This window comes from Prunus mume, linkage group LG3 (assembly GCF_029339155.1).
Source record: "Prunus mume cultivar Tortuosa linkage group LG3, ASM2933915v1, whole genome shotgun sequence".
Taxonomy (NCBI): domain Eukaryota; kingdom Viridiplantae; phylum Streptophyta; class Magnoliopsida; order Rosales; family Rosaceae; genus Prunus; species Prunus mume.
The window spans coordinates 8,076,173-8,210,850 of record NC_142700.1 but is presented as its reverse complement, the minus strand read 5'-3'; the positions used below and the strand labels follow the sequence as shown (position 1 = coordinate 8,210,850).

The following is a 134,678-nucleotide window of genomic DNA, read 5'->3' as shown; positions in this document are numbered from 1 at the left end:
TTTCCATATTCATTTTCACTCATCTCTCTCTAAATTTTTCATTCTATTTCGCATATGTGGATTAGGCTTTGTTGGTCAAGATAGGGTGTATGTCCCTTTTACACTATATATCAATCCCCTTCACCCGTAAATTAGAAAATTTTAAAGTAATTTAAATTGTCGGTTATAGTAAAAAAATCATTTTATTCCTACCTCATTATGTTTACTAATATGTACTATTGAAGAAGAGAAAGAACTACTGAAAAATGTCTCTCATAGAAAATATAGCTTCATAAACTATTTTGCTCTTTATAATTTTAGTTGTTGGCATACCCTACTTTACTATTTTAGCTTCACAAACTCGATCTAACTCGATCGTAGTGGGTTTGGTTTGGTTGGGTTGGCTTAAAAATGACCAGGTCTTGTGTTCAAAGAATCATGAACCATTATGTACGAGTTGGGATACGGTTGGAACCAAAACTTAAAAGTATACTTAATTTTGAGTAAACGTGACCAAACCGTTCAACCCAGTCACAAAAGTTTGGATTGAGTTAGGTTGGGTTGGTCTAATAATAAGCAGGTCTTGAGTCCAAAGAACCATAAATCGGTATATATCTGGTTGGGACTAAAACCAACCCAACCCAACCCATGCCCACCCCTAGTTTTGAGTGGGAGATAGGTAGGGTTAATTTGCCCAAAAAATAGGTAGGGTTATTAGTTAGCTTTAGCATTAGTTAGATGTGAAGTTAGGTTAGTTGGATGTAAAATTGGGCTTAATGGATTTGAACATAATTGGGCTTAAAATATAACAAATAAATAAATTATTTATATCAATGAAAAGTGCATATATATATATATATATTTAGTAAGTAAAAATAAAATAAATAGTATATCAATTGGATCGGATCATTATTGAATTGGATTAGGTCAAATTCAGATTTGTCTTGTTAACTTAACAGGTTAACAGATTTGGAACATAATCGAATTATCGGATTATGCCACTAGATCAATTGGATTGGATTGGACTTTTTGAATTAAAATGGACATGGGTTCTTGTTCTAATTAATTAAAGCTTCAGATAATGAGGTATTATATTAATATGCTCAAAGTATTCATTGAAAGAAAGAGACTGATGAAGTTCATCATTATTAAGACTTGAATTAACAACAGATCCATGACCACCTCTAATATTTCAACATAGCTTGCAAGTCATCACATTGATATGTTTATAAATACAACCCATTGATCTTGTCACCAGTAATTTTCTAGCTATATGCTGAATTAATAGTGAGAAAGCTCGACAAAGCCAAAGAATTAATAGTGAATTTATAGTGAGGACCTAAAAAGAATATAGGATGTTACTATGAATTTTGTAAGTTTACGAATTTCTTTTCAATTTATCTTATCGCTTGACTTGTTAATGCTTGGTGTTTTTCCTTATATGGTAGGTTGATATCCCCCTAGACCCTTACTTGTTTGAGATTATCTCAAGTTCTGGAGTTTAAGTTTTAACTTATTCAAATACTTAGGGCTAGCCATCACAATGCCATTACCATCACTACATATATATTTGGTATTGGTACATACGCACATAAGAACTAAGGTAAATTGCGCTTTTCAACACGTAAACTTTTTTGGCCACAAACCCCCAAGGGGCTTCAAGATAGCCGCAAAATTTCTCGCAATTACTACAATTTAATTATTGTAAAAATTACAGGTAATAAAATTGGATCAACTCCAATCACAAAAAGCAAGATAAAATAAAAATACAAGAGAACAGAAATGCGGAATAAAAAAAAACAGTCATACTCAAAGAATGAACCTTTTTAACTCAAACCAAATTGAAACTAAACATAAAATCGGAAAAAATATTTCAACCGGTTTCTTATATGTTCATATTATTCCAAGTTCGATTCATCCTCCCTCAACAATAAGAAGAAAAAGACTATTCTTCTTTGAGGCTTGTTTGCAGTGTAGCATTGTCATCTTCCAGGGTTTGGATTCTATTTTGATCACGGCTCAAGCGCATATAAATTGCCTCCAACACAAAATAGAGAGCTAACTCAAGTCCTGCAAGTCGGCAACTTAGTGTAAAGATTGGGCAGGCATGGCTAATCAATAGAACCAAATACGGTAAATTGGGCATGCGTGTAAGCATATGATATAAATACTTGGAATTAACTTCAAAAAAAATGTAAGTAAATTTCAAAAATTTCAAAAAAAAAGGTACCTACGAAAAACAAGCTAATAGCATTATTGTCATAGGCCACCGAGTAAGATCCATGCTGAAGAGTCTTCAGAATCATGGAAACCAAGTGCCACAAGCCTTCGAGTGCCAAAAGGGTCTTCAACGCAATGGGATAATATTGTGAGCGAAAGAAGATATTCAGGCCCCTCATCAGCGGCTCAATCGAATGTAATGATGACTCAGCTTCAGCAAACTTGACTGCTAGTATGAGAATCATCTCAAACCATATCAAAAGACTGTACGACTGAGTATTGTACAACAGCATTATCATCGGCATTGTCAACGACGACGACATTATGTTTTTTGAAGTTGAAAAGAAGCTTGAAATGAAGGGAAAACGAGAGGATGAAGAAATCAATGTGTTTCAATTCTAGATATGTATGCACACGTATATATAATCAAGCAAGCGTGCATGGACTTTAATTAGACACACAACACTTTATGTGGCAGCGGATGTGGTCCATACCATATTAATTAATGAATACTACTATGTGGACTCAAATTATTCTTTATTTATTATTTCTCATATCAATAATCTGTAAAAATCGAAACAATAAAATTAAAATTAACCCTAGTGTATCCCGGGTCTGTATGTAGCTTCGATGGTTATAACCCTTCCTTCCATCATCAAATCTACTCATCGCTCTCCTCCTCCATTAAAGTGAAAAAATAAGAAATTAAATATTAAAAAAGGAACACATTTGATATAGGATGTATGCATACAATTAATTCAAGAGGTGACAGTACGGCGAGGAAGAAGAATCAAAGATGATATACGCTATTTGGAATTTTTGGTGAGTGAGACTTAAGGCAGGAGCATACATATACGAATAGAATGGGAGAATTATAGGATCGATCACACCCATATTTGGTTTTCTTTGGATGATAATCGCGGGTTTTCTCTCAATTTGGCCTGGAAAGTCATCATTGCTTTGATGATTATTATTGAAAATGATTCGGTAAGTTTTGTTTGAATGTGTTGTCCACATAACAGTGTGACAATGTAATATATCTAATCATTAACGACATATTGATAAAAAATGAGCTCGTGATATAAAGATAGATTTGGAGACCAAAGGTGCATTGCTATGTCATAAGATAATTACTCGAGGTGAGTATGGGTGAGTCTGACTCAGTAAATTCGGCGAGGTTCAGGTAGAGTTTTGGTGAGTCGGTGAAGAAGGAAACTGGGTTTGATTTGAAGGATGCTAATGTGAAGGTGGGTGAGTTGAGGACGGATGAAAGAAGGGCAGGATTGAGTTGGAACAGTTTAAGACTGAGTTGGTGCCGGAGTTCATCAGTTGGAATCAGCGGGAACGTTCTTGGAAGGTAAGTTCTATTTAATTTTAATTTCTGTTTGGTTACAAGGTTAAGTTATTTTGTTTTGATTAAGTTGTGGCGGGCATTGGGATTAGCTTAGTGGAAATGGTAACATTTTGTATTAATACTTGTAACTTTGTAAGCACATGAACAGTCAAATTCATGAGGAATGGAGGTCGGCCCTTTTGAAGTAGTTTTGTGCATGCAGTGCGACTTTTTACGACAGATATGCCATCTACACCCCCCTTTTTATCTTTTCACAATGGTCATTTTCATTTGTTATTCTCAGGATATATATCAAGACATGGGAATCTAAAAGATTGCGGCATTGATTTTATATATTTTTACTGCCGTTGTTTCTTGTCAAAGAATATATATAGCACTTCGAACTCCTCTCCAAGATCGTCAATGAAAAGAGTTGACGGAGGCTTACATGAGGCAGTGATTCCTGAGCCCATGCACTCTCTTGCCACCCATTTAAGAGAGTGTACATTTGAGAAATGTTGGGCTAGCTCACGTGTATAAGAATATATATTTGAGCACATGCACTCTCTTGCCACCCATGTAAGAAGTATTATTCACTCATTTGTTGCCTCTTGTGAAGTTGTTTCTTTTCTTATAGTTTTACTATTGTGTTGTCATTGGTATTGTTCGTTGCTTGGCGCATTATAACGAAAACGTATAAATTCGAAGTTTGAGCCAACAAAAAGAAGAAACAAAGACAAATTCAATTAATTCATATGATAATTGTTCTGAGTGCTTTGGTTGTCACTTAGTTTTCTTCTAAGTCTGCAGGGGTTTGGTAATTGTTTGTTGTATGTGTACGGTTTTTGAATTGTAATCTCAGGTTTGTGACTAGTTGATGACTAGACATACATTGTTCAGGAACACTGATTTCATTCTATCCTTTGACACTTTGGTTATAGTTTAAATTTACCGTTTTCTCCTAAGTATCAATTTCACAATTGATTCGTTCTTCAAAAAAAGTGGTAATGATACTTGAATTCCGGAAGAACCTACTAGGTCAACTCGTTTATTATTATTATTATTATTATGTAATGTAATATTTGTTTGATGTTTGACAATATGCGTTTACTTTGATGTTTATTTATATAGAAAAATAAGCTTATAATAAATATCTCATTATATAAAAAATATTAATCAACCTTTAAAAAAATTCATGGTTCCGTCCTTGACTGTAGAGGTGATGAAAGTTTATAGGTTGTTCGTTCTAGGTCTAGGTCTAGCTATAGATACTAATTTGGTATGTGGGTTCGTTCTGCTCATCTCATCACTACTCATCTCATGTTTATGTTTGTACCCATATGCATATATATATATATATATATATATATGTGGCATCTTGAAATTGGACTTAAATCAAGCACTTGAGAAATGTTCCGCTCACGTGTTAGATATTGCACATATAATTAATATCATGATTTTGGTCTGCAGTCTTTGGCTGGTCAAAAAATGAGGCAGTCATCTCTACTCTAATTCTCAATCAAATGTGATATTCATTTCGTTTCAATCAGTCAATTCCATTGATTGTGCAATTTGGGGGATTTAAGTGCCCTAAATTACGTCAGGACGATTTTGCAATGGAAAAGTCAACTTTATAAGTTGGACTTGAATAAAAAACCTAAACCACATAAATGATAAATCAGCCAACGGATTCTCAATCCCAATATCTGATTTAATTTTCTTTCATTGACCCCAAAAAGAAAAAGGGAGCATCTTTTTTCCCACCACCCTTCCCAATGCTTGATATATGTCCATAAACATAATTATAGATATTGTGGAATTTTAATGTCCATAAATTGTAGGATTTTAAGTACCACAAATTGCATCAAGAGCGCGATTTTGAAATGGAAAAGACAACTTATTGGCATGTGATTTAAAACATTGGACTTGAATCAAACACTTGAGCTAGCTCACTAGTCCGAGAAATGTTGGGCTAGCTCATTTGTATAAGAGTATATGTTTGAGCCCATGCACTCTCTTCTCTTGCCACCCATGTAAGAAGAAGTATTATTCACTCATTTGTTGCCTCTTGTGTTGCCTCGTGAGGTTGTTTCTTTTCTTATAGTTTTACTATCGTGTTGTCATTGGTATTGTTGGTTGCTTGGTGCTTTCATATAACGAAAACGTATAAATTCGAAGTTTGAACCAACAAAAAGAAGAAACAAAGACAAATTCAATTCATTCATATGAGTACAACACAAACTCGAAATTCAAGATGCCAATAATGGGAAGGTTATTAGCAATTTTTCAATTCTCTAAATCTCTGATAACAATGATTTCTGAGATAAAACATCTTGTTAAAATTGTAAGAACTTATAACTTTAGCGATAGAGCATTTTATCTCGTGCCAACCATATATACTCCGAGTTTAAATTACATTATTAACTTATTAAGCAGCTACTTAATTATGTAGAAGGTGGAGCAGAATAATTTTGACGAATATATACATACCGACTACCAAGTCAAAAAGCAAGGTGATAAGATACTCGGTCAGTGGTCAACCAAGTGAGAGTCGACTTAAAGATAAACCCAAAGAGGGATAACATTTCTGATGCAAATTAAATGGCCCCCTCACTCTCTACTCTCTCTAGACTGGTCAATAATACTCATGACTAGTACACTATTATTATGAAACTTCACCTGTGAAGCTTCAAAGGCTAGCTATCAAAACTCACCTTTTCTAATTATGTACTAATATTATGATCTCATGATTTCAGGACTAGTATTGATCATTTGATGGTAAATATTGAATGTAACATACCAAGAGAGGAAAAAAAAGCATATAAATACTTGTATACAAGATGATATATGAGATTCTTTTACCCAATAATAATTTACAGTGGAAAAGTTATCACACATGATTATCTTATTGTTCTAATATTACAGCATACGGGTTAATGAAACTACAATTAAAGAAAAATCTAGATACCTTTGTTTTTCTTCTTCTTTTTCCTAGTCAGTATGCAGTAACATGAGCATCATAATATTCCTAAACTTACTAGAGATCAATAGAAAAGTCATGCAAAGCTATGTCTTCTTGATCCATGGAAAATTCATCCAGAGTCTCCAGATTTGGTATAGGATTATAAACACCACCACCCAATGAATATTGAAACAATTCATGACTACCACTAATATTATTGTCAATCGGTTGCACTCGATGAACTTGTTGATTTTCTTGCAATTGCAGCAGCGGCTGTCGTCGTTGTTGGTGTTGTTGCACTTGCGGCGGCGGCTGCACCACCCTCTGCACTTGTTGTTGATATTGGTAGCTGTAGTTGTGATTGCCAAAAGGTGCCATAACAGAACTAGTCACGTTATTGTTGGGTCCAAAACTCAAGTTGATAGGACCCCTTTGGTTCCCAAAGGAAATGGGTGAGCTAGAAGTAGCACATCCTGTGAATTGTTGCACCAAAGCTCGAAAGTTGTTGGCGTTGGCATTGAGGAGAGTGATCGGTGTCTTCTTTGAAACTCTAGACCTCCTTCTGATTGGTTTGGATACACTTCTTGTTGGAGTTAGCTGACCTCCTCCTCCTGTATGTGCACTGCTGGGGCTGCCGTTGCTCTCTGTCACTAAAGTGGTACTTGTTGTGACAATAGTTGCATCTGAAAATCCTCCATTAGCGGGTGTTGCCTGCCCATTATCCATGAAGGCTTGTTGGTAGTATTGCCCCCACTCATTAGAACCAGGCATAGTTCTACTTGTTGATGCCTGAAATTGGATCGACAGTAGTCAAACGGCTCACAACTGGAATTGCGTAGATTTTTACTTACTTGGAGTGATTAGATGTCGCCAAAACCCAGCAAAACAATGAACAAGCTTCAAACTGGTACCGACTAAAAATCCTCCGATAATAAAGAAAGTAAATTTTTAGAGAAATAGTAACAGAGTTTCTAATATTGCTACTCACATGGCTTTTTTCTGGTGGGTGATATGTCACTCTTTTTGTGAGGGAAGTATAAGCAAGCTTGTATCTCTATTGTATTTATAGTAACTTTTGGTCAAAAATTAAGACAAGTCTTCTATTGACCTTTCGTTTGAGAGAGAGACAAAGAGAGAGAGAGAGAGAGAGAGGGGGGATGCTTTTGGCCAAAGCATGCAGCGGCTTCCCGGAAGTTACATCTGTTAGTATCAATGAGGTCACCAAATCCACATCACTTTGGGACTCCCATTAATTGGTTCTGTGGAGCCTTTTGAGATGGTCTATGCTTCCTTGGTCAGAAAATTGTTAAAAAGAAACCAACCCTGGTTAAAAAAGACTAATTTATTTAATTCAAGTATTTTCTTGCTTAGTTTGATATGCTAGCTGCTTCCCACACCACACAACAAATCCTTGTGTTAATTAATTAAAGCTTCAGATAAGGAGATCTTATATTAATATGCTCAAAGTATTCTGTGGGGGATTGCATCCTTGTGTTCATTGAAAGAAAGACACTCATGAAGTTCACCATTAAGACTTGAATTAACAACAGATCCATGACCACCTCTAATATTTCCACATAGCTTGCAAGTCATCATATTGATATGTTTGTAAATACAACCCATTGATCTTGTCACCAATAATTTTCTACCTATATATGTGCTGAATTAATTTCTTTGACCAGATTTTTCTCCTTTTGGGGGTTTTTAATGGCAAGGTTTTAACGAAATCACTTTTTATGCCCTCCTGTTACATGTAACGTTGTACTGGCTGTTTGTGCCTTTATTTTAAAGGTTAATGAAATTTTCTATTGATTAAAAAAAATAGTGAGATTATGCCCTTGCAATTAACTAATTAATTAATTAACTAATTAATTAATTAATTAACTAATTAATTAATTGAACATGGTAACATACAATCACTCTCAAAGTTGAGAAACAATGATCTACAAGCAAACGTCACCTATAAATTATACGAGGTTATTTGCTGCAACCTTTAAGAATATTTTACCAACAAAGTCCCTCTCATGAGCTCCCCCACATCGTTTCTTGTCTGAAACAGCTAGGAAGGTGATGCTCCCAAAAGGGTAAATCCAATGTGAACGCACTTTTGATTTTTCTTTCTTGCTGATGAAGCATTTGAAGTTTTCCTCCACAAAATAAATTTGCTTCTGGAATCCAATTAATATCGCTCAGATAGGGCATTACTTTTTCTTTTTCTTGGTAAGATAGAAAAATATTTATCCATAGATTAATATAAGGGAGATCCACTATAATACCCAATATAGGAGCCAAATTATTATTAAAAAAAAACCCTATATGAAATGGACTTTGGAAACACACCCAAAACTCATTTACATCATAACAAAAAGGCTTTAAACTCGTTTTAAATTACAAAACTGTCATTGATTTCTTAAAACAAACCCAACCCAAAACACTCAATGAGGCATCAAAGTAATTTAATAATTAAAATTAAATTCAATAGGGGCAGCTGTCATTTTTTGAGTTTTTTTGGGTATGTTTATAGAAATTAAATAGTATAGGATTTATTTATAGTTTTAGTGCTAAAAATGAGTATTTAACTAAATATTTCTTAATGTAATCAGTTACTTAGGGAAATTATACATTATCTAGAATGCCAAGTGGGCCCTTGTTCCACTAGGATTGGCTTGAAGAGCAAGGTTTTTCCTCCTTCTTTTTTGTGACATGTGGTGTTTGACCAACAAGGTTACACACCAGATCCTTTGAACATGTCTCATGTCTTTTCTTTTGTTGAAAACAAATACATCATTGTCACTTGTTCAGAAGACGTTAAAAGAGGCCACCATTTGTGTTTGCCCATAAGTTTTTTTCGCAATCTGCTATCCCTATGGCCATTCCTTCTGCTTTTTTCTTTTGGTTTTTTGTTGGGTGAAGAGGTAATTAATCCATTAAGCTAACTGTTACAGCTAGCTAGCAATTGCAGGTCTTGGCCTTGGCTTAGTGGTAGAAAACTCATGAAGCTATCTGTCTTTGAGGAACATAAATTAAAGCTAAGCAAGTGAATCAAAAACACTGTTCTGGTGTATATGCTGCAGTGATATGAGCCACTATATATAAAAAGGATGGGATAAGTTGAAGAAAAGGTTTTGTATGTATTTTGTAACATAAACTGGATAGAAACTTTACCAGTCTTTGTTTCATTTAAAATGTTTTTTTGTATGCTGTCTTTTTTCTGATGCTGCAAAACTGGATGTATGTGAAAGAAATACAAGTATGATCACCTGCTCGCTGAGATGTCCATGTGCAAGGGGGTGATAATGACAAGGTTGATTAAATTGGGTCAAAGTCTCAAAGATGGACAATTTGAATTCAAGCAATAATTAACCTAAAGAAAATAATTTTTCTTTCAAAGCCATATGCTGCTGATCAAGGATTTCTTTTGACCAGCCACATCTGTTTTTTTCTTGGTTTTGACCAGGTCTTTGCGTCACCACTGAGCTGGGAATTTTGTATAGGTTAACCAGCTAGAAGAAGCAGCTAAGACTGATTTGAATGTTTGCAAAAGCATTTCTGCTCTTTTTCTTGCCGACTACATAACCAACCCTTAAGGCCTTAAACCCCACACCAAAGTTTCAGTGTGTTGTGCAAAGTGTAAACCCTTAACCATCTTGGGGGTCAAAGTTCAAAAATTCCTGCCACTTTCCTTGGTGATCAATAGAAAAAGAAGGATATATAATTACCAACTGACATAAAGACGATAGAACTTTGGAAATTTGAGCTCCTGTATGCATAAAATAATTGAGCAAACATGTGCAATTTTTTCAGTGTTCTTCTGGCTTCCTTTTTCTCTTTCTCAGCTATATATCCGTTGCCAACAAGGTCATAGTGTAACCAATAATTTCTGGAGCCAGTTCTCCCTTGTGCATAATATGATCCTCAATCCCATTTAATCCTTTTTCGTTTAATATAAAAGTCAAAACAAAGAGAAACGAAAGAAAGGAAAGACGAGAAAATTTATTATACAAGTAACATTTACAAGGAATGAGGAGATAAATTTCACCTCATCAAAGACACAGAAAAAAGCAAAACAAGGAGAAAACAGAATTAACAAAATTGGGATAAGGTTCCATTCGAACTCTTATCCTACTTTAATTTCCTTCCTACACAGATGAAAACTAGAATTTTCCTTTTCTTTTTTCTCGTTCTATTCTACAACTATTTCCAGTATGGCCGTAAGTCTGGGCTTTCTGTATCTCCTAAGGAGCAAAGAAGAGCATACAACACTAACCGATGACATAGCCATGCATGCCCCAGCTGCCCATGGCGGCAACATGATCCCCAGTGATGGAAAGAAAACCCCTGCGGCAATAGGTATTGCAATCACATTGTACGCCATGGCAAACACATAATTCAATCGAATCCGAGAAAAGGTCTTTCTTGAAAGATCAATGGCTGTGATTACATCTTCCAGGTTATTTCTCATCAACACGTAGTCGGCTGCTTCAATTGCAATATCCGTCCCCGGCCCCGATTGCCATGCCAATATCAGCAGCAGCTAGAGCAGGAGAGTCATTGATTCCATCACCAACCATTGCAACTGTACTTCCATCCTTTTGGAATGATCGGATGACATCAGCTTTTCCAGCGGGCATTACCTCTGCCCTCACATCTTGAATGCCAACCTGCCCAGCAAAAATATTTTTCAAATGAATGTCAATTTTGTATGCAACTAAAACGTATTATACTATTATCATATGTGGATGAACCATAAGGTGCGACTAAAGGTAGCAGAAGAGACCAGAAACCATATATACGACTTGATGTTACCAAATCATTATTAAAACTTTTTTTAAAAGATATTCATACATGCTGTCAAAATGTATTCTCCAATTTTCAATGTATATGAAGACCCCTAATTTTATATAGGTCAAACGTTATTCAAGCCAAAACCAAATGAATAAAAAACTAACTCAAAATGAAAGTCAATGTTGCATGTCATTTCTCTGTCAAGATTACCAGCATTGAGGTTGACTAATTCATAAACAGAAATATACGAACCTCCTTAGCAACAGCCTGTGCTGTCCTCCAATTATCCCCGGTAACCATGACTGGTATGACACCCATCTTACGGAGTCCCTCTATTACTATGGCAGCTTCTCTTTTCAGTGGGTCCGCAACCCCCAACACACCAATTAAATTGCTTTCATATGCAACAAGTATGCCTGTTTTTGCACTTTCCTCCAGCTCTACTACAAAGTTCTCTACATGGGTAGGAATATCGATTCCACTTTCAGTCATCAACTTCCTATTGCCAACCTGTTGAGGATACAATACCTCCAATAAGCAAACTTAGACAAGTGAAGCATATCAGGATGGAAGCCATATGGAAATTTGGAACTCACCAGAGTAAGTTTTCCATCAATAAAGCACTGGATACCTCTTCCTGGCAAAGCAGAGAACTCTGAGACATCAAAAAGCCATCCAGAGATTGTAGTCTCTTTGTTATTGTTCGGTGCATCGTTAGTTACAGAGGGATCATCAAAGAAGTGAAAATGGCGTGCATATTGTACTATTGCTTTTGCCAGTGGGTGTTCACTGCTAGCCTGAGAAAATGCAAAGGGCAACGTGGAAATTTTAAAATTATGTAGCGGACATGCAAATGTTTCTGCAGCTTAATACTTAATCAAGCATAATAAAAAATTAATGGAATACAAAAACAGATGTCATTTTTTCGGCACCAAAGTTCAAATCCAAGGACAAGGCAACATAGAAACAAGACTAGAAGAAAAACGTGGAAGCCAGTCAGTAAGTAGAACTACCTCTGCAGAAGCTACCAATTTAAGAAACTCTCCACGATCCATTCCTGTGAAAACTTTTACAGTAGTAACTGTAGCTTTTCCTTGGGTTAGGGTACCCGTTTTGTCAAATATTACATACTTAACCTTCTGAGCTCTTTCCAAAGCATCTCCTCCTTTTATCAGCACACCATTATTAGCCCCAACCCCTGTCGCAACCATGACAGCTGTTGGTGTTGCCAAGCCCAGTGCACAAGGACATGCAATTACCACAACTGATATGGAAAACATAAGGGCAAAAACAAAGTGATTTCCATTTTCAGGGAGCCACTTTTCTGGGTAAGCTCCAAAGGCTCCAGCAATGTACCTACAACAAATCAATGAAAGATAACGCAATCAACAGCAGGCATAAGCATTCTAGAAACTTACAAATTCAATAATTATGAGAAAAAATGATAATAACTACTATGAACTTACCAACACAATAATGTCAACAATGCCATTGCAACTACAGTAGGGACAAAAATGCTAGCAACCTGCAGTCATGAAGAAATGTAAGATATTCGATGAACTTAATTTTAAATTTTACAGAAGTTAGCAGTTCATAAATTTAGGAACTGCTACTGAATTAGCCTGAGAGGAAATATGGAGGGGCTAAATATATAGGGGGACTTCGAAATTTTTCAACGTCACTGAAATTGCCTAGCTCTTCCTTCAGAATTTTTAACCTCAACAGCATGAAGCTGACCATATAAAACTTTTTTAAGTAGTTGAAGTTAAAATGTACTATTTGTCTTTTTATCTACCAATTTTAAGAGCATCTTTAAGCTAGAGTTGTTTGCCATAACATAAGCATAACCGAAGGGGCAAAGGATAACAAGAGAGCTTGACAATGTTCACTGAAACGCAGCTACTGACTTATTGATGATCAGTATTCCTTTCTTCTGAGTCAAGTTTGTTAACATGACAGCATGCACCAAACAACGTGTTATCCAGTTAAAATTATCTGCTTAAATACAGTCAAACAAAAACCCAGATATAAAATACCACTAAGTGCAACCAACAATTATAAACAAGCAAATATAGGCAGCCTAAACTAGATACAAAATCAAGTTTTTCTTATCCCATAATACTTCTAAAGGTTCTTGCAGAAAGAAAAAGTTTTAAATTGTGTATTCATTAGACCCACTAAAATATAACTTGAATTCTAGTATGCCACAACAAAAGCAATAAGTTAGGTAGACAATTACGAAATTTGAGGAACGAAAGCAGGGACAACATTTTCAGGTTTAGGGTTAAGATACTATAATACTGTCTGCTGAGTTGAATAATGCTCAGAACTCATGATATTCATATATAGCATAGAAACAGAACAGAGACAAACTTATTGAAAAACTACATTTCTGGCACTTACAAAATCGGCAAATTTCTGAATAGGAGCTTTGGACATCTGAGCAGTCTCGACCAAATTTATTATCTGATTTAAAACTGTATCAGATCCAACTTTTGTAACTTGTACGTTAAGGGCACCATGCAAATTTATCGTTCCTCCGATAACTAATGAATTGACTTCCTTTGAAACAGGTATAGCTTCACCAGTCACCATACTCTCATTGACATAACTTGAACCCCACAAAACCATACCATCAGCAGGAACTTTTGTACCAGGAAGAACTTTTAACACATCTCCAGGCTGAATTAGCAAGGCGTCAATTTCCCTTTCTTCAATACATCTCCCATCTAATAAAACAATATAACAAGATCAGCCAGTTAACTAGAAGTTTATATTTCAATTCCACCATCAACTTTAATTTTGGACAAAGAAAAAGATAACTATACTATATAAGATATTAAAATATGCAAAAAGGAAATCTTGATTCGTAAGGTTTAGAAAAACGAAAAAAATGAACAGAACGGAACAAAGTACCTTTATCTTTGACAAGCAACAGTGCCGTAGCTGGAGCAAGTTCTATCAACTTTTTTATGGCATCTGATGTTTTTCCCTTTGCAAGACACTCCAGATACTTACCCAACAGTACAAATGTTATTAGCATGGCACTTGTTTCAAAGTATGTTGGAGACCAGAACCCAGTAACTGCACCGTATAGAAGTGCACATACGGAATAGAAATAAGAGGCTGAAGTACCCAATGCAACCAAAACATCCATATTAGTCGAACCATTTCGTAGAGCTCTGGCAGCTGCAATGTAGAAGCGCTTCCCGACAACAAATTGAACAACACTCACCAATGCCCACTTCAACCAATCACCCATTTCAAAGGGCCCACATCTCCAGAGCAATAATGAATACAGAAGTGGAATGTGAGGACAAACAACTCGAATGAGAAAGACAGGAATCTGGAGACAATTCACTGATGTCAGTAATAAATTTCAAAAGTAACATATACAAACACAATCATGAGAAAAAAATATATATATATATATATATGAAAATATTACGACTCGGTGGTTAAAAAGCTCCAAATTATGGGTGTCTAGATGCATTCTGAACGAATTATAAAAGAAACAATATGTATTTTATTGAAAATTTGAACTTCATAATTAATATACTCATTATGGGCATTGCTGAATTGTCTCTTATGACAAGAATGGTCTATTCAATTATCATGTTTGTTCAATCTTGTACTGCTATCACGAAATATGAAATAAAGATAAGAAAGAAAAATGAAGGGAAGAAAAACAACAAGAACCAAGGTTAAGGATATGACATATAGCATATCTATGTGCTTTATTATTATTTTTTGTTTTTAATAGAAAAAAACCATGTGCATGCTGAGAAGAAAAAGTACTCACACTGAGAAACAGACTGGAAATGAAAAGCCGAAACATATTTGCGGCTTCTTCGACATCTTTAGAAGTCATTCTTGTATAAGGGTTGGCCACTTGTAGTTTAAATTTCTCATTGCTTGCCCCCTCAATTCCATCAACCACGGATCTAGAAGTGACAACTTCAGGATCAAATAGGATTTCGAGTTCTCTTGAAATCCTGTCGAAACGAAAATGTCTCACTCCTTTCAAGTTGCTAATTATGGCTTCTAAAGTCTGGGCATCTGTCTCACTGAATACACCAGCAACTCCCAGTATTATTTTATCCTGCTGACTACTCTGTACAAGTGATGCTTCAAAACCAGCATCTTCAATGGCAGTGACTATATCATCTTTGCTAATTACAGTAGGATCATATTCCACTTCCCCTAATGAAGTAGCCAAGGCTACTACGGCTCTTTTGACCCCAGGAAGCCCTTTCAGAATACCTTCCACAGAGTTCACACAGGCTGCACATGTCATACCACCTATTGAGAACTGACCCAACAGAGTTCCATGTTGCTTTATTCCATTTGTACTCTGCTCAGGTATAACCTCTGCCTCAAACCCAGCATCTTCAATTGCATTCTTGATGTCTTCATCCTGAATTAACAGAGCTAAAATTATCTCAGAAACTACAAAAGCACCTTCTCAATGTTACCAGTTTACATTCAAGGTTATCCCCTCAAGCAATCAATTGAAGAACACAGAAGGAAGATGAAGGATTAAGAAAGTTGAACATAACTTTACTCAAGAAATTTCCAGGCAAAACAACAGAAACCTTAGAACTATAGTTTGACCTTTTCTGTGTAGTTCATGGAAGAGAACATGGTCGAAAATAACCAATTCAAACAAAAAGTACAGATACCATGCAGGAAAATGTCAAGCAAAGGATAATTTCCAACTTCTTAGAGCAGAGAAGTGTTTTCATCAAATCAGAAAAGCCAAAAACTGTCCTTTGGTGCACCAGACACCCAATATTCATGCCAAAGCATGTATTAGTAGAAATATGAAAGGCACCTGAATTATTTAAGTAAAAGTTACATAAGATCAAGGAGATTTTCCAAGAGAAAGTTTGCACATTATACAGTACTGATGGCATGGTACAGCAGCTTCACTACTACTTCAATACTAGCTGTTTGAAATGCAGGTTTCTTACATTATCTGGATTAATAACACCCTTACATTATTCTTATTTTCTAAAACTATTACTACCCACACCTACTTCAAGCTATCTGATCCAGTTGTGTATGGCTGCTTCCCAAATTGGGAACATGTTAGATCCAAGTAGCCTAAGAGAAAAAAATAAATACCATCTAGATTATCTCAATTTATGGTCATAATGCACATGCTCAGATGTATTATTTTGAGTCGAACCAAAAGAAAATTAGAGAGAGAGAGAGAGATCGAGATCCAAATCAACTACCCCATCATTAAAGAGAGGGTGGGGAGGACTAATCTGTCACTTTAGCCTAATTCCTATCATGATTGCAGCTCTCCAAGTATATAAAGCAAAACTGTAATGCAGAATTTAGACATGATTACAAGCAACTGTCAAATTTATAAAACCACACAAAACCTGAATTACCAAATGATTAATCCTTATCATAATGCAGTCAATATACGGTATAAATTAAAAACAAACATGATCAACCAAAACACGATCCTAGGATTAAACGTATGCCATAGTAATACTTAGCAACTATTTGTAACTTGCAGTTTTAAAACACCAAAACTAATGAAAGCTCAAACACTGACCGATGATCCAATCAACCTTAAAATGAACACTCAAATACAACAGAAACCAAATTGCTTGCCATAATAATCCTAAGTTTGTTTGCCCAAAAAATAAAAGCAACTAAAAATAAAAGCAACTAGGACTAGACCATACTTCAAAACACCCGAAACAACTAACAAAGCTCAAAATTGTCAAAAACCAACACAACTTATTGTCCAATTCAGCGATAAACATCAAAAACCACAATCCCACCACATAAACAAACTCAACCAAAACCCCAAAAGCTAAAATTGACCAACCTTGACCAATCTCGGATCAAAAACAACATCGGCCCTGTTCTGAAGCAAGGCCACGGAGGCCGTGAGAACCCCATTGACGCTTTTGAGAGCACCTTCAACAGAATTGGAGCAAGCAGCACAGGTCATGCCAGAGACTCTGACTTGAACCCTCTGCATTCCCTGTTCAACTCCCTCTGAATTATCATAAGAATCCAAGAGCCTCACATCCTCCAAATCGCCGAAGTCGCCGCCGGCAACCATCTCCGGCAGCTTCCGTGCTCCGAGGGAGACTTGTGTCAGCTGGAGGTCCCTGGGACTCGGCGCCATTGGAAGGTACCGAGCCGATAAAAAAGCAGAGTAATTTATACAAAAATGGAGCGAATTGCTTTCCTTTCTAGAGAGAGAGAAAACGAGAGCTTTTGTAGATAGAGAAGGGAGGAGGAGACTTTTCCGAGGGAGATGGTGAGACAGCAATTTTTTAACTAAAGTTTTGGGAGCTGGTGGGAAAGAAGGGTGGCGTTTTTACAATTTTACCCACGGAGATTTTTGGTAATGACTAATGGGGCTAGGTACTCCCTACTGGAGTTGTACTTCTCCTTGGTGGTTTTGTACTGCACGAGCACGAAGAAGGTGGCTTGGGGCAATTTGGCGTGTGTAAATTGCAATGGTGGAGACCAATGAAACAGTCTAAAAACTACAAAACGTGTCGGAAGCCCATAGAAAAAGTTTTCCGTCTGGTTTTATGGAACCGTCTTGTCTATCTTTCTTTTCGCGTGACAATTTGTACGACCATTGCTACTAAATTCTCTCCTAAATTCGGTGCTAAATGTTGATTACGTGCATGTGTTGTGCATGTAACCTTGTGTTGTTGCTAGACCACTGTTATGTTACCAGATTATGAATTATTAATAGGGAGTTTCAATAAAACACCTAAAATGAGGGTTGAAATTATAAAAAAATTCAAGCACTATTTAAACATATAAACACACCCAAAACCCATCATTACACACACTCAAAATCCATTTATAAACACACTCAAAAAGTTGACTTTGGGGTGAATTTTGGGTGTGTTTCTATGTTTAAATAGTGCTTGAGTTTTTTATAAATACATGTCTATGATTGGGTTTATTTATAAATTTGTATTATTGTGATATAATAAGATAATATACTAAATGCAAATGATTTGTAAATTAAGTAATTAAGAATAATTATTCTTGCATCAGAGATCTTATGTTTAGATCCCCTTCTTTTAATATTACTTATATATATATATATATATATATATATCTTAAAGGTTGAAATTGATAGTCAAACATTATATAGTTGAAGGAATTTCATGATTGCATATCTTCTGGTTTTTTGCTTAAGCTAAGGATTATATATCTTTTGTTTGCTAATAATGAAATATCCTTTTTAGTGATAATGAATTATGCTTTCTCAACCCTTTTATTAGTAATTATTCAACCTTTGTCAGCCAAAAAGAACAGTAATGATTTAACTTATGGATAAAAATATTAAACTTCTCAAGGAAAAAAAAAAAGTTTACTTTCATTACTTTCACGACAATTTTATATTATTTTGCAATCCAATCTATCTTTCCCTTAATACTTGGATATATCATGTGCACGCTACGCCTAAACTATCAAACCCAAGGGCAAGAGCATAAGCATAAGCAGACGGGAAGTCATAATTCCAAATAAGCTACATTAGTAACAAAATTACCCTTCATATGAACACGGGTTATTAGGTAGTCTGACATAATTTTCTTTGAGACCTATTATTGGCACTTTACAAAAGTCATCGTGCACTCCTAAAAGTGTTACATAAATCTAATAAAACTATTATAAATTTGATTTGTTTCAATAAAACAATGCGTTTAAACTAATTTGCACGCATTATCGATTTGAAGGTAGATTAGATGTCTGAAATAGTTTTTGTCCTCTAAATTGTGCATATTTACATAAGATATTAAATTGAAAGCTCACATTGTCAAACTTTCTATTTCTAATTTGGTCATATATCCTCCTTTCAACATCAAAATGTAATGGGGGACCAAATAATTTTTTTGGGTAAGTTCGGCTTTGAATATCTTTCCACACGAGGCTAAATATAGGGATTGACAGATCTCTCAAGGTTTAAATAGAATCACTAATCCCAAATGATATAGTCCGATTTTTGTACTAGTTACTTATCCTATTTCAATAATATACTATCGCCATTCTTTCCTTAGAAAAAAAAAAAATCACCAAGAGAAGAAATTGTATAAAGAAAATCAAACTCATGTATTAAAATAGAATATCGGGTACCACAATATTAGTTTGGTCCCCTGGCCATGTGCCGTGTGCTTTTTTATCTCATTTTGTTTTCCTTATAAAGAGTCGTCAGAAACGTGCAATTTAATGCCCGGTTGGTCCCAATGTAAAGCTTGCCTGACCTGACCTCTGAGTTTCAAAAGGGAAAAGAAAAAGAAGTTTTGGACTTGTAAGAGGGTAGTTTTGGAACTACAATTCTACGACTGAATTTCTTGGGAGGCTGTGTTGGGTATAACGTAAGGGCGTGGCGTTTATTTTGCGTACCTTGCATCGGCCACGGCAGCCGTCGGATGCTTTGACCAGTCTTTATGTCCACGTTACGCTAGTGCTTACGCAGATGACTTTCTCATCGCACCTAATTGCTGATGTCAGACCCAAAAAAAAAAGCCATAATTGCCGGTGAGAGATTTTCTTTATATTGTTGTGAAAACCCCAACAACAACAGAAATCATAATTATCGCGACAAATGTAGGATAGGGTGTATATTATACCATGTCCTTATGTGAACTATTTATTTTTAGGTTTTTCGACAATCGGATATTTTGAACAACTAATTTACGAGGAGAAAGCTTTGAACTATAATAAAAAAGACCAGACATATTGATTTAGCCAATTGACTTAACTTACGTCTCGTATCAGGTCTAATGTAAGTGTTTTATTTTAGAAGGCATGCCATTCAAAGTCATTTTGTGAGGGATAAAGTGTTTGTTGGAAAGATGACATGCTTTCCACTTACCGGAAAGGAGAAACAAAAGTGTGAGCAATATTCCACTAAGGCACGAAATTAATTAACCAGTAGAATAAGACATGTCATGGCTAATGGCTCATGCAAATGCAAACAACAGTGGGTCTCCTCATCCTTCCACCAAAGCGCATATCCTAGTCGACCCACGTCAACAAATGGCAAATCTGGCTGAGGTGGCACCTCAATCTTCCATGCCCATCCAACGTGGCAAGTTTGGAATACCAACAAACACATGTACTCCATGGACAATGGTATTATAGTAATTTCAGCCAGTATAATTAGGTGATCTCCTACCTAGTCTTTATAAGCTACTAAATCCATCAAAATCCATCCACCCCAACCCAACCCAATTGCTTTAAGTCTATGCCATCTCCCTCCCTCCATGGGATGTCCTAATCAAAAGGGTTTTAATTTTAATTTAAAGTATGGTGTTCTTGGTGAATGACAGGTGATCTAGAGCAAGAAGTTGGTGCAACGTCTACAACCAAAATTAGTTATGAACTTGTGACTTGTGACTAGACTAATTGGTCCATTAACAAATCTAAGTTAGGGTTTGCCACAATTTTTAAAGAATTCTATAAGATACTATAACTATATATGTTTATATAATGCTTCTTGTGTTATGGATGGATTGATATTGACCCAACACTAACTCAAAATTCATTTATGATTTACTAAACATGGAAGAGAAATATTTTACATTTCATTTGGTCTTCTTATTTCTTAACTTCTTCACTAGGCATAAATCACATTGTGAATGCAAGTGTGGTTGCTGAATTTGGTTACAACAATTTTATTTTTTTCCAAAAAGAAAAAACTATTGCACTTACACAAAAAGTGTGAGAGTTTTAAAAGATGCAGTGTCGAGAAAATCTCTCTACATGATATCCGGTATTTCTTAAAAAATGGAAGTGTCGAGAAAATCTCACTTTTGCTCAATTTTTATTTAACTTTGTTCTCTTTTATTGACATGATTGATTATTTAGAATATAGAATTGTCCGAGCTCCGATTAGGTTTTAAGATTTAGATTTCGACTCAAAATATATCTGGACCATGGACCCAAAAGCAAGCCTGCCTGGGTCTGGAGATCCCAGCCCAATCGTCCGCAGAACAATAATCATTGTTAGCTGTGGGCCTCCAATTGTGATGGCTCATAGCCCATCTACCTCTTATTGATCTTTTGTGTTCTTTGAAGACCAGTTTTGATTCTGTGTCTTAAACCCCCACGCAAAGAAACGAAGCGAGACACAAAAATGGCGAGGAATTCTGGGGTTCTGGCGCGACAATTGCTTGGCAATCGCAACAATCTCTGCGCAGCTCTTCTCAATCATCATCACAAGCTTCCTTCTAATTCTTTCCAAACTCTAGCTTCAATCTCGACCACACCATCTTCATCACACACAACCCCTTCCAATTCCAAACCCGTCTCCAAGTCCGTTCATCACTTCTCGAACCCTCATTTTCTGCAACACCGACCCCTCTCCTCACCCTCAGGCACTCGTATTTCTGTTTATATTTTTTGTTTTTGGTGTTTCCATTGTTTTCTTTTCACAAAGTTTTCATTTTTTGGGTTTTGTAATATCTCAGTAACTTAGTTGATTATTGAATTTCAGGGCCCTCAAAAATTGTCCCCATTAGGTCAGAGAATGAATATTGTAGGGCAATTAACGTAGTTCAAGGTATATTTACTTGGGTTTTCTCTATAGTTGCTTAGTTTTAAGAAAACTCATCATTTTCATACAATTTTTACTTATTTATTGAATTTCAATGAGATAGATAAAGCTTTGCCAGCACTCTTCTACTTCACGGCAGTCTGGTGCGGGCCTTGTAAGTTTCTGAAGACTTTTGCTTTCATTAATGAAGTCATTTACAGCAAACAGTACCTTGTTAATGCATTTTTAACTTATGTTTGGTACTTTGGTATTGCTCTTCTTGTGCAGGCAGGTTCATATCTCCAGTCATTGGAGAGTTGAGTGAGCAATACCCACATGTGACAACATATAAGATTGACATTGACGAGGTTCGCATTAGAATTTAGTTTTCTGCAAACTGAGATAATTTTGCTGGGAACCAGTTTAGTTCTTTTGTAGCCTGTTTGAATCCCATCTTATGGTCAAAAGAACTCAATTGTTGTCAATTGAGCAAGATAATGAAACCTAGTATCTTGTCAATTGTTTTTATTGTTAAACCTGACATTGTTTATTCTAACTATAGGAAGGCCTTGCAAACACTCTGGGCAAGCTGAATATTTCCTCTGTGGTAAATGATTTGCTCCTTTTCTTTTGTTTGAATGTAATTGTCCCCTATTTAGCTTTACGGATCTAACTGCTCATGTGTATGACCTTTGGTTTTTAGAATGTTGGTCATCTATAGCTTCTTTTATTGGCAGCCGTGGGCTGTTTGTTTTAGCATGCCCTTTGAATGGGTTATAATAACTACTGTGGCTTCTTAGTGCATTCTTTATGTTTCTTCTTAGTGCATTCTTTAGATACTTTGCTCATGTGTGCATTTTGCTGCAGCCAACATTCCAATTCTTTCAAGATGGGAAGAAGGTAGCTGAAATTATTGGTGCTGATGTTGCACGCCTGAGGGACACTTTTGGAAAACTCTACAAGTAATTCTTTACTACGTTGCATTTCACCTGTGTGCTTCCTTGTATTTATGAATACGGTCATTATATTGATGCCTATTAATTTTTTATCGTTCAAGTTTTCGCCAACTATGATCAATTGTATAGCTCAGTTCTGTATGAAACCCCTATTGTAGGATTTTCATTTCATGGGGGTATGTATCTTAAACAATTGGTGTTCATGATGCTTAGAAGGTAGCCAATATAAAAAAGTCCCAGTTACATACCTTATAACTGCATAATTGATATGTGCTTTTGTCTTTAGATCTTATTAGTGGACCAGATAGTATATCAATTGAGAAGCAAGAAACCAAAAACTATGCGGGTTCTGAGGCTCATAGTTGAGAGATTGAGACTCGAGATCTTTGTAATTGTAGTTTATTGTCTACTTGAATGTGTATTAAGAAATATTTTTTAAAATAAAAAATAATAGAAAGGAAAACATTTTGATGGTGTTGCAATTGTTGGGATCAGTATGTTGAAATATTTGGATTACTCATGTTTTATCTGTTCAACTTGTTTAAGTAGTTTCCAAAGGGGTGCTTAAAATTCAGATTCTTGGGCATGTTTCTGAATCTGTAGTCCATATCCGCTTGAATTGCTCTAGCATGTTAATAGAAGACAAAGGCACATTTATGCATAGTTTGTAGTTTTCTGTTGTATGATTTGGAATTATGGCTGAGTAATTTGTTTGTGTTCCAGGCAGGAATGATTGAGGACGATTCAGCCGAGACCGGAATAAAAGAGGATGATTAATCCAGATACACTTGTATAAAGAGATTCTAAGATTCTATTTATGCGAGCAAGACGATTGTAAAACTTTCTTTTCTACTATTAACAGTTTAACTTCTTCGATAAGTTTGGTTTTTGAAGCTGTTATCAAATTTTTACTAGTTTTATGATAAATTAGTTAATAATATCTACAGCCTACAAGCACTCAAGTATTTCAAATTCAAATACGAACTAAACTTTCTAGAGTTGAAATCTCCTATCCAAATGGAGTCATAAATGAGTAAATTTTCCATCCCCAAAGCTATGGTTTGCACAAAACTATGATTTAGGAAACTAATATTATTTTTATTTTTAAATTAAATCGAGATGAATTTGGGTAGGTGAGTTGTATTTTATATTTCAATTGTATGTAGCTAAGTTAAATGATAGTTTAAACTGAATTTTAAGTGTTTGAATGTGATATCCGTTTACAAATTTATTTAAGAAGTATAGCCGCTCGGCTATACATTTACAAATTTATTTAAAAGAGTGTAATCATATAGCCGAGCGGCTATACATTATTAAAATTTTGAAACGTATAGCCGAACGGATATACTGTAGTTTTCCAAAAACAAAAACAAAAAAATTAGTACGACCGTTCGGCTGTACGTTTAAAATATTATTTAAAGCGACTTATTCAGGTCAGTGACTTACTGTTGTCTTTGATATCTCTCTCTTGTTGTTGGTCATGGACTCAAATCTGTTACCCTCTTTAAAACATTGGATGAGAGATGTTCTAGCTTAGTTAAAACATTGGATTCAGCATAGCAAGAATGATTTTAGAGAAAAGAAAAATACGAACAGGTCATATCAAAGCACAAGGCTGATGAAGATCAAGCTAGTTCTGTTGAAGCAAGCTCAGTCTGCTCAAGAGGAGGCTCAGGACTGGAAACAAAAGCTGCTCTAGAGAAAGCTGCAGTTGTCCAAGAACGTTCGAATACAGAAACAAAAAAGAGAGAAGATGCTTTGAGGGAAGAATTTGCTACTAGTTTGGCTGAGAATGTGATCCTCTCTCTCTCTCTCTCTCTCTCTCTCTCTCTGTGTGGACAGTGGATGCTAGTTGACTTGTTGAGAGTGATCTAATTGTATTGTTCTGATTTACTCTTGCAATTGTTAGTTGTTGTGAGTTGGCTTTATGTTAAAAATATGCAGAAAACTCAACACCCACCAGCTTAGTTCTGCCTTGGCTTTATGTCTCCTCCATATTAAGAACAGAAACAATTCCTTTCTACTCTTATTATCACAGGTGCTTTCATGCATTAGGCCAATGCCAGTAAAAAATCCGATGATTCATATGACATTTAAGGGCTGGTAAGGACAAATTAATATCAAATGATTGTTGAGTAAAATTAAAAATATTTTTTGTATTAATTTTTCTTCATCTTTCATGCCCTTTTTACATGTTTTCTTATCTCTTCACCCCCCACCAAAGAAGAAGAAGAAGAAGAAACTCTGAAAATCGACCTAGGCGGCCGCCTAGGAGGCTCCTAGGCGCTAGGCGGCTGCTGCTGGGCTCACCTTATTTCAAGGGCGCGCAAGAGGAGATTATGGAGGCAGAGAAAGATGAGAGACGATGGAGGTAGAGAGATAGGGGAGGAATAAGAAGAAGAAGAAACTCTGAAAATGGACCTAGGCGGCCGCCTAGGCTGCTCCTAGGCGCTAGGCGGCTGCTGCTGGGCTCACCTTATTTCAAGGGCGCGCAAGAGGAGATTATGGAGGCAGAGAAATGAGAGACGACGGAGGTAGAGAGATATGGGAGGTGATGGACGTTCAATCCCTTGTTGCCCCACAAAGAAAGAGGTACATAATTGCAGTGGAATTAGAGATACAAAAATTTGGTAGTTCAGTGTTAGACTTGGGTTCTGATTGTTTGAATTGAAGGCTGTGTTAAGTTTGATGATACTTATGCTTATGGATACAAGCAAAGGTTTTTTGGAAGAAGCTGCGCTGCTGCGCGAGGAGGAAGAAGAGAGCGAACGCATGTTTAGAGGAATAAACCTTTTTCTTTTTCCTTTTTTGCGAGAGAGCAAACCCATTTTTTAAGGAGCGAACTGTGCTGCACGTTTTTAATTGTTATCAAAATGCATTTAATTTGGTTAATACAGGTATTAATTGGTTTTTAGTTTTATGTTTTGAACTTAGTGCTCGTTTGGTACACAATATTAGACTCTTGATAGGAGTAAATAGTCAATGTCAAGTGTTTGATGTCAACTTGTATTATTTAATTACCTGACTAACTAATACAACCCACACACTCCGGTTTAGATAATATACGCTTAATTATACAGCTAGGGAAAAAGAACACACATGTTCACATGAAAAATCCGATGATGCTATTTTCATCTTGTTCTCCCTAGGGTTCTTCTCCGCTATCTTCTCCAAGGTTATTCTCTTCATTCTTCCCCAAGTATCCATCTCTCTCTCTCTCTCTCTCTCTCTCTCTCTAATATCCTTCTTCTCTCTCCTTCTGTCTTCATCTTCTCTTTCTTTATATATTTCCTTTTTATTAAATTTTTGTGGAACTTAAATTATGAGTTTTTCCTTTTTGATGTTTTTTTTCTTGTTGTATTGGAAAAATACATGCGGCTCTGTATCTTACTCAACAATCAAATACTCAAATTATCATCATGTGGCTGTGTATCCAACTCAATACATGCTGCTGAGTTTTTCTTGTGTTTTTGTCTTTATATATGAGATACTACAATTATGATAATGGATTATATGAAAAATAAAAATAAAAATAAAAATTTCTTGGCAAAAATAATTGAAAAACAAATCTTGTTACATGAATCTTATAAAAAAATTCGTGTCATTTGAATTGTCAATTTCCACTTATTATCAAAGAATTTTTTGCAAAAAATAATCTAATGATGATGTTAACCAGAACATCACCAAATACAATATAACTTAGTCAGATGGCTATTTACTAACAACACCAGATGCCTTATAATATTATGGATAAACAGTCAATACTCTTTAGAACAATTAATACTATCTGATATAAATCAGTCCGATACAATCCGACGTATCAAACGAAACTATCAAATTGCATCCTTAATGTTTTTTGTGTCATTTGTGGTCATCAAGGTTATTATGTGTGATCACAAATGATCCTTGCCGTTAAGTTCTATTAAAAACTCCATTAGTTTGCTGACGTGGCATATATATCACAAAATATTCCTGAGATTTACACACCTATCACAATTGGTCCCAGTGAAAATTTTTAATTTAAAATTCATAAATTTTTTGTTTTCTTTCTAAATTTTAAAAAAAAATTATATATTGTATTTTAAATACATGCGACACTATATTTTTGAAGATGTGGGCTCCACATATATGCCACATCAACAAATTAATGAAGTTTTTTTTAAAAATAATTTGAAATTCATAAACCATTTATAGAAGATTTTAACCTTGAGGACCATTTTTATGAGGACCTTTCCTATTGAGATGGACGATAGCATACTAAACTCACACACTACACAAATGTAGGACTCGAACCCAGGACTTTGCCTGAGGGAGTAAATACTTCAACCCACTACACTAACCCTTGGTTTTTTCATTTTTAAGTTTTATGAATTTTAAATTATTTTTAAAAAATTCCATTAGTTTGTTGATGTGGCATATATGTGGAGCTCACATCTCCAATAATATAGTGTCACGTGTATTTAAAATACAATATATAATTTTTTTTAAATTTAGAAAGAAAACAAAAATTTTATGAATTTTAAATTAAAAATTTTCACTGGTTCCTTGGTTTCCTATATAAGATTTCTTCAACATGCTAATCTATTGCACATTTTGAATTCCTACAAGAATATCTCTCTTCTAGTTATTTTGAATTTATAATTTAAGATGCTATGACTTCTTTACTATGTGGAAAAGTATGTTTTTTGTTCAGCATCAATAATACAGTGGAATTGAAACTAAAATACCATTGAAATATAAAATACAACTCATCATTGTTTTGTTTTTGGTGTTTCCATTGTTTTCTTTTCACAAAGTTTTCATTTTTTTGGTTTTGTAATAGCTCATTAACTTGAGTTGATTATTGAATTTCAGGGCCCTCAAAAATTGTCCCCATTAGGTCAGAGAATGAAAATTAGTTCAAGGGTATATTTACTTGGGTTTTCTCTGTAGTTGCTTAGTTTTAAGAAAACTCATCATTTTCATAAATTTTTACTTATTTATTGAATTTCAATGAGATAGATAAAGCTTTGCCAGCACTCTTCTACTTCACTGCAGTCTGGTAAGTTTCTGAAGACTTTTGCTTTCATTAATGAAGTCATTTACAGCAAACAGTACCTTGTTAATGCATTTTTAACTTATGTTTTGTACTTTGGTATTGCTCTTCTTGTGCAGGTAGGTTCATATCTCCAGTCATTGGAGAGTTGAGTGAGCAATACCCACATGTGACAACATATAAGATTGACATTGACGAGGTTCGCATTAGAATTTAGTTTTCTGCAAACTGAGATAATTTTGCTGGGAACCAGTTTAGTTCTTTTATAGCCTGTTTGAATCCCATCTTAAAGTCAAAAGAACTCAATTGTTGTCAATTGTGCAAGATAATGAAACCTAGTATCTTGTCAATTGTTTTTATTGTTAAACCTAGTATCTTGTCAATTGTTTATTCTAACTATAGAAAGGCCTTGCATACACTTTGGGCAAGCGGAATATTTCCTCTGCGGTAAACGATTTGCTCCCTTTTCTTTTGTTTGAATGTAATTGTCCCCTATTTAGCTTTACGGTTCTAATTGCTCATGTATATGACCTTTGGTTTTCAGAATGTTGGTCATCTATAGCTTCTTTTATTATGGCTTGGCACCCGTGGGCTGTTCGTTTTAGCATGCCCTTTGAATGGGTTATAATTACCACTGTGGCTTCTCAGTGCATTCTCTATGTTTCATCTTGGATAGTGTTAAAACAAGTTCCATTTGGTTCGTGGTCTGAAGCTTTTAAAAATTAGATACTTTGCCATGTGCGCATTTTGCTGCAGCCAACATTCCATTTCTTTCAAGATGGGAAGAAGGTAGCTGAAATTATTGGTGCTGATGTACGGAGCCATGCATCAAGCACAAAGGGAATTGGTGCTGATGTACGGAGCCATGCATCGAGCACAAAGCGAATTGGTGCTGATGTTGCACGCCTGAGGAAAACTTTTGAAAAACTCTGCAAGTAACTCTTTACTATGTTGCATTTCACCTGTGCGCTTACTTGTATTTATGAATATGGTCATTATATTGATGCCTATTAATTTTTTATCGTTCAAGTTTTCGCCAACTGCGATAAATTGTATAGCTCAATTCTGTATTAAACCCTTATCGTAGGATTTTCTTTTCATTGGGGTATGTATCTTAAACAATTGGTGTTGATGATGCTTAGAAGGTAGCCAACATAAAAAAAAAGTCCCAATTACATACCTTACAGCTGCATAATTGATATGTGCTTTTGTCTATCTTATTAGTGGACCAAACAGTATACCAATTGGGAAGCAAAAAACCAAAAACTAGGCTGGTTCTGAGGCTCATAGTTGAGAGGTTGAGACTCGAGATCTTCGCAATTGTAGTTTACTGCCTACTTGAATGTGTATTTAGAAATATTTTCAAAAATAAAAAATAATAGAAAGGAAAACATTTTGATGGTGTAGCGATTGTTGGGATCAGTATGTTGAAATATTTGGTCACTCATGTTTTATCTGTTCAACTTGTTTAAGTAGTTTCCAAAAGGGATGCTTAAAATTCAGATTCTTGGACATGTTTGTGAATCTATAGTCCATATCCGCTTGAATTGCTCTAGCATGTTAATAGAAGACAAAGGCACATTTGTGCATAGTTTGTAGTTTTCTGTTGTATGATTTGGAATTATGGCTGAGTAATTTGTTTGTGTTCCAGGCAGGAATGATTGAGGGCGATTCATCTGAGACCAGAATGGAAGAGGATGATTAATCTAGAAACACTTGTGGATAAAGAGAATCTAAGATTCTATTTATGTGAGGAAGATGATTGTAAAACTTTCATTTCTACTATTAACAGTTTAAACTTCTTCGATAAGTTTGGTTTTTGAAGCTCTTATCAAATTTTTACTAGTTTTATGATAATTAGTTAATAATATCTATACAAGCGCTCAAGTATTTTAATTTCAAATACGAACTAAACTTTCTAGAGTTGAAATCTCCTATCCAAATGGAGTTGTAAATGAGTAAATTTTCCATCCCCAAAGCTATGGTTTGCACAAAGCTACGAGTTAGGAAATTAAGCATACATGGTTTTAGCTAAGTCGGTTAGAGTGGATGTGTTCATTATTACTCTGCATCTGAATTCGAATTCCCTCTCCATAGTTTAATTTTTGTTTTTTTTTAAAGTACAAGCGATAGTCTGCAGGAGATGAATATTTCTCACACACATACAACTATGATGCCATAGAGGTTCGAACTTGAGACCTCTAATCTGCAAGGTAAGATCCCTTTTTCTGGGCTAGACCACATTGGCCTCCATAATTTAGGTTAGATTAGATTAGAAAAGAATATCATTTTGTATTAAAAAAAAATAAAATAAAAAAAAAAAAAGGAAATTAAGCATAATAGAATTTCGACCAAAACAAAAAGAACAAAATTGTATCGTCGGGCTCGACTCGATGCTTGGGCTGCTAAAACAAGTCCATATGGCAGAGTGGTATAAATTTTGCGACAAAAGAGTTTAGCTTTTGGTGTGGATAATATGATTTTTATTTTTATTTTAAAATTAAATCGAGATTAATTTGTGTAGTTGAGTTGTATTTTATATTTCAATTGGGTATAGTCCTCGAATTATTGTTTATTGATATAAGTCTCTTAACTAGTTTGCCACATATATTACATTTCATCTTTGATATGTTGATTCAAACTTTTGTATCACATTGTTAAAAATTTTAAAGTGTATAGCCGGTCGGCTATACTTTAGTTTTTTTATTATTTATTTTTAAAATAGTACGTTACGTTTTAATTTGAAAATACTTAAAATTCATAAAATTTAAAAAAGAAAACCAAAATTTTATGAATTTTAAATTAAAAAAATTTCGCAGAGACCATTGTGATAGGTGTGTGAACCTCAACGATGTTTTGTGATATATATATATATATATGTGTCACGTTAGCAAACTAACAGAGTTTTTGACTGAACCTAACGGCAAGGACCATCTGTGATCACACATACTAACTTTGAGTACCACGAATGACACAACAAAAATATTAATGATGCAATTTGATAGTTTCGTAAACCTTAGCGATGTTTTGTGATATTAAGCCTTTATATTATTTTAAGGGATAGTTACATCAATTAAAATTATATTAACATTTTTTTTTTATAAATGATTTATTGACACTTTTTAATTGACATGGTTGTCCAATTCATCTGTCACATAAGATGGTTTAAGAATGTGATAAGAGTAGCATTACTCCTAACTTAATAATTTAATGAGGGTTCTTAGATTTAGATCTAGAACGATTAGCTGTCCATTGGGTTTAGTCCAAGCGTTTTTTGTTTTAGATGTTGGTCCTTTGACTTTTATTACTCTTTTTATTATGTCGATTTTACCCTTTGAGGTACATAAGGAAACCATTGAAAATCTAAATTTAATGAATTATTTACTTGTAATTAAATTTCAAATTTAAATTTGGAATTCTTTCATTGATAATATTTACCTAATATATGGGTAAAATACAAATTAATCAATTGAAGTAAAGGCCCACATATTATACTAATCAATTAGGCATGCACCCACATGAAATTATGTACCTAACATACAGGTAAATAGTGTTCTTATTAGCAACGAAAAAAACTTAGTGATAAATCGTGTTACCTATAAGTCATGAGCATAAATTAGAATACTACCTATAAGTTATGAACATAAATTAAAAGACTACCTATAAGTCAGATACAATGTAAATAAGGAAGTACCCCTCATTTGGATTCAAATAAAAATACTAGAAAATCAAATTCCCACCAAATCAAAATATGAGAAATTCGGTTTTAGTGCAAAATACGATTTAGACTAAAAATGATGGTTCATTAAGTCAATATATACTTCATACTAAAATCTCATAAAATTAAGTTTTCTTATTTGATGTGTAAGGAATAAAAGCCGCCAAAAATTATCTTGAGAAAATGATTATTCCGAAAAACCATTTATCATACTTAGTCAATATTGCACCTCCGCTAAAAAATTTATGGGTCCGCTAGTGCCTAGGCAATAGGCAATATGACAATATACCTACACCATAGGATAATTTATCTACAAGAGTATATACTATACCTCTACCATAGGGTGAACAAAAATAAAAATAATGGCATATAAATTCTCATCTTACTCTCATTTTAGACAATAGGGATATAATAGGAACAAAAAAATTTAAATACAAATAAGTTGAAATACAAAAGTTTGAATCAACATATCAAAGATGAAATGTAATATATGTGGCAAACTAGTTAAGGGACTTATATTAATAAACAATAATTCGAGGACTAGACCCAATTATTGGTTGGATTTTAAGACCTCTATCAACTTTTCTAAATTAATAATTAAAACTCATCGGAAAATTCCTAGTTCTTTAGTTAATTACTTGTCTCTTCATTGACCCTTGGTAAAACTGTATAATGGGCGGTGAGATGTGAGATAATTGCTTGAGAATAGTCTGCAGGGGTTGGTTCAACTAATGCATTGAACATGTTGTTCAAGCTTTCACTTTGAATAATTTGATGAACTTTGAGGCACTAAAGATATGATCTTGACAAGGCTCGAAGGAATCGGGTTATGCTTGTTGGCTAGATGAAGGATGGGAAGAGATTTTTTTAATTAATAGATTGCAGTTGTTGATTGCTGTTGGCATTCTTGATTGATGTAGTCAATGGTGGCCATGGAGGAAGAGGGATAGAAGTAGAGCCAACGGTGGGCACGGAGAAGAGATGTAGAGAGAGAATCATGGGAACTGTGCAATATTAATTCATAATAAGTCTACTAGAATAATAGTAATTTTAGGCAAAAAGTATTATTAAAAAGATAGTAATAAATAGTAGTGAGATTTAATCTCAGCCATTTATAATGTGTTAATCTAATGGTAAAAAACTTGTGTCAAAATCATGTGTCAAAAATATAGTGCCACGGATCCACCCACACACACACAAGTAGTAGTATTTGTCTCTTTAGTACCCTCTTATTGCCATAGGCTCACAGCTACTTATCTAGAACAAATATGTTATTGGAAAGCTTATTGACCATTGATTCAATGTGTAAACTGTTGCTACTAGTGTGTGGATGAGGGTGACGGTAAGGGTGAGCTAGCCATTTAGAAGGGAACATGCATGGTTCGGTTCCCCAAGTCTTCTCAGTAAGTTAGACAACGCCAAACTCAAACTGCATATATATGGTTTGGGTTGGGACCGCCAAGTAAACATAAATAATTACTTGAGCCTTTAAATAGCTTTCAAAGCAAATAGAAGTCTTTACCACAGTCCACAGTATCACATAGAGATTTAAAATAGTCTTTAAAGTCGAAATAGCCATCACGAACTACACATAATAAATATCACACAATGGTCAAAAATGACAAAAAACACATGCTCTCTAAAGAATCTAAAAATTCTAGACTGGTTTTCCCTATAACTAACTGGCTAAGTGCATATGATTAAAGTGACTGTAATTGCATACCTTATAACACGTGCACATTGCAGTGGCATTTTAGGAGATCCTTCCTCACGCAATTTGGAACTTTATGAATCTTTGCCCCAAATTTGAAGCACTTTCGTTCATTTGTTGAAAATACTTTAAAAGAATGATCGACTTCGAGTTCATTGAGATCCCTTTTGTAATGGCATGCTCGGCCTATCTCCCGGGGTACGCTGCACACATAAAAGACTTACATGCATGAAATAATCTGACAACTTCATATGGATCACCTGAGTCCCCTATTGATGTATCAAGCACTTCAATGAACCAGCCTTCTGTGTATAGCATCCATGCCTAAAAGAATTTATCAAAAGTTCAAAATCATTGTGCTTAGTTAAAAGAAGAAACAAAAAAATAAAATAATAATAAAGAAAAAAAAAACAATGAGTAAATCCCATGTTTCTCTTTCCACTCACTATCTCTAGCATCAACCCACCAAAACTATAGACATCGGATTTTAGAGAGTAGAACCCATCAATTTCGTATTCTGAGGACATGTAATCCACTACAAACCAGTCAATCAAGAACTAAGTTCATAAGCAAATCAAGTATACTATATGTATGTATTGGTTCTTTTGTAATGTATACTTACTATGTTGGAACCACTTTCTTGGTTTTTAAGAGCACAAAATAATTCATAAAAATTAATTACTATTTGATAAGTAATTTATGAAGGGAGCTGATTTCCCCACTTCCTTTTTCTCCACTTACACTCCCTTTTGCTTTTTAATACTTTTTAATCAATTTTGTTCATTCTCTTTCCTATTCTACCCTTACTCTATATTAATTTCTTTTTCACTTCACTTTTATATTATTTCTTTTTCTTTATACTTAATTTTCTAACTTACTCCATTTTCAGTATTAAAGGAAAAAAAAAACAACTTAACTTCTTACTCAATTAAAGGAAAAAAAATATTGAAAATGGAGTGCAAGTTTGAAAATTAAGTATAAAGAAAAAGAACTAATATAAAAGTGAAATAAAAAGAAATTAATTGAGGGTAAGGGTAGAATAGGAAAGAGAATGAACAAAATTAATTAAAAAGTATAAAAATGCAAAAGGGAGTGTAAGTGGAGAAAAGTGCAGTGGGTAAATCATATCCAAATAATAACTAAAAGCTAATTAGTAATTATATTAATTAAATAAGACTAAGATATTATTCAATTAAAAATATAAATTAATTAGCTATTCCAAAATAAAAAATAAATTATCCCTATGAAAATTAAAGTCCGCAAAATATTACAACGTAATAATTAATATTTATTAAGTAATATAATTTATGAATTTAATTAACATATTTAATACTAATTGTTCACTAGAGAAAATAATAATTAAAACATAATTACTAAAAAAAGATATTGGCCTAGAAACCACACAGTTAGGCGGGCGCCTAGAGCCTAGGTTTAGCCCCAAAAATTTCATTGTGATTCTTTGTGTTATCGGCTTGATCTTTCCTCTTCTGTTGCCTGCGTCAGTTCTGGTCAAGCATGCAATTGAAAATTATCGTTGATGTTGTCTGCTAAAAAACAAATAGCATGCGAAGGTCACCTGTTAGACCCTTTTGTTGAGAATTTCGTACTCGAAATCAAAGTCCACTTCGAGTAAGTCCTCAAAATCCTCAAAATAATATTGTTCTGGTCTATTTCTTTGTTGTTTTGACAAGGAAAACTATATCTTATTCAAAATAGAGAAAGAAAACCTACAAGAAAGATGGGCTAGAAAGAAAACAGAGAAAGGAAAACTATTTCTTTGTGCTTTTCGTCTTCAAAGATATCTTGTAGAAAACCATCAAAATCAGACCAATAATCATGACATGACATATGAAATCAGATTACATTCAGCCCAAAACTCTGTCCAATCAACATGAGTTACACTAAAGTAGTCTTTGAAATGCTTTAGCCCCAAGAGAAGCTATTATAATATTTCTTTAGTTTGATACGTTAATATAATAATACTATCATATTGTGTTGTAACTCGCAAGTTTGTGGGAGTGTGTGTGTGTGTGTGTGTGTGTGTGTGTGTGTGTGTGCAGGGGCGGGGGAGGTGGAGGGGAATGAAATGGAAGAAGGCCAATGCATTATGCATCCAAGGGAGAATTATGCCCCAATATCCTGAAAATGGATTTCTCCAACCCTTAAATTGGATCTACAAACGAATTTTTGTCATTTTGGGATTTGACATGCTTTTCTTCACATGTTGATGGTTTCGCATTTCTCTGTTCTATTTTATTATATGGTAGGATGCAGGATATTGAACTTATGCACATGTGGTATGCTCTAGATTTAGCTGTTCTTGCTGTTGGAGTGATGGAAAGGACTATGACTGGTGAAAGAAAAAGTTTTCATCAAGTTGCATTTGACCATTTGAAAGATCTACATAACCATTTGGAGCTGTCAATGACATCCCTCGCAAGGTAGTATATTCTGAATATGGTTTTCTTTTAGCCTAACATTTTCAATCGTACCTCCTTTTTGTGGTTGTTAAAACTGTTATTTTCTCATGTTTATGCCAGATAAGTTCAACTTGCAATTACATGTCTAACATGTTTCCTCGAGCAAATCTGTTGCTTGTTGTCTTTGAAAGTTGTTTTGTGTAAAATATAGTCACCAAAAAATGCATGCAAAACAAATTATTTATCATTCATGTTCTGATGCTAGAGAATTAGCAATTGCTAAATGGATTGCTTTTTGGTCTTTTGTTCAATTTTACTTTGAAGTTTCATGTCTTCCTTTGAAATCTAAATGCTCTCAATTTGTTTGTGATGTCATCAGTTTTATTAGTTTGCTGCATCGTTTTTCCTGTTCTTCATTTTAATTATTTTATAATGCTTTTGTAATGATGCAGATCATGATGGCGAATGTCATAAGTTCGCTTTTACATACGGATGATCTTTCTCTCAATTTGGCTCATTGTGCCTCACCATGGAGCTATTCTGAATCACATTACACATGTGCTTCAGAGCAAACTGATCTAACACGTGAAGAGGGAAACAAATTAGTTGTATCTTTCGAGGAAACTACTAGATATATTACATCACTGTCTTCCTTCAACTATAAGTTTATAACTGAACTAGATCATGCTTTAAGTGATGGCGTAAGTAGGGTTGGAAGACAAGCATTGGAGTGGAGAGCGTCAATTGCTAAACATTTGAAGAGTGGGAATGGCAGCTGTCAATTTTGTAGCATCTTTCTTTCGTTATCTGAACGCCAGTGGCAGTGGAAAGAGGCATCAACTGTATTACGTTCCGCACCATCTAAGCTACTTAACCTGTGAGTTACAAGCCTTTTCTTCTTTGGGAATTTATATGATGATCAATTGGTACTTGTGCATGAATTGCTTTTGGATATTTGTTATAGATCACCGGTTTGCAAATGGTAGTTTATGACGATTATAAACTATAATGATCACCCAGGCCAAACAAAAAATTTAGCATTTTCCCGTTTAATATTTGTATAAAGAATTTAGCATTTTTCCCGTTTAATACTCGTATTATACACATACTTACATATTTTTCAATAATACTTCTCTTTTTCGCACATGTCTTAGTGAGAATTCACAGGTTCGTTCACTTACCAACACTAGTTCGTACCTTACCTTAGAAAGCAAGCAACCCCGACCTCCGCACGGAGTATAACCGTGATGCGGCTACTGCGGCTAAAAAATAAATTAAAATAATCGGCAACTAGGTGCTATTAGGCGGGTCCTTTTTGTATTTAATTTAATTTAATAAATAGTATAGCCGTATGGCTATACTGTGGTATTTTTTAAATTTTTTTAAATAAATAGTATGCCCGTGCGGCTAGAGTATAGCCGGCTATATTGGGGTCCCCTTTTTTTATAAAAAATTTTCCCATATTTTCCTTTAGAGCATTATCCATTACTCGAGTCTCTATAATCCCCTTTTGATTTTTTACATTTCCAGAGTTATTACCCGTATAAAGAATTTAGCAATTTCCCGTTTAATACTTGTATTATACATACGTGTTTTTCAACTTTTCTGTACACATCTTAAAGACTGGGTAAAATACACATGTAGCACTCGAGAGAATGAGTCCAAGGCAGACGTTCGCACGAAAAAAAAAAAAAAAAAAGAAGAAGAAATAATTGAACTCTCAGATTGATTTATTGTGAAATTTCCATTTTTCAATATCTACTTTGGATATGTTGAAACTAGCAAATTAATAAGTATAAACTAATGGAAGTAGGCCACATAATTTCAAAATTTCTAGGGCATCCTTCTTTGCAAACTCAACAACTAGAAAGCTTACGTTTTGCTTCCAACGTAACCTCTCTTTGTTAACTGTCTTTCCCGAGCAGAAGGGTACTTGCAATACACTTATAGTGGGAATTCAAATCATGTCATTCTCCTATGAGAAATTCATCCTATTTATCTGTCCTTGAAAGTTTAGTAATTTGCCTCCCCACTATTCAACTTTAGTATTGATGCTTACTAATTGTCTTCCCAGCTACTCAACTTAAACTAAATATTGTAGGGTTTCTACCTTCTAATCAAGTTTCCAATGCTGCTAATTGTGAGATTTTTTAAGGTGACAGACAGTTACAGAAAACTTTATCAAATTAATACAATTATCTTCTAATTAGAGTCAAACTCTCCATATATAGTGCAGACTAAAAGAAACACACCCCTCACTGGTTCATCAGGTGTACTCAAGATGAGCAGCCCTGGAATTCTTGTCCTTGTTGACCATAAGAACACTATCAATCTATTGGTAGTCTTTAATGAAAATGTATTGTTCCTATTAGTTGGAAAGAGTCAATTTCCCCTCTCATTATCTCTAAGTTTCTAATTTTTTTTGTTTGGCTTGGTTCCTGGCATTACATGGTAGTCTTTAACCCACCAATGAATTCTCCAAATGTGGCTGCATCAAGGATGAAGCCTCCCCTAAAGAAAGAAACATCAATGAAGCTTTTGAGAGCACCTAATTAACTTGATATATGTAAATATGTAAAACAGCAGCCATGACAAAACAGTGCATTCAGAACATCAACATAGGATGCAAAAGCGATCCCACAGGAAGATTTAAGTTGGAAAAAACAAACCACACATATTCTCAAGCAACATTTTTCTGATCAACTTCTAATACCAAACAATATATTAACTCTAATTCAAATCACAACATGAGTTGTTGAAATCATGATAGAATACACATATGTAACATCTTAAAAGGAGAAGTTACCCACTTCCAAGGAGCATCTCGAGCAGGAAGATTCGAAGGCTTTAGACTGAGACTAGCAAAAATATTCACGAGATCTCTTTCTTCACTATCTGCATGATTATGTTCAACAGCACAAGTGTTACCACATAAAGGAAGGAAGGTAGGTTCAATAAATGACAAGGCAACAAAATTACCAACCACAGTCACAACTGTGCTACAATTTCAATGTTACGAAGATATATACTCTTAACTTGTTAGGAAAGAATTGGACACCCAAAAATAACACCTAAATATATTACCAATTTTATTAAACTTAAAAGAAGACTTAAAGTATAACCAATTCTGCAGTTTCAAAATAAATAAAATAATAATTTGTAAGTCATATCCCTTGCCTGGACTGGCAAATAGGTGATGGGTGCCTCTTGATTGAATTGAACCAAGCGATGTGCGAATGGCTCCTTTACTATTTTGGAAGATGACTCGGATGGGTTCGTGGCCTTCTGGATCTTCTTTATAAGAAGACCATCCAGTTAATTCTCCTAATCTAATTTGCTTCTAGTCCCCAAGCTAGGTTTTAGCTTCTTTTCACAGCAATTTCCTTTTAGAAGCTAGAAATTGCGGATTTTCGCTAGTGTTTTCTTTGTTTTTCTTGGATTTCTTATGATTATGTGTAACTGCTAGACTTATGAAGCATTGCACATAAAACTAGCATCAAGTAATTTGATGCATTTCTGTTGGAACATCACCCTGAAATTGAGGAGGGCTTACACAAGGCGAACATACGCTCTTAAGGAGTCTTGCATGTTTATATTTGAAAATGCTATCTTCTTTTACAAATTAGTCAAACAATCTTTGGGGACAACGACCTTGCATGAGCATTTATACTACAATTACCTTGTATTCTTGCAAGTATTTTCAGTGATTTTAACCCTGTTTACGCAGGTCTAAAAATCCTATCAATATCCCTTGCCTGGACTGGAAATAGGTGATGGGTGCCTCATTGTTGAACTGTGCGTGGCTCCTTTACTATTTTGGACTCCATCTTCTTATAAGAAGACATCCGTTAATTGGTTCTCCCCAATATGCTCATTTCCAGAAGCTACGGAAGTCTTTGTTTCTCTTATAACTGAGATAAGAAATCATAAGCATTGCACATATAGATACAAGAATAAAATGTCTTCACACTTTTAATAACACATCCAAAATATTCTGAACAAAAAAAAGCTCTCAACTGTCTCAACACTTTCACTAGGGGCCTTTGGTTCTGACAAAGACATAAGAGCAACCAATTGCACCACTAACAGTATATCAAAAAGCAAAAACTTTCACTATCTAGCATGTACTCAATCATCCATATATACAAGGGGAGAATGGAGATTATGTGGCTCATAGAATCAAAGCACGATAGGTAAAATGGAGGGTTTTGTTAAGCATATATATAGTGTGATCATCATATTCTGCTAGAATTGAAAGCTAAGTTTATAGAACATCTGTTAGACCAGCCATGCTATATGGGATTGAATGCTGGACAGTTGGAAAACAGACATATTCATAGTTCCTGTAGGTACATATTAGCCAAATGTTACAACCAGCACAGTGATATGCACACCTCTATCTCTGTTTCTCTAACGGCATATTAGCCATTATTAGACACAAATTGTTAAGAGATCATATTAAAATATTTGTCACCTTTTGAATCCTTCAAAATTGGAGATGTTTGCTGAACAATCTTTGCTATGCTTCAAAATTGAAGGGTCATTGCCTAACCTTAAAATCCTGGTTTTTATAGTGAAAGGGATGTCAATGAACTCGAGGTCTATCCTTCTTCTAAAGCATTTTCAAGCTAATGAAGTCACAGTCCTTTTACACTAATGGAGGCTCCATAAACGAAATTTCATGTTGGTATGTTAATCTGGTGCTTTTGAAGTCAGTTTGAAAAGTTAAATATAATTAAGAGATTCCCAACCCATGCGTTAGCAAATGCACCCTCTAATTTTTTATTTTTTTCTTTGGAGTTGAGGTGGAGTTCACACAACAGAAACACAGATGCTGATACAAGAACAAATATAAAAGGTTAAATGAATTAGATTTTTCACTTGAGGTGGTGTAATATTTCTTCTTCTTTTTTCTTCTTCTTTTTTCTGTCCTTTGGTGCGTTGGGTTTGGGTTCCTATGCAACAGGAGGAGGAGCCAAATCTTTCTTCTTTTTTCATTTTTCTCTCAGCAGACAAGAGGGCATGATCGAATGTCAAAATCTATAACAGAAATGCAATATTCAAAGAATGAAAAGCAGTCCAACCAAGAAGAAACTAGCAAATATTAGTGAATCAACAAAACTTACGAATTTAGCAAATAAAGAACCTGAAGCCAGTTTCAAGCAGAAAAAACTTACTTGTGTACTATGAAGAGCCTGCTCAAGCTGCTGAATTTGAATCCATTGTTCTGTAACAATGTCAGCCATCTGAAAGCAAAGAGAAAGAAGCCAATGGCAAAATGAACACCACACTAACAACATCAAACACTCATAGCCATAGAACAAAGATGGATTGAGTACATCAGTGCATGACCTTTAGAGCCTGAGAGGCAACCGTTTCGAGTCTATCCTCGGCATCTTGTGCTTTAGACTCTAAAAAATCGGCCTAGGCCGGCGGCTAGGTGGCTAGGCGGTCGCTAGGGGGCTGGGCGGGCCTCCTCGGCAGGTTGGGTCTTTTTTCGGAGCCAAACCCGGAGGACGAAGCAGCCGAAACCGAAGAAAACAAATCGAAGCTTGAGTTGATAGAGAAGTGAAACTTCGACTGCAACTTCCGTCCTCTGCGGCTAGGCGGGCACTAGGTGGCTAGGCGGCTAGGCGGGCCTCCTAGGCAAGTTGGGTCTTTTTTCGTTGCCGAACCCGGAGGACGAAGCAGCCGAAACCGAAGAAAACAAATCGAAGCTTGAGGTGATAGAGAAGCAAAACTTCGACTGCAACCTCCGTCCTCTGCGGCTAGGCGGGCGCTAGGCGGGCGCTAGGCGGCTGGGCGGGGCTCCTAGGCGGGTTGGGTCTTTTTTCGTTGCCGAACCCGGAGGAAGAAGCAACCGAAACCGAAGAAAACAAATCGAAGCTTGAGTTGATAGAGAAGCGAGACTTCGACTGCAACCTCCGTCCTCTGCGAGTGCAAGCTTCGTGTTCGTTTCGAATATATTGAAAAGAGTCTAGCCGTGCGGCTATACTCTTAAAATATTCGAATATATTAACAGTTATACTTTTAAAATATTTGAATGCATATAGAAAGTATAGCCGACCGGCTATACGTTTAAAATTTTATAATATATTTGGCTAGTATAGCCGACCGGCTATACTCTTGAAATATACAATTTTGTAATATCATTTTAAGGTTTGGGGCTGAAATACCACTTTAGTCCATTGGACTAGAGCTATTTCTTCAATTATTTTATTGGTACAAACAATATTAGGGAATGAGACTTTAAATTCTTTCCAATACCTCACATTCTAATGATTTTCAGCTATTAGCCCATTAGGCAAGAATAAAAAAAATGAATTTTATTTATAACAAACAACACGGGTTTAACCCATAAATTCAACAACAAAATATAGGATGTCAATGAACTCGAGGTCAATCCTTCTTCTAAAACATTTTCAGCTAATGAAGTCACAGTCCTTTTAGACTAAGGGAGGCTCGGTAAACAATATTTCATGTTGATGTGTAAATCTAGTGCTTTTGAAGTCAGTTTGAAAAGTTAAATACAATTAAGAGATTCCCAACCCATGCGTTAGCAAATACACCCTCTAAAGAAAACCTAGGTTTTATGACTAACTATTTCCCATGTTGTATATCAACTAGCCTCTCCATATGTGCTTCCGCGCCTGAGTGAGGCTTTTTTTAAACAAAATAATTTTATTTTAGAATTATAAAAGATAATGGGTAGTTGTGTTCCATAAAATAGAATCTTTCATCTGATTTTTCTTTTAATTTTTTTCGATGTGAAAAAGAGTGAATTTACCATATTATCCTCATTTAATTAATAATTTTAATTCTTAATGTTTGCATTAACCAAGGGTATTTTATGATATTTTGAATGTTTTACCATTCTCTACCTTTTGCTTTATATATATATATATATATATATATATATATAGATTATGGTACTTTATCATTTATATGTTCTTTTATTTTTGCATTTTATGTATAAATTTATAATTTATAATACAAAATAATTATAAATAAATAAAATGCCTAGTTGATTACTCCTTTAGGCGCTAGACCCGTGCCTACCGTGTAGCTATTTTTAGAACATTGGTCAATCGACGCAATCTTCAATTAGTTACAACTTACAACATCGTCGAGTGTACAGAAACGACATGTCGACGACTTTCATATGGAATCCAATAGATATGTATTCTAATAATAAACACGACAAGTAAATTACTTTAAAATTAGATCTCTTCTCTCCTTTAAGTAATTACCAAACTGAATTGTCTTATTTTATTTTTTTGGTTTGAAAAGATGTTTGAAAGGTTAAGCTCAATTCTTTTTCTTTTACTTATATAATATGTTTTTTTAAGTTAAATTTCTAATAACAATAGTATTCAAACGTAATAAAAATATAAAGTTAATACCTTGGTCCTTATTTAGAAAACAAAATTAATAAATACATTGCTGCGAGATTATTTGAATTTTATGAAATGTTGCCAATAAGAAAGAAAAAAAAGAATTTTATTGATTATAAAATCAATAGTCTTTTTTCTCTTGGGTTGAAAGTAAGATTAGCATACGTTACATCCCTTGGCCGTTTATGCAAAACTGAATAAATTGTAAACGTGAAATTTACAGCTTAAAGTCTTCACTTGAGGCTATAGGTATACAGCCTATAGTTATTACACTTTGAATTGATACAGAACTATATATGTATAGGGGGTGGATCCATGGCACTATATTTTTGACACAAGTCCTAACTCATGTGGATGGGCGACCATGCGCTCTAAGAAACTGAAGACGGAACAAGGGCCATAAATCAGCTGTATTTTTTTCGCTGCTCTGTTTTGGTTTATGTCTTCTGCTGTTCTGGTTTTGTTTCTTAAAATGAAAGAGGTTTGTTAAAAATAAAAATAAAATTGAATTAACTGTAATTAGTTTTGTTTAATTTGCCTTTTCTATTCTATCCGGAAAGAGTCACGGTGCATAGGCAAAGGGTGATAGATCACAGCTTGAGACGTTGTAGTGTGGCGAGCTACTTAGGTTCATTATGTTTAAGATCCTATTGATTGATGAAATTTCCAGCTCATTTTATATTTTTGTTGAAGCTCTAAATGGAACTTGATTTTCAGTAGCTCATCTGTTGCAATTTCACCTTGCTTAAAGTGTTCTCTTGCCAACTGCAGGGTTTCCAGCTTTTGATACAAGACCTTGCTGATGCAACCGGAGAAGGAAACTTCCGAGCATCAAAAACAAAGTTTAGTTGACTCGCAGTAGGAGAACAGAAAAGGTTTCATCCAATTCGTGCTAACTGATCTCATTGCTGTATTGTAAAGAAGCTTTCATTCAATTCATGGTTATGAGTTTTGACTGATTGTTTAGTTTCTGGTAGTTTTATGCCATATAATTACTTAACCTACTTTTCCTGCTTCATTGGATAAGCGGAATTTCCCTATATTTTTTTTGTCTTACTTGATCTTCTTTTGTTGCAGTCCTTAGGAAACGTGTTATCGTTTCAATACCTAGTTAATGTTTTTAAAGGAGATTTTAGAACACGCATCAGTGTCTATGAAGTTAATTGATATCTAATTATATGTTGATTTATGCCTCTTAACTTTCTGGAAGTTTTAATTTGCTCGTTGTTGTATGCAGATACCGTGAACTGGGTTACCTTTTGAAGGTGTCGAGAAAAGTAAAATACTAAAGCTTGATTAAGGATTGCTTTTGACCATTATGTGTAAACTGTATCAAACCTATGCTAGATGCACTGATTAACTGATATGTTCAAAGAATTCTGCGGCACAACCAGCTGAAATTTTTGATACTGCTGCTGCAATTTCTTTACTTGAGGTAGGAAAGCATACCTGCAAGCCATGCAGGAGTTTCTAATAATGGTAAGCCCCCTCAGCTATGTTTTAATATTTGTAGATTCAGTTAATGCACTGGCACTGATTTCGGTCCTTTTCAGATAATGGAGCTTGATGTGTCCAAGACGAGTGCAGAATTGCAAGGTTCTACTACCAAGAGCTGATGTTATCAGGTATATATATATATATATATATATATATATCTCTCTCTCTCTCTCATGTACAAGAACATGGTACATGTTACTCTCCAAATACTCTGATAAGTCATGCCTCAGTTGTCATGAATCTTTACTATAAGGCTGATGGACGCTACAACTGTGACTTCAATGGCATTGGCCTCGTTGTCATGACTAATCCAAGTAAGCCAAAAAATACACTTCAAAAGTCCTTTTGTCTTCTCTGTTATGGTTTTGATCATTTCATCCATGAATTCAATTTTTTTTGCAGGGGAGATTTCAATGTTGGTCAATGCCCATTATGAGATTAGCTCTAGCTTGTTATGCAGAATTGCCGGAAGAGAGGGATTAACATGCAAGAAGCTCTAGTCACATTCAATAAAATCAAGATTAAGTTTTTGAAGGACCATGCACGTCTTAGTTTCTCTTGTCTTGTTGTTTTTAATTTTTGAATTCATTTTCTTCTTGTTGTTTTGGATCTGCAAAGACTCTATTAATTTGTTATAGTGATGATGGAAGATGTATTAATGTAACATTTCATCAGTTGGCTTCCTTCTTGTGAATGTCTCCATTGGTACAATACCAAAACTATACACATCTCCTCTGGTTGAAATGATTCCTTCCATTCCAAACTCTGCAATATTATATATGTGAATTTAGTTATATATGATTAAAAGAAAATCATAAGGTCACCTTGTTCATAATGAAGGACAACATATATAAAATTGAAAAGTCACCTTGTTCACCTTGTTCATAGGGTCATGGTTTGGGTCATAGAATCTCCTTCACCTAAGAGTCTTGCAATGCCAAAACCAGCAACATGTGCAACCATATCATCATCAAGTAGTATTGCTTGGCTTCACATCGCAATGGACAACATAATTTGGACCATGACCATGATGTAGGTACTCCAATGCGGATGCAACATCTGTTATTATATTCAACCTTTGAAGAACATTCAATGGAGAGTTTTGATTTTGAGAGTACAACCACTTCTCAAGGCTTCCATTAGGCATGTATTGTAGTACCAAGGGTTTGAAATTAGGTTGATTGCAACAACTGATGATTTTGATAAGATTTCGGTGACGAATATTGCTGAGCACATCATATTCACTATCAAAACACTCGAAAGCCCCTTCAATCTGTAAATTGAAAACCTTTACAGCAACATCTATCCCATCTAAAATTGTACCTTTGTATACTGAGCCAAAACCCCCAATGCCAAGTAAGTTGCTTTCATGATATCTATCCGTCGCCCTTAGAAGTTCTAGGTGTGAAACTCTTCTCCAAAGAAGTTGAGGTAACAAGGCAGTCTCTGTTGCAACTTCCACTTTCCTTTTCCTGCCTAGTACGAACTTGATACAGAGGCCACCAAGAGTATTGCTGATACGATCCCTAGAATAAGATACTTCAGGTTGGGTGAACTAGCTTTCCTTGAATTTGGTTTATGTATATTATTTTTGCATGGTGGAACATGGAGTCAGGCTGCACCACAGAGCGCACTATTCGAGACAAATGATTGAGAGGAGAGGTTTTGAAAAGGTCCTCCTGTTGGAATTTCTCCTTGGAGTCTGTTGAAAGACAAATTCAGATACTTGAGATGGACGAGCGCTTCCAGGGACTTTGGAATCACTCTAGACATATTGTTTTTGGATAAATCCAGGAGTTCTAGTCCATCTCTTCCGGTATTTTTCAAAATCGTATCGCGTTGCTATACTCTTTAAAAACTAGTATAGCCGTGCGGCTTTACTACGGTAATTTATTTTAAAAATTGTATTGCCGATCGGCTATACTTGTTTTGACACGTGGGTAGCTAATAGTCAGGCCGGTCCTTTTTACCTTCGTATAGCCGCGGCTATACTCGGTTAATTTTTAAACGATAGCCGCACGGCGATACTCGGTTATTTTAATAATTAAAATAAGGTATAGCCGGACGGCTATACGTGTTTCACACGTGAGCGCTAATATGCCGGGCTGATCCCTTTTTTTATTTATAAATAGTATAGCCGCTCGGCTATAATTGTTCGACACGTGAGCGCTAATGTGCTCGGCTGATCCCTTTTTTTTATTTATAAATAGTATAGCCGGACGGCTATACGTGTTCGACACGTTCGCTGATATGCCCGGCTAATCCCTTTTTTTATTTATAAATAGTATAGCCGCTCGGCTATACGTGTTTGACACGTGAGTCGATGGGCCGGTCTCCTTTTTGTTTTTTACAAATAGTATAGCCGATCGCGATACTCCCCATTTTTTTGTATAGCCGAACGGCGTTATTGCTGGTTTTTTTTTTAAAGTGTGGCCGTGCGGCTATACCTGTTTTGACAAGTGGGCACCTAATCGATAAATAGTATAGCCGCCCGGCGATACACGGGTTACTGTTTTTATTTTATTATTTGAAACAATATAGTCGACCGGCTATACCTTTAAAATATTCGTATATATTTAAAGAGTAGTTCTCTCCCTCACCGGCCTCGCGATCGCCTGCGCAGAGGTAACTGTGGCACGATTCATGGATTGTTAAACGATTCGTTCCAAGAAACTGTGGCACAGTTGCCTCGCTACCTCATTCTCCGATGCAAATTTTCTTGCTGTTTGATTTTTGTTTTACTTTGTCTAAAAGATTTCTATTTTTCTAATTTCAGTCGTGTTATCCGCCCCCCAGATTAATTTTCAGTGATAGTTCTATCTAGATGATATGTTAATAACCTGGCTTGATCTCTCTCTCTCTCTCTCTCTCTCTCTCTCTCTGTTATAGGCGTCCCATAAATTGATATTTACATTGTATGTCTTCCCTAATAACCATCTGTTCATGTCAATTTTGTTGGAAAGTCTCTAGAATTGACTGTGGCAAGTTTTCAGCTTTTGAATGAGTTAGATAAGGTATCAAATCGCTCATATACAACTTCAATTTATATTTTATACAATCAGATGGTGCAAAATTTTCTCACTAGTTATTTTTGCCTTTTTTTTTTAGCATTTCCCTCTGGTAAATTTTTCTGATGTGGATATATATATCTCTATTGTAACTGGCTCATATTGTATCATAGTGATGCCATTTCTGTGTGCTTGTTAGGTTTGTTTTCCATTCGTTTTCAGCTCAGAAAATGATAGCAGTGAGAGGGGAGCTGCTAATAACTCCGAGGGGACCAGTTGACTCGTGTGAGTTGGATTTGATGTGGACTTTATTTTGGAGTTCATTATCATTAGTATAACTGTAATTAGTTTGTTTAATTTGCCTTTTCTATTTCTATCCGGAAAGAGTCATGGTGCATAGACAAAGGGTGTGAGTTGGATCACAGCTTGAGACGTTGTAGTGTGGTGAGCTACTTAGGTTCATTATGTTTAAGATCCTATTGATTGATGAAATTTCCAGCTCATTTTATATTTTTGTTGAAGCTCTAAATGGAACTTGATTTTCAGTAGCTCATCTGTTGCAATTTCACCTTGCTTAAATTGTTCTCTTGCCAACTGCAGGGTTTCCAACTTTTGATACAAGACCTTGCTGATGCAACCGGAGAAGGAAATTTCCGAGCATCAGAAACAAAGGTTAGTTGACTTGCACTAAGAGAATAGAAAAGGTTTCATCCAATTTGTGCTAACTAATCTCATTGCTGTATTGTAAAGAAGCTTTCATTCAATTCATGGTTATGAGCTTTGACTGATTTTTAGTTTCTGGTAGTTTTATGCCATAGAATCACTTAACCTACTTTTCCTGCTTCATTAGATAAGCAAAATTTCCCCATATTTTTTGGTCTTACTTGATCTTCTTTTGTTGCAGTCCTTAGGAAATGAGTTATCGTTTCAATACTTAGTTAATGTTTTTAAATGAGATTTTCGAACACACAACAGTGTCTATGAAGTTAAATTAATATCTAAGTATATGTTGATTTATGCCTCTTAACTTTCTGTAAGTTTTAATTTGCTCGTTATTGTATGCAGATACCATGAACTGGGTAGTTCTGAGAGAGTCTTTACTCAACATGCTTCTGGTATCCCCTTCTCTGTCAAACCATGAATATTTAAGAGCCTGTTTTCCACTGGTTATTAACTGATTTTTATACCACGACTCTTGCCCTCAAATTGAAGTTACCTTTTGAAGGTGACGAGAAAAGTAAAATACTAAAGCTTGATGAAGGATTGCTTTTGACCATTGTGTGTAAACTGTATCAAACCTATGCTGGATGCACCGATTAACTGATATGTTCGAAGAATTCTGCGGCACAACCAACTGAAGATTTTGATACTGCTGATTTAATTTCTTTGCTTGAGGTAGGAGAGCATACCTGCAAGCCATGCAGGAGTTTCTAATAATGGTAAGCCCCTTAGCAATGTTTTAATATTTGTAGATTCAGTTTATGCACTGGCACTGATTTCGGTCAGATAATGGAGCTCGATGTGTCCAAGATGAGTGCAGATATGCAAGGTTCTACTACCAAGCTGATGGTGTCAGGTATTTCTCTCTCTCTCTCTCTCTCTCTCTCTCTCATGTACCATATTCTATTTGTCGAAAATACATGCACTTTTTGGATTTGGTGCAGAACTCCTGTGGTGGAGATAATTCTGGACGAACTATCTTACAATAGAGATATTCTTTCCTCTTTTCTTCAGGTTCATACTTCTTTTAATCCCTATCCCTCTTTCGCTTGTGGTTTGCCATGTTTCTGTATCCCTTATAATCTGTGGCACAGTTGCCGGCCACTTCACACGGAACAAGTTTCATATCTCTCTCAAAGTGTGACAGTGTAATTGGGTTCATATGCACGTGATGCATGATTAGCAATTTCTTTGAGTTTGTTAAGGTCTCATGTTATATTAGTTTCTAATGCTTCATTCTTAATGTGTTAGAATTATAAAATTGACTATTTATGATAAGCTGGTCACTATGTCTTCTGCCAGTTTTTTATGAGGTTGCATTGCATGTTTCCAATGAACCTAAACGGGGAGCTTGAGGTAGTTGTCCTGAATGCTTTTTGTATTTGATGTTACCCGTTGTCTGTTTATATTTTCTTGAGGGGATTTTGATCTTGTAATGAGTGTAGTTGAAGCACGCTTTTGCCTCATTGATTATATCATCATTTAGTTTATTATATTCTGCTTCTGTAGCCTTCTGTTCACACTAGATGCGAGCTTATTCGAATATATCAGATGAATTCGTAAATATTTAAAGAGTACAGCCGCGCAGCTGTACCGCTTTTTTTGGCATATATATATTTTAGGCGTATAGCCGCGTGGCTGTACTGTTTTTATATTTTCATATTTTTATACTTTAAATAGTATAGCCGCTCGGCTATACTTGTTTTTTAATTGTAAAGAGTATAGCCGCTCGGCGATACCTTTGCAGAACTAGGAAATTAAGCATAATAGAATTTCGACCCACGAAAAAAAAAACCACACAACAGAATTGTACCGCCGGGCTCAAATGCTTGGGCTGCTAAAACAAGTCCATATAGCAGGGTGGCCCTGGACTCAAATCATATTTGGGGCTACAATGTGGGGAGAGGCTACAACGTGTAGGAAAAACCATTTCGCTCACAATAATCTCTAGTTACATTTAATTATAATGGAGATATGGAAATTGAAAATAAATTTCTTTGTTATAACTCGTCTTCATTGTGGAAATTGTTTCTACAAATATCGTTGTTATAACTATCATGAGCAAGAATAGCACCATCACAAGTTCATGAGCAAAAGTAGCACTAAATGCACGTGAAAGTTCGGACTATTTAAATACCTCTTATACAGGCAACGTGAGTTAGACTAGTTGGTTAAGGCCGTGAACTCGTCTTGTTTTATCCGAGTTCGAATCCCCCTCCTTTTAAATCAAAATTAAATTGACTTAGAGTAATTTAGAGTTCGCTTGTATAAAAAGAAACCCACTTAAATAGACTATATATTATTGACTCTATAGTCAATATATATCAACAGCATATGGATACCACTCAGATGCAAACATGCTAAAGTGTAAGCAAACAATGTCTAAAATGATATTATTTCTAGAGTTCAACGCGCATTGAACACGAACAAGACAATCCTTGGAAATGCCAATACTCCATATAGCTGTAATAATCATCCCACCCCTAGCATCTAAGTTAAGTTCTAACATGAAAAAAAGAAAAAAAAAAAAAGAATTTGGAATCCTAAGCCACCAAGGTATCCCTCTAAATTAAAGATTATTGTTGAAGGAGAATGAACCTCGTTAATTCAAAATATTAAACAATACCTAACAGTGTTATTCTTAGGTTTAACTATTTTAGGGAATATTTTGGAAAGCTAGTTGTCCGTTGCATTTCCACGTGCACCCTCTGCCTAATTTTACACCCAAAATTAAAATTGTTTGATGGAGAGCCGGTGAATTCGCAGAATGCAGCCATTTCTTTCTTGTCTCTTTTTTCTTTCTCCAGTCCCTTTGTTTTGTTGCATGATATAACAACAACCAATCACAATTATACACACATGAAAAAAAAAAAAAAAAAACCTAAACACCAACTATAAATTGCTCAATCCTTGCCCATTCAATCGGTACGTGAGCTGAGTTCAGAATGTCGTGAAACAGTTCGGTCCATATCCCGTCTGAAGTGTTTGCCGTGCTAATTGACTTGAAAATAAATTAAATTAAAGAATTTTCTCCCTTAATCAGACCATCCTCCACCTAATTAAGAGCATATGGGTAAGTTCCAAATGGGACACACCTCCCAAAATTAGTAGACAAACATGACTACAATTAGGTGTTTTTGAGTCATTCAATACATAACAAAATAATTTTTTGAGTAATTCGATGAATTTTTAAAATCATAAAATAGACAGACCAAGTATATATATCCTTAACCCTGAGAAAAGTATGTGTATTTATATATAAAAACAAAAACTGAAAAAGAGGAAGAAAAAAAAAGGACACACCAAGTATGCATAAATACAAGCAAAGGACCTGTAGGTCATATGACATAGCTTTTTAACCGAGGTAGTGCGATTGTGCCTACAGCTAAAAGAGACAAAACAACCCAATGTTCATCATATATTTTCTCTGTGTTATAAATTAATATGCAGAAAGTAGTACTATTTTCTTGTTTCTGCATTAGAAGAAAACCTGTACAATCTGGGCGCTCCTCCTAATTAAGCTTTGCTTTCTTCTTTTCATTCTGTTGTTAATCCTGATTTAGTTAATGATTAATTAAAACAGGAGGGTTAAACCAGATGCTATTTTCCAATGATATTCTTGAATTAATGTTATGTCTTTTTTTTTCCTTTTTGGGGCAAGGAAAGCTTTTCCCTGTGGCAGAAAGAATGGAACCCATCAATGAATAATGGAACCTGATCAATACCTATGGAACAAACTTCATAGTTCCAAAGTTTGAAATTGTCAGAGAAAGAAAATGATTTTTTTTTTTTTTTTAAAGACAGATTCTGATCACCAAGTAGTCTCTTTACATTTGAGGTGAGAATTGATCCATATTATTGTTGCTATATGTAACAAATAGGATTATAAAACAAATCAAGAAAATACAAAACTGCAATGTACTTGGTAATTGATTACTAATAAAAATTCACTTGAACGATAAATAATTTAACAAATATCAATATTTTTTCTTGCCAACAATTATACTATACTTTGCATCCAAGTTCGAATCTCCTTACCCGTAATTTAAATTAAATTAAAATAGAATATCGTTTATATACTATACAAATATGGGCTGATTTTGTATTGTGGAAAATTTGCAGCTCTATAATATGAAGCTTAACCTAAGTTTGACCTGATTAATAAACATTGTTTTGGTAAATGTTGTGATCAAAATTAAGCGTAGTTGTTTCGACAAGTCAGTCAAAATACAAAGCAAAAGGGGTTAAATGGGGCGCTCAGATCACAGTAGAAAAAGGAATTGTGTAGTATGCAGCGCAGAGAAAGTACACATTTGTGGGCTGTCTTCCCGCCATTAACTCCACTCCCCCATCCTACACCACACCACACCACACCACATCCTCCTCACCTCACCTCACAAACCAATCCATCACTCTCTCTCCCTCTCTCTCTCTAAAAGGATTTTCTTTTTCTGGGTTTTCTTCATTTTTTCTTGATTATTATAAATAAAACTCTCTCTCTTTTTTTCTCTCTCTGTGTTTCTCTGTGTCTTAAAAACGACAACAATTCTGGAACCTCCCCTGCTATAAAAGAGTAAGTTTGGTTAGGGTTTTAGAAACCCACTTGGGAAAAAAAAATAAGAGAGAGAGAAGAATTTAAAGAGAAAAAAAAAGCTAGATCAACATCAATTGGGTAGCTATATACTATATAGTATAGCTGATTTAAGTTCCTCTCTTTCTATCATCCCACTTCTCCTCTTCAGAGAAAACAGACATATATTTCATATTCTTGGAGAAAGAGAGAGAAATTGAAGATAGAAAAGATGGTGAGAGAGGCATATGCATATGGTTCAACAACTGCAGCTAGTGATATGGAAATGAGTGGAGGTGGCGGTGAAGGGGGTGTGATGAGTACTATGAAGCCTGCATGGCTGGAGGGTTTGATGGCTGAGACATTCTTTGGTGGATGTGGGGTCCACGAGAACCGCAGGAAGAACGAGAAGAACGTTTTCTGTTTGCACTGTTGCCTTAGTATTTGCCCCCACTGCCTCCATTCTCACCGTTCTCACCCTCTTCTCCAGGTACTTTTTCTACTATTCTCACACACTGCCACTGCTGATTCTGATGCTATCACTCACCAAATTTGCTCACCAAGCCCACCACACTGCGACTGTGCACACACCATCCATCCATCACCAACCCCTTGCACACAGCTACCTTGTTTTCCTCAAAATTTTTGTTTCTACCCTTTTGAATTTTCATCATTTTTGGACCAAAGTTTCTTTCTTTCATTGGCTTCTAGCTTGTTTGAGCTTTCCTTTTCAGTTTTTAAGCTTGTCACCCTCAACCCTTTGTGTTTTTGGATTTTTTTTTTTATTTTTATAAATTTTGGTTGGAATTTTCTGGTTATTCGGAATCCTGTTGAAATTTTTACTGTAGAATTCTGTCTGCTACAGTGAATTCAGGTGCATCTATGTACCATGGCTTCAATTTTTGTTATTTATCTGTACAATTTTCTCAATTTCCTCTCACATGTACCTTGGAATTTTGTTTAACTTTTTTCTTTATATGGGTTTGGTTTTTCTTTGGTTCTTTGCACAATTAAGAAATTCTTCCAGTGAAGAGCTCATTGCTTATGAATTTTACCCATTATTTTCCTTTTAAAGGTGTACCTTTCTTAATCTCTAAGAATTGGATGATTTATGATCGTCCTAATTTCTGTCTTAGTCTCTTAGTGTTTTGTGTTTCTCTATGGAAACTATTGTCTTAAAACAACCTCTTGCTGAAATGTTGTAATTCATTGTTCAGAAGCAATTCTAGCCTTTTCCCAAATTTTGGTGAATTTCTCCCTTTGATTTTTTTTTTCCTTCTTTTTTAAAAACATAATAATGATCTTGATTCTGGCCACATAAACGAAAAAGAAAATAAGAGAAGATAATTCTTGTTGAATATTTGAATCTCGTCAAAATTGTCTTATTCATGCAATTGTATTTTATTATATATATATATATATGTATATGGTATGCCAAAAAGGTTTGATGATGCCTTCTTTGAGTCCCACTTTTTAGATTTGGTTTGTTTCCTATTAATAGAAGATTTCTTTTTCATCCATTTCCACCCTGCAAAGGTTCCCCAGCTGTTGCTTTCAATGAAAGCGAAACTTTGACCACATTTTTCCACTCTTTTTCTAGTGTTTCATTCCCAAAGGATCCCACTCCTTTAATTCAATTCAATTCAGCTCAGTTCATTTATTTTTCCTTCATGAGAGAGAAGTTGGTTGCCTACCCATTTCACCTAAATTTCCAAATCCAAGCGGTTATTGCCTGGTGAGGTAATAAGTTGTTTTTCAACAAGTTACAGTTTTTTTGTAAGGACATTTCCTATTGAGAGGGGCGATAGCACACTACACTCACACACACTACACGGATGTTAGGACTCGAATCCAAGACCTTTTCCGGAGGAGCATTTGCCCCAAACCACTGCACTAGTGAATCCTTTGCTTAACAAGTTACTATATGTATGTGGGAAGGAAGATTTTTTAACTTAGAAGTTGCAAAACATGTGTTGGATTATGGTGGTAAACTTAATTACTTTGTATCATACATTGCAGAAAAATTACCTCAAGTAAAATTGTTAATGTTAAGGGTAATTTAATTGTAGGGTAAATCAACATTTGTTGTGGCTATAAACAAGTCCAATTGAGTTTTTTTTTTTTGGCTCCATGTGACAGGTTAGGCGATATGTATACCACGATGTGGTTCGATTGGGTGATCTTGAAAAGCTCATTGACTGTTCCTATATTCAGGTATTCAATTTTGACTTAAAATAAAACAAAACCAAATTAAAGAAAAGAAAAATACTTAAATCTTTGTGTTTTTTTGTTTGAGTTTGATGATGATGATGGTGGTGAAAGAACTGAGAGCATAGGGTTTTTCAATTCTGTTAACAACTGTGTTCCTTATTTGGTGGCAGCCCTATACAATCAACGGTGCCAAAGTGATATTCTTGAATCAGAGGCCCCAGTCTAGGACTTGCAAGCAGGGCTCTGCCAATATCTGCCTCACTTGTGACAGGATTCTTCAAGAGCCTTTCCACTTTTGTTCTCTCTCATGCAAGGTCCATTTCATTTCATCATGTCTCTCTACCCTTTCGGTCTCTCATTGTCCAATTGCCTGTTTGAATGAAGGGTTTTTACTTATTTTCTGACACACCAGCCAATATTTTTCAACTTCATTTGCAATCTTGGAAGCATCTTTGCTTTTTGGCTTAAAGATAAAAGAAAGAAAAAAGTCCCATTCCAAATAACACTTATTCAGTTTATGTAGAAGACAAAAACTGTGTTTTAATGCTCATACTGCTTGTTTCTTTTCTCTGCGCCTCAGACTTTCAAACTTTGCTATTAGAATCTTTGCTGCCAAACTAGGCCTTGATATATACATTAGCCATGCGCTTGTTTTTCTCTTTTGGAAGAAGTCTTACGTTCAGATCTCCCCTCTCCCCCGTTGATAAAAAAAACTAATGTGACAGACATGTAACAAATCTATACGTGGCAGGTTGATCACCTGGTGTACCAAGGTGAAGATTTATCTGGCATACTCTACCGATTTGATGAGTCCGACTTCACAATTTCTCAATTTGAGGGTTTACGCATGGATGGTTCGGAGGTGATCGATGATGATGGCCACATGATTCCTAGCTCCATCATAGAGGACCCTTTGCAATATAGAGCTTCATCATGCTCCAATGAGGCCACAAGTGATTCAGTAATGTCGCGAGAACCGGAGGTCATCAAGAAGAAGAAGAAGAAAGGCAGTGGATTTCTCCCGGGGATTGTCCTCTCCCTTAGCAGCCGGAGAAAGGGTGCTCCTCAGAGAGCTCCTCTTTCCTAGGCAGAGAGACTTTAAAAATAATAATAATATGAATAATAATTAGAGGGCTTAAATTATTGGCATCATATGAAGTATGTTAGGTACCATAATACTATAAGGTTGGTCGGTCCACGGTTAATATAGATTAATTAATTTAATCTGTGTAATGTTCTAGCATATGGTTATTGTCTGTATTTGAGTGTTGTTAATTGCGGGGTGCTTTATTTTCTTTCTAACTGGGATTTGCATGGGGCATTTCCATTACTGAGTTTAGGTGTCTGAAGAGAGACTGATCACTGATCTAACGGTTAGACTCTCATCTCCACCAATTTTGTATCTAAAGTAATGGAGCTTGCGGGTATATACTATATATTTTCTTTGATTTATGATTAATGTTCTTCTCGGAGCCAAATATTTCAATACTATTTAGTATACTTGAATTTGGCATATAGTTCTTGTTCTTGACTGGTGTGCTTGATTCTCATTTTTGTTTTTGTGGGCACTATTTTTGGAGTAAAACTTGAACTTAACATGTTTCATATCTCTTTCTTTCTATCTTCCGTAACTACATGGAGAAAGGGGTATGAAATATAAGATAGGTAAGTCCTACAAAATGAAACGACATTATGAGATAGGGCTGGCATTGGTTCTGAAATACTGAAATGTCGACCGATATCTATTGCAAACAAGCTGACAAGCCACGAAAACCGAATGAGAATGTCGGTTTTTTGGTACAAGCCAACAACTCTGGTTGTCGAGGCGGTTCCTCAAACCCAATACCGACGGTTTTGGTTGACAAAGACCACTTCGTTGATCCAATCGATTCACAGTTAACTGATCATTATCAGGCTGGTACCAGTCTCAAATATTGCAATATCGCCCATTGTTAGTAAGTTTGCAGTTGCCGAGAAAAATTTCGGTTCCCGAACCGATTCCACCCCTTGTTATAAGGCACAACCTTTGCCAATATGGCAAATATGAAATGAACTAGTTCATACATAACAATGAGAGGTAACTTATATATATCCAACGGATAGGGTTTGATGCTCCAATCTTGAGAAATGAAGCAAAATCTGTGATATAATTTTTGTGATAATGGTAAAACTCGTGTCCTTTGTTGAATATAAAACAACACAAAAAATGAAGTTGTTTGGTTGGGAAGCAGGAAAGTTCACGGGAAAAAAGGGTCGATCCAAATTGGGTAAGTTTGATATTTTGTAGATATCTGATAGGCCAGTAGCTCTTTTCGTTTTTGGCAATGGTTTGACCCAACATAAAATCATTAGAAAAGCATTTGTGCTATGACCTATCATGACACTTCATCTACGTCTCCTGTGAGTCCCCGTGGGAGCATAGCATTGGCCCGACGTAGAGGCACCAGAGCAGCTCTTTTTCAAAGATGGGTGGTTCTGTAGGCCCTACTTCACCCAACATGGTACAGTTATTAAAGGTGTAATAAGCTTCCTCAATTTTTTTACTGTTTGGGTAAAAGTAAAACTTTGTTTTCACGAGGTATATACTCATTCCTTTGTGTGAGTTATTCTCGTCATTCTTTTGTGAGTATGAAATTGGTCGCGTGATGAGTGTAATAAGAGCACGTAAGTGTATACTTTGATCTACATAGGTCACTCTAGTTGTTTTTTTGTCGGGTATAAATTTAATATAAATTTTGAATTCATGTCCAAATCATAATATAGATTTGGATAATTTAACGTCACATAGTCATGTTGTTTACAATTCATTTCATGCTTCGAATCTTGCTCTTTTATTATCATTGCTCGTGCAAGTTTGTAAGCTCAATTTGTTTTTCCTTTGAAATAAGTAAAGTCATGCATGTTTGATAACACTTTTTGTTATATAATTCAAGAGTTAAAGTTCAGTTTTGGATTCTTATGGTCTGTTTGATAATTATTTTATTTTTAGTTTTTAGTTTTCATTTTCTGTATTAGAGTATATAAGAAAATGATAATGATAATGAGAATGAGGATGAGAGGGATGAGTAATAAAAGTGTAAACAGAAACTTGAAAGTGAAAACAATTTCAAATAGATTTCAGTTTTTAATTTTGGTTTTCACTTTTGTTACTACTCCCTCTCATCCTCTCATCTCATCTTTCCTCTCAATCTCATCTCCATCTCATCCTCCTCACTCTCATTCTCATTCTTTTTCTCTATACTCTAGCACAAAAAACAAAAATAGAAATGATTATCAATCCACCCCTTAATTATTGTATACATTCTATGCATTGATCTTATCCCTTTCGTACCTCTATCATTTTCTCCAAGGTCCCGCATGCACATAATTTTATAAGGTGGAAAAGATGGAAGAAAGAAATCATGATTTGAATTTGAACAAATCTGTGCATATAATTGAAGAAGGATCTTGTTATCTTAAGGTTCATAAAGGAGTGATTGAGGCTAGCTGCTAGTCTTACCACAAAGGTACTACCCTAAAGATTAGGGCAGGCAAGATTTTAACGACAGAAGGATCTTGGATTGGATTTAAGGGCTGGGATTAGCAAGAGCCAGAGAGTTTGGGGTCTTAAAAATTTGGACACAACTACAACAGTGTACTAGTGTAGCCTGGTTTTGCAGCACAAGATGACAGTGATAAGCCCGAGGCTTTGCTGAGCTTCCCACCACATGCTGCTGCTGCTGCTGCTGCACTACAATTGAGCCCTTTGGAATCTTTTTTAGTTCTAGCAACAAAATCCTGTCAGCCTTTTCATTTTTACATTATTACATTTCACCCTCATGAGATGCTTGCTTTCTAGTTTAACATCCATTTTTCTTTACTTCCTTTTCACTGCTATTCTTTTCCTTTTTCAGAGGAAAACTTACATGTAACGAGTGTATATTCTCTCTTGTTCTTATAGCACTCCAATAGTCACCAAGCTTTGTGACAAGTTTCACAAGAATAAGAGGGTGTATACTCCGTCCAATTTCAAATTGTCTAACAACATAACATTTATACACACATACAAATACATTTAGGGCAAGTTATTGTATGAGTATAGGTGTTAAGACTTATGCCTGGGAATTGACAACTCTTTTGAGGTAATATGTGTGCCAAAGTGTGTGGGAGACGGACTTGCATGCTATCTTCATCCAATCATGCTATTATGGGCGGAACTAGCAACAAGGCTACCATGGACTCTAGCCCAGGTAGCTTTTAAAAAATATTTAAAAATATTATATGTATTTTAATGTGATTTTACTCTATAAAAAATTAGTAGTCCACCCAAATATCTATTTTTTAGTTCCTATCCACGTAGTATTTGTGAATTCGTACGACTTTTGTTCTTTTCTTACATTTCTTTTTGGTTTCTTGTAGCCTAGTAACCTCCATTGTCCACTCAACCTATAGGCTTATAATCATCTTATATTTAATTTGTTTGTTCACTTAAGAGCATCTTCAATGAAGATGTCAAATAATATGTATCAAAATTGGATTTGATGGCTGATAACTTTAGTCAATGGAACTAACATGGTTTATATGATTTATTTTTGTTATTCGCTAGGGAGGGAGAGTATTATATTTAGTTACCTTAAGATTATCTCCTACATGAATCGAACTTGAGCGCACTTAGGGGATAGAGGGAGAGTTTGACCCACTTTTCCACTGTGGTGTCACCTCATGTGCATGGTTTATATGATTTAATGTATACTTTTATTTCTACAAAACTATAGAAATTGTAAGTAAACATTAGATTTTAAATTAATAACTTTAGCTAGCCCACCAGTTGAAAAATTTCTGGTCCTAATTCCGCCCTTACATGTTATGTCATATAGCATCCTTATTATACGTGATAAAATATAATTAATAAAGAATAACAGAACAGTATTATCCTATAATATATAGCTTTTCTGAGTGTGCGTGGGCACACACACAATGTGGGTAGAAGAAAAATCTGATTTTGCAGTCAAAGTATATATATTGAATTCAATAAAGCAGCTACTACTACTAGTGTATGGCTTTTGGGATGTGATCAGAATAATCGCATTATTAGATAGGTGGAGTCAGGTGGATCACATGGGTATGTCACATTCCATTTTCGGGTTCCATTGTAGGAACCTACCAACCTAGGCAGCAAACAGGGTATCTTACTTGGCGTTCTTGGGGGTTGTTACACGTGTCAATACTCCCATGCAGAACATGATTTTTTACCCTCCAACCATTCTCAGCAGCATTACACAGATCGATTCACTGTTCACAGCATTTACAGTGTCTCAATTTTCTTTTTATTTACTCCGAGATTTGCATGTAGGATTTCTCATAAATTTCTCCTCATGTGAGAATTCATAGGTATATCTTTTTTTTTCTTTTTTTTTTTTTTTTTCCAGATTGTTTTACATAAGGGTAAAGATTTGGGGGGGTAAAAAACAAAGGTACAAAGTGAAAGTTTAATAAAGAATCTAGTCTGCCTCCAATTCATGGATATGGAAGAGAAAGAAAACTGATCTTTGTAAAGTCTCTGGCTCTGTCGGCTTACCTTTTTTTCATTATTTTCTTAATTAAAAAAAATTAAAAAAAATTAGAAGTCTCAACAAGTACACTGTCTGTATGCATACTTTCCACAGTATTGGACCTTTTTCTAACCTTTCTTTTTCTGCACACACAATTATATCAAAGAAATCTGAATTAAAGAATGCAGAAGATATTTTTCCTGTTGATAATCTGCTTCCTTCCATGTCATAAGTTGTTCTTCCTGTCTTACTGAAGGGTTTATTTATTTATTTTTTCTGTTTCATCCCCAATAAAGAAAGAAGAAAAGGAACAGAGCCCATGGGCCTGAGTCATGGGCTACCATGCAGCCTGCAGTTGCAGAAAGTAACTATTATGGGCTTCAACGAGCTTTCCAATGAAAATGTGTGTTATACACAAGTTTTGGAGAGAGAGGTTTTGGAGCAAGAGAGAGAGAGAGAGAGAAAGGGATGGAAGAAGGGGTTTGTGGAGTTTCCAAGGAGGAACAAGTTCGAGGAAATCCAAAACACATAATTGAGGTTGATTTGATTAGAGGGTTGTCGTTGGGTTGTGGTTCTGGTTATGATTATGTCACCCTCTCAAACAAGAAACGAAAAAGGTTCATAAACTCTGTAGTAATATTACAGTTGAAAAGAAAATTTCTTATTAATTTATTAGGCACTTAATATACACACTATATCATTACATTATAAATATTAATATAGACAGAACCTTTTGTTACAATGACATTGTCAACATGGAAAATGCTTCAAAACTCAAGTTTTTTCTTTTTAACGCATAAGATACTTAACATGCATACTACATTATTACGTTACAAACATAATCAGATTGTAGATATTTAATGTGATAATGACATAATTGAAACGAGAAATGCTTAAAAACTCACTTTTTTTTCCTTTTCAAATTATGAGACACTTATATACACACTACATCATTATATTGAAAGCATAATTATATTGTAGAACCCAATGTAATAATGACATGTTCGTAATGGTATAAATCATAGAAGGCCAACGTTATGCACACAACATTATTACATTGAAAATATAGTAAAACTCAATGTAATAATCACATGATTGAAATGAAAAATACTTTAACGTGATGATGGCATGTTAATTACAGAAGGAGGGGGTGGTGGTGTGGTGAAAATGTAGGATAAGAAGAAATGTTGAGGTACGTGGCATTGGCTCGTGAGCCATGATGCAGCTGACAGTTATCCAATCACAAACATAGTTGGGGGGCCTCGGGTCCTCCTCTCTTTTGAAGTGCTCAGATCAACTTTAATTAAATGAAATTTTCACTTTGAAGTGATCAATCAGCTTTGACACTTGGCTTGGCAGTGGCTCTGGACTTTCTCTGCACAATGTCACAATCAATTCAATGGGAAAAAAAAATGTCTTTTCAATACTGTTAATTGACCAATGGGAGATAGTGGCCTTCATGCATTTGGAAACCTCTCAAACTATGCTACCCTAGATTTCCCAAATTTTAATGACCAACAGGTTTTGAGAAAACCAGAGCTGCCAAAGAAAGCAGAAAAAAATTGTTTTGAATTCATGCATATTTGAGGAGCTTGAGTTGATTAAGAACAAAAGCAACACTAAAAAAACTCACATGTATGTATGTATGTATGTGTGTTTTGGGATTGTGGGTTTTGTTTCTTTGTCTGTAAGTTCTTTGAATCTCTCTTAAACTCTCTAAGATTATTGCAGAAGAAAAACAAACATGAAATTGTAAGCATTGATTGATTGTCATCTCCTAGCGAAAGAAATGCTTTTGACTGGAACCCCACATGAAGTGACTAACCATGCGTTGACTAAAATTCCCATTCAAACTGCATCATCATTGTGTTTGTCACTGGCAGTGAAAGTGAAAATCACCTCAATGGCTGGCTGGTGGTGCATTTATACAGCAAACTTGTAAAGTTCTAGCATAAAATGATAGATTTTTTGAAGAGGGAAATTTTGAATTTGGTTATCAATTGTGAGTTTGAGTCTATGGGATTGTTCTTGGAGGTTTCTGTTTTTGATTTCTTTTTTTATCAATTTGGTATCGGAGCAAGGTAGGAATTATAATGTATGTCCAAATCCAATAATTGCGTTTGTGGGTAAAAACTCCCACAAAAGCATGTTCATGTTGTGGATGAGTTCAAGATTTTTTTTTGTTTTTTGTTTTGGATCGAAGATGAATTCAAGTTTGCAATGATAGATTTGTTATAGTACACAAAGATAATAATAATTATAAAGATGAGGTCATGAACCATTTTGCAGAATCTGTGAAGTGGTTGGGGTTTATGTAGGACTTTGGGAGACACGTCCATGTAAGAGAGAGAGAAGAGTCTTATTCCATTTTCCTATATTTTTACACATCCCTATCATAATTCTACACAGTTGTCAGCCTTTGCAACTTGCAGCTGGCCCTCTCTCTCTCTCGGCGGCTTATTACGTCCCTTCCATCTGACCACCTGGGTGAGTTTGCTAAAGCCACTACGCTCTTTCTGATGTGAAAATTCAGTTTTGACTTCACAAGCTCTACAGCTGGTATGGCATAGGATCTCTAGCTGGAATAAAACTTTTGTATCACTGAAAAAAATACGGTTTTGTTATCCTTAATTAATCACGTTAAAAAAAAATACAATAATTTTTTAACAAAATTAATTATGAATAGCGAAATAATTTTATGCGTGATATACAAGTTCTCCTTTAGATGAGCTGCAAACTGCAGCAACTTTGCAATTTCACCAATATCAACTATAGTCGCTCACACGCACGTAAGTTGATCCTATTGGTGTAAGTGCGAGACTCGAAGAGAATCAATCACCTCTTGCGCAACTAATTCTTAACATTTTTCATCTCCTCGAAGTCCCATTTACTCTTGAGCTTGACATAGATTTGTTGGGAGATAAATTGAAACAGATGGGCCTCCTTGTCATCTCCTTCAAGTCCTTGAGAAAAGAGCAGCAGACAAGGTGAAGGTGGAAATGGACCCAACGTCACATATTCCATAGCCTATCATTGTCCCATTTGTTTGACTCATGTCACTCTTGCTGCTGTCCTTCCCTTGACCGTAGACTCTGCCCTACCCTTTATAGGCCTGTTGCCATCCTGAAAAGTTTTGCCTTCTAGCTACAGTATTTATTGTCGGCAAAACATAGCACATATATATAATCATATTCATATGCAAAAGATTACATTATTGTGTTAATATAACGTAAACAAAATATTTTACAGGTCAGGTCACACATTTCTTCTGAATTTGATATGAGCACCATAGGCTTGGTAAATCAATACTCATGCAACTTCTCAAATGCTAATGTTTCGCATTTGGATTATACGAAGCCCATTAGCATACATAGAAAGCAAGGAAATTTCAACCCATCAATGTCTGTGGTGTTGAATTGTCCGTATTTGCATCTGAGTTTGCATGAAGTTCATCATGTCACGGCCTGTAACATACTAATAGGCTTTTTGTTGTGCGCCGCTAAGGAAAACAGATGTGATATAATCACATGAAGGACTTGTGAAACCAATCAAGACTTGTGAAAAAGTAGTGTTTGTTTGCTGCCCAAATCGCTTTAGTCTACCAACTTTGTTTTGTTTTTTTTTCACTAAAAACCTTTTTTATTTTTAGTTTCCAGAGTCTCCCCCATGAATCCTTGGAGGGTTGATCTCTCTCTCTCTCTCTCTCTCTTGTCAAGGCGGGCTTAAAACTGTATTCACACCTAGAAAAATTTAAAAAATAGAACGAAAAAAAAAGGAACAATTCTGTTGTGTAGGCAAAAATTTAACACCTATAAATTACATAAAAAATTTACAGTTCGAGCTGCCAAAATAGGCTACTGCAGCGGGACCTCTCATCTTAGCACGACGTTCAACTTGCTCTGCACCAACTCTCTTACATTCCACTGCATAAGAAATTGAAACAGTTTTGGAGGTTACGAGTGCTGCTATGAAGGAAAGAAAGGATTGTATCCTCTTTTCATGAGTTACCTGCAACTTATTGATTTCTTCATCAGTGAGTGAGCGTTCCATCGATCGATATGCAATCCTGTAACAGTGACTGGTCATTCCTTTCTTGTTTGTGAAATTGTCTATCAATTGCACCTGGCAATCATGGAGAGATATTTCGGTAAACTGGATATTAAGACTTCCAATATGGATGGATTGCAAAATATTTGATGAACAAACTTGAAAGAAATACAAATATATTGGTTCCGCAGTGGCAATCATAGAAGAGATATTTCCAAGTACTGTAAAGTAAAACTTCCAAACTTGGATTACCAAAAATTTAAGTGTCAGGATTATTCCACAAGAACAAATTTAGTTTCTTGGAGTAAGATATCCATGAACAAAGTTGATAGTTAATAAATCGTACTTTGTATCTTCCAACCTTAATCGACTTCAGCACGGATATCATTTCAGAAAATTAACTACACTGAAATACGTCAAATAAGAGCTTCTTATCATTTCTGATAAACATCAATGTATCCCTTCAATCAATAACTTTTAACGTCTGTTCATCAAAAACAAAAAAAACAAAAACAAAAACAAAAAAAACGTCTACACCTCCAGAAAATTTATAAAAGTGAAAACAAGACATACCTCTTCAGCAAGATCTCCAGCAACTTCTCTAACAACTTCACATAAATTGTTTTCCGTGAAAGCTTCATTGATCCAAAAACTAACATCTTTGTAACAAGGAGGATACTGAAAAGAAAAGGGGAAAAAAGTAGCTTTATAAGAAATGTTTGGAAGCAGTAATCTATCCTGAAAATCAGTAGTTAAACTCATAAATAACAAAATCTTAAGAAGCTGTTTTATAAAGAGAATCAAAAACTTCCAATCACATATTAACTGCTGTGAGATCACAACTTCATTCTTTCTCTTTTCATGGTTTAAATTTTCCTTTCTATCTTTTGATTTAATGCAAGAATTGCATAGAAATGAACCAGACATAACAAAAGGACGCCACAAGCTATAGCACCAGTTCCTTTACACACAAACACAGAGAGATCAAAGCTCTAACTAAAATTTGTCTTGCACATAATAATAAGCGACCAAAAAAATCAGAAACCTATATGAAAATCTTTAAATCCAAAATTTCAAGCGCCACTAGAGGACATGCACACACTTGCACCACAAAAAGATGTTAATTTCCTCTCTCTCTCTCTCTGTGTTGCAACAATACCTTTGAAAATGGCTTGAATTTGACTCCCAGCTGGCCACTTGAAAACTATAACCAAAAATCCAAAACTAGATAATTAGGTCTTACTGGATTACAGAACTATCATCGATTCTTAACACTATTATTTCACTTTTCAAGACTTGAATTTGAACAAAAGGAATATATGTGAAAATGATAGGAACAAAATCATGATTAACAGATTCAGGAACCACCTGGGAGGTGAACCTCTCATCATTTGACCAGAAAAGCCGAATATCAGGGATGTCAAATAAAACCATTGCCAGCCGTTCCAACCCTAGTCCAAAAGCCCAAGCAACATTGTCTGTTTTGCCACTTCTCCTTAATATTTCTTGTTCTGTCACCCCACAACCTAAAACCTCCAACCACTTTTCCTGGTATTGTATACAACATTAGCTGATAAAGTTGATTTAATGCTAAAAAATTCACACGCGCATGCAGTAGCTCAAAAGACAAAAAGACCAGGGTTTTCAAAAAATGAAGAAAAAAAACTTGCCTAAACATTTAATAAGCACAACTTATTAACTGGCAACATTTATATCAACGGCCACAAGTTCAATATGCGATTTGATTATCAAACGGTGTCCAGTAAAAAAAGCACTAGTTGAACATGAATAGTAGCAATGACAATAGAAACAGACAGAATAGAAAGAAATCTCAAAGGATCCGGAACCAACTAGAATTTGACAGACTGAAAAAAACACACACAATGTGAGAGATTTCATGGATAATCTTCACCATATTCAGTGGAAGGTACATTTGGACAAGAGTCTAAGATATCTTTTCTTATAAGTTTTATACTTTTTCATCTTCATGCATTTAACGCGTCTCAAGGGTAATTTAGGACAGGCATCAAGTTCACTAGCTTCATCACCAAATTGTTGAAGACCACACTAGCATTCCTAGATATCATAGCCAGCAGATAAGAGAACTTACTTATACAGGCAACTAATACTATCATGAGTTGCTATCACCTTGTGTAAGTACCATTCTTGTAAGTTGTTACTTGTTTAAGGAAATAAGACATGCTTCTGCATAATGTATAAATTTCAGTTATCTGTCCATGGAACACAACAAGACACAACAAGAGAGAGAGACAGAGAGAAGCAGAGTTCCAAAATTAAGTATCTACATATGTACATATATATTTAGAAATAGCATGTCGGCAAATCCACAATCCAAAAACAAACACATCATGTTTTTTTCCTTCTCAAAATGATCAGAATACCTGAAAAAAGATCTCAAGTTCAAATGATGGGTTGGTAAATGGGAAATATGTATCAACCCAGCGCATCTCCACAGCACCTGAAAGTTTCAATTGAATCAATTTAGAGGTTCCAAAACAACTGTAGCACACGACAAATAACCAAAAAAAAGTACTAAGAAAACACTTGAAGAATTTTCGAACCAAATAAAACTCCACATCCTTGATGCCTAATTTTTGGATAGTAAAACACTCAAATGGCATACCCAAATCACAGCTATGTCTATGAGATAATGAGTACAATGGTTCAAGATAACTGTCACTGTTAATTTACCAAATAAGTGGCGTGCCAAACCCTCAAGACATTTCTTTAAATCCCCAGCAACATAAGTTGTGCCATCTGTGCCAGATGCCTCCCAATCAGATGGAGAAAGACACGCACACCTTCCATCTATACAGGCAGGAAACAATTCCATCAGATAAGGCATGATTAAAAGAAGCTAATCATCATAGAAGTCTTATTGTAAGCACTAGAGATGGGAAACCTGATGGAACACAGGGTAATGAGTTGAGTCAATGGAATCCCTACGGTAAACATCTCCTGTTACAAGGAAATGAGTATGTCCTCTTCTCAGTAGTTCTGCTTGATGAGCGCTTGTATGACACCTCAAAACTGTTTGAGCGTCCACATAATATGTGTCATTATAACTTCGACTAACATGATCAGCAGGAACCAATACATCGTCAAAATTCTGAAAGAAATGAAAACATAGAGTCATTGTCAAGAAGTCACAAGGTTCTTAGAATTTTACAAGGATAAAAGAGCATCGCAACAACACACATCTACAGCCCTGATTTTATCAAAAATTCAAAACTTATTTAATGAGGTTAACAATCTGGAATCAAACACAGTAAACATGAATGCTAAATATTATTTTTTTCCATCATTTGGTGCATGTTTGTGTTGGGTTTGTTTGGCCGGCCATGCGTTTCAGTTGGCTTCCTAGCTCAGTGACCTAGGGTGATGATACCTGGAAAAATAATTACTCATTCAACATGATATGATGTTGATATTATCCAAAATGCTGAATATAACAGTTAATCAACTTACCATGTGAATGCATCTAAAATCATGTCACACTCTGGAAATGCTAAAATATAATTGTGATGCTCTTAGCAACTAATCCTCTCACACACACACATCCAAAATGCTGAATATAACAGTTAATCAACTTACCATGTGAATGCACCTAAAATCATGTCACACTCTGGAAATGCTAAAATATAATTGTGAAGCCCTTAGCAACTAATACACACACACACACACACACACACACACACATATATATATATATATATAGAGAGAGAGAGAGAGAGAGAGAGAGTCCATTTTTTGGTATTTAGTAAAAAAATGAAGGTTTCCCTTTTAACGATGTCTCCTATTACTGGGGCAATTGACAGATTGTTTACACATAATCCAGGATCAAGTTTGTAATAAAACTAAGCTAGTAAACGAAATTTAGTGGCAAACATTACTCTAAAGTGGGTGCACAGCAATGAAAAACTCAATGGTTGGTATGATTGATTCTCATTATCATCGCATAATCAATGCCTCAAGGAGATGGAGGGTAAACAGCATGGCTATGGTATTCAGTAACCCAAAAAGCATGCATTTACATACATTCATAGTTTATTCCACAAGGGAAACTTGTTTGAAAGGATGTTGGCTCACCATGTCTGGCTCCCAACAAATAATTTGCCAGGAAATTATTAGCATCACTAATGAAATTACAAATTGGTGATATACATTTTAAAAAAAAAACATTTTCTAGAAAAGGAAAAAGCCGAGCAGAAGTCATTGCCCATGATGATTTCTATACAGCTAATATCCAAAATGAAGCCCATGAGACAGTGGAACCCAAATCCTTTACCAATAACAGAAGATAATGAATGGAGTTGCTTAAATATCACACCCACAAATGGGTCATTTGTGTGCCTGTCTCTATTTGAAAATCTATGTACGGGTGTGGATGCAGTGCCGCCACTGTATTATTATTTTTCCTTTACTAGGAATGCCTCAACTGATTTGTCGCACAGGCACAAATACTAGAACAAACTGGAGATAAAGATCTACGCAACATAGGCTTGAAAAGTATAAAAAATGCATCAACAATTTGACACATAAATAGATATTTCTGGAAACTGTGAACAAGTCATATTCATCATAATTGGGTATTTCATGACCCACAATTTAACAAATTCAAGGTCATACCTCTTTCACAGACACAATTGGACAAAGATTATCAAACTTATCGAACTGATTTGAGTAATTGGTGTCGAAATACTCGTATATAGCATTCTTCAAAATCCCAATTGGGTGCTGATCTCTTCTGTGGAGTTGCATTCCAAGCTTTGCAAAAATGGTATCCGGAACATTGTTTGTGGGGTCATCCCTCAACACATCTACAAACCCATAATCCAAACATATTAAGCCACTAACAATTTTTCAGAAAAGCAGGTCTGCAGTTTTCCAATTCCATATATATCTGATACAGTAAGGAAGCAACATATGAGAATTCTAGCATGCTTCAAGATGGTTGTAGGGCTTACACCGTCAAAGAGATATGGACGTCGAAATGTGCCAAACCAAGAACAGTTCAATACCAGAATGCAATGATGGAAGTGAGATGCAACTTTCTAAGAAGTTGTATCACAAACAACTTTGCAAAAAAAATTCCATCACTTAGGCAAGTGAAGAAACCAAAATAAGGAACTCTGTCCACACAATGAAGACCAGAACGACAATAAAATTTTCAGGTTTGCGTTCTATGATTTAACAATTCAGTGTTGTTGGTTTCTTTTCCCCACGCTAAGCAATTCAGTGATGTTAATACATCCTCCGAAACCAGTACCCAATTTCGTACATCTAATCAATAAAAGAGCTTCAAAGCTCCCAGAGCATGACCCTTGATTTCACCCAATACCCAAAAGAGTATACGAAACAAAATGCAAAACTTTTCAACCAACTAAATTACATAGCAAAGTACAGTGCAGCAGTTAATGAATGACAATAAAACATGAACTGACCCAGGTTCTAAAATACATTAAACCATCTCATATATCACAAGTTTGCAGAATGCCACAAAATATTGAACAAATAAAGTAACAGCTTTGGGCCAACTAAGGTTGTGGAAATGCAAGCCAAGTACAAAAATCTTACTACCACAGCATACCCAGCACAACATAACAGCAAAAAGCTCAAAACTAAGAGCAACCCGTATTTGGGAAATGGTCAAAGTTACCATCTTTAGCAATCTTGACGCCACCAAGTTCCAACACTGAAGCCACTGGCTGTCTCCATTTCTTGCTTTGAAGCTTATCAGGCGAAAGAGATGCAGCTGATGAAGAAGAGAAAGGTAGGCAAAAAGAGAAGCTTCTTAGGCCATTTGTGCGGATAGAGAGTGAGGTCTTGGAGAAGAGAATGGTCTGCGCAAATGAGAAGGCCGTTGCCATTCTCGTTGAGACTGAAAGTGCTGTGCGTGGCAGTCTCTCTAGTCTTATCGATGATTTGGGGCTTTTCTTTTCTCTGGTTCTCTGGTTCTCTTTTCTCTTTTCTTTTTGCAACAAATTTTCTCCCTGATTTGGGGCGTTTGGGTTTGATTGGCCCAAAATATAAAACTAACAGTAGTAGAACTGAAAATGCCCAATATCATAGTGGGCCTAAGGGCCATCCATATTATTATGGTCTTTTTTCTTGGTCAAATATTATCATGGTTGCACAAATTTGATTCATTGCTGTAAGTGAGAAATCGTTATTTTCTTTAATACAAGTGATATTTAGGGAAAATGATGATTCGAACATAAAACCACGAGTCTGTGACAATTTTTAATTGGCCACATTATAATACATGATGTATAGATAGTATGCCACTCTCTATCAAAATTGTTATAAATAAAATGTGTCAATTATACTCAAAGGAATTTCATGCTACATAACTCATACTTTCTCTTCTTAGAGCAACTTTAAGGTACGAGGCAAATGTATCTTTTGTATACCTATGTGACTTTTTTACCTAAAAAATTCTTTGTTTTTTTGTAAGACCTCAAAATTTTGTTACCCTAATAATTTGATAGAAACCATTATGTAATTCATCTTTTACTATAGGCTAGAATTATAGCAAATTTTTTTAAAAAAAATAAGTGAATACGAATTTCATTAATTAAGAAAAAAAAGCAACCACACAAAAGTTGTGATTAAGACGCTCCATGAATCATTGAGGACATTCCTCAAACCAAAAGCGAAACCCCCTGCTAAGCTAATGCATCAACTACTCTAATATACGAGAACAACTTTCCTACATCCGTTGCATGAAACCAATATGGATACATGATAGTTTTTCTCCTAGTACGCTTTCTTGGTTTGGTTGGAAAACAACATCCCTCACGCATCCCCAAGCCAAGATCGATTTGAAGACTAGTAGGCTGGCCCCTTACTATAGCTCATATAGTTAAAGTACCAATTAAGAGATTCTCATGCTGATTCTCATGCTGACCTCATACGCATTATTGAGACAATGGAGCGGATTAGGCATCGTTAATATCCTGCGTGGTCCTAAAGCAGCTTACTTTTGAAGACTAAATAATAAATAGACATTTAACCTATTGATCGCTTTCAGAGTCCAATAAAAAAGCCTATTGTCAAGTCTAAAGTGCCAGTGAAATTTTAGAATCTTGTGAATTAAAGTTCCATTTATGTAGTTGCAAAACAAAATATATCCACTTGAAGAAGGGCATATGCTTTTCTTGACTTTAATGAATATAGTTGAGGTAATTTTGGTTTTGTTCAGGGGATGCGGTGGTACTCTTTTTTCTTGATTGGATTTTTCCCGACTAGAGTTCCATGGTAAGATTTTAACGAGACCACATAGATGCATTGATCCTTGTTATTGTTGAATGACGCTTCATTTTCAATATATAAAAAAAGAATAAAGTTGAGATTAGATTGGATTAGGCTCATGTCCTTGATTGAAATTTGGTATGATGTCATTTTATTTCATTGCGTATAAAAACCATTAGGAAGAAGAACCTGGTCCAACCAATTAAAAAACAATGATTTAATCAACTCTCCTCTGGCTTAAAAGAAAAATTATACGACATTAATAAAATAACTTTGAGGACAGGTTGATTGGGCATTGATGTTCAGTAAAGTGTATTTTTCCCAACCACCTAGTGACCTGCATGGGACACAAAATTAGCAAAACTATCATTGCCATGTTTGTTTATTATTACTAGTAATTTAGTATATTATATATTATTACGTATGATTAGATAATGAGAATACCCCAAACAAAAAAACATAATCATTTCTATTTTCATTTTCTTTTGGGGTTGAAAAGTATATCTACGGTTTGAATTAGTAGTAGATGATTGTAAATTTGCATGTGGCTCAAATCATGGGCCATTGAGATGGAGATGATCCTACTTAATATCATATCATGTCTTCTTTTTGTTTTCTTTCTAATGTTCTCAATGGCTTAGGTAAATGATATACTTGTATAGTTTTTAAAAGTCAAACCAAAAGTTGGCAAAATACAAAAACAAAAAAGAAAAGAGAAAAGATATTCACTAGGGGATTGCCCACCCCAATAATGATTTGGTGGTATATGGTCTTGTTGAGGGGGCGAACTCACTGATCTGTTCAACTGGCCTAACTCGCATTTGTTAGTTTAGATGTTTATACAATAGTATTAGAGACACAAATGTATTTTAGTAAATTTATTCGCCAAATAAATAAATTTTAATGTGAGTTAAATAAGTGACGAATTACATTCCGTATCATTTTGGAAACAAAATTTGATGAAAAAAATATGGTGTGAAAATCTTATTATAAAGAGTGGGGGTTGTGAAAAATTCTCCACCCTTGTTTGACAAACAATGCATGATGAAATGCTTCCGTTCCATTTCCCATTTCCCATTCATTCACCTGCCTTTTTAGCCAATGAAATCTTTTGTGTAGCCCCAATTTTTCCACCAAAATTAGGCAAAGTTTGCAAAGTTTGGTAAGCAACTTCTAAAATAAACTTTGGGCAGCTTAAAGCAACTCATAGTCTATAGGTGGATGGTAATGCTAAATTCTCTAGTCAACAAGGCTCATAATTTTGATTCACTTTAGACTTGAGATAGAGTCAAAGACACTTTGCACAAGTTAGAAATTAAAAGAAAAGTAAAAAACACACACATACACACACTAGATGAGATTGGATCCAACTTGCCTTTGAGACCTATGTCTTGTTGTGCCCCTAATTTAATATCTATGGGCAAAAATTACAATCCATCCATCATCATGCACATTCATTGGATATCAAAAACTTTTTTTTTTTTCCAACCATCCTTTAAACAAATCTCAAATCTCAAATCTCAAATCTCATTCTATTCATCCTTTTTTTTAAAATTTTATTTCTTATAATATAAATGTTTATTTTAATTTTTGTTTTTTAGACCGACCCATTTCCGATGGGCTCGGATCATAACCGGGCCCCACCCGCTCAATGAGGAAGGGCAAAATCGGCAGAGCGGCCAAACAGGTGGTTGAAGCTTCATGTCTAAGCTCATCCTCGTCCAATCTTTCCAACAGAAGAGCAAACATAACCTAGCGGGACCCCGCAACCCACGCCCGCTACCCAAATCGACAGAGTCTAAAGTACCCATGGGCCCTGGCCCCACCCGGTACTTCCCTGATCGAGGGCACTTGCGTCATTTATAGGAGGTGGTTACACTGATAATTGATTCTTGTCTTCCTCGCCACTGCTACTGTTAGCTGTCTGTCTTGTGGATGCTCCTCTGTCTATAAGCTCAGAGAGATCTCGCCATTTTTCCAGAGAGAGATAGAGAGAGATTCAGAATTTTGGAGAGAGAAAATGAGGGAGCCACTGAACGACGTGTCGTCCGCGCCACCGCCGCCTCAGGCTTTGCTGGAGCGGCTCAAGGATTACGGCCAAGAAGACGCCTTTGCGCTCTGGGACGAGCTCTCTCCCGACGAACGTCAGCTTCTCGTCAAGGAAATCGAGGTCATTTCAATTCCCTTTAGATCTCTCTTTTCTCTGTTTTTGGTTTTCAGTTTTCTTGGGAACCAAACAGTGGAGTTAAGATTCTTGAACAGAGCTTGGCAATCCAACTCGGAACCAATCACGATAATTCAGCTGAATTTTCATAAATTTTTTATATTTGAATTCTTATATAACGAATTGATTGCATGGTTAATTTTGCTTGTGAATCATGAGATTGATGCAATTGAGGTTTATGTTTTGTGTAGAGTTTGGATCTTTCGAGAATCGATCGGATCATACGCTGTTCGCTTCGATCTCACGGTTAGTATCTTGGTATATACACGCACGCATTATAATTATAGTGTAGTTCTGATGGATTTTGGTTTGTTTTGAAGGGCTACCAACGGCGGCGATTGAGCCGGTGCCGGAGAGTAGTGTGTCGTCGGTGGAGGAGCGAACGCTTGAGGATAGAGAGAGATGGTGGAAGATGGGATTGAAAGCCATCTATGAGGGAAAGTTGGCTGTGCTACTTTTATCTGGTGGACAGGTAAGGTCCTATTTTCAATTATGTTTTGTTTTGTAACTTTTAAGTTATGTTTGCCTAACGTGGCTTTGCTTAGTACTCCTCGCTTTTGCTTATTGTTCAACTTTACACTACATCAAAAGATAATTATTAGTTTAATAATCCTGTTTTAGTCGGCTGTTACATTTGCAACCTCTCTCAGTCTCTCTCCCCTCCTAAAACTGTAACTTTTGGTATGGTGTTGCTTTTTTGGGGTTATGTGTACATGAAGACAACTTGATAATAGATAGGGTTAGGTCACTTATTAATAATGCATAAAGCGAACTTTATAAGTTTATAATGGACTTAATCACCCTCTCCTTCTCTCTCTAACTATTATTTTGCGATCATGTACTTTATGGAATTATGGATTTCTCTACAAATACTCTCTCTCTCTCTCTGGTAGTTATGTTCTTTTTCTTAATGTCCATTTGGGACAATTGTTAATGGCACTTGGTGATAGGAAAAGCATGCAATTTGGTTTGTCCCTTGAGTAAGCATTTAATTACAACAAAGTTGCTTTATAGGATTCCAAACTTCTTTATTCTTTTTTCTTGGGGATGAGGGGATGTATTATGCAAAGGGAAAATGTTCTACACTGTAGATCATTCTCTAGTAACAATTGGAACATGATAATGGAGTAATCCTGTCTGCTTGAGCATCACCAGATGTGAAATGTAAACATGTTTGGGTTCCATATCTTTATTTTTTTATATTAGAAACAGAACTGTTCATTAACAATAAAAAACAGGGGCCCATATTTGTCGATACTTCTGTAAATGCTTTCAAAGCATATGAAGATCATTTCAGGGGCCCATCTTTGTCAGCTTCCTGACTCAGACAATCACATTTTGAAAGTTGTGTGGACAAGTCATAGAGATAGTAAACTACTCAAGCTTCATAATTCTCTGGATAATACTAATTGTGGTAATGCAAACCAGTAGAAATTTTGTTTAGGATTGAATTGATTAAACATATAATACTTCAGCACATACCAAAGGAATAGGCCTTTCCTTACTGTTGCAGAGTTTTGCTTTTTATTGTTTTGAAACTTTTTTACTACTTAAAATCCAGAAATATTTATGAAAAATTGTATTAGGTTATTTTAGGTATTCAAACAAGTTACTTTTGATTGATTGTGAACAGAACTTATATATACCATGGATTATGGGTAGGTAATAAGTTATACATCCATGCATAGGTAAACATTCACAAAAATGGGAAGATTCCCCTTAATCCCCCTTGTATAGAATACCTGTTTGATCATGCTTCTGGTTTGAGGCGTATAAATTTATGTGGATTGGTCCTCCAAACTGTTTGTGGGTTTAGCAACAAAGCAAAAAATATATTTGATGCAATCCTTCGGGCTTGGATTGCTTCTGCACATTTTCTCAATACCTTATTAAGATATCCAGCATATTCTCTTTTTCTTTTTGGTCAACTATCCGGCATATTCTCAAGTGTGAGCTTGGTTGATTTCACAGGGAACTCGGCTCGGAAGTTCAGATCCGAAGGGATGTTTCAGTGAGTAGTAACCCTTCCTTTTTTTCATTCTTCACCTGATGTTGAAGCATTTTCTGTATCAACCTCTCTCTCTCTCTCTCCCCCCCCCCCTCCTTTTTCCTCCTCCTCCCTTTCTCTCTATAAAGTCATACCTTTATGTTTAGTTTTACCCAAAGGGGTTATCTTATTTTACTTTTTTATAGACATTGGGCTTCCATCTGGAAAGTCGCTCTTTCAACTCCAAGCAGAGCGGATTTTGTGTGTTCAGCGACTAGCTGCTCAAGCTACAACTGAGGGTATGGTTTATTTCTTGTCTTTTCCCTTCCTCTCTTTCCAGTCCAGAGGCTAGGCTGTAAATCAAGGTAGCCTCCCACTACAGATAAACTTTTAAGTCTTGGTGAAGCTGAAATTTGAGCCAGTTCTTTTGTATGACAAGGCTACTAGCAGCTGAGCAGGCATTTTTATGGTTCATTGCAAGAGGTTCTGTATGACCATAAGTGATTTGAAATTTTGTACTAATTACTGTATTATTCAGGTTCTACTGCTGCACTGCAAATACATTGGTATATTATGACCAGTCCATTTACTGATGAAGCCACACGGAAATTTTTTGAAAGTCATAAATACTTTGGTCTTGAAGCTGACCAGGTAAGAAGTTTTCAGATTATTTTTTCTTAAACTTTGTGAATAAGGCTTTAGTTCTGGGATGATTTTGCTTACTTCGCACTTCCTTGATGCAGGTCACCTTCTTTCAGCAAGGCACCATACCTTGTGTCTCTAAGGATGGTAGATTTATTATGGAAACTCCATACGGGGTATGGTTTCTATTTGTACTTGATCTTATTCAGAAATTTCTTTTTGTTTGAACCCCTTTTTAAGGCTTTGCATAATCTCTGACTTGCAGTAGAGCTTTAGCCAAAGGATAATTTATTGTTTTACAAGTTAAGGATAAGTACGCAGAGCTTAAAGGGTTGTATTATTTAAAAATGCCACTTTTGATATGTGAAATTACTTAGGTCATGGGCTAAAGTGTATATGAGTCTGAATACAGAACTCTACTTTCCTTAAAAAAAACATTAAGAAAAGGAAAATGGCAATTGTGAAAGGACCAAGGTAGTGAAACATGGGATCTATATATATATAGTTCAAACATTCAATTCTGAAAATTTGTTATTAAGGGTACCTAATGTTTCTTATATTACTCTATATTCACTAGTCTATAAAGATAGTAGTTTACTGCCACCCATTAGAAATGGCTTTGATTAACATTAGTTTATTTTTTTAAGCCAGGTAGCTAAGGCTCCGGATGGTAATGGAGGAGTATATTCAGGTATGTTTCTATAATATTTGGCCCAACATGTCTATTACTACTGCCTAGCTTAATTTCATCAATTTTCCTTAACTATCGAGAAAATATTCATTAGTGGACTCATATATTCTTTTTATCAGCTTTAAAATCTTCAAGATTATTAGAAGATATGGCTACGAGAGGAATTAAGTATGTGGATTGCTATGGAGTTGACAATGCACTGGTGAGATTTCTCTCTCTCTGAATAATGTGTTTGCTTTGCCAGAAGGGAAAAAAGAAGGGGAGAACCAAGATTCCTTTTCTTCCAATATTGAGTTGGTCGAGGAAGAAAATTGTCATTTTCATTGTCCTCTCAGGCCCACCAAAAATATCAACTGAAAATAGGTGATGCATAGTGGAAAGTTCGGTAGAAGGAACCAAACTTACATATTGGAGAGATACAATTTCCTCTGCTTTTCCTTTTACTTTTAGAATTTGAAATTTTAATTCAACTGGAGTGTTAAATTATTCTTTTGTTTATTGAAGTATTGGAAAATTTTCTTATTTTAGAGGCATAGTGATTAGGTTCTTGAAAGCAGGTTCGTGTAGCTGATCCAACTTTCTTGGGTTATTTCATTGACAAAGGTGTTTCGGCTGCTGCAAAAGTTGTACGTAAGGTAACTAATATGCATGCATGAAACCCTATTAGAACCTCAATTATTTCCATCATTAAATTTTAAACTTGAGAAAATAACTGATTTGGATTGAAATATATCTTTCATTGCTTTATATAATCCATTTGAATCCAAAGGTTCCCTCTTAAGAATTTAACTTGCTTACTCTCTCTTTCTTTCTTTCTCTGACACACACACACACAAGCATTTGCTCTTACATTTCAAGTTACTTGGGTTTTGGGTTACAGGCATACCCACAAGAAAAGGTTGGCGTGTTTGTACGTCGAGGAAAAGGTGGACCTCTTACTGTGGTAGAATACAGTGAGATGGATTCATCTCTGGCTTCTGCAATCAACCAAGAAACTGGACGTCTTCGTTTTTGTTGGAGTAATGTAATGTCTACAACTTTAACCTGTCAATTTTTATTTATTTGTTGAATTTTTCTTTCCCCAAAACATTGACATGGATAGGTTGAAGCTAGAGACCATTGTTATTGTACTTTCAGTTGTCATGTCCTTTTAGGTTAATATTTCAATTATGACGTTTGGTTCTTTTTAAATTATGCTTCAGTAACTCTTGACACATTGTGTTTTCCAGGTGTGCTTGCACATGTTTACTCTGGACTTTCTAAACCAAGTGGCAAATGGCCTTGAGAAGGACAGCATGTTAGTCTCTCTCTCTCTGTTTTTTGTTTTTGGTTCTCTTTCTTGATCCACAGTATGTCTCAAAATGCATCAGATACTTTGAATTCGTATCTAGTTGACTACATTGATACATGATGGAATGCAAGGGATACAGGAGGGGTTATTTTGTGTTTTCTTTTTCAAGAACAAAGGGGTGAGGGTAATTGTTTCTAGAAAAAAATGGGTTGTTTGGAATTGTTTCTATAAAAGCGAGATCTGAGTGCTAGTTTCAAATGTTAAAGAAAAAATAAACAATTAATATTTAACTATATATTTCTTTATTGTCTTATCCCTGTATCTGCTAATCTTTTATTTTTGTCATATTGTCGTATTGTTTTGCATATCTTGTAACATATCTGTGACACAGCAATGGATTATTAGCTTTCTTGTCTGAGCTTTTCCTTTTCTGATTTTCCGCTTCAAATTAACAATGATTATACCAATAGTGATAATCATGTCTAGCTTGTTAGAAATGGATAAGATAAGTAAACCATATTGTTGAGATTACTGTCATGGCTCTGTTCTGTATGGCAGAGGTTCCATGGACTTCTGTAAATTATGCAAGGAGAGGACCTAAGCTAGCTTCTAAATATCTACTTTCTCTCTTTCAACTTGAGCTAGCTTTTGTCTAAGTACATGCCACATGGTGTCGTTACAAAGTAAAATGCAGATGTTAAGTTTTACTTTTTGTTTTTTAGTTTATACATCATTAGCACCTTGCATTTGGAGTTTCTCATCCATAGTTATTCTAATGATATTGTTGCAAACATGCTGTTGTGAATGCAGTTACCATCTTGCTGAGAAGAAAATTCCTTCTATCCATGGACATACAATGGGATTAAAACTAGAGCAGTTCATATTTGATGCGTTTCCATATGCACCTTCAACTGCACTTTTTGAGGTGACTTCATTTTCCCCTCTCCCCTCTTTTTTTTTACACTAACACCAATACTTTCCTTTCCTGACTTTGTGGTGCTAAGGGTTGCATTTGTTTGCCAAATATTAAGGTATTGCGTGAAGAAGAGTTTGCACCAGTAAAGAATGCAAACGGGTCAAATTTTGACACCCCAGATAGCGCTCGGCTTCTTGTTCTCCGACTTCACACTCGTTGGGTAGTTGCCGCTGGTGGATTCTTAACGCATTCAGTGCCTTTATATGCAACTGGTAATTCATGCACTTTGTTTTCATTCACATGCTAGTATGTGCATAAAGGAGGGGAAGGAAATAAAACCAAAGAAAATGGATGATTGTGCATGATTTTGACCTGGAGTCCTGAATAGGAGGTCTCATACTCTGGTCTGTTAACTGACAGTAAAATTCTACCTTTGGAAAATCGATGGGCAGGGTCTAGTGTGACTACCATAGACCCTCAATTTACATTAATGTAGATATGACTGTACTGTGTCAATTTCCCTGGAGAAAGTCTTGGCAGCTCTCTGACAATGGTGTGGAGCCTCAATGCAGGCCCCACAACATTGTCAGAGAGCAGCCCAATAGGGCGGCCTCACCCAAGAATTTCTCCTGAATATGGATCTTAAACATCAAGGTTAAAATAGTAGTGGTGAAGTTCATATCTCTATTTTAAAAAACATGTGAAAAGTGAACAGTTGTACTATGTGAATGAAAATATTTAGAAGAATAAAACTTTCGTTTTCCTGCATTTATCTTTTTGGCCCATTTCTAGTCTTTGTGCTCTTAATGTAATTCTCAGTTCTCTGACATAATTTATGTTGATCAAATTCTCAGGTGTAGAGGTGTCACCTCTTTGTTCTTATGTTGGAGAAAACCTAGAAGCTATATGCCGCGGAAGAACCTTCCACGCCCCTTGTGAGATTACATTTTAATGAGTTGAAAGAAACGTTTCTTTTTTATTTTATTTTTTCTTAATTTGTGCGGCTGTATTTTACCGGAAACTAGAGTGAGTTAGGTCCCTCTCTCTTTGAGGTGTTGTGATAAGTTTAGTGGGTGATTTGCGTTGTATAAATATAAAATGAAGGTCTTGGGACAATTTGATTATGATCCAATTCTATCAATATATGTTTTGCAATTTTCTTCTTTGGCAATTATTGTCCTCCTTGATTAATTATGAGCCCATTGATGCTTCTCCTCCCTGTTTTGTGAGTGTTATTCGTTTTCAGTTCTGTTTCTTGATCTTTCAATCAAAATAACAAAAATAAGTCGTAAAACAACCTCGTATCAGATTTGGAACTTGTGTTGGAAGTTTGTCAAAACCATGGTTGAACTGTTCATCACAATGACATACTTCGATTCTTATTTCTGTACTGGGTGTGCGACTACAAATAATGATACAATATATCCAATAAGATGAAAACTAAGGGCATGGCTACTAATACTTTCATTTTAGATTTTTAGTTTTTACAATTTTGTCATAGACGAAGGGGAAACTATGTAGGAGAATGGGGGATGAAGGTAGAAAAAAGGATTTTATGAGGACCAAGGAAACGGTGAAATTAACTATAAATACTGACCTCACTTCAAAGCTACTGTCAAAGTGTGATTCTCTATATACAAAACATTAAATCTTTTATTTTGTTGTCCCACTCAAAGTAGTAAAATAAGTTTCCAGCCAATACAAGCATATCAGAGAGCATCCCAGTCACAAGACAAACACAAACCACAATGCTCCATTGCAACCCCAGAAGGAAAAAGAACAAAAAAAAGCAAGAAGGGGTTTCAGGCTCCGGGCAGAAAAGTTCCACAAATTGCCAGAGAAAATGAGAAGTCACATAAGGCTGTAGTGTGGGAACCTGAGAAGTAACACGAATGACACCAAGCATTAAGAAAAAAAGGGCCAATAACATGAGATAATGACTATAGTTAGATCATATATCAAATACATCAGCCAACAATGACTGTAACTAATTATGCAAAGCACTTTTGGAATGGAAGGCATCATGCACTTACAATAAATCCACAGCTTAGGCCATAGTATCAGTTTCTATCATTAGAATAAACATTCTCCATGCAGGTTCAATGATATGGTGATACCCCAAGTAGCGGCTCCATGCCCGCCAATTGATGCTGCAGGAACTCGTAAACTGATTCAGTTGTTGTGGCAGCTATACGAACAACCACCCCAATTCCCTGAAGACATAAAGAACCGTTGGCGTGCATTAATAATGAGTCGTGCCGTGCAATAATAATGATTAGACATATTGAGGAAAAATGAAATGTAGAAGTCAAATTTCATCAATCAAAATCACATATCAAATCTACCTTTACATGAATTAATACAAGTAGAGATTGTGACTAAGATTGATCAAGTTTATACATGCAATTAGAGGTTAACAGGAAACAGAGCTCATAAACGGGATTTCACAAGTTACTGAGGTGGTCAGTGGTATTGACAGGAAGGTTTAATGATTTAATGGAAAAGTCATAACTACTTGCAAAATTAGTTTATTAAGAGCTTCTACAGCTCTCATTCAAGGATAAAGAACATTTGGCAAGCCTTGGTTTAACACCAGAAGATTAACAGGCACTTAGCAGCATGACCTGATCAATATACCTTAGGACCAAAAACACTTGAAGAAGCAATAAAGCTTGGTTTGGTGAAGCGATTAGCAGAATTTGGTTTTAATTGGCGACCAGAGGCAGTGGAAGGAATGTGTAATTGCTCAGACATCATCCTCTTCACGTTTTCTTGAACTAGGTTTTGAATGTGCTTGATCCTTGGCCTACAATGAAGCAGCCACAAGTTAACATTGATTTATTCCGTTAATTCTGTACATCCTAACAAGTAAAGTAATGAATGTCAGTGATTAAATTCAATAACGGTACACGAGAAGATGCAAAGGATCTATGCATAATGAAGTACTCACCCCAAGAGTACAACCATTGCAATGACTTGGTAGTCCTGCATGCGTTCTGCAATCGAAGAAATACTTCCACGCTCCAGGTGCACCTGTAACACTGAACCATCTGAGTAGAAGAGCAAGGGAAGACAACAGGATTTCGACATGCAAGCTCATTTCACAGAATTTTAGTGCAAGCATAAAAACAAAGTTTATTTCTAATAAAAAAGGAACAGGAAATACATACATATACATATATATGTATAGAGAGAGAGAGAGAGTTATATTATGTCAATGGGTATATTCAGGTGATTAAAGTTTTACTAGGTTGATAACATATAACCAATCCAAAATATAGTCAAGTAGTTACCAAATTCCCTCTGGTGAAAAAAAAAACTTATCGGTAGAAGTACCACCACTTAGAACTAAGCATTAGCCTCTTTAGACGGCAACAAATACAAAATGAAATAAAAAGAAAATGATTACCATGTCAAGAAACAAAGGCTCATCATCTTCTATAAATATGTGGTTGGCACTCTTATAAAGATCAAAATCCCATTTTTCTCCACTTTCATGACGCCCACTGGTAATCCAATCAACAATGACCAAACTTGAGTTAGAGGCTATCCTAAAGACTTGTTTCTGAGAGTACCTTGCTGTGGAGAAACATGTCACCGGATCTGGAATGACAGCCAAAAGAGCATCGCTCCCAACTCTTGCCTACTGTATAGAAATGTGATTTCCAAGATTCACAGGTAATGTAGCCATTGACAGAAGCATTAACTAATCAGAACACATAATTAGAATAAATGTATATTGATAACGTCCCGAAAATGTGCGGCATTAAATTGCTCTATGTTTGGTTAGGTGAGATTGTTACCTCCAAGACTTGCTCACAGCACTTTGATCCCAGAGACTTGTAGATCTACGCAAGAACATAAATCGACTTAAGAAATCTAGACACAAGGCATTTCAATGAAGCCAATTCTCCAAACCATCTAATGGGAAAAAGGGGATATTATTAAATCTGAGAATGAAATATATTTTCTGTAAGTAACCTTAGTGGAAGCTTGGGTTGTTAAGACAGTGGTGCAACCATCTCCAATGGTAAATTCACATGAAATAGAATCTCCCTAAACAATAGAACAAAGTTAAATAAATTAACCCCCAAAAACAAAAAAAAAACAGATTACAACCCACAAGCAAATAAACAATCATAAACAAAGCAAAAATATACACAATAGATGGGAAAAGGGAAAAAGAACAAGACAAGGAGAGCACATACAGAGACAATGCCACCACCATAGGTGAGGGTGTAAACCCAAACAGCATCAGTTTCAGAGGAACCCACCTGAGGAAAAATCATAATTAGCATCCCAAACTGATCAATTCATATTATTGTCAACAAAACACAGGTACCCACATGTCCATATGATATGATATGTGAGCTAAGATTGCCAAAAGAGAAAATATGAACAAAGCCAAAAATGAGACCTTTCTGGGAATTATAAACTTGAGAGGATACTTTGAGAAGCATCTTGTCACTGTTGACCTTCCTCCCACTTTATCAACCACCACCCTTCCCTGTTTTTCCATCTCTCCTCTCTCTCTCTCTCTCTCTCTCTCTAGAGCTGTATAGTATTATACAAGCGAGGCCAAATGGGGAGCACGTGTCAAAAAATTGGGTCGGGTCCGACGTATCGGTTTTAACCCGTTATCTTTATCCGGGTTCAAACTTTTTTTTCCTCGTTATTTTTAGGATTTTTTTCTTTTAAAAAACCCAAAACAAAACCTCCTCTTCCTCAGTCGCTCCAGTCTCTAGGGTTCTAACTCAGCTATCACCAGCTCAGAATTCATACTCGTCTTCTCCAAGGTACTCTCTCTCTCTTTCTCTGTGTATATATTTTATGTTATATACAATCTATAATGTTTTATTTTGGACGTGTGAATCAGAAATGGTTGCTTTTGTGTTTTAATATCAAAGTGTCTATTTTTAATGGAGTTTACATCGAGCTCCGAAGTGGGCTCTTCTTTGTTTATTAGTTTTCTTTACCTTCTGTTTCATTGCTCAGAAAATGGGATCAGAAAATTTCAACGGAAACTTCAAATGATCCCTTGCTTCCTGTCTATTCTGTTTTTGATTGCTGAAGACGAGGCTTAGTTGAAGACAAAGTCTCAATCTTGTTATTAAAAGATACCAGAAAAACACAAAGCTGAAGCGTTTTCTATCTCAGAATCCAAATGACGGGATTCTGGGATTCAAAATTTCGCCCCCTACTCTCAGAAGTCAGAAACCAAACATTTTTTTTCTTCAATTTTAATGATTTGATAATTTCTTTTGATATAAATATAAAATGATTTGATGGTTGAGGAATGACCTCACTTGAGATCGATAATGTATTTTGATAGGAAACGAACTGATAGTTGAGGAATGCTAGTTTTATTTATTTATTTCAAAGAGTGTATTTAGTCAAGCTTTCGTTTTGTTAGCGTAGTAATCTTTTCATTTTATTTTTTAGATATCCACTCTTCGATTCTGTCAAACTTCAATCGTTTAGCACTAAAATGCCTTCAAATTAACTACAAAAATGCATCAAACAGGTTGTGTGTGGATTCCAGCCTCAAATAATTGCTAAAGTGAGTGGCGAAATGTGTTCCTCTTAGGTCGATTCCCACTTGTTAGAGAACGGACTCTTGTGGCAACCTTGAAAAAATGAGCTTGGTCTTAAGATTAAGGCAGCATTTGCCTAATGGGTTTTGCAGAAGACCCTTTATTTCTCCCCTCGCAGCACTGAATCCTGGTAGCTTAAATGGGTTTTGTCAAAACTTTAGTCAACCTGCAAGGAAAGAAGAGGAAGAGGAGGAAGAAGTGGAGATTGACCAAAGGAGACTACCTGCTGATTACGATCCAGCAACATTTGATCCAACAGAGCATCGCAGTCCTCCAACTGATCGTGTTTTTAGGCTCGTAGATGAAATATCATCACTCACACTGGCCGAAGTTGCTGAGCTGGGTTCCATTATGATGAGAAAAAAGGGAATGAAGGAACCACCAATTGTTGGAGTCATGAAGCCAGGAGCTGCTGGATTAGGATTGGCAATGAAGGGACCAGCAGCAGCTAAGGAGGAGAAGAAACCAGAAAAGACTGTCTTTGAATTAAAATTGGAGTCATTTGAGGCAGCTTCTAAAATAAAACTGATCAAGGAGGTAAGGAGCTTCACTGACTTAGGCCTCAAGGAAGCAAAGGATTTAGTGGAGAAGGCACCATCTGTGCTAAAGAAAGGATTATCAAAGGAAGAAGGAGAGCAACTAATAGAGAAGCTCAAAGTTGTTGGGGCAAAAGTTGTTCTTGAATGAAATCATTACGACGATCCATATGTACTCCACTTTGAGAGGTTGTGAGATTAGTTAATGTTTCTTGCGGAACACCAGGTCACCAGCTTTTCTGAAATTTTAGCAATCCATATAAAACACATCTCAGATTTTCCAATTGTTTTGAAGTTGAGATATTTTCTGATGATTGATTTCTTTTTGTATTGATATCTAAGCCGGTAAAGGTGAGATTTTGATTAAGAATGGGTCATCGACATGGAAGGCTTTACATAATTGAAGGGGGAAGTTTTTGAGTATGTTTTATGTCATATCTTCATAGTGTGTTGTAATTTTGTACAGAGCAGGTCCTTGTAAAAATAAGTTGCGACGGGTAGCCTTATTGCACTTCTAATGCTAAGGGGTGGAAAGCTCCAAGTGCTAAGAATGAGATATCTATTTACTTGGCTAATTAGTACAACTTGCAATTTGAATCAACTAAAATTGTGTGTATTTGACACAAACGAGCCAAGCCCCTTTACAAATTAGGTGTAGGCTAAAAAGAGAACCGGATTATATTAATTCTTGGACTTCTGAAGTAGCTCGGGATCCTGGGACAAGTACCAAATATATTCCGTCTTTATGATCAAGATCTGTGTATATCTCCCTATTCACCAAACTAAAAAGGGCACGGATTCCTTCATTCGAATTCTCCTTTTGATGTATGTGTATATGTGTATTTCATCTCCAGACCCTCCACCTGTGAAATAACAAATTGCTACGTTATAATTTTACAGTTCTGGAAAATAAGAAATATGAAGATAAAAACACGGGCCGGAGAAAAAGCATGTTATTGGCACACCAAAACAAAGAAACAGTGTGGCATACGATTAGGACCGAGGTTGGTTTCCAAGACGTTGGGGAATTTCCCTACAGAAAATAAGCAGCAAAAATCCCTTATAACTCACTTTTGGAAATGCATTGCTATTGACGAGAGAGGTCTTTCGAATGCAAATGTCTTGATGCCAAGCCGTGCAGCTGTGTGGGTCCCACAGTAGACTGGTCCTTGAACAAGGGTGAATACTCAATATGTACATAATCATGCCAAGCAAAAAGCCAGAAAATCTAGGTAAGGATTTGCTTACGGTATCTTGCAAACCATCCGGAATGTCAAAACAACTCGGAATAGATTGGGGTCTGAAATGCAACTGCCCCTACAAGCAAGCAACACGATATGATTGACTATACCAAGACATACAAACAGCAATAGCACTAACAGGAACAGATTATATCAACCCTCAAACTCAAAGGAACCATTGGAGTATGTCTATAAGACAAAATTACCCCAAGAGAATGGACTCTCCTTTCTTTAATGATAAAAACAAATAATAATTCCACAAAGTCAGATTGAAAAACAACAGAATTTTGTACCACCCCATGCAGTCTTTGCTGAGTTATATAATGAGCATCATGGATGGGAGCTATCGAGTTTAGTTGCCCCTGTGGCAAAAACAAAGGCTCCAGTTAAGAAGTTGCACTACTCATTTGATAAATAATTAGAAAGTTATAATCAACACTAAATGAAAATATACAAAAAAATTAGCCGAATATGAAATATGCACTACCAGCCCTTGCATATGCTGATTGCTATAATAATGATCACGGCTTGAGGCTATGGTGCTTGGCTGCCCCTACAAGAAGATTTAAGGGACACAGGTCAAATCAACTTTAATAAGCATACGATAAATGTCGTCCGAGACTTCAACAGAATTCCAAAATTGTATTTTTGTAATGAGAAAAATCTCTTACAGTTCCTTGAACAATTTGTTGACTGCCAAAATAACCATCAAGGGTTGGAGCTCTTGAGACAAGTTGTTCCTACAACGAACACACAAGTAACTCCAAAATTTAAGGAAATTGTGAATTGTGAATAAACAACATTGCGATAAGCAACAATGTTTTCCTTTTCAAAACATTATGGTTGCCACAAAACTATACCATCCCTTGTATGCTCCATTGAAATTTATAAGAACAACTAAGGGGGTGGTCATAAATTTAAGTGCCCGACAACAAAAGCGGAACCCGCATCAAGAAATTCTTTTCATATTTTCCTATTGTAGTATATGCTTTAGAATGTGTAGTGTAGGTTTAAACAATAACATAACATGACTAACCACTTGTTGCCAGCTTTCCTGCACCCCAATGGTTATGACCTCTGGCTCTGACTGTACCTAAAAGAAATCAAAAGACATACCGAACAAAATGCCCATTCAAAAATGTCTAAAAAGAACCAGGAATATAAGCATAATAATCACCACAAACTCAACGAACCTGTCCTTTCTTGGATGCACCATTTTTTTTGTTTGTCTTGTTTTTGCTGTTACCTTGGTTTACTCCTTCAGAGCCATGTGTCTCTCCTGAGATTGGTTCTATTACACTCTGGATTGAGTTATTTATACTCTCACAACTTCTCAGAGCTTCTTCCAACGCATTAAATGCAATATTGTAACTTTCTTGGGATAAAGAACCTTCATCACTCAATTTAAAGGCTCGTTCACATATATCATTGTAACGTTTTACTCTACAGTCAACAGAAGCAGACCCTTCTCTCAGTGTTTGCCTATTCTTTGCATCTTTTGTCCAACGCTTTAATATATACTGAGATGGAATACTGTGTACACCAGACATTTGCAGTACAATCATCACATGCCTACAAAGAAAGCCATTGAACTCGAACGAATGGCAGAAACAGGATATATCTGATGTCATTTCATTCCACGCCACAACGAAATCTTGATCCTCTTCAAAATCTTGAACTCTGAAAGTTTTGATTGCTCCGTCTTCAGTTTCTTTCTTTGGGTGACAAGCAACTACTCCCAAAACTTCAACTTGGAATTTCTTAAATATTGCATGAGTATACATAGTTGCCATTTGTTTACCAAAAGGTGATGGAGACCTCAATGCTGGTTGTTTATGCCATGTTTCAAAATCAGCTTTTACTTCCTCTTCATACTTCTCTCGAAGGATTGTTTTGTATTGTTCTAAAAACTCTTTCAATGTAGTTTTCCTCTGCATGTATTTGTCAAAGAAAGAATTTATACTTTCTGATCGCTGGGTTGTAGACATCCCTGCCAGGAAAATGTCTCTCATATATGTTGGTATCCATTGTTCACGATCTTCATACAAAGATTGGAACCATACATCATCTCTTAAATTGAATCTCTCAACCATTTTCCACCATCTTTTTTCAAACTGTTCATTGGTCCAAGACTTGAAAATGCATTTGTTAAATTTAACCATAAATTTATCATGCTGCCTAATCACATAACCAAGCTTCTCAGGAATCTTGCCCAATATGTGCCACAAACACAAACAATGACGAGAATCAGGAAGGACCTCTGCAATAGCTTCTTTCAAGACTTTGTTCTGGTCACTGAGTATTACTTTTGGAGCATGTCCACCCATTGCTTTTAGCCATGCCCGCATCAGCCAGACATAGGTTGATTTACTCTCATTTGCAAGTAAAGCACATCCAAGCAAAATGAACTGAAAATGGTGGTTCACACCAATAAAGGGAACAAATGGCAATTTATATTCATTCTTGATATACGTGGTATCAAGAAATACTACATCGCAAAAATTTCCATAATCAAGTTTACCTTTGGCATCAACCCAGAACACATTTCTCAAACGCTGCTCTTCATTCAGATCGATTGCATAAAAGAAGTTAGGATTTTCATCTTGCATATACAGAAAATGGTCAAGCATAACTTGAGCATCTCCTTCCTCTAGAGATAAATGCTTTCCACTCAGTGATTGATTGGTCCCACCACCTTTTTGATTATCTGACTTCTTGTAGCCACCAGACTGTCTGGCCATATTAACATACATCTTCTTTGTTCTTCTCCGGATAGCATGTAAGCCATCAGCATCACCAGTACCTAAATCAAAATTCCTGTGCCCCCGAAAATAATAGGCTTGATCAGGAAAAATTTCATGATTATGCTCTTTAATGAAACTACGAATAATCCATCTACCATCTTGCCTCTTAACATGCATGCAGGCTTTACAATCTGTTTTTTCCCAAGATCGGCTAGCACGACCACGTTTTCTCTTAACAGAGCTGCAGATACTAGATTCTCTGGAGTTTGAAACAGACTCTGGTGCTTCACCTGTGCTAGATTCTCGTTTGCTCCCATATCTAGTGCATGCAAATTTTGCATCTATAAACTTTCCAGATACTCTCGATCGACGACTGGCCTTTATTACAGCAGCAAACCCCACAGACTTGGCATATTCTCTATAGAACGAAAATGCTTCTTCCTTTGATTCAAACTCCATTCCATCACGAGGTTCAGAATCTCTTGAAGAATTCAAATTAATTTCATCTCTAGTAACTGACACTCTTCCATTGACATTCTGTCCTGCATTCTCTTTATCCTTTACAGGACCATTAGTTACACTGACAATAGCTCTATGATTCTCTTCACCTCTGCCATCAACTATATTATTCACACTACGTCTATTATCTTCCTTATGGTATTCTCCTGAAGGCTGCTCAAGATCTATCCCCATGGAAACAATCTAACTTTGTTTAAAGCAATCTGTTCTGACATGGACAGCAAAAACCGGGTAAATTTAGTACACGCAGAAACTGAAACAGCATTTCACTGCAGTGCTAAAGTTACAAGATCACAAGTTAAAAAATACCCCAGGAGAATGAAATGCCAAAAGTTACTTCATAGCTATATAATACACATTAATCACACTAAAATCTTCTAATTACATAAAACAACATTAAATACCAAGATTACCCATAAAAACTAGTACAGAGAAGAATTGATTAATTACTACTTATCCACTTCACAATTTCATATAAACTCAAGACAGAAGATTTCAAACACCCTAAAAAAAAAAAAAAAAAATTTAATCTGCAAAAGAAAACATGGAAATGGAATATCCAAAAGCAAAACAGAGAACCATAACATCAAACACCCATTTGAACAACAAACAAATGACTGTTCAAAATGAAAACTTTCACACAAGATCCTATATGTAAGTAAGCAAGAGAGCAAAATACTACTGAGCATTAATTAGAATAGAAATTTCCCATTAACCATTAAAAAAAACACCAGAAAGAGTACCAAAGGGTTCACAGCAGCTAAACAAGGGAAAATAAAATAAAAATGCAAATACTTTGAAGCAAATTAGGAAAATAAAGCTTCAATCACTGAAGTACGTAGCTAATATGTAATGAAAATAAACAATCACAAAAAAGAAAAAAAAAACAAAGAATTAAAGTTGAAAAATTGGGTTTAATAATAACGGAAAGAGATTTGAAGTTACATGAACTGAATCACCAGGTTCCAGAGAGTAAGAGAGCGCAATTGGGGGCCGCGAGTAAGAAGAGCTTTGGACTATGGATTTGGAGGTTAGGGCTTCAGTTGCGACTCCCGCACTCGCATTTCCATTTTGCTATACTCGCCTCTCCCTTTCATGTGGGACCCGCTAAAAATCTCCCAAACCTGATTTCGATCATATCCTAAATTAGTAACTTCATCTTTAATTACCCCTTGATTAAAAGTTGTATAATTTATGCACTTTTTTTTATTTTGTTTGATCAATTGGTTTCAATTTTATTAAATTTAAATTAAATGATAATTTCGTCTTTGATAAAATTAAAAAAAATATATTTATTTTAAAAAACTAAGAGCTTATAAAATATTTGTGTAAAAATCATTTTAGCTCAGTAATTTAAGCTCAAATTGTAACTCTAATCGTTGTGTTTTTAGCTTTAATTTTATTAACCTTCATGAATCTTTTTTTTTCTTTTTAAGAAAATACAATAATAATTTATTGAATAGAGGAAGTAAGAAGGTAAAAAAAAAATCAACTAATCGTTACGTTAGATAATAATGTGTTCTCTCTCTTGTTCCCATTGTGTATCTCTCGTTTTCTTTTTTTTAATGATGCATCAATAAAAAAGGAAAGTGGAAATTAATAATAATAAAAAACCTGCTCACTGATTAAACGAAAGAAAGACGAAATGAATTACCATTCTGAATTTGCCTCATATTCTCCACTTTCCATTGATATTGAACCTATTTGTTTTCAAGTTTGTCCTTTGTAAGTTGTAACAAGTGAAGATGAGAAGTTGTGTCGTCTTTCTTTTGGGTTGGGGAACCATATTGGCCCAGTAAGGAGATGCTCCAATGGGCTCAAATTGCAGACCCAAGATGTCAATATTATTTATATACTTTTATTTATTTATTTATAGAATGGCAATATTTGTTAAATAACTTAAATAATTTAAGCTTACAGTCACATATCTATTAAAATAGATGTATGGATGACTCATGCAATTTTTTAAATATTTTTTATTCTGAAAAAAGAAAGCTTTTTACAGGATGACTCATGTAGTTAAAATCACAATGTCCAAGGTAACCACAGGAAAAACAAAAAACAAAATAAAAAGGTAAAATTCGGTGATAAGCGAAGCTGTTTTGCTTTGATTGGGATTAATTCATTAAGTTTTGATGATCATATTAAGCAATCCGTTTAATTGGAATGTTGTTATTTAATTTAATTATAGCTCATTTGAAGTGATTATAGATTGATCAGAATCACTAGGTCGCGTGTTTCTCCATATAATCACTTATGGTGCATTTGGATGAGAGAAATCAACTTGGGATTTTGACAAAATTCAGAATTTCTAAATTGACATGAACCAATTCCGCGTTTGGATAAAAAAAACATAAAAATTTAGAAATTCATCGTGGAAAAAAACATGGAATTTGGAGATCATAAATCCCAAGTTTAAATTCTATTTAAAAGTCGTCATTTCTAAAATCTCAGGAGAGATTGAGTTTAAAATAAAGATAACTTTACAAATAAAGGTTAAATTCCGTGTTTTAAATCAATCACCCAAACAAGAAACTTTACAAATTCTAGAACATTAATTTCCATCATTTTAAATTCCGTCATTTATGAAATCATTTGTACTTTTAAATTTTCTCATCAAAACGCACTATTAAAGTGATTATGGAGAGAAGTACCTCTATGTGATTCTCTATAAAATCACTTAAAATCACCTAAAGTAGTTATATGGACAAGTGATTTTTAGTCTATCCAGAATCACTTCCAACGAGCTCTTTATAGAGAAGCACGTCCTTAAAATCACTTAAAAATGATCATTGGCCCACCCAAAATCACTCCTAAATAAACCCTTAATCGAATGCACTGCATAGTTTCATTACATTTGCTATTCTTTTGATGTTTCTAGAATGGTTCCCACTTCCAAGTGAATTGAACCCAAAATAAATTATAATTAAAGTGTTACTTTTCAACTAGTTTCAATTAACCAAGACATTTATATTTGAGTTTAAAAAAATTCCACCGGCATCCAATATTTTTAACGAGTTAAAGTAACCGTTAATTGAGAGGTGATCATTTAATAAACATGGTTAGAATCTCAAGTTGTCTCAGGTTCTTTGCTAAATGAATGGAAATCGAGAAAGAGGGCATCGTAGGCAAAGTGGCAAACCCTAGAAATAACCCATTAAATCCTGCTATTATAATTACATTGTTTCTTTAAATAATCTTTGTAATAGACTCGATGCATATATTGCTAGTGCCTAGATACATTATGTTCATTCATATACAGTTTTCACTAAGTAGTAAGATTTTTAGGTTTAAGAAAGTGTATATTTCACTTCACATTATATTTTTTATAAAAAAAAGTTGCACGTCGCGTTTTATGAATGGATGTCTTACGATGATGTCTCACATTTAACTATATAATGTCAGTGGCACCTAAATTATATGTGAAATACCTATTTCATATAACTGAGTACAAATAAATTATTTTCATATTATTTTACTTTGTCAGTATTTGAACCTAAATACCATGGTCTAGGCTCTTAAATGGTATCGCCTGCTGATTTTCATGTCATGCTTTTCCAGAACATATCACATTTTAACTATGTGTGCTTTGTTGTTAATCATTTAAGTTTATAAAGTAATAAAAAACAAAAACAAAAATAGTTTGTCTGTTGATTAAGGGGCTTCGCATGTGAAGCTATATTCCTTTCAATTGCGGCAAATCCTTTCACGATGCATCAATCAAATTGTTTAACAGTTTTCATTCATATTAGTTTCCAATTCCAATATTTGGAGCATGAAAATGCTAATGTAGCAAGATAAATGAGATTCGCCTACTCTTTTGCCTCTTTCCTCGGAGATACTCTTACAATGTGCTAATTTCTTCCAGAAACCAATTAATGGATTGCAAAAGAAAATACTATCTTGGGAAGAGCCATTGTGGCATATGCACCTACCCTCTAATCTAGGGTCAATTACCCTACACAATAGTGGTCGGTTGACTTGGAATGTGGGTTTAAATTTAACCCTACTTATATTTATGCACCACCAAGTTCACAGACCCCAATTTGAATAAGATCCCTTAGCTAGCTAGCCTTATAAAGAATTTTAAAAGAGAGGGGAGAAGATCAATGCAGCCATATACATAGACTTTGAAAATCCCTTTGACATAGCCACTAGGCTCATTACCAATGTAAAAAGTACAATGTATCGATCCATAAATATATTTGTATATTTTATGCTTGTAAAGAGCATGTTCTAGCCACATGCAGAGAGAGAGAGAGAGAGAGAGAGAATCTTGCAGCAGATCATCAGTCAATGCTATTATATTATCATATTTTTAACATTTAAACCTTAATTTCATGATCATCACTATAATTTTTTGACTAGAAAAAGTGGAACCAAAATCCACGCTTTATGTAAAACTCTTAAGAGAGGGATGTCTACAAACCGAGACAATTATGCGACTCTAGGAAAATGTGTACGTGAGAAGTGGAAATCTATACATGTCAATTCATCTGCGTTCACAGCATTTTTTTCCCACTTTCTTCTCTCCCAAATTAATTGCCTGAAAATCTGTTCATCATATATATATTTTCTCTTGCAAATTTGGGCCATCTGAGAATCTCCTCTCGCCAAAATGAAGGCAGACCCATGTTCATATCTCCATTAAAATTATTTTATTCTTGTTAGTGTCTAGAGCACATTGTCTATCTTTGATGTTTTCCTGCATATGGATTGATGGAAATGACCATGGCAGAAGAGTACAGTGGCAAAGGAAGAATGGAAGCCCATGCCTCTCTCCCTTTTCTTTTTTTGCTTTTGTTATTCTTTTTTACTATTTATTTTAATTTTTATGTCATTCCGAATCATTAGCAAAATAAAACCCGCCTCAGCTTGAAGAACTTATAAACATTATAAACCTATAAAAGTATTTGTCATAGGATCCTAAGCATATATATATATATATATGAAATTAGAAAATATATATGCACTTTTGATCTCATCATGAATCGTGAACTCATCACATATATAAATATGATATTCATCTCACATGTTGTAAGAATGTGCAACGCTAGTTCTTATTAACATTGTTTTTCACATTTCATTTTAATATACAAAATGCTTGACAAAAAGAGAAATGATATACATTAAATCAATTTTTTTTATCGAATTATGAGCACAATAATAAGGTTATTCTATTGTAGAATAACTCTATTACGAATTAGTAAACATAACTATAACCTTAAAAATATATGCGATTTATATACATAAAAAAGAGAGACTCTTGTAGAGAATAATATCAACTAGTTGTCGGTCTAATGATACTTCTCTTTTACAATATTAGAGGAAGTCTCAAGTTCGATTTCCTCATGTCACCCACATATATACATATAGTATATTTCATCATGTCTTTTACTTTTTGTTTTTTTTTTTTATTGGAGGAAATTGAAAAACAAAATGCTTTATCTCTATGGACTCTAATTAACCTCCTCACATCTCAATATCCTGCTCTTTTACCAGCACACCACAATGATCTAACAGGTTACGAGAGGTCCAAACAGAACTTCAAAAGTGCACTTAGATTTTATGCTCAATCACATCTTACCGTGCCCAAATGGCCAAGTGACCTAGCGACCACTGACCAGACTTCTCTAAGATCTCCTCATTATATCCGTATATGTAATGAAACCAGAAGCAGAAAAATGTGTTAAAGAACTAACAGTATAGGCAATAGGTCTTCTTTTGCTTTCGGTGTTAGAAAAAAGTAACTGATAGATCTCTGGCTTTTGGCCTGTTTACTTCAATCAATGTGACCCAGCCAGTGAACGTCTTTGGCATAGAAGAGGACGCATAGAGTCAGAGACACGAGAAGAACCTGCATCTCATAGGATTATACTATTTTATTATTCTCAATTAATTATTATACCAAGTGAAATATAATCGATTGAAAATAACAAAACAATATCATTCTCGTAATATATAAGTTCACGTGTCATAATTTATATAATAGATCCCCAAATAAACCCATCAAAGGAGGGCAGGGGGACCATGTGCAGCAGCAGCTGAGGCTACTCTTCGACTTTTTTCTGTTTCTTTTTCAGCATTAAAACCGATAGTTAATCAGAGCCACCCACGTGATCGATGCCCTCAGGCCTCAGGGCCTCGCACCCCCATTGACTTGTGCCTTCTTGCATGTTTTCTTCAAGACACTCACAAAACTTTGTTTATCTGACACATTGGACTTTGGTACTTGGATTTTTCGCGTTATCAACTTTCAACTTGGTTGTTACTTATTCTTAAGACTCTAGCGTCAACTGGGAAAACAATTACCCAAAAAGAAAAAGAGAAGCGAAAACAAATTATTCCATTGTTTGTTGCATTAGAGAGAGAATGATAAGAATCATAACGGGGTGATTATGAGATAGGGAATAAGAATATCCCTGCTTGTATGTATTATTAATCAAACCTTAGATATAATCATATAACTCTAAAGTATTTTTTTTCTTTGTTTAATTACTTCTAGTCAAAGGATACTTGAGTAAGAGAATCTCAAATGTTATTGTAAACCAGCAAACGAAGGTTTTCGAGTCAATCACTTTAATGTCTAGTCATCTACAATAAAAATTGTTTTCAAACACAACGGATAACTAGATTTGCATGAAATATACCATTTAAATTTTATACGAACTTCACTTATGACATATGTATGTGTGTGCGTGTTGAAAGTTATATAAGAAAAATAGAGAATATACTAACACGATGATGAGATTGATTATGCATGTTTAACATTTTCTTGTATTAAGTTGCTTGACGAAGGATTGTTCTCAAATGTGTGGCATTAAAAACAACAATTATATAATTCTGATAATAACTTTTTTTTATTATTTTTTTTGCTAAAGATTAAAATTACAAAATTCTGGTGGATTGGATTCACAGATCTTAGAGTTGACAGTTTCGTTGATATATGGGACCCACGCGAAGAATATTATACCAACCGAGGCTGCCCACTTGGGTCATCTCAGTCAAATTATTTCTCTGCCTCTCTGACAAAGACTTGGATTAGATTGGGATGCCACTGCCTCACTGCATCACTGCCTACACCACCTTTAATCATTTTCCTCTTTAATCATAGTCATTACTCACCATCTTAACCTTGCTTTTACGTTCGAATGTCGGTTGGAGGCCTCAGTTGCAACAAATCCCATCATTAACGCTAATAGGGTTTTCCTATAATGTCAATTTCCGTTTAATTGGAATGAGTTTGTAGCTGTTAAATTGACGAGTTTATTCGTTTCTATCTTCTATTGAAAAAGAATTTGTATATCACAAGAATAATACAATTTTCATATATTCAACCGAATTGTGTTTTCATTAAACACGAATTCTTGTACTTGAAATGCACCTGGCTGATAATTCTTGTTCTTTTATGAATGTGATGATTGTACCAATAATTCTTATATCTTATATATGAAATATGTGATGATTGTGGATCTTTGATCAGATGGTGTATTGCTCGAGAAATAGTGTATACTTTCTCCATTTGAACCCTATTAAAAAGGTTCACATTGGCTTTCCGCCATGTGGATGACACATTTTTTATACATTCAAAAGTACAACGAAACCATTCAAAGTTTCAAACTTTGGCTTTGCATGCAACCTACTGGTATAATCTATGTTGTTTAACAATTTAACTTTAAGAAAAGTGAGATAACACCTCCCTCAGCACCCCCTCACTTCCTATAAATACACCCTCAAACTCACTTGCAGTACCACATCACTTTCTCCATTTCAATTCACTCACTTCCAATTTCCAAAAGAGTAGAAACACATCTATATTCAACACATAACTAGAGAAGCTACATATATAAATATATATTTTGTATACAATGTGGCTTATTTCTTGGCCCAAGAATACATGCACCACCAAGGCTGGTGGTCATAAAGGCGGCACCACCGCAACCGCGGGTACTGCCGTGGCCGCTAATTGTCTTAGTAGTTCATCATCCCACTGTACCTGTCTGGCCAAACTGGTGAGGAAGCTAAAGAAACATAGGAGAAGAATAGGGGCTGCTAGTAGACAAAGTTCATTCCAGTGCCATTATGATCCATTGAGCTATTCTCTCAACTTTGATGCAACTGGATGTGGAAACTTGTTAGATGATCAAGATTACTTCAAGTTCTATGCCTTCTCCTCCAGGTTTGTGGCCAACCAATCAGAACCTCAGCTGGTCCAAAACTGATCACCACTCCTCACTAGAAATATATTTATCAATTCTAATGATCTTGAGCTTTGTATCTTTGGCTTGGATTTAATGGGTATTTTTGTATATTGTTAGAGGGTTTGGCATCTAAGATTTTGAGAGAGAGAGAGAGAGAGAGAGAGTTGTTCTAGCTTCTACCTTGATGGGTACTTTAGCTTATACATTTTTGTACTGGCTGACTAGTAGATACACTTCGATTAATCATCTTCTTTTTCATCTTCTTTACTTTCATGTTTTATTTTCTTCGATTTCAGATTTGTTGTTCTTCTGATCTTGTTGATGTCAAGTATAGTTTACAATCAGCAGAGTCTCAAAGTTAATGGTCACTTATCCAAGTCCCTAGGCATCCCCTGAATTCCTATTGGTAGGGTTCTGTATCTGTATTGTCTGTGAGGCAGAAAAATTGCAAGTAAACAGGCCACATGAAATTTTTAAGGGATACCAAACAAAGCAAAAGACAAAATTGGTAGTTCTGGTTTGATGAGAGAGACTAGGGGACAAAAAGGAAATTTTTTAATTGCTGCCCATCCAGTTTAGCAGATTATATGAGTCCTGATACAAGGAGAGAATTTAAAAAAAAACAAAATGAAGAGAATCATTAGTTGTTTTAACTTTAAATTATAAATTGGTTTTATTTGTTTATTTGTTTTTGTTTTTTTTCGGCTTCACACCAGTTCTAATCTGTATGAATGATTCTTAAGTCACTTAACCAACCAAATGTTCAAAAATCAAAACAAATTTATACAAAACTAATGGAGAATAAAGGTTGCTCGACGCAGCAATTCAGACTGTTAAACAACTCTCTCTCATTGTAAACAAAGCAGTAATTCCACAAGACCACCATATGGAAGATGGCCACCAGAAAATTATAAATCCAAAACTAGTCTTTAAAAAAATTGAAAAAGTAAACCAACAGATTTTTTTTGGGTCTGAAGTAAGCCAACTGTTTGGGCATCACTATTCAGATATTGTCTCATTGATGAGACACAAGGGGGACGCAAGGTCCATGGTTAAATGAGCAGGCAGCACTATATTTTTCATTCTCTTACATAAGCTTTACACAACATTATATATCCTAAATAAACCCTATATTGGCTAGTTTATCATGCACTACAAAAACCTACAAAAATTCAAGCACATCGGAGACTTGAATAACATGAAAGAATAACTATGTTCTAATCCCATATTACAGCTACGGTTCCCGATCACTCAGAGGATGATCCGAGACAGTGCCCTCAGAAGAAATTTCCTCTACATCGGGCCGTTCTGTCCTAGAGGGATCTGATTGAGTCTTGCTGGAATCCCCACTTTCAGTATCACATGTTCTATCTTTCCCAAGTGAATCACACACCTTAAGAGGTGAGCCCTGCTTAACCTCCTTGCTTCCAAATGCAGTTTGGGAGTCCAAAAGTCCTACTTGATCAACTGAGTTTGGCAACAAGGGCTTTGTGTCATGAAAGCTTGAGCTTGCCATGCCAGAAGCTGCTGACAGATGTGGGCCTGAAGCAACACAGGATGCTACCAATTGAAGCACTTCAGGTGAAGGGGACATTCCCATGATTGTTTTCTTCTGATGGTTCAGATGCGGCAATGAGGATGATGGGTTTGCCACATTTAAACTGAGAGGCGCACTGAGGTCAGATTCAATCCGTGAAAGGCCTGGAGTTGCAACCATTGATTGTGAAAGCAATGGAAATGATGGGGCCATAGGAATGGAGCTTGAAGCATTGTCACCAAAGTGCGTGCTCTGGAAGTCCTGGCTGCTTCCAGCAATTTCTGGTGGAATCCGCCTAAACAGACGTGATTTCTGCTTTCTTTTCTTCTTTAGACTCCGTCTTGGATCCTTTGGTAGCGAAGGAGGTGGGCCTGGAATCACAAAGGGAGGAATAGTTCGCTTATCCTCCCCATATAACAACCGAACAGATTGAGCTATTGCTGACACTGTGGGTGGCAGGTCAGGTGCTGGGGGTTTAGCAGGAGCACTTACAGCTTCCCGTAGCCAATGGGGTAGCTTGTCCTTTGAAGAACTACTTCCAGCAAGATCTTTCCCCTTTAAAAGCCCCCTCTTGGGATCAGGTAGAAATCCTGAACTGGTGGGTTCTCCCCTTCCCAAATTATTATTCATATCACGTAAAACATTCAGTGATCTATCAAGAAGACAAGGCAACTTCCCATATTTATAGGCACCCTGTTCATCTTCCTTCTTCTGTACATCATAGCTGCTTGAGGAATTCAAACCCAAGCAACTGGTTCCAAAAGAAGTGACAACAAATGGCTCCTCAATGGGAACATTGGAAGACGTCCCTGGTCTGTCAGAAACTCCAGCAGAAGAATCTCCGGAAAAATTTGCCCGGAATTTTTCATGAAACCAGGTTGGAATCGGGGGAAATTGCTCATTGTGCAAACCAAGTCTATCTGATGCTTCAAGATGCGGAAAGCCAGATGTAAGATCACTAAAACCCAGCTTCATGTCTGTCAAGTGGGGTTGAAATTTTGGCGGTGTGACAAGTCTACTTCCATGCAGTGCCCGTGCCATCATCCCATCAGATATGCATGGAAACTGTGAGGATTTGGTAGTCCGTTTGGTTGATTTGGACACTGGGAAAGATGGCCCATCCAAAATCTTGAGTTGCTCCTCCTCCCATCTAGCTGACAAATCTTCCGAAGTTTTAAACTTCGAGAACTTCAACCTCGGGTCTCTTAGCATTGCATCCCAATTGCCCCTTCCATGCCTACGAACACCAATCCAGAGGAAATCAAGTTCATCTTCCGTCCAGATATCTGCTTTTGATTTCTTTTTAAACAAGTTGCTTGATCCAGGACCAGTCCTCATCATTATGTTTTCAAGCACCTTCCTGTGGTTATCAGGGAATGAAGGAAATGTAGTTGGCATATGTCCCAAACCCAAGGTGGGAGGCACTTCTCTGTCTTGTTGATTATATCTGGGTGCATCTTGTGGGGGTAATTTTAAATTGGGGAACAATGGCATTGTTGGAAGTTCTTGCAAGGAGCCATTGGAAGGTTCAAGTCTGCTGCCCAATGACAAGCTAGGCAAGAAGTCAAAATGTGGACTTGGCATGCTCTTAGTTGAAAGCGGGAATCTTGGTAACAATTTCTCATCAAATGGTAAGTTAGGCAGTGCCATCCTCTCCTGGAAATCTGAAAAAGCAGCACCAGAACTTTCTGGACGATCATAACTGTTTCCCTGAAGATACTGCAAACAGACCAAGCATTATGATCATGATTCATGTATCAACAAAAATTATAAAGCAACACACATGTATCAACAAAACTTATAAACCGCAAGAGAGAGAGAGAGAGAGAGAGAGAGAGAGAGAGTACCGGCCTAAATGGCAAACCACCATTGGGAATGTTATTCTTCAGACGTGATACTTCCGCTGATGCACCTGATAATTTCACTTCATCACCATTTACGTCTGTCTCAGACAAAGTCCCAGACTGAGGAGCTAGACTAAATGGAAACTCTGGCCGAGCTCCTTTCTGTCTGCAATTTGACCTTGAGAAGTTCTTATTTGATGATTCTATTTGACTAGCATTGGGAGCACAGAGTCCCAGAACAGGTAACAAATTATTTGGGGGCACTGAGTTGGTCATGCTGGTTCCCTGAGATTGGTGACTTGGAAAGAAAATGTCAGGAGACAGGTAGTCAAGAGGATTAACAGAAAGATCAAGGCGGCTGCTTTTATGCTTTGATAGTCTGCCCAACCGTAAGGGAGAGTCAGTCTTGGCCTTGGGAGCATCTAACTTGTTATCCTCCAAGTCAATTACTGAAGGCCTCTCTCTGAAAAATTGAACTAGTCCAGTTGCTTGATCCCCATCTTTGGCAGTATTGGTGGGACATGGAGGAAGTGACTCAACAGGCAGTCCCTCACTAGGATGAGATTCCTCAATTGCATTCCTCTGAGCTAGCCGTTCTTTTTGTCTAGCTCGGAGCTTAGCACTGTGGAATAATAAATAAAAAAGTAATCCACTGTCAAACAATGCATGAAAACTTACTACTATTATACTTGAAGCAGTCTAAATGCCTACAACTCAATAATTTGGTGTCCATTAAAATCTGAAATAATTTCCCCTTCAAAATAAAATACTTGTTTTTCCCCTTGATGTGTAGTACTCTCCCCATCAAGTTCAAATCTGATAAAGTCCATATGTTAAGACTCCAGTTATAAAATCTTAAATTTAAATAATGCTTGATTCAAATGAATCGCACATACCTCAAAAATGTGAAAGTTAGACATGTATATCCCTATTACCAAACACAACTAGGTACTTAGGAAAACTGCTTGACAATTGTGCGGCAGCTTTCTACACAATAAAATCAATCTCAACTCCTGAACTAAAGCAATTATGGTAGAATTACTTGAAGAGATTCTGAACTTACAACTTTGCCTTTAGAGCTCGTCCAGCAGGTGTGTACTCCCGCTCTGGCTCTGGTTCAGGCTCACGTTCCTCTTCCGCACCACTCTGCTTATACAAGCAAACTATTAGAAGCACTATGGATAAGCAACTTAACCCAATGAAATTATGCAACAAACTATTGCCCAGATGGTCCAGGTCGCTGAGTAAAAAAATTCTTTGCACCAAAAATGAATCCATGCAAGTCAAAAGAAAAGTTAGAAGTGGAAGGCCTGAAACAAGCTCAGCCAATTTACAACATAAAATTCAGTCATAGAGGAGGGGGTTTTATATTTTAAGAAAGTGTATATACAGTTGAAAAAGAAAACGAAAGTTTTTCTAAGTGATATTTTCAGCAGCAGTGTGAAACTGCAAACACAAATGAAAGGTAGACTAGAAAAAGGATTATGCTTCATTTAAGCATATGTCTAACTGAAGTACCTCACTCAATGTTTCAGTTGGGTGTGCAGCATATGCTTCCCTGTAAGAAACAGCTTTCCGCAGGCGCTTCCCCCGACCAAGAGCTGCTTCCTCCTCACTTTGATATCTCTCCCACCTACAAGCCCGAAAAATTGCAAATGACAATTCAGAGGCATTTAAATCTCAAGTTAGTAATTGGTCTCTAAAATCTTTCATTTCATTTTACTCCTTTTAATGTACAACACATTTAGATCCACTTTATATATACATTTGAATACAGATTTATTAATCCTATTAGCAGATTAGTAGAGTAGCAGTAATAACACATGAAAACACTGAACATAGGTGACAATAGAATAGTTTGTTACCTAAGACGCAATAGTCTGTCCCATTCATTTTCTTCAGTAACAGTAACCATGTTATCCTCTTTCCTTTCAGTATTTTGTACACAAATATCATCACTTGCACCTACAGGTGATTCAACTCCCTGCTCTTCAGCTGGTTCCTCATTCCATTCAATGGACTGGTAAGGCGATAAGTTAGTATGAGATAAACAACAACAGAGAAGAAATTGTTTTTTAATTTTGTTGACTATTAGTCCTTATAGGCAAATTTCATGCAAGATAAAAACAGCTTAAAGTAGGATAACAGGATCAATATGCATCCAACTAAAAATGCATATAACATGGGAAAAGCATAGTACCCAACTTAAAACATGGGAAAAGCATAACTAGTTAACTCACGAACTCAATTATTTACCAATAACTCTCACCGACAGAGATGCATGTCTCAGGACAAGGTTATAAACAAGCTGACATAGTGAAAGGGACTGAACCTACAACTAAATTGACTCAGCCCTTACCCCAATTGATGGATCATAAAGCAATTCAGTTTTACAAGTCATATGTCATATATGAGAAGATAATGATGCAGAACACAGAAATGCAAATTTCGTAAAATTTTGCATGCAAGTTCAGTTTAAAGTATAATCAAGAGCAGATCCAAAGCTGATGTTATGGGAATACAAGTTGCCTTAGGCAACAAAAACAATTTTGTAATGAACCACCACGTCTTAATATGTCACAAAAAATATATATATATATATATATATATATTCATGGCAACCCCAGATTCAAACGGAAAAAAGGCTCAAACAGTAATGATTTCAAGTGGTAACTGATATAAAATCACCATAAAACTTATTATCAATGTATAAATAAACAACAAATGCATTAGAAAGTTTAATACTTTACCTTTACTGAGCCAAGCATATCATTTTCCAAATCTCCTTCAGCGATATCAGTTGATCCAGACTGAAGGTTTGAACGGTCTAGCAACTTTAAAATTGCACTTTCATCCCACACAATCTTGTTGCTGCTATCTGTACATTTATCCTTATACACATCCCCCAGGCCACCAGTTCGCTTCCTATGCTTATGTTCTACCTCTGTCACTGCCTCATCTTTGTTACTATTATTTTCATCTGTATCTTTTCCATCAGCGCTAGGAGAATCATTAAAAAGCTCCTCTGTTCCCCATTTTATAATATCTTCCACTTCTTTTTGGGATCCTGACTTATTCACAAAAAGCTGATCAAGCATAAGTTTCTTCTTTGCAAGCTGCAAGATGCGCTCTTCAACACTAGCACGAACTACAAGCCTATATACCAAAAGTCGTTTTGACTGTCCAATTCGATGTGCTCGATTCATAGCTTGGATATCAGCATGCGGGTTGAAATCAGAATCATAGATAATGACAGTGTCAGCTGTTGCCAAATTGATACCAAGGCCACAAGAGCGTGTTGATAACAAAAAGACAAATCGGCTTCTATCTTGGTTAAAACGCGCAATTGCAGATTGACGATCAGTGACTGAAACAGAGCCATCTACTCTCTCATATGTTTTAGGTCCAAATTCTATGGCCAAATAATCCTCAAGGATATCTAGTAGCTTGGTCATCTGTGAAAAGATTAGGACTCTGTTACCTTCTTTGTGCAAAATCTTAAGCATAGAATGCAACAGAGTCAACTTGGCTGAAGCTTTTATCCTCATTTCATGAAGGAACTCTACAGACCCAGAGTCAGGCTCAGTGCCTGGTATGAGATACGGATGATTGCAGACTTTCCTTAATTGCATTACAATGTTCAACATTGACTGCTGTGCCACCCCTTTCCCAATATTCCGTAATATCTGATAATTCTTTGTGAGCATTGCGCGGTAGTATTCAGCTTGGATAGAGGACAGCTCAACAGGAACCATCCGTTCAGTCTTAGGAGGGATATTCTGCATAGCATCCTTTTTAAGCCTCCGAAGCATATGTGGAGCAACAAGTTTTTTCAATTCATCCACTTTTTCTGCAGTTGTAAGATCATTAAACCTATCCTCAAATGAAGATAGTGAAGGGAATGAAGCCGGCTGCAAGAAATTAAGCAAGTTATACATTTCACCAATGTTGTTCTGAAGAGGGGTACCAGTCAACAGTACACGATGTTGGAAAGACAAGGAATTAAGCAAGCTGAAAAGCTTACTTCCTGAATTTTTCAAACGATGACCCTCATCAACTATGAGAACTTCCCAGGGAACCCCACGGAGATGTGAGGAATCAGCAAGAACCATTTCGTATGTAGTTAAAAGAACATTAAATTTATAAGCAGATGTTTTTTTATTCAACGCATTCGGATCACTAGCATGCCATTCATACTGGCGAATAATGGCTCTTGCTTTAGCACACCCATGATATTCCACGACGTTCAACTCAGGAGCCCATAATGCGAACTCAGAAAGCCAATTAGGCATTGTGGAAAGTGGAACCAAGACTAAACAAGGCAGAGTGGCTTTGAACTCATAATATAATGACGAAAGAAAAGCACAAGCTGACACAGTTTTACCAAGCCCCATCTCATCAGCCAGTATTACATTCTTGGATTTATGCCAGCACTTCCGCAACCAATTGAGTGCTTCAAGCTGATGGGGAAACAATGACCCTCCCTTCAGTTCCTTAGGCTGCTCTGTCAGAGTAACTATTTCATTTTGCTGACAACCATCCCTCCCTCTTGAATCATCCTTAGAAGCATCTTTTTCCAGTGTTTGGTGCTCAAATTGATTAAATAGATCGACCAGATTCTGAGAATTTTGAATGACAGGTCATCCAATCTTTCCCAAGTGCATTCGATGTAAGAAAGACCATTCCATTTTATGAAAGCTTCACCTGAGCCATCTTTTAAACCACGGAGACCAATCACCCGCTGTGGTTGCTTCCATCGTTCCTCACAGATATTTATAACAGCAGTTCCATACTTGGCCTTGTAATTTTCTAGTTTTCTCTTGGCCAAGACTTTTAGCTCAGATTCAGAAACCCAACTATTATGAATGTTAGACTTACCCGCCCACTTAACTAAAAATTCATACAACACCGTCTCACAGCTACCACCTGAAGGTTCAGCCAGTGAGGAGGGCCCCTGACTTTTGTTTTGAGCGCTGCTATTAATTCCAATTTCTGTATCTACATCTTTTTTGTCTTTGGTGTCAGTTGAGACGTGTGTTTCAATTTCTGGAACCTCATCATCATCATGACTTTTCAAACTAACTTTGGTAGTCCCTGCAGTCACTATTCTTTCATGTGTTTTTCCCGAATCATCTGCAGTTACAGCAGATTCATCTTGATCCTTACCATTTATGTTACCCAAATCCTTAGTACCCATCCTCGGCACATCCATGGAGTTAGCTTTTTTACCTTCTTTGTTCATGGATCTTCTGTACACATTCATTTTCTCCACTCTAACATCATCCTTCATGCTTTCATCCCCATCAGCACCCTTGACAACATTTTCACAACCCTCAGTAAGATTTTCAGCAGCTCCGACATCCATGTCATTATCACATGCAGAATTCCCATCTGATAATCTGGTTTGAGAATCTGAGACTTGCAAATCAGCAGAACACAGATCATGAGCAGCTGCCACAGATAAGTGACGAGAGTCAGCATTATCACCTTGAACTCGACATCCCAAAACTCGATCAACCTGTGACACGGGCATGCAAGAAACAAAATAATCTGTATGGTGATATTAAGTAACCAAAACAAGGAGCATATTGTCTATATATAAACCAGAATAAAAACATTCAATAAAATTCATTTTTTTACACAACATTCTAGGAAACTCATTTACCTGCAGAGGTTCAGCAGAAAAACTATCATCACAAATTAGTGTTTCGACTACATGACTTCCAGCTTTATCTACATTATGTGACGGGTATTTTTCTCCCTCAGGAAGCTCCTGAAAAAAAAAATAACAATGATATTTACTACATATAAGTATAAAGAAGGACAAAATCCCAGCATTAACAACTACAGCAGGACATATATTTCCTAAATTAACCATAATAAACAGTAACAATAAGCCAGCATGATTATGAAAACTACTAAGAAGTCATCAACAACCAATGATGCTCCCTACATATAAACAAGGGTTCAATATAGAATCAGAAAATTGAAAGATACCTCGTCTTTGTTTTGGACATCTGAATTTTTGATTTCAATGTCCTCTCTTGACAAGGTTGCAGAAACCCCGTGGTTGACAGATTTATGCTTACGAAGTGCTTTACCAATCCTCAGGCTTGCAGTACTTGCTTTAGATCCAGATTGTTTAGAAGTACTAACAGATTTTCCCTTATCGGTCTTCTTCTTCTTTTTACTCTTATCGTTATTGCCTTTGTGTTTCCTTTTTCTGGCCTTGCCAGTGGTAGCACTGATCGCAAGAACTATGGTCTTACGTGGAGATGCATCAGTACAAGACAGGACAGGCTTCACCTCAGGAGAGGCAAATTCCTCAGGAGCTTCTTCATTTGTCTCCGAAGCTGTAACTTTAGAATGAGATGAAACTTCTTTAGCAGGAGAGCTCAACTTTCTGTCTGTGGAATCATCTTCTGGGGAAAAGTTAGATCTTTTTTTATCGTCAACATTCTCACATGATGAAATACCGTCCACAGAACCACCAACTGTTGAATGACTCGGCTTGGTGGTACAAGGTATATCTATCTGGGAGAATGGTTTCTTTTCAAAGAATTTGATTCCATGAGTTAAAATAGTTTTTCCTTTGCTTGAGGATCTTTTCTTTGCAACAATGGAGTTTCCGAAAATCTGTGATACTTTTTCCCTTTCAGATGACATAACTCCAGTTTTGGACTTAGCAGTGACACTCTTTGTTCTTGCTCGTTTTGAAATGGTATCCCCTAAATAGTTTATGGGCTCAAGCAGATCACTTTTCTGACAGCAAGTTGGGCATTGCCACTTCCCATTCGGAATGCGCTTCAGGTGATGAATTTCACAATAAAGAATTTACAACAAAGAGAAAGACAAGAATGGCATATTAGTACAGCTAAACCAAAGAAAATGGATCATGAAAAAACAAGCTAGCACAGTGCAGTCAAAATAAATATACCTTTAGAGGTGGATTAAGACACTGGAGATGATAGGTTCGGGGGCAGCTATCACAACACAACAAGTTACCACCAAGGTCACAGATCACACATTCATAGAAATACTGGGATTAGACAAAATATTGCATGAAGTCAGAGCATGTTTAATAAGAATTAATGTTACAGAACAGCCAAAACAAGCAAAATACGATATTTAACAGGATGAATGTTTTCACTTGTTCTCAAACTGCAGTGCCATCATAAAAAGATTACACACACAAATATCCCGCTGAATTAGCAGGGAAGACTACTGCCAAAATTTGCATAAACCTAAATGTAACAAGGTGGAATGTGGCATATAGAGTTCAGTGCTGGCCAAATTGGAACACAACTTCAAAAAATTGTAAAGAAGTTTGATTACAACCAAAGACCAAAAAGTGAATAGAAAAATATTGTCACAAGCTGACCTAAAGTCCAACTTAAAAAGCATAGAACAATCATCACACTAAAACAAACATGTGACTGCTAATGTGCATAATATTTTGTACCCTGTAGGCAGTGTAAGCTGCACTACATATGCTGTTACTGTATTTGGGAGACCTTGCCGTCAGTCTTATAAACCAATATGTATTACCACCACATATTGTGTCAAAAGACTCAACAGAAATGCAAAACCTAAAAAATCACGAGCCCACTTTTGTGTTTCTCTAAACCTTCAGCAGACCAGAAACCCTCAGTTCGCAACTAAATTGTATTCTCAATAACATGTTCTAAAATAATAGTTCCCATTTCTGTCACTTGGACTCTTCCATTTTTTTATTTTATTTTTGAATAGAAACATTGTATTGATAATCAAGAGGAAAAAATCCTCGATCAAACAACAAAGCCTAAAAAAAGAGTGTCTGACCTACTAAGATTGAAAAAAATTCTGCAATTAAAAAAACACAAACTTCAGTAGAATCATCTCAGGACTGCCATCATGTCTCCCATGATGATAGAGTAGTGATAATCCTTGAACTGCCCCGAAACCAAAGCCCAAAGAGAAGCCCAAAATTTAATTCTATCCCATAATTCCTCAACCCTTCCTATATGACCCTGAAAAATTCTTCGATTGCGCTCCATCCAGATATTCCAGAATATCGCATGCACTAGACAATCTCGAAGGATTCCAGCTCTATTCCCCTTCCCCGAAACCCTCAAATTGATACTAAGGAGCTCAAAACATCCTTTAGGAATCACCCACTCCGCTCTGAGAGCACCCAACATCCTCCACCATAATTTTAGGGAATACAAACAATGAATGAACAAGTGATCAATGTTTTCTGCATTCTCTTTGCAAAGAACACACCAAGAAGGGGATAAGCACATCATTGGTTGCCTCCTTTGAATGCTATCGCAAGTATTAATCTTGCCATTTGCTGCCAGCCAAACAAAAAATTGAATTTTCGGAGGTGTCTTCGCCTTCCATTGATCAAACCTCTGACGTTTATCATCCACATATCATGTGACCCAGGAATAAATTTAACTTTAGGCAAACTACATTGGTTCCATTTTCATGGCTATTCAAAACATTAAGCTGCTGTTCCTTAAAGAGCTTCTTATAGTATTTCAAATCACAAAAACATGCATGCGCCTGAGAGATGACTTAAGTAGGTAGGCTGCTGAATAACTTTCTTATGGAGAATTGGAAACCACATGTTGTAAATGTTTGAATTAAAACACCCCCACCATAAACAAAGATCATACTAGAGTGATTGAAGAATAATATCAAAAACTAACTGGAAAGCAAATTACCACCCTATGATAAAGTTATTCCAGTGAGGATTTGCTTTATGAATTCTTCAGGTTAAATAAAAACGATCGACCAATTAATCAATTATATAAAAACTAACCCCGTCATTTCCTTTCTTCTTGGATGAAAATCGATCAGAAACTATTTCATTATTCAGCCTGCGCTTAGCTGAAGAGGAAGCCTTCCTTGGAGATTCCGAGGCTGCTGAACCGTCTTCTTTGCCATTAGATATATCAGGTCCATGAGGAAGCTTTCTACGTTTTCGTTTCAAGACCCAATTTCTGTTAATCATTTTACTTGGTGAAGAACTGCCTTCCTTCATCTTTTAGCCTTCGGTCCTACATATGTGGTCAACAGTGACAGCAAGCACGTCGATGAATTAGTCAAGGCATCAGAGCTTCCACACACATATTCAGGCGCTGCAAATTTTTACATTAACAGTTAATGTTAACATAAAGAGAACAACTTTATATAAACTACAGCAAGTTTGTCAAGGAAATTCAGGTGACTGAGCGGACTAATATTTAGATTCAGTAGAGCTAAGCATATTCGATCAATATTTTGGGACATATAAAAACGAATTATTTAACTGCTACCAAGGGTCACAGTGAAGGCTCCCCACTAACTCAGCCTTAAGATCTGCTACAAAAGTGCTAATCACTCAAATCTCAGATGAGATTAACAGTTATAAGGTACATTGCCGAATGCCAACTTCGGAGCATCATCAGCTAACAAGACAATCTAGTAACCTACAAACGGCAAACAGAACTAGCTTATGTACTGTAACATTAGTGCTAAATCCGACATACTATAGACCCAACAATTGAACGATTGAACCATCTTTTCCAAACTATCACTTATCAAATGCCCAATGCAATCTACCAGTGGTGATAGAATTAACAATCAAACAAAAGAACTTAATCATGCAAACACATTCAACTACTGCCAAACACAAAACCCCATTTCACCACCTATTCATGACTTCTAACACAATTTAGAAAACCAATACGCCACTATACAAAAACACCAACCATTCCACATCAATCAAAGCTTAAAAACACAATCTTTCAAGAATCAAACAAAACCCACATCAGAATGAGCAAGAAAGCACACATGGGTGAGTTCGAAGTCACACGAATTCACAAACCCAAAACATACCAACCAGGAAATGAGCAAGAACCAAAGAAACAAAGAGTGCCCAGATGAATTAAGAAGCTTACCAATCAAGTAATGGATCAAAAACCCAATATACAGAGCAAAAGAGCCAGATAGCTAGATTGAGATAAAGAGCTGAAGAGGTAGGGGAGGTGGGAGAGGTTTAGGGCATGGAAGGCAGGCTGTGAGAGATACGAGAAAGAGAGAGAAAGCGAAGGGAGACAAATGAAATAAATAGAGAGGAAAGAGATAGTTTTTGTTTTTCCAATCTAATTAATTTTCCTTTTTAATTTTTTTAGAGAGAGAAAGTGTGAGACTTTTAGAGAGAGAAGCATACAAATACGGATTCGCCGGGGTCATAGGGACGGGGTTACACTCTGACATGGCAGGAGAGAGAGAGAGAGAGAGAGAGAGAGTGGTGCTCTTGTTCTTGTTTTGGTTGATGTTGTTGTTGTTCTTGTAGTTGAAGCTCAACACCATTCAAAACTTGCCACGTGGCAACCCCAGAGACTCTTCCTCACTTTCTCTCACTGCCCATATTCTCCCTTTTTCTTTCTTTTCCTCATTCTGTCTCTCTTAGCTTTGCTTTGCTTTTCTCTCTTCGCCACAAAACTCTTCTGCTATATATGTACACATTGAGAGAGAGAAAGTGCTTAGAGAGATGGAAGGAGGGAGAAGGACGTCTTTCCCTCTTTCTATTCTATTCTCATGATCACTCAATTGCTAGCTGGTTTTCGAATGGAGTGTCTGTTTTTTTTGGTTTCTCGAACTTTTATCTTCACTTGCAGCCTTCTCTTTCTTGCTTTTTTCTTTTTTGCTCAGCTTTTGCTTACTATGTTATAAAAATTATAAATAAATAAAAAGGAAAGAAAGAATGAGATCTAATGAGGACTGACTTGTTAGTATATAGTTTTGGAGGAAATCCTCAAAAAGGGTATGAAATCCCATCTTGAGACAGCTAAACAGTTCAGAAATAGTTAATTATGTGGGGGAATAGATCACGAATCTTTATAATTAGGATTTGGCTTTACTTGTTTGAGGAGGTAAAAACAAGTTTAAGTATGTCACCCAAAAAAAGGACAAGTTTTTGTTTTAGGGATGAATATTTTGAACATGGAATTGGAATTTCAAATATACATCCAATATGCAGGTAATATTTGGATACAAATTTAATTATAGATTCTTTCCTTTTTTTTGTTCTTTTTAATTATAGCCAACAAATTAAATGGTCACGATACACTTGTTAATAGTTTACCGAGTTTCGATGTGGATGTGGTGATTTAAACTATGCGCCAACTGTGACGAACTACGTCTATGCTCTGTCCCGAAGTGCTTTGGAGTACTAACGGAACACGAATGATCGAAAACTTAAAGTAAACGAGACTTGCCATTATTGTTATCCAATGAGAGTTTTTTTTTTCTTTTCTATAATAGCGAGAGTTGTCGTTACTACGTAAATGACATGCGTGACATGTAGAACAACTACTTACTAAATTTGCATTTCTCTACCTTTTCTTAAACCACAACCAATTCCTCTTACTTCTTAAAATATTTTTCCTCTCCTTTTCTAAATTTTAACTATTCCAATTCATTACAGGAAAATTCAATGATAGTTTTAACCTCACATCACTAGAACTATTCAACAGATGCGATTCAGGTTTGATTTTGGTGATTTTTTTTTTTTCAGCCAATCCGATTTAAACCAATTTCGGTGCAGTTTTCAATTTTTCCAGTTTCGGACTTGATATTTTATATATATATATTTCTTCTTCTTTTTTCCACAAATCCCAACTAAAATTTTATTTTTTGGGCTTAAAAATTCACAAATTATTCAAATTCATGTAACACAGATATTATTGGGCATAGAAAAGAAGGTGTTTTAAAGTTGGGCTTGGGGAAATATTAGTTATGGGATTATAAATTTAGCATTGGACTTAAATACGCAGTCGGTCTAGTTTGTTTCGATTTTGCAAGGTGTGAAATCGGCACAAGAACTGGTTTGAACTTGTCTGATCCATTTAGGTGCCGGTTTGTTAACTTTGTAATCAACAACATTTTTTTTCGGTTTTTCCATCCAGTGCGGCTCGAATATTCCGGTTTTTCGGTCTCGATGCCCACCCCCAATTGTCACTAAAGTTGTGTTCATGTTGGCACCACCAAGCAAAGAAAAACAACAAAATCTATCTTCATTTCAGTTGTGAGTTTAAGTTTATGCGATTTGAAGAAACTTGTGCATTTATTCTTTAAAGTTATCCCTAGCCAGGGATGAGAATAAGAATAAGTAAAATGTTTAATCCGTTTCAATGTAACTATAAAAGGCCTTGTGGGAATCCTCTTTAACATCATTTTATTTCTTTCACTTAATTTTTCATTTTATTTTCATTTTTATCTTTTTCTACTTGCCCGGTAATATCCACATACTTATAACTTCTTATTTTTTAATGAAAAAATGTAACCAAAAATTAAAACCAGAAGATAAGTGTTTGCAATTTTGTTATTATTTTTCATACTTCGAAATGAAAACAACAAATAAACAAAATGGATCAAAGCCGTGTGGGTTTTGTAGTTGGCGCTATAAAGCCCAACCCGCCGAAGCTTGGAAAGTGCAGGCAAAGTCTGCCCCATTTCCGACCACACAATTTCAAGTCCACTGAGCCACAACACCCAAAGAAAATTGGTGGTTGCCAATTAACGGTCGAAATTCCAAAAACAATTCCAGTCTTCATCACTATCTCTCACTCTCTGGCTCTTCAGTCACAAACCCACTTCCTCTCACACCTCCATGATCACCTGCAAAGCTTCAAAGTTCAACCATGGAGCTCCCTCTCCACTCTACACTTCCAAAAGAGGCCTTAAACATGTACAATTGTACAGGACATGCCACACTCCGCGCAACAAGAATTGCTTGGTCTTTTCTTCCTTAGCAGATGGACCCAGATGGAATCAGTACCGCCATTTCACAGGCAACAACAATAAGGATGGCAGCAGCACTGTTTACAAGAAACCCAGAAACCCAGAAGAGGCAGAGGAAGAAGGAGAGAGAAAGGTCCATTGTGAAGTGGACATGATTTCATGGAGGGAGCGCCGAATCAAGGCCGAAATTTCGGTGAATGCCGATATCGATTCGGTTTGGAACGCTCTCACTGATTATGAGCGTCTCGCTGACTTCATTCCCAATCTTGTTTCCAGGTACTGCCTTCAGTGATTTTATTTAAAGATTTAATTTTTATCAGTTTATCAAGTGATCCTTTTGATTAATGCTTGTGGTTGTAGTGGGAGAATTCCATGTCCACATCCAGGGCGTATATGGTTGGAGCAGAGAGGGTTGCAGAGGGCACTGTATTGGCATATTGAAGCTCGGGTTGTTTTGGACCTTCAAGAATTTCCTAACTTAGTGGGTATCTAAATTAAAACCCAATTGTTGTTTCTTAATGCTTAAAATTTGGTTAAATATGGTGGATAGGGAACAAATTCATTTCCTATATGTATGTGGGTTTGATGCTAATATGCAAGTGGGTTACTCTGAAGTTCTTATGCTTTCTTCTTTGTAATTTGCTGTTGTTGATTTTTTTAGAGTGATAATGATCGTGAGCTCCACTTTTCCATGGTTGATGGGGACTTCAAGAAGTTTGAAGGCAAATGGTCTGTTAGATGCGGGACAAGGTGGGATAGAAGTACTCAGTTTGTAAGATAACGTTGTATCGGCTATTGAAGTTGTGTTGTATTTTCTCATTTTCTCATTTCTCACTGATGATTGCAGGTCATCATCAGCAATTTTATCATATGAACTTAATGTGATACCACGATTCAACTTTCCAGCCATTTTCTTGGAGAGAATAATCAGATCAGATCTTCCTGTGAATCTTCGGGCCTTGGCCTGTAGATCTGAAAAGACTTTTTTAAGGGGATCAGAAGATAACAATAACAGAAAGTTCCCTGCCTAGCACATCCATGGCTGTTACTAGTTCACCCCCCAAAAACATCGATGGTTCTTTGTGTGAAAAGGATTATCCCCTTCATGAGTTTAAAGAAAATGTTGCTGGCTCTAATTCTGGTTCATTGCCCCCATCTTCTACTGAGTTGAACAGTAACTGGGGTGTTTTTGGAAAAGTATGCAGACTTGATAGGCCTTGCTTGGTGGATGAGGTTCATCTTCGTAGATTTGATGGTCTATTGGTAAAAAATTGACCCTGGACTATTCAACCTAGCCTTTTTGTCCTAGAGAGAGCCTCTTCTGTGTAGCAATTAATGATAAAATGATTTTGGCTGAAGGAAAATGGAGGTGTTCATCGCTGTGTTGTTGCTAGCATAACAGTAAAAGCTCCTGTTCGTGAAGTATGGAATGTTTTGACGGCTTATGAAAGTCTTCCTGAGTAAGTAATATCTACTCGTTTTTGTGTTGAGTTATGCATCTATATACATAGTTGATATAAGCAGTTCCCACTCCGGCTAGTTTCTAGACTGCTTATAGTTAGACAGGTAATATTTTGGAAAGCCAAATGAAGAGGTTGGTAGAAAGATCAAATCATAAGTAAGTAAAAAAGGAATTAAAATGATTTGGAGAAATGTGAAGATATATCACAAGCCTTAATCAGCTAAGCAGCTGAGTTGAGACTTAGCATAGGGTACAAGGGTGTTCAAGTTTGTTGGAGTTCATGGGATATTAGTTAGAATTGTCTCTGATATGCTTATATACCAATGATAGACTGTAGTTCCCCAACCATAGTGGTAAGTTGGTTATAAGATTGTACTTTGCCTTTGCTTCCTGTCTTGTCTGCTGTAGTAAAATCATATGTTCATTGAAAAAGTATTCATATATAACATACATGAAAAGTAATGAAACGAAGGTATTCTATTAGTTCCTGCAAGTTTGTTTTACGATTGCTTTCATCTACCTGATTCTTTTTGCATATGAAATTAAACTTTTCAGGATAGTCCCAAATTTGGCAATCAGTAGGATATTGTCAAGAGAAAACAACAAAGTCCGCATTCTTCAGGTAGTAGCAGTCTTTCCATTAACTGTAAACTAAGACCATACTTTTTCTACAGTCTTTTTTAATTTTGCGATCAGATAATGTGTCTGATCTCTAAATGTACATTTTGTGGATCTTATTAGTTAATAAAGAGGACAATCTATAGCTCCAGCTGTATAAATAGGCAATCTCTGATCCTTAAAAAATGGTGCTAAAGATATGTCATTGTAATAGTCTTAAGTGATCTGAGAGTGCCAATCATTTTAAAAGTCATACACAAGTTAACTTACTTTTCCTGTAATGTGCAGGAAGGATGCAAGGGCTTACTTTATATGGTGCTTCATGCGCGTGTTGTCCTAGACTTGTGTGAACAGCTTGAACAGGAGATAAGTTTTGAACAGGTTGAAGGGGACTTTGACTCATTTAGAGGTAAATGGGTTTTTGAGCAGCTAGGAAGTCATCACACACTGTTAAAGTACTCTGTGGAATCGAAAATGCGCAAGGATACTTTTCTTTCTGAAGCCATCATGGAAGAGGTTTGTGTTATTTGTGCAATCATTAACCATCTCTTTGTATATTAACTTTAATAATTTATCCACATTAAACCCAACTCGTAAATACGAAATCAGTCCGCATTCCATGTTTGATCTAAAATTACATGTTGAGCCTTGAAAAGGACAATCTATTGATATCTATTTGTCATGTCATCGTAGGTTATATATGAAGATCTCCCTTCAAATTTATGTACCATACGAGATTACGTAGAAAAGAGGGAGGCGGCACACTCAATGAAAGCATGTGATGAAAGTATATTTAGGGAGGAACAAACGGCTTCATCTAGCACAGACCGTGATGATGAAAGTTGTATAGCAGTTGATCGGCTTTCTGAAACCAATGCTCAAAGTTCATCTAGGCAAAGGCCGAGAGTACCAGGCTTGCAGAGGGATATTGAAGTGTTGAAAAGTGAGCTCCTGAAATTTATTTCAGAGCATGGGCAGGAAGGATTTATGCCCATGAGAAAGCAACTTCGTTTGCATGGGAGGGTAGATATCGAGAAAGCAATCACACACATGGGTGGATTCCGGAGGATTGCAACATTGATGAACCTCTCTCTTGCTTATAAACATCGAAAACCAAAGGGCTATTGGGACAACCTTGATACTTTGCAGGAAGAGGTAGGCTGTAATCATAACGTGTGCTAAATCTCTTGTTATAGAAAAAAGGAAAAGAGCTCAAACTCCCTGGTTTAACAGAATTCCATTTTACATACAGATTAATCGATTTCAGAGGAGCTGGGGAATGGACCCTTCATTCATGCCCAGTAGAAAGTCATTTGAGCGTGCAGGTAAGAAATGACCAACAACATGAAGATTGTTGTATTGTATATACTACTGATTTGTTACTCCTTTTGTTTGATTTCCTTATTCTTATTTTTTTAAAATTTCATGTAACTGGACAAGATTTGAACCTAAGACTTACCTCAAACCACCAACTCACTTTACCCTTGAGGGCAAGGCCTAGGACTTGATAGAAGGAGATTATGATCTCATAGTTGGTTAGATGGTTTACTGTGGCATAGCCATTGCATGTTTGAGAGGGACATAACAGTCCGCAGCTAGCCAGACTTAGTTTTTCCTTGTCTTTTGGTTTCTGCTACAATTTGTTTACTAGGAACCTAGGTTGTTTCACCTTACTAAGTAAATACTGTTCTTTGTATCTTCCTATAAAACCAATTCTGTTTTCAACATTTTACAGGGCGCTACGACATTGCGCGTGCATTAGAAAAGTGGGGAGGCCTTCATGAGGTTTCACGTCTACTGTCGCTCAAGGTGCGGCACCCTAATCGACAGCTGAACCTCGCCAGGGATGTAAACCTTGATTATGTAGTATCAACTGATGTAGATGGAGAGAAAGTGGCACCATCTAATCCCTATGTATCTCAAGATACACAAAAGTGGATCTCAGAACTAAAACATTTGGATATTAATTGGGTTGAATAGAAAAAGCATTTCATTTTTCTGTCTCTCTTGTTCACAAAACCTTTGATTTGTCATTCATCAGATGAAAGAATGTAGATCCTCCAGTATTCAGTGGATGAGTCAACTGAGCATGTTCTTTCTATTCATCCTGGACTTTACCAGTAAAGTTCTAGTTTCACCAAGAGCAGGATATTCATGCATCTGTTGGGTACAAATTCTGCAGAAAGTTGTGGAAAAAAGATGTAAAATATATGAGGGATGATACATCTAGCTGTTCTTCAAGCAGTTATCTAATTCTAGTTGCTTGGTTGATGGTGCGCTCATCCAAAGTAGATATTAATCTTCCACTATATGATATTTTAATGTAATTTTTATAACATATGTTATTCTTATTCAATAATATGTTAGAAGTATTTGTATAATACGCGAATTTTGTGCGTCTTACCGAAAATTTTGAAAACAATACGTGTATAAAATATTACAAATACGTACGTACAAGTACAATACGACTATTGTATGTTTGCTTTTTAAAAAAACGTGTGACGTGTATAGAACATGAATGTATTTTTGAAAAATACGTACGTACATACATATAAATATTTACATTAATATATATGCATATATGTAAAAGACTATAGCCGCGCATTTATACTATTTATTAAAGACAATTTTTTTTTATAAAAAAACAGTAAAACCGCCTGGCTATACTACTTTTAAAAGAAACCCCAGCTATTTGTCACCACGTGTCAACACAGTTTTATTTTTAAATAAATTTAAAAACACGGACTTTATTTTTAGTGAAAAAGGGATGACCCTCTTCCTCTAATGCGCCACGTGTCCAAAAAGGTATAGCCGACCGGCTATACTGTTTTTAATTAAAAAATATTCAAAGTATAGCCTCGGCTATACTCTTTTATAAAAAATTCACAGTATAGCCGCCCGGCTATACTTTTTAAATACACTGTGTTTAAAATGGGCTATTCCATTTAATACAAAAATTAAAAAAATAAAAAAGGACCCACCTAGTTGCATTAGTTTGTCCCTTATAAATATTAATTTGCTAGTTTCAACATATCCGAAGTAGATATTAATCTTTCACTATATGATATTTTAATGTAATTTTTATAACATATGTTATTCTTATTAAATAATATGTTAGAAGTATTTGTATAATAAGCAAATTTTGTGCGTCTTACTGGAAATTTTGAAAACAATACGTGTATAAACATTACAAATACGTACGTACAAGTACAATACGATTATTGTATGTTTGTTTTTTTAAAAACGTGAGACGTGTATAGAACGCGAATGTATTATTGAAAAGTGCGTACATACATACATATATAATATATATATATATATGTAAAAGACTATAGCCTCTCGTCTATACAATTTATTAAAGACAATTTTTTTAAAAAAAAAACAGTAAAACCGCCCGGCCATACTAATTTTAAAAGAAATTAGACAAAAATAGAGTGTAGCCGTGCGGCTATACGATTTACTAAAGAATAAAACTGAGGAGTTAAAAAAAACTTTTAAAAAATGCGTATAGCCGTGAGGCAAAACTATTTTTAATAAAAAAAAAAGAGGAAACCCCAGCTATTTGTCTCCACGTGTCAACACAGTTTTATTTTTTAAATAAATTAAAAACACGCGTATAGCCTTGCATTGTACTATTTTTTTAATTTAAAAAAGGATGGCCCTCTTCCTCTAATGTGCCACGTGTCCAAAAAAAAGGATAGCCGCAGACTATACGGTATTTTTTTTTTTAAAAAAAAAAAAAGCTGGGGCTATTCCATTTAATACAAAAATTTAAAATAAATAAAAAAAGACCCTCTTAGTTGCATTAGTTTGTCCCTTATAAATATTAATTTACTAGTTTCAACATATCCGAAGCAGATATTAACATCCCACTATGTAATTTTTATAACATATGTTATGAAAGACAATTTTTTATTATAAAAAAAAAGGGGTAAAACTGCCCGGCTACACTATTTTTAAAAGAAATTAGACCAAAATTGAGTATAACCGCTCGACTATACTATTTACTATGGAATAAAACACAGCAGTTAAAAAGAATTTTAAAAAAATGAGCACAGCCGTCCGGCAATACTATTTTTAATATAAACAAAGAGGAAACCCCAACTATTTGTCGCCATGTGTCAACATAGTTTTATTTTTTGAATAAATTAAAATCACAGAGAATAGCCGTTCGGTTGTACTAATTCTTTTATTTTTTTTTAAAGGATGACCCTTTTCCTCTAATGCGCCACATGTCCAAAAAAAAGCATAGCAATAAAAAAATTCGTAGGTGCTATACTTTTTAAATACATTGTGTTTAAAAGGGTCTATTCCATTTAATACAAAAATTAAAAAAAATTAAAGAAGACCCTCCTAGTTGCATTAGTTTGTCCCTTATAAATATTAATTTGCTAGTTTCAACATATCTGAAGTAGATATTAACCTTCCACTATGTAATTTTTATAACATATGTTTTGAAAGATAATTTTTTATTATAAAAAAAACAGTAAAACCCCCTGGCTATAATATTTCTAAAAGAAATTAGAACCAAAATCGAGTATATTAAGGAATAAAACATAGTAGTTAAAAAGAATTTTTTTATAATGAATATAGCCGCCCGGCTATACTATTTTTAATAGAAACAAAGAGGAAACCCGAGCTATTTGTCGCCACATGCCAACACAGTTTTAAGTTGGGAGTTTCACTGATATATCCAAAATATGGGCTGAAATTATAAAAAAACCCCACATGAAAAACACTTTATAAACACACCCAAAACCCATTTATTAAATAATAAATTAGTGTTGAAGTTCCAATAAATTACAACACTGCCACTATCAAGCCCAACAGAAAAAAAACTCAAAAAGCACCCAAACCCAGCCTAATTTTTGTAAAAAAAAAGCCCAAAGTATGGAATGCACTTTAAAAACACACCCAAAATCCATTTACTACATAATAAATGAGTGTTGATGTTCCTATAAATTACATATTTGCCATTGATTAACTTAAAATAAGCCCAATACAAAAGACACACAAAAAAACCCAAAACAAGCACAGCGAGCCTGAAATACATTGTTAATACCATATCATAGAAGTACATTGATAATACCATGTCATAGAAGTATATTGTTAATACCATCTCATACAAAAAACTCAAAAAACCCATAAAAATGCCCAACAAGACATCCGATATCCTTTATAGAAACCACCTCGAATTGTTCACAGTTTCACCAGAAACAATTGCAAATGGCAAAAGGAAATACCTTTACAAGAAGGAAAAAAAACACTATTAATACTGTGTCATAACACTATCTTCTTATGCATATCATAAACTTCAAGTGCATAGCTATATATAGAGCAAAATATAAAGCATGCTTTGTTACTGAAAATCTGTTAATACTATGCCATAAAAGTACACTGTTAATATTATGTCATAGAAGTTCACTTTTAATACTATGTCATAGAAATCATCTCAGTTGCAGGGTATGAACAGTATAACAACTGTTCATACTACTTACTGGAATGTCAACAACAATGCCATTTCATTTGCATAATAGGTACGATAAAGAATCCAAATAGTACCAAACATCAAAACCAAGTTAACACTAAATAGTGTTTTACAAATTAAAATCACAAAGAACCTAGATCACTGAGAATCTAAATCCAAGAACAATAATTATCATTTTTCTTGTCTTTTATTCAATTTTCTCAGTAACCAAACATTAGATAGCATACACAAATAGAGCTAAACAAGTCAACAACAATGAGAAAAACAAGCATAATGAATTCTAAATCTCTAATTTCAAATATTATATCATTCTAAAATAGAAAATGCAATATAGTAATGACTCATATTGACTAATTAAATATTTTACGCCAAAAACTCATTCCAAAATTCTAACTACCACCAACTCTAGCATCATCGGCGCTCCAAAGAATGAAGAATCAAATTGAATCACCATATCATCATTGCCAAAATCTCAATTCAATCATACACTAAGCAAACACTGTTAGTATTATGTAAGAGAAATCAACTCAATTGCAGGGTATGAACAGTATAACAATTGTTCATACCACTTACTAGAAGTTAACAAATGTTCATACCACTTATAGATAACAAATTATATACTACAAATCAACTTACCAACTTTGGTCATTCCAATACCACTATCAATAATAGTCAAGGTATTGTTGTTTTTGTCAGGGATGAAGAGCTTTGGCTGACCATTGGGCTTGCTCTTGTCAATTATACTCTCAAATCTAATCTTGTCAAGAGCCTACAAATAGAGCATGACATAATGAGCCAAAGGAAATTCAATTCAAACAAAAACATTATTGAAAAAACTTATTCTCTACATAGCTTTTCCACATCAATTCAGCAAGAGACAAGAACACTAAAGACTTTTTATAAAGAAATTTGAAAAGCATGCAAATAAACCTTCTAAGGAAATACCTGATAATTAATTATTTTAAATTATGAGAATATTTGAAAATTAGAATAGAAAACACTCAATTTTAGGGTGAGCCAAACACGAAATCTGAAGGCCATGATTTTCTATGAAAGGCTTGCCTTAGTGAACAGGAGATCTGGGTTGAAAACATATAAACCATAGTATTTCGTTGAAAGAACTGATAGTGAATTACATGTCTACTAAACTAAAATCCTAAATCTAAACGCTAGACATCGAAAAACTACATATCCAGAACAGAGCAGAACCCACCACACTTCAAGAACTTGTAAACTTGGTCACCGCCTTAGTCCCTTGGACACCGCGTGCTTAGCGAGCTCACCAGGAAGCACAAGCCTCACAGCATCTGGATCTCCCAAGAAGTAATGGTCGGCTTCTTGTTGTACCTTGCAAGCTGGAAGACTCCTGGGCGAGCTTCTCAAAGATGTCGTTGATGAAGTGTTCATGATGCCCATGGCCTTGCTGGAGATCCCAATATTAGGGTGAACGTGCTTGACCTTGAAGATATAGATCTTGTAGGTCTCACGCTCTTCTTCGATCTCTTCTTCTTCTTATCTCCGACGGTGGCTCCGGCTTCCTTGGGAGCTTCTTGCAGCCTTCGGCTTTTTCTCGGGGCTTTCTCACCACAATGACTTCTTCTCCTCCACTGGCTTCTTCTCGGTGGGCTTCTTCTCAGCTTTGGGAGCCATTGGAGTTGTGAGAGAAAAGTTAGGGTTTGAGAATTTGGGAGTTTTCAAAACGAAAGGGATGCGATTCGATTAGAGAGAACAGGAGATTAAGATGCTTTGTTTGAGAATCAAAGTGGTGGGATGGATTGTTTATATAGATGAAAGTAGGATCTGCTACGTAACGGAGATTGTCGTCGGTCTTGTGTTTGTCCATGGCTTTGAAACTGTTTGGTTTACTTTGAAGGCATATAGAGGGAAGAATGGAGAGAACAGAGGAGAGATGGTGGTTTGAAGCAGGAGAGGGGCTTGGGGCTTCAAACTTGAGGTTGTCAAATATGAGGGAAGCTTCAAAAAATCGAGATCCAAAACTAATTTAATGCTAAAAAGGGTAATAAAGATATTTCATCTTATTAATTAAATTAAAATATATACAATTGTTAATTTTTGGGTTAATTTTGGGTGTGTTTCTATGTTTTAAATAGTGTAAGGTATATTTATAGTTTCATGTCTAGGATTGGGTATTTCACTAATTTTGTATTTTAAGTTTTGATAAAATTAAAATCACATAGTATAGACATGCGGCCGTATTTTTTTTTTTTATATTTTAAAAAGGATGACCCTCTTCCTCTAATATGCCACGTGTCCAAAAAAAAAAAAAGCATAGCAATAAAAAAATTCTTAGGGGCTATACTTTTCAAATACATTGTGTTTAAAAGGGGCTATTCCATTTAAAACAAGAACGAAAAAAATTAAAAAAGGACCCTCCTAGTTGCATTAGTTTGTCCCTTATAAATATTAATTTGCTAATTTCAACATATCCGAACTAGATATTAACCTTCCACTATGTAATTTTTATAACATATGTTTTGAACGACAATTTTTTATTATAAAATAAAAAACAGTAAACCCGCCCGGCTATACTATTTTTAAAATAAATTAGAGAAAAATTCAGTATAGCCGTATATGATTGACTAAAGGAATATAACACAGCAGTTAAAAAGAATTTATAAAAAATGAGTACAGCCGACCGGCTATACAATTTTTAATATAAACAAAGAGGAAACCCTAGCTATTTGTCACCACCTTTCAACACAGTTTTATTTTTTACATTTATTAAACGACATGTATTTATAAAAAAACCCAAGCACTTAAAATCACACCCAAAATCAACCCCAAAGTCATTTTTGGGTGTGTTTATAAATGGGTTTTGAGTGTGTATAATGATGGGTTTTGGGTGTGTTTATAAAGTGTTTTGGGTGTTGGGTTTTTTTTATAATTTCAACGGGTGTTTTAGTGAAACTCCCTTTATTTTTTGAATCAATTAAAATCACAGAGTATAGCGTTTTTAAAATTAAAAACAAAAAGGATGACCCTCTTCTTCTAATGCGCCACGTGTCCAAAAAAAAGCATGGCCATAAAAAAATTCGTAGGGCCATACTTTTTAAATACATTGTGTTTAAAAGGGCTATTCCATTTAATACAAAAATTTAAAAAGGGCCCTCCTAGTTGCATTAGTTTGTCCCTTATAAATATTAATTTGCGAGTTTCACTATATCCGAAGTAATATTAACCTTTCACTATGTAATTTTTATAACATATGTTATTAAAGACAATTTTTTATTATTATAAAAAACAGTAAAACCGCTCGGCAATACTATTTTTTAAAGAAATTAGACAAAAATCGATTATAGCCGTGCGGCTGCACTATTTACTAAGGAATTAAGCAAAGTAGTTAAAAAGAATTTTTAAAAAATGAGTACAGCCGGTCGGCTATACTATTTTTAATATAAACAAAGAGGAAACCCCTTCTATTTGCCGCCACGTGTCAACACAGTTTTATTTTTGAATAAATTAAAATAAAAGAATATAGCCGTGCGGCTGTACAATTTTTTTTAAAAAATTGATGGCCTCTTCCTCTAATGCGCCAGTGTCCAAAAAAAAAAGCATAGCCATAAAAAAAAATCGTAGGGGCTGTACTGTTTAAATACATTGTGTTCAAAAGGGGCTATTCCATTTAAAACAAAAATTAAAAAAAAATTAAAAAAGGACCCTCCTAGTTGCATTCGTTTGTCCCTTATGAATATTAATTTGCTAGTTTCAACATATCCGAAGTAGATATTAACCTTCCACTATGTAATTTTTATAACATATGTGTTTTGTAAGACAATTTTTTATTATAAAAAAAAAAGAGTAAAACTGCCTGGCTATACTATTTTTAAAATAAATTAGACCAAAATAGAGTATAGCCGCGGCTATATGATTGACTAAGCAATAAAACACAGCAGTGAAAAAGAATTTTTAAAAATGAGTACCGCCGTCCGACTATACTATTTTTAATATAAACAAAGAGGAAACCCTTTCTATTTCTCGCCAAGTGTCAACACATGTTTATTTTTTGAATAAAAAATTAAAGTAAAAAAAAAAGAATAAAAAAATATAGCCGCCTTCCACTATGCCTGCCGTATACGATTCAATTTTATACTAAATTAAAATTGATAAAATTAAAAGACCTGTACTTCCCTCTTCCTCTAATGCGCCAGTTGTCCAAAAAAAACGCATAGCCATAAAAAAATTCGTAGGGGCTATACTTTTTAAATACATTGTGTTTTAAAGGGGCTATTCCATTTAAAACAAAAATTTTTAAAAAATTAAAAAAGGATCCCTCCTAGTTGCATTCGTTTGACCCTTATAAATATTAATTTGCTAGTTTCAACATATCTGAAGTAGATATTAACCTTCCACTATGTAATTTTTAGGCTTAAATGCTACAGTGGCCCTTGATACATTGGTCAATTCTCACTTTACCCCCTGAAAGTTAAAGTGACCCACATTGCCCTCTTGACCAAGGTTTGATGTTCCACATTAACCCTACCGTTAACTCCATCCAAAAGTCCGTTAAGTTTGATGACATGGCAGGGGTATTTTAGTAATTTTGTGTACATAAGTTTTTTAATTACTTAAAAAACATTAAAATAAAATAGATTTTAGAAGGGGTAAAACAAAAACAAAAAAACAATAAAAACCCAACCCATCCCTTCTCCCCAATCGCACTAAGTCCTCCCATTCCTTTTCTCCTTGTAACCCCACGCACTGAAACCCAAAGCTCCCCCAACCTGCAACCCGCCCTTCTCCTGTGCGAACTTGGAAAGCCATCACCCCCACCCGCAACCCATCCTTCCTCGCAGAACCCAGAACCTATTCCTCCACCACCCTCTTCCCCAACCTACAACCCACCCCTCCTTGTGCAGAACCCAAAACCCATCGCCCACCTCCTGGTAAACCACTATCCTCGGCAAAACCCAAAACCCACCCTTGGCAAAAATCAAAAGAACAACCCTCCCTTTATTTTTTCAACCCCACTCCCACAGAACGCCAACCTCCATACCCATTAATTAGCTTTCAAGTTTCATGCCTCCCATCCCAAAACAACGAAGAGAGAGAGAGAGAGAGAGAGAGAGAGAGAGAGAGAGAGAGAGAGAGAGAGAGAGATTAGGGCTGCCAATTATCTCCATCTAGAAGAATAGAATTATTTTGGAAACAACATTTTTGTTATTCCTAGAAAAATAGCAAGAAGCCCCTCTTTGGTACATTCATGTATATATTGAAAAGTGTTTGCTACAGTTGTTCTTTGACAGGATAATCCAGCCTAGTTGCTTCTTGAAGTATCAAGAAATTGGTACAAAAACTTGTCTGAGTGTGAGAGGTTTTGGATCATAACAATTTATCAAACCTTATCAAATGTTTTCCTTTGCTGTTTTTCTTTAAGGCCGAAGCCTCCTGGGTGTTTGTGGATTGTTTCAAATGCTGAAGAAATGTTTATATTTCTATGGCAGCTAAGCTTGCCTTCATTTAGAAGGTAATATGATCAAGGGAAATGGAAAAGGTAAACAGGTAGCAATATTATGCAATCTTAAGCAATGTGCTGCTTAATGTTTGAGTTGTTGGCTAGAACTCTGTACTGGAACAACATGATTTGTTCTACAAGGACAACAAAAGGTTGATATTCTCTCAGCTTGCAATCTTGTAAACTATTTTGGGAAAATGGTTCTTAGGGTTCAGGTGTTGGTCAGATCACTGTGCATCAGGAAGGTTAGTTTAAGATATGAGAGAGAGAGAGAGAGAGAGAGAGAGAGAGAGAGAGATCAATTTTTTAAAGTTTTAAATTTTATGTTTGTATGTTTAATTTTTTAAAGTAATTAATTTTTTATTAATTTTTTATCCATGATGGAGGTGGGCTTTACTTTGCCACATTACCCACTCAAATTTAAAAAACTTAGGTACACAAAATTACTACAACACCCCTGCCACATCATCAAACTTAACATATTTTTGGATGAAATTGACGGTAGGGGGCCCTGTGGAACATCAAACCTTGGTCAAGGGGGCAAAGTGGGTCACTTTAACTTCCAAGGGGTAAAGTGAGAATTGACTAATGTTTCAAGGGACACTGTAGCATTTAAGCCTAATTTTTATAACATATGTTTTGGAAGACAATTTTTTATTATTAAAAAAAAAAAAAAGTAAAACCGCCTGGCTATACTATTTTAAAAATAAATTAGACCAAAACAGTATCGCATATATTATTGACTAAGCAATAAAACATAGCAGTGAAAAGAATTTAAAAAAATGAGTACAGCCGTCCGGCTATACGATTTTCAATATAAACAAAGAGGAAACCCCAGCTATTTATCGCGATGTGTCAACACAGTATAGCCGTGCGGCTGTACTATTTGTTTTTTTAATTTTTTGAAAAGGATGACCCTCTTCCTCTAATGCGCTACATGTCCAAAAAAAAGCATAGCCATAAAAAAATTCGTAGGGGCTATACTTTTCAAATACATTGTGTTTAAAAGGGGGCTATTCCATTTAAAACAAGAACTAAAAAAATTAAAAAAGGACCCTCCTAGTTGCATTAGTTTGTCCCTTATAAATATTAACTTCCTAGTTTCAACATATCCGAAGTAGAATATTAACCTTCCACTATGTAATTTTTATAACATATGTTTTGAAAGACAATTTTTTATTATAAAATAAAAAACAGTAAAACCGCCCGGCTATACTATTTTTAAAATAAATTAGAGAAAAGTTGAGTATAGCCTAAAGGGAATAAAACACAGCAGTTAAAAAGAATTTTTAAAAAATGAGTACAGCCGCCCGGCTATACGATTTATAATACGAACAAAGAGGAAACCCCAACTATTTGTCGCCACATGTCAACACAGTTTTAAGTTTTGATAAAATTAAAATCACAGTATAGCCGTGCGGCTGTACTATTTTTTATTATTTGTATTTTAAAAAGGATGACCCTCTTCCTCTAATACTCCACGTGTCCAAAAAAAAGCATAGCCATACTTTTTAAATACGTTGTGTTGAAAAGGGGCTATTCCATTTAATACAAAGATTAAAAAGGGACCCACCTTGTTGCATTAGTTTGTCCCCTATAAATATTAATTTTCTAAATTCAACTTATCCGAAGTAGATATTATTAACCTTCCACTATATAATTTGTATAACATAAGTTATTAAAGACCATTTTTTATTATAAAAGAAACAATAAAACCGCCCGGCTATACTATTTTTAAAAGAAATTAGACCAAAATCGGGTATAGCCGTGCGGCTATACGATTTGCTAAAAGAATTTTAAAAATATTCGTACAGCCGTCCGGCTGTACTATTTTTAATATAAAAAAGGGGAAACCCCAGCTATTTGCCGCCACGTGTCAACACAGTTTTATTTTCTGAATAAATTAAGAAACGGAGTATAGCCGTGCGGCTATATGTTTTTTAAAGGATGGCTCTCTTTCTCTAATGCGCCACGTGTCCAAAAAAAAGCATAGCCATACTTTTAAATACATTGTGTTGAAAAGGGGCTATTCCATTTAATACAAAAATTAAAAAAATTAAAAAGGGACCCTCCTAGTTGCATTAGTTTGTCTCTTATAAATATTAATTTTCTAGTTTCAACATATCTGAAGTAGATATTAACATTCCACTACGTAATTTTTATAACATATGTTATTAAAGACCATTTTTTATTATTAAAAAAACAGTAAAACCGTATACTTAGGTGTTTCTGTTTTATCCTTTGGACCTCTCTCGGCTCTCCTGTAACGCATGATCAGTCCAAAGGAAATGGGACAAATCTTGGCTCTCCTGTAACACTTGGATGCAAATATTATATGTGACAAATGTACTTGTAAATGACAACACAAACATAAAATATAGTTTAGTTATCAGCGAAAATTCTACCATGCGCCAGGAGCATGGATGCGCCTAAATTTCAGCCATTAGATCACTTTGAATATATGGCTCTTTAAAAAACACTTGAAATTGAATCCCACCAACCTGTACAACCAGTGAAGGAAGAAAGAGAAAAAACAAACCAAAAAAGCTGACAGCCGACATGGGCTACATAAATAAATAAAAAGTTTAAATAAATAAATAAATACAGTCAACAGAAAGCAACTCAGATTTTGTTGCAATTGTGACAAGGTCTTTGAGTTTGGTGGGCAAAGAGGTGTTTTCTAAGTTTGGGTGGACTTGAGGGAACCTCCAGTAGCTCCATCGCTGCACATAACTCCATTTCAGTAGGAAGAGTAAAATGACTTCTGTTTTGACCTATAAGTTTCAAGCCAACAAGGTGAAGTTCACATTTTAGTTCACCACATTGACATGATACTTCCACACTCAAAAGCTCTGTTCCTTTGGAACCGTCCACTGGCCTGTTTAATAGGAAAAATATGAACAAATTAAGATCAAGGGTGAAGAACATACAAGTAAAACACAGCAAATTAAGCTTCAGAAAAACACAAATAAACATAAATTACAAATAGCTTATACATGTTCTCTTTCACTACAAAATTTTTATAATATCTTCCTCGTGTCATGATAGTCTAGTCAACCCTTAAAATTACCTATTAAAGATGTAACCATTGACTTGCACCCAATTAGCTCCTCTACTTACCTATCTAGATGTGGCTCCATTTTTCACAATGCAATTGCTAACTAGGGTATGAAGATGTTTAAATCTAAAAATTTATATTAGTTTTTGATAAGTTTGTGCTGCAAAAGCGTCTTCCTGATGATAATGATAAGCAACCCATAAACTGAAAAGTACGAAAAGAGAAAAGGAAACAGTTTACTTACAGTTGAGTAGAGCTGACATTTCTCTCACCCAAACTTATCAAGCAAGCACGCAAGGCAAAGAAAGGAAGGTGATAACCAGGTGGAGCTATTTCACAACTTTTTGGATCATGGACAAATGTCACCATTTCACTTTTGAAGTCGTAGCTGCAGATCAGTATTGGAGTGCCAAAGAAGAATTCATGAGAATTTGGACTTATTGCATAGGGTTTTAATCTTCGAAAAGTAATAGCCATACAGCGATATGTCAAAATTTTGTGACAAAGAGTAAATCTGAGAGTCCATTGATCACATCGATCATCATAAGACCAAAAACGAAAAGCATTTGAACTATCACCCTTTACATAGCAGGCAAGGTCCATTGAAACCCCAAGACATCCCATTGTTATGTCGTCTTCGTCGTCTTCAGGGACATGAGGGAGTTCAAGGGCTCTAGCTTGAACAATATTGAGGTCAATACACAAAAGTTTTCGCGAACTAGCCAGGCTGTATAAAACCCCACGCAAGTACACAAAATGACTACAAACCTTGAAACTTTTGAACCCCTCAATAAACATGGGGTTGAGTTGCAACTCATTTCTAACCCATTCTCCATATTGGGATGAAAACACATCCATAATTAAGGTTAGGGTTGAAGTTGAGGTCGAGGAACAATAGGGTAGTGATAGGATTCAAGAGAGTCAAAAGCCAAGGCAGCACAAAAATGTTCATGTTCATGTGGACGTGCTTTAGGTATGGAGACATGTTGTTTGGTGATGTGGTTGAACACACAAAACTGATAAGTGTCTGGGTGGAACAAAAGAATTAAGCCATTACAACAGTCGAGGTTATAATCAGAGGTGGCTCTCATCTGACTTTTAAGACATCGCAATTGAGAACTAATTTTAGATGGTTTATGCAAGTAGAAATTGTTGATGCTCAAAATGGTTAGGCCAAGATTGAGTCCAACTTAGTGATGAGGTGTGATGGATGACGAATGAAGGTGAGGACCTTAAGCATGTGTATAAAGACTTGGGCAAGCGATAAATGTAAAGAAGACAAGATATACGTGGTTCACCCTTAATGAATGGGCTACGTCCATTATGTTCTCATTATAATAGTGTATGATTACATTTGTACATGGGATTGGACTCGAATATAAAGATAACAAGTGAGATGCCCAGTCAGGGATCTAGGAGAGAGTCCCCGGCCCTAGGGTCTAGCTCTGAGACCCGGATCCTCTTCTAAGTGGAGAGAGGAAGTCCCCTTTTCACATGGATACTATTCCCTATTTATAGGGAGGTGAAAGTGGGAGGTTTGTGTAGATTTCGATGTGGGACTTTGCACAAGTCACTTGGTGGTGACACGTGTTGCCTTGGTGCTAGTTGTTTTGAGGCTGGATATGCTCGGTTGATTATGGTGTAAACAGAAATAATTATCATCTAGAGAGATATAACTAAGTCTAACACAAGTTTTATCATGGGTGCAAAGTAAGAAAAGACCCATTCTCCGTAACCAAACATGAGAGATTATTTGATGCCATGACTTGGCCACCATCTTGCATTTCACCAGATCCTTCTGTGATAATCTAAACAAAATATCACACAACAAATCGTCACACAAAGATAAATTCATACCCAAATCCTGATTCAGAGCATCGATTGACAAGTTAGAGAGACGATCAGTAATCATTCTTGTATGTACTTAACAAGAAGAAGAGAAATATTGTGAAACTCAATTTTGATCGTTAGGTTCAGCCACAAGAGAAACCTCAATAAGTTGATCGATATGTAGATCGAAAACTAGCTATAAAAAGGAAGGCTGGCTGAGTACCAAATCCTTCTCCTATGCGGATTTGACTTTATTTCTTTTTACCTATTTTGATATGCAGAGAAAACTCCTATTATATTCATATTTTCTGTTTTTGGTAGGAAACTCCTATATAATAAGAATTTTTTTTACTATACCTATTTTCCGACGTTAAGTTTCTCCCACATTTGATTCCAAAACTACCCTTTCCCATCACAATTGAAATGCTGAACGAAAGCTACGATTCTGGCCAAATCCGTAGAGTATTAAATCTTAAAAACAAACTCTTTATCCCAAAAACAAAAGAAGAAAGAAATTAGTAGCTAATGCTATCTCTTGGGTCACATCACATTGAGTTCTAGCATTGAAATTGATTGCCCATCTCTCCTTCTTCAACTCCAAAGCGGTGCGTTTTCTGTTTATCCATTCAACTGCCCTCTTTACATTTCACGGCAACAATGCCCTCATGCTTCAAGTCGAAACTCAAGCTATTTGATGGCAACTCTAGTGATGGCAACTCTGATTTCTGTGCATGTTCGACATTGGTTGCTGTTTGCTCATAATGTATCATTTGATGGCAACTCTAGTGATGAACAGCTTGCAAATTCTACCATTTTGTCCGACCCGTTACCCGTATCTGTTCTCATCTGATGTTTACTTTGCCTCTTTCGTTGTTTGCTCGTCATTTTCATTATCTTAGGGTCTTCATTGCCTTTTGGACAAAAGAGAAGAAGATGCCCAATTTTTAGGGTGTTTCTCAATTTATTTTATTTTATTTTATCCCCACACCCTAATGGTATTTTATTTATTTAGTTTTAAAAGATCTGGCTAGGCCATAGCTATTGGCTACTAGAAAATAAAAATTACGGACATTTATATGATTAGTTATATACAACTAATTGTTATATACTCGAAAAACTAGTATATGCTAGTACTTAGATGTTTTTATTATTTATAAATAACTTGTATATATTTATTTGGTCGTTAAATCACATTTAGTTCAAATAAAATTACTCATTTATGTGTCACCCTAATTTCTTAGATGAAGTCTCATCTCTTAACCGTTGGATTAAACTAACCAATTTGATCCAACGATTAAGAGATATGACCTCATCTAAGGAACTTAGATAGACCTCACTATAGAATTCTTAGGCAAAATAGGCATGCACCTGTTATCCTCCCTACTATGCGTTCCTCTAGTTCCATACTACCGTCAAACCGAATGGATAGTTATTCAACATTTCTTCCTCCACCTCTTGGCTTAAGTCATGCCTGGTCGCACGAGAGTACACCACAACACAGCACATTGCAAGTAATGTTTCAGGTTTTTGTTGTAATTGTGACAAGGTCTTTGAGTTTGGTGGGCAAAGAGGTGTTTTCTAAGTTAGGGTGGACTTGAGGGTCCAGTAGCTCCATCGCTGCACATTAACATGAAAACGAACACTAAGGCTCCGTTTGGATAATCTAAAAAACATTTAGGTTTCAAACTTGCAATCGCACTAACGGCAGTGACACTGTAATTACCTGATGGCGTGGATCGGCAGTTCGTTCTCTGTGGTTGAGAGGCTGAGGTTTCTTTCCTTCCGCTTTCGCTTTCTGGAATTTAAAGAAAGCTAAAAATCACTTTTGGTCATGTAGTGTGGCACTTTATCTACTCTTGATTCTATAATTTCAATTCCGTCAATTTTGATCCTGTAATTCATATTTGTAGCAATGCAAGAACAAGTTAGTATTTCTGTCAATTTCTTTGATGATGCAAGGGGCAATTTCGTCGATTCAAAATTCTTGAGTATAAAAGCTCGTATGAAACTCCCATAATTTCATATTAGTACTTGAAATTGGTCATTTGGGTTTAGGGTTCTTCAAAAATTGGGATTAGTGGTTGAGTTTCAAGCTC

The 134,678-nt window shown here is 35.6% G+C and overlaps 13 protein-coding genes and 2 pseudogenes across 36 annotated transcripts; 7 read left to right on the top strand and 8 right to left on the bottom strand.

Annotated features, from left to right (window-relative positions):
• Positions 1–6,339: 6,339 nt before the first annotated feature.
• On the bottom strand, positions 6,340–7,533 carry LOC103325493 (VQ motif-containing protein). The gene has a single exon (XM_008227667.3). It carries the CDS (start codon positions 7,263–7,265, stop codon positions 6,570–6,572), a length of 696 nt encoding a protein of 231 aa, XP_008225889.2. The 5' UTR covers positions 7,266–7,533; the 3' UTR covers positions 6,340–6,569.
• A 2,934-nt stretch (positions 7,534–10,467) lies between these two features.
• On the bottom strand, positions 10,468–17,571 carry RAN1 (copper-exporting ATPase / responsive-to-antagonist 1 / copper-transporting ATPase (RAN1)). Its single transcript, XM_089047978.1, is given in 10 exon segments — positions 10,468–10,995; positions 10,997–11,155; positions 11,532–11,789; positions 11,876–12,076; positions 12,293–12,635; positions 12,746–12,804; positions 13,683–14,008; positions 14,196–14,625; positions 15,082–15,696; positions 17,131–17,571. Coding segments are annotated over 10 exon segments (3,015 nt in total). The 5' UTR covers positions 17,437–17,571; the 3' UTR covers positions 10,468–10,677.
• Positions 17,572–21,368: 3,797 nt separating this feature from the next.
• LOC103325491 (thioredoxin O2, mitochondrial) lies at positions 21,369–23,654 on the top strand. Of its 2 annotated transcripts, XM_008227665.2 has the most exons (7): positions 21,369–21,661; positions 21,781–21,846; positions 21,944–21,994; positions 22,108–22,187; positions 22,382–22,426; positions 22,687–22,781; positions 23,499–23,654. In XM_008227665.2, the coding sequence occupies exons 1-7, from the start codon at positions 21,421–21,423 to the stop codon at positions 23,506–23,508; spliced, it is 588 nt and encodes a 195-aa protein (XP_008225887.2). In that variant the 5' UTR covers positions 21,369–21,420; the 3' UTR covers positions 23,509–23,654. The 2 variants fall into 2 exon arrangements, with proteins under 2 accessions (XP_008225887.2, XP_088904105.1); XM_089047979.1 differs by lacking the exon at positions 23,499–23,654 and having other exon boundaries at positions 22,687–22,785.
• A 23,829-nt stretch (positions 23,655–47,483) lies between these two features.
• Positions 47,484–49,881, top strand: LOC107880780 (uncharacterized; the record flags this gene model as incomplete). Its single annotated transcript, XM_089048668.1, has 4 exons — positions 47,484–47,678; positions 48,159–48,230; positions 48,624–49,134; positions 49,223–49,881. Coding segments are annotated over 3 exons (276 nt in total), but the record flags the coding sequence as incomplete, so codon positions are not given.
• A 2,766-nt stretch (positions 49,882–52,647) lies between these two features.
• Positions 52,648–56,539, top strand: LOC103325490 (PLATZ transcription factor family protein). Its single transcript, XM_008227663.2, has 4 exons — positions 52,648–53,338; positions 54,988–55,062; positions 55,230–55,373; positions 55,811–56,539. The coding sequence occupies exons 1-4, from the start codon at positions 53,081–53,083 to the stop codon at positions 56,144–56,146; spliced, it is 813 nt and encodes a 270-aa protein (XP_008225885.2). The 5' UTR covers positions 52,648–53,080; the 3' UTR covers positions 56,147–56,539.
• Positions 56,540–64,182: 7,643 nt separating this feature from the next.
• Positions 64,183–70,612, bottom strand: LOC103325489 (phenylalanyl-tRNA synthetase class IIc family protein). The gene is given in 11 exon segments (XM_089048288.1): positions 64,183–64,513; positions 64,599–64,712; positions 65,211–65,315; positions 65,797–65,841; positions 66,006–66,185; positions 67,040–67,116; positions 67,350–67,445; positions 67,448–67,466; positions 67,561–67,767; positions 69,288–69,478; positions 70,318–70,612. Coding segments are annotated over 11 exon segments (1,296 nt in total). The 5' UTR covers positions 70,529–70,612; the 3' UTR covers positions 64,183–64,462.
• Positions 70,613–73,649: 3,037 nt separating this feature from the next.
• LOC103325488 (UDP-N-acetylglucosamine diphosphorylase 1) lies at positions 73,650–80,834 on the top strand. Its single transcript, XM_008227661.3, has 15 exons — positions 73,650–74,082; positions 74,328–74,382; positions 74,457–74,608; positions 76,108–76,147; positions 76,330–76,422; positions 76,662–76,774; positions 76,867–76,941; positions 77,417–77,456; positions 77,576–77,658; positions 78,014–78,091; positions 78,337–78,480; positions 78,686–78,753; positions 79,558–79,672; positions 79,779–79,935; positions 80,518–80,834. Exons 1-15 carry the CDS (start codon positions 73,933–73,935, stop codon positions 80,613–80,615), a joined length of 1,461 nt encoding a protein of 486 aa, XP_008225883.2. The 5' UTR covers positions 73,650–73,932; the 3' UTR covers positions 80,616–80,834.
• URED (urease accessory protein D) lies at positions 80,632–84,231 on the bottom strand. Of its 2 annotated transcripts, XM_089048287.1 has the most exons (10): positions 84,081–84,206; positions 83,872–83,937; positions 83,645–83,719; positions 83,467–83,511; positions 83,239–83,306; positions 83,073–83,169; positions 82,614–82,696; positions 82,301–82,469; positions 81,697–81,876; positions 80,632–81,539 (listed from the first exon to the last, which is right to left on the bottom strand). In XM_089048287.1, exons 1-9 carry the CDS (start codon positions 84,180–84,182, stop codon positions 81,763–81,765), a joined length of 819 nt encoding a protein of 272 aa, XP_088904413.1. In that variant the 5' UTR covers positions 84,183–84,206; the 3' UTR covers positions 80,632–81,539; positions 81,697–81,762. The 2 variants fall into 2 exon arrangements, with proteins under 2 accessions (XP_088904413.1, XP_008225881.1); XM_008227659.3 differs by having other exon boundaries at positions 83,073–83,306; positions 84,081–84,231.
• A 99-nt stretch (positions 84,232–84,330) lies between these two features.
• LOC103325485 (ribosomal protein L7/L12 domain-containing protein) lies at positions 84,331–86,216 on the top strand. Its single transcript, XM_008227658.2, has 2 exons — positions 84,331–84,459; positions 85,188–86,216. The coding sequence occupies exon 2, from the start codon at positions 85,300–85,302 to the stop codon at positions 85,942–85,944; it is 645 nt and encodes a 214-aa protein (XP_008225880.2). The 5' UTR covers positions 84,331–84,459; positions 85,188–85,299; the 3' UTR covers positions 85,945–86,216.
• A 139-nt stretch (positions 86,217–86,355) lies between these two features.
• On the bottom strand, positions 86,356–91,401 carry LOC103325484 (protein FAR-RED IMPAIRED RESPONSE 1). Of its 21 annotated transcripts, none has more exons than XM_089048275.1 (9): positions 91,243–91,401; positions 88,228–90,500; positions 88,071–88,127; positions 87,706–87,774; positions 87,522–87,587; positions 87,328–87,396; positions 87,042–87,110; positions 86,865–86,961; positions 86,356–86,656 (listed from the first exon to the last, which is right to left on the bottom strand). In XM_089048275.1, exons 2-8 carry the CDS (start codon positions 90,469–90,471, stop codon positions 86,881–86,883), a joined length of 2,655 nt encoding a protein of 884 aa, XP_088904401.1. In that variant the 5' UTR covers positions 90,472–90,500; positions 91,243–91,401; the 3' UTR covers positions 86,356–86,656; positions 86,865–86,880. The 21 variants fall into 21 exon arrangements, with proteins under 21 accessions (XP_088904401.1, XP_088904405.1, XP_088904406.1 ...); XM_089048279.1 differs by having other exon boundaries at positions 86,865–86,955; XM_089048280.1 differs by having other exon boundaries at positions 87,042–87,104.
• A 6,645-nt stretch (positions 91,402–98,046) lies between these two features.
• Positions 98,047–98,765, top strand: LOC148918629 (uncharacterized). Its single transcript, XM_089048892.1, has one exon. It carries the CDS (start codon positions 98,166–98,168, stop codon positions 98,517–98,519), a length of 354 nt encoding a protein of 117 aa, XP_088905018.1. The 5' UTR covers positions 98,047–98,165; the 3' UTR covers positions 98,520–98,765.
• Positions 98,766–99,349: 584 nt separating this feature from the next.
• Positions 99,350–112,349, bottom strand: CHR4 (chromatin remodeling 4). Its single transcript, XM_089048265.1, is given in 12 exon segments — positions 99,350–101,754; positions 101,883–102,501; positions 102,943–103,025; positions 103,398–103,512; positions 103,745–103,899; positions 104,630–106,521; positions 106,524–107,397; positions 107,545–107,652; positions 107,877–108,683; positions 108,817–108,918; positions 110,686–110,923; positions 111,806–112,349. Coding segments are annotated over 11 exon segments (6,999 nt in total). The 5' UTR covers positions 110,908–110,923; positions 111,806–112,349; the 3' UTR covers positions 99,350–99,732.
• Positions 112,350–114,379: 2,030 nt separating this feature from the next.
• On the top strand, positions 114,380–119,021 carry LOC103325482 (polyketide cyclase/dehydrase/lipid transporter). The gene is given in 11 exon segments (XM_008227649.2): positions 114,380–114,929; positions 115,014–115,134; positions 115,315–115,403; positions 115,501–115,642; positions 115,644–115,916; positions 116,013–116,113; positions 116,671–116,737; positions 117,022–117,249; positions 117,427–117,888; positions 117,986–118,058; positions 118,469–119,021. Coding segments are annotated over 11 exon segments (2,208 nt in total). The 5' UTR covers positions 114,380–114,522; the 3' UTR covers positions 118,714–119,021.
• A 4,375-nt stretch (positions 119,022–123,396) lies between these two features.
• On the bottom strand, positions 123,397–123,953 carry LOC103325481 (histone H2B.1-like; annotated as a pseudogene).
• Positions 123,954–130,044: 6,091 nt separating this feature from the next.
• LOC148918628 (uncharacterized) lies at positions 130,045–131,896 on the bottom strand (annotated as a pseudogene). The gene is made up of 2 exons (XR_016125310.1): positions 130,997–131,896; positions 130,045–130,572 (listed from the first exon to the last, which is right to left on the bottom strand). The product of XR_016125310.1 is annotated as an uncharacterized LOC148918628 (transcript).
• Positions 131,897–134,678: the final 2,782 nt, after the last annotated feature.

What these genes read in the sequence shown, in the direction of transcription:
- LOC103325493 (XM_008227667.3), bottom strand. Translation starts at nt 7,265, where the DNA reads ATGCCTGGTTCTAATGAGTGGGGGCAATACTACCAACAAGCCTTCATG.
- LOC103325484 (XM_089048266.1), bottom strand. Translation starts at nt 90,471, where the DNA reads ATGGGGATAGATCTTGAGCAGCCTTCAGGAGAATACCATAAGGAAGAT. An exon ending in AGGAAAGCTGGCAACAAGTG is followed by an intron (nt 87,775 to 88,070) that starts GTTAGTCATGTT and finishes TGTTCGTTGTAG; the next exon opens with GAACAACTTGTCTCAAGAGC. An exon ending in ATAGCAATGCATTTCCAAAA is followed by an intron (nt 86,657 to 86,864) that starts GTGAGTTATAAG and finishes GTTATTTCACAG; the next exon opens with GTGGAGGGTCTGGAGATGAA.
- LOC103325488 (XM_008227661.3), top strand. Translation starts at nt 73,933, where the DNA reads ATGAGGGAGCCACTGAACGACGTGTCGTCCGCGCCACCGCCGCCTCAG. An exon ending in CTTCAACTGCACTTTTTGAG is followed by an intron (nt 79,673 to 79,778) that starts GTGACTTCATTT and finishes CCAAATATTAAG; the next exon opens with GTATTGCGTGAAGAAGAGTT. An exon ending in AGTGCCTTTATATGCAACTG is followed by an intron (nt 79,936 to 80,517) that starts GTAATTCATGCA and finishes TCAAATTCTCAG; the next exon opens with GTGTAGAGGTGTCACCTCTT.
- LOC103325490 (XM_008227663.2), top strand. Translation starts at nt 53,081, where the DNA reads ATGGTGAGAGAGGCATATGCATATGGTTCAACAACTGCAGCTAGTGAT. An exon ending in GTTCTCACCCTCTTCTCCAG is followed by an intron (nt 53,339 to 54,987) that starts GTACTTTTTCTA and finishes TCCATGTGACAG; the next exon opens with GTTAGGCGATATGTATACCA. An exon ending in TTTGTTCTCTCTCATGCAAG is followed by an intron (nt 55,374 to 55,810) that starts GTCCATTTCATT and finishes TATACGTGGCAG; the next exon opens with GTTGATCACCTGGTGTACCA.
- LOC103325485 (XM_008227658.2), top strand. Translation starts at nt 85,300, where the DNA reads ATGAGCTTGGTCTTAAGATTAAGGCAGCATTTGCCTAATGGGTTTTGC.
- LOC148918629 (XM_089048892.1), top strand. Translation starts at nt 98,166, where the DNA reads ATGTGGCTTATTTCTTGGCCCAAGAATACATGCACCACCAAGGCTGGT.
- LOC103325491 (XM_008227665.2), top strand. Translation starts at nt 21,421, where the DNA reads ATGGCGAGGAATTCTGGGGTTCTGGCGCGACAATTGCTTGGCAATCGC. An exon ending in GGCAATTAACGTAGTTCAAG is followed by an intron (nt 21,847 to 21,943) that starts GTATATTTACTT and finishes TCAATGAGATAG; the next exon opens with ATAAAGCTTTGCCAGCACTC. An exon ending in AGCTGAATATTTCCTCTGTG is followed by an intron (nt 22,427 to 22,686) that starts GTAAATGATTTG and finishes ATTTTGCTGCAG; the next exon opens with CCAACATTCCAATTCTTTCA.
- URED (XM_008227659.3), bottom strand. Translation starts at nt 84,182, where the DNA reads ATGGAAAAACAGGGAAGGGTGGTGGTTGATAAAGTGGGAGGAAGGTCA. An exon ending in AGCCTTTGTTTCTTGACATG is followed by an intron (nt 82,697 to 83,072) that starts GTAATCATTTTC and finishes TCAGTGTTACAG; the next exon opens with GTGCACCTGGAGCGTGGAAG. An exon ending in GCAATGGTTGTACTCTTGGG is followed by an intron (nt 82,470 to 82,613) that starts GTGAGTACTTCA and finishes GCTTCATTGTAG; the next exon opens with GCCAAGGATCAAGCACATTC.